Source organism: Balaenoptera acutorostrata, chromosome 11 (genome assembly GCF_949987535.1).
Source record: "Balaenoptera acutorostrata chromosome 11, mBalAcu1.1, whole genome shotgun sequence".
In the NCBI taxonomy this organism is placed as follows: Eukaryota; Metazoa; Chordata; class Mammalia; order Artiodactyla; family Balaenopteridae; genus Balaenoptera; species Balaenoptera acutorostrata.
In genome coordinates, this window is record NC_080074.1 from 34,812,893 (window position 1) to 34,957,071 (window position 144,179).

The following is a 144,179-nucleotide window of genomic DNA, read 5'->3' on the forward strand; positions in this document are numbered from 1 at the left end:
AAAAGCTGAGTATTGCTGGTTGCATCTTTTTTGTTGTTGTTGTTGATACTAGTTTTACTTGGCTTGGTAAACATTGTGTTTCAACACCATTGTCCTTTATTTCATAAAAGTGAATAGAGAAAAAACATGCAGGGAAATTCACAAGACTTAATTTACTGTCCCTGCGTTCGCTCCCGCACTCTCTCTCTCTCTCTCTCTCCCTCTTCCCCTGTTTCTTTCTCCCCTCCTACCGTCTCCCTTTCTTTTCCTTCCCTTCCTTCCTTCCTTCTTTCCCCCCTTCCTTCCTCCCTTCCAATGCATATAATGTGGGAGAGATAGTAAACATTAATGGTTAAAAGCATAGCTCTGAAGTTGAACTGCCCAGATTTAAATACCAGCTGTATTATTTTCTCTATGATTTTGAACAAGTTACTTAACTTGTTCTTTGTTACAATTTTCTCATCAGTAAAATTGGAATAATAACAATAATAATAATAGATATTTTTAAAGGTTTCAGTGACGATGAAGATGATTTAATATATGGGAAATACTTCAAACAGCAATTGGCACATTAACTATGAATGAATAATTAGTTTTTATAACATGTACCCATGGGGAAGCTGAAGAAGCCATGGGAGAAACTATCAGATGCCCCATTCCTGCAAATCCTGACTTAAGACCTAAGCGCTAAGAAAAAAGTATCCATGACGCCAAATTAAAAGAGTCAGTTTGCGAGCGTAAACTCAGCAACACAGGCCATTCTACCTGATTGATTGCACAATTCCCCTTGATACCCCACGTATAAGAGGACATATCTATTTGATAAACTCTTATATGTAGAAGGGGAAATTTTGTTAAAGACAATACAATTTTAATGACTCTTTCATTTAAAAAATTAAGTAGGTAATAGTTTAGTGTTCCCACTTGATAAGAAATGTTATATGCCAGCTGTTGATTACTTATTTTATGATGGAGAAAGGAAAATAATATTATTAATTATGCTTCCTAGAAACCTATATTGGAATAAAGGCAAGAAGTATTTAGCTATATAGTAATTACTTATCCTTTAAATCCCTCTATTGCTAATCTATAAAGTTTACATCCAAACTTGGAGAAGCAGGAAACTGAGGGAAGGCACGAAAGCCAATGGAAAATGAATATGTAGAGTTCAATAGCCTGCTTAACACCAGGACCCATAATCTCAACACTAGTTTTATCCATACTAGTTGTCTGTATTAAATGTGAATTTACTTATTTAACAAATGTATATTTGGTAATTACTACATGACAGACACTATTTTAAGTACTTTACAGATATTAAGCCATTTAATTCTCAAATCAACTCTGTATGGGAGATGTTATCGTTATCCTTCTTTTACATATGAAGAAACTGAGGCATGAGAAGGCTGTGTAGCATGCCGAGAGTCATATAGCCTAAGTGGCAGAACCAAGGATAAAACCCTGGGAGTTTGGTCCCCATGTCCATGCTCTTTACCTCCACATTATTCTGTTTTATATGAGGATTTGCTTCTCATTATCCATCCACAATTATTTAAATTATTTGTTTTTTTAATATAGAAAATTAAGCAATTGGTCAAGTGAAAGTCTGTAATTCAATGTGTCTTTAATTTGGTCCAGATACCCAATTACAGTCCAATTTCAGCATTCAAACCATCATCATCACCCTTATCATCATCATTTTTCATAACTTCTTAACAGTATTTCACTTGGTCACATAAAAGTAAGTTTCCAAGTGTTCACTAGCTGTTAGGCACCATGGAAATTACTTTGACATATATCATCACCACTTTGGACTTTTTCTAAAATCATAGAGGAAAATTAAATAGGGAAACAGCTCTGCAATCTCTCCAAAAGAGCTGATTGTTCCAAAGTAATTTATATTAGATGCTGAACTGCATCAGGTATATGCACTAAATATAAAACTACATTTGCCTTTTCTGGTGCTCTGTTTTGATAGGCTTAAAATATAAATTACACCACCACCCACGTCAACAGTAGCTAATAAGAAGAGACAGTTGTTTTCCGTAATGTGGAAATTGGCTTAACATAGAAAAGTTGATATAGATAAGAAGCCTCAGTGACAATAATCCAGAGCATAAACCAGTTACTCAAGAATTATCCCTTTGTTTGATTTCACTATTTATTAATTTCTGGTAAGGTTTAAATCACTGAATTCTGATCATTGATTATGTAATATTTATCAAACTTAATATAATTATTAATATGTAAAAGCCATTCATAAATATAAATAATGAGACTAATTAGGAAGGCTAATAGCAGAAACACCTGAAAATTACAATTTTTAATATATTCATTGAATGAAATATGTTTCATTTTTTCCAAGAGATGCTTACATGTCTTGCTTATTTCATCAGTTTTCAGAATATTAATAATATAACCCACAAATGAAGAATGAATTAATTTCACAAGTGAAGATATTTTTTGACAATGTTGGCCTGACATGCCAATATGTAGAGGAAAATTATTGAATGTTTAATGCTAATATTTTATTTATTATCTGCAAATAACTTTACAGAATCAAGTGTGATTGAGTTTCTCCCTGAACCCCACCACTTTGCCTCCGTCTCCCTTAAGATATTAAGCACTGCCAGTTTTATAGGGTAAACAAATACAATTTCAATTGAATGGGGCTAATTATTAATGTCAATGAATTTTAAGTTTATATATGTTGTTGAAAAATACTCTACTGACGATTAGCTTCAAGTGAAGTTCTGAGCAAAGCATTGTTTAGAAAGGTCATAGAAATAGCCGGAAATCCAGGGGCAATAAAGGAAATCTGAACAGTAACCTCTCAACAGGTATCTTCATTGTCTTTTTTCCTATCACTCCCACTCAATCCATTTTGTATAACAAGTTCAACTTATTATTTTCAAAGCACCACTTTCATTATGGCATTGTCATTTTTGGAATTATAAACTAACTCTTACAACTATAGATGATAGTATTTTATTTATTTATTTTTTTTTAACAAATTTATCTATTTATTTTTGGTTGCGTTGGGTCTTCGTTGCTGCATGCGGGCTTTCTCTAGTTGCAATGAGTGGGGGCTACTTTTCGTTGCAGTGCGTGGGCTTCTCATTGCGGTGGCTTCTCTTGTTGCAGAGCACGGGCTCTAGGAGCATGGACTTCAGAAGCTGTGGCTCATGGGCTCTAGAAAGCAGGCTCAGTAGTTGTGGCGCACAGGCTTCGTTGCTCCGAGGCATGTGGTATCTTCCCGGACCAGGGCTCGAACCCATGTCCCCTGCACTGGCAGGCGGATTCTTAACCACTGCGCCAGCAGGGAAGCCCTAGATGATAGTATTTTTAAAAACATACCTACTACCTAGCTGAAGAAAAAATAGTTGCTGACAAAATGTAAGCCCCTATATATACTTGTCTCCAATTTCATTCCCCTTCAACAGCAGAGGTAATCACTCTTCTGAATTTGGCACATGCCATTCCTTGTTGGTTTATATACTGACTATACATGTATACATTCATGATTAATATACAGAATTTATATATTTACATGTTATAAGAAGTCATTATATTGTATGTGTCCTTTAATATTTTGTTTTTGAGGTTTATTCATGCTAATGTATATATCATATACACACATGCGTGCACACACGCGCACACACATATGTATATTTGAACCCAGTTCTAGGGAAAATGAAAGGGGACTAAAACATTGGTCCTGTATTTGAATTGCTTATAGAATTTATCCTTTAGAGAAAGTCCTTGAAATTTCTATTTTACAATGATCATTTTTTATTGTATAAGTATTTTGGAATACTTATGGTGAATCTAATGAATTTTGTGTACTATCTTAATACGTAACACAGTATTTTAGTTGTTTCATGTAAATCAAGCCTACTTCTCTCAAATAGCTTGTAAACTATCTAAAGGCAAAATCTGTGCTTCCACTTACTCTAACCTCTCCCACAAGGCTTTGCAGAGGACTGGGTCCAACAGCTGTTTAGTAAGTTTGCCTTGATTTTTCTGAGCTACACCCTCATTGTGAAGGAAGACAGATGGAATTACATTAAAATTCCCTTTGATACAACTGAAGATTGAAGATACATTTCTTTCCATTTATCTGATAAATCTAGGCTGTTTTATACAGGATTGAAAATAAAGCAACAATGTAATTTTGTAACCATTATCTGCCATTATAAACAATAATTTGACTCACACAAACTGTTTTTTTGTATCTTCTAAGATTGAAACAAGAAAAAATGTTGTTTGTTGGGTTTTTTTGCATCAGATTTTTTTGCAGAATCTCTACTATGAGATACAATTTTCTGCAAATTTCATACTTTTATAGTTCCTACATCAGTACATGCTTATTGTCTATGATTACAAACGGTAAGATTATCTATACTGCTTCTTGACTACTTAGCTAGCTCTGAACTCCTACCTTAGGTTGTAATAGCGACATCTGAAAAAAGTATAATGTCTTATGATTAAGTGCTTTTCACTTTGAATCAGTATTTTATCGATTGTTATACCCATTAATCTGATCCATAGAGTGAACTGGTCTTTGATAAATGTTTGCTGAGTGGCTCATTGGATAGATAGATGAAATAATTTCATTTATTCCTCATACTAACCCAATCTATGTCTTATTTTACAGAGAAGAGCACTGAAGCTTTGAAAAGTTAGGAAGCTTAGACAGAAAGCACACAAAAAGCAACTGACCAAGCTATTTCTGTTCTTGGTCTTCTGATTCTAAATATCCTGATTGTACTACCACTGCCGTATTATCTACTGTGTAGCTTGAGGTAAAAGATGAGATAGTAGTGAGTTAAAAGAAACAATATCTGTAGTATTCTTTTGAAAGCTGAGATTTGATTTCTGGTCTGTGTTTAAATGTGATACAGTTTCATTCAATGCATGGGACTGATACTTGGTTCACCTGTGAATGATCAGGAATATCAGGAGATACACAGTGAGAAGAAAACAAAGCAGAAATGCTGGATTGCAGTACAGCCTTCTAAATGGGATTCTGAAAATGATTTGTAGCAAGAAAATGGAACAGAGGAAGATAAACTCTTAACTCTGCAGCATATAGGAGGAGAAGTTGTGTTCATTTAGACATGTGGCAGGGCTGTTACACCTGCCGGCCTCACAACAGATTGTAGGAAATGTGACACCCCATGTTGCCAAGCTGGGACTGCAAATTTGAATTTTCTCCATTAAAGAAATGAACCCCTGCTGCTTTTCAAACATTAAAAGCTTCACTGTTTCTTTGCAACAGCATGTTCGAAGCCTGGGAAACATTCAATGAGCTGCTTACAAGTCAGGAAGTGAACTTTAAAAGTCTTGATCTGTAGTTGCAAAGGTTTCTTTGAAACAGTGGGAGGGAAATGCAGAGTAAGTGCAATATAGCATATTTCAGCAGAAGTGGAGTCAGCATGGTACCTGTTTTCCAGATGATATAATGTGCTTTCAAGGTGATAAAACAACCCTTGAACCAAAGTAGTCAAAAGGAAAGGAAACAATGAAAGATCTGAGTTAAGATGGAAGCAATGGGAGAGCAAAACAGTTCCAGGTATGAGTGCTCCTTTAAAAGGGCTGCTGTTAAAGTTTCTATAGTGTGTGAAATGTGATGCCAGACTAGAGTAGAACCAGACCCTCCTATTAAATCAAGTACAGGGAAGGGAAAGATTTATTAGAGAAGTCTTACGTGCTTACTCTTTCATGTGCCAAGAACTCCCCATAGAATTTTATCCTGTAAAATCATCACCATCATTCCACAGTACCCCATAGAAAAACACTGTAATCATTACAAGATTTTTACTACCAGATCTGTTTTTCTTTTTTTTAATCTAGTTTAAATTATGATTAAATGACAATGATAATAGTTGTCAGGATAACTACATGCAATATACACCCTAGTTAATTGTGAGATGATTTATTTTATTCATATAACTGGTGCTGAGTCATCTGTTGCTACAGGTAATAGAGAAGCTTTAAGAAGGATACAAAACATTTATTTGACACATGCTTTGTTCTCTGTGTTGTCTTGAGTTTAGTTCTCTGTCATAGGCTTGGAAGGGACCCCTAGACATTAGATCATCACTTCTAATTGAGGCAGGACAGATTTTCACTATGCCAGACTGGAAGGCGTCCATCAACAATTTCCTGGAGAGGAGATTTACAAGTCTCCCTTGGAAACCTGTTATAGTGTCAGTGCCTCTAATCCCACATCAGTATGTTTTCCAACATCTTTTGTCCACCAATCCATACTCCAGGAATGTTCCATCAATATTAGCAATGATCATGAGCCTTCTAAATCCCATCAGCTAAAATTTAAGCTCATCTCATCATTGCCAGATGGCTGGCAATTTACCAGCATCCTTGGTACAATAACCCCTCATATACTTAAGACTTTTAATTGTCCTTGGCAAAGATCGTCATAGAATGTAATGCACAACTCCGCATACAAAGATGATGCAGATTGTCTAACAGCAATATGAATATATTAGAGTTGGTTTTCCTCGAATGATTGTGGATGTGCTCTCATCCATTCATAATCGCTCACTCCATCTATGTTGTGACCAACAGCATAGAGTTTAGAGATAGCTAGTTGGGGTTAAAGTACAGTCTTTCTCTTTGGAAGTAACTTTATCTTAATTAGCATGGTGATCATTCAAGCTACCTAAGGTAAATAGACATACAGATTTAGGAGCAAAGGGTCTCAACATTTTATTTTAGCAGATGTTGTTAATTGGGATGGGAATTTAGATAGAAAGATGTGGAAGAAAAAGAACTAAACCAATGGTCTGAAGCTCTGTGGCTTCTGCTCCTGACCAGCTATATGACAATGTTAGCACATTTGTGGTATATCAGAGAAGAGTTAAGCTGCGTAGGAATGGTACTGTGTAAAATGGGATATTTACCTAAGTATGCCCACAACGAGCACCAGAACTTCAACTCTAATAATCAGGATGTGTTCACCCGATCTGTCCATGTGCCTATATATTTTGATATCTAGAGACTCTTTTTTAACTTGGGTACTTATGAATGTGACTAAAGTGTTTTTTGAGAGTGACTGGACTGGATTTTTTAAATTAAAGCATATATATATGTGTGTGTGTGTATATGTGTGTATGAGTGACAGACTACAAAGGATAAATGATATACAGAAGGATTATAATGTTAATCTTGCTTCCATCAGATGAATAAAATGTTGATAAATTTTTGTGTGTGAACTTCGCTTTTTTTCTTATTATTGAACATAAAAAGATTCTTTTCAGAGTGTCCCACATTATCTTGCTCCAAACTACCATGGTTAGGAGAGCTATTTATTATTTCAGGATTCTTTTGGTTAACTGCAGAGTTTTTATGCATTATCTCAAGCAGAGCCTTTGTTTCTGAATTTGTATCAGCTGATCTCTACTGAAGGTTTTGCCTTCCTCTAACTTGCTGTTCAAAATATCAGTCTTGCTGGTTAATAGAAATGGTTAAGTTTTGTGTTAGTCTCATTGTCTCTCTTTTTAAAGTGAGCTTGAGCTTTCTGTAAAGTATCTATATTTTACTTTCCATTGGATTGTACTGCACTGTGGCAATGATTAGGGATCTTTGTTGAAAGGGTCATGTTCCCTTGGAGTACAAGCTGAAAATAGCTCCCTCAATTGTATAAATATTAACATGTATTCTGTACCCATTAAGAGTCTTTCATCACAGCAGGGGTAAATTTTATGTCCTAGTAAGTGTTAAATAAATACTAATTTATTTCCTTTGGTAAATGTAGCTAATCTCTCAAAAGCTAGATTTTTTTATCTGCTTCTGATACCAATCTTATTAGATTTATTATAATTTGAGAGAGTAAGGTACTCAAAATCGATGTCAAACGAGTCCAAGAACTCTTACTAGAATAACTCACATTTCCTGAAATTGGTAACCAAAATCTTGCACATTGTGGTGGAATGATACTAACCAGTAAGTTAAATTATACCTCTTCTTGCCATGTGACTATCCTCATTTATACAACATTATGCCCACAGAAGGTAGAGTTTGGGAATATCCATTGACAAGAAAATTACCAAAAAAAGTACAATATATAAACCCAACTGAATATTATACAACAACAAAAAGGAATAAAGTAGAGCAACAAAAACCACTATCGATGAATTTTAGACACAAAATTTTTTTCAACTATCCAAAGACTAGGTCCAGTATGATATAATTTTCACCAATCAGAAAGACAGGAGAATAGAATAGGGGAGAACACATAGATAGACTCAATATTGAAAATGTTCTAGTACATGCATTGGGAAGGGGGTTCTAGAAATCCATTATACTGATATGTATATACCCTACATGTATATTAAATATTCTTTTTAGGACTTCCCTGGTGGAGCAGTGGTTGAGGATCTGCCTGCCAATGCAGGGGACACAGGTTCGAGCCCTGGTCCAGGAAGATCCCACATGCCACAGAGCAACTAAGCCTGTGTGCTGCAACTACTGAGCCTGCGCTCTAGAGCTCGCGAGCCACAACTACTGAAGCCCACGTGCCTAGAGCCCATGCTCCGCAACAAGAGGAGCCCGTGCTCCACAACAAGAGGAGCCACTGCAATGAGAAGCTCGCACACCACAACAAAGAGTAGCCCCTGCTCACTGCAACTAGAGAAAGCCCGCAAGCAGCAATGAAGATCCAACACAACCAAAAATAAATAAATAAATAAATAAATAAATAAATATTCTTTTTGAATGTATATAATGTTATATAAAGAAAAGAAAAGAAAGTATACAACTAGAAAAAAGACTAAAAAGTGTTTCTCCTATAATTCATGCAAGACAAGTCTCTATCAGGGCACTTATTTTATAATATTCAGTATCCCATCTTCTGAATTAAAGTTAGTATTTAAGAGTGGACACCAGGATAGTACTAGATAATGACCACAGAATCAGTTGGGCTCTCTCAGTTTCAGATAGTTCTATCTTTCGATTTATCTGAAGTGCTATCTTAATAACTCAGAATTTTTAAAGGGTAATAATGGAATGAGCACCATGCATGCTATATTGGTCAGCTGTGCAGAATTGCTGTGTAACAAACCACTGCAAAATTCAGTGGCTTAAAAAAGCAATAATTTATTCTCACATTTACAGGTCAACTGGAAAAGCTCTGTTTCAGGCTGCAAGTCTGTGAGTTGGTTGTAGGACTCTGCTCCATAGGTCATTTTTTGAGAGGTTGGCAGAGGACCCAAGCTAAAGGGTTACTGGAGTATAGTTTCCTGGCAACAGCAAAAGTACAAGAGGGCAAGCCAAACTGTGCAAGAAGGTTTAAGCCTCTGTTTGTACCACATCTGCTAACATTGGCCAAAGTAAATTACATGGCCAAGCTCAAAGTGAAAAAAGTGGAAAGGTGAGCTTGAAAATGGATTTATAAGACTAATACAGGACCAGTGATTCAGTCTACCACACAAATTTACTAAGGAGTCAAATAAGGTCCATATTTTACTAGGTGTTTGCTCTACTCAGATCCATTATTCAGCTTCTCTGATATGTTCCATGCCCCAAGATGCTGAATTCTAAGGATGACCTATTTACACTAGGCTTATCCACTGACCAGCTTGAGTAAGGAAGTGACCTAGAGGAGATACTGACAGGAAACTAGAGCACAGAAAAAATAAAACTTGGGATATTTCTTCCCTCTTTGGCATTACAACTCTGGCAGTAGCTTTGTCCCTCCTTGACTGTGGCTGTCTTCAAGTGACGGTGCCTGCATTGTTTTAGTTGCCTCCGGGGATGGTAGCAGCCACCCACTGTTGTTAGCCTCTGGGTATCTCATCATTCTTTATTTTCTTAGGCAACAATCCACACCGATTTACACAGTATTCTCATTTTAACCACCTGAAGTTAATTCAGTTTCCTTCTAGGATTCTGACTGATACACACATATAATTAATTTCAGTATGTATAGCAAAGATATGTCCTTAATAATGACAAATCCCTTTTCAAAATGATTTGGTAATTTTTGCTAAAGATAAAGAATCAGGCATGCTTAAATTTTTTTTTTATTATTATTATGCTACATGCTGATCCTTTTATAATTGTTTGGATATACAGCATAAGTTGTAGCTATTTGGCTAGAACTTTCAGATTCCATACCATTTGCTCAATATAATACATGCCATACTTCTTTAAGTGTAGGAAGTTCTTTACTTTGGTTACATTGAATTCTATGCATTTACTCTGGGTTCACTTTCCTAAACTCTCTTTTTTGGGAGGCCATCCCCTTTCTGTTTTCTTGAGGCTGAATTTGTCTACCTGCCCTTGTCTTTGCAAATTCGAATCTTTCACTTAAGGAAGGGAATTACCACATATCTCAATATCTTTAGCCACAACTGGTGGCAACTCCAATTTGCTCCAAGACCAATGACAATCCAGGGTTACTTCTCAGTGTCTTCTCTGGTTTGGTACAGACGTTACTCACCCACTGACACATACAGCCTAGTGCCCAGTACCCACCCCACAGTGACAGCTTTATCTTTCATATGTCCTGTCATAATTTTTTTTAACTAAAAACATTAAATCCTGCTATGAGGAATCCCTTATGTATTTTTTATTGCCATGTTTCTGTTAGAAAGAGAAGTTTTCTGAAAGCATACTTAAAACAATCTTCCTCTAGGAAAAAAAGAAAACAAAAACTGATTTCCCCTTTCAAACATTCATCTTTGCCACTATCATAATTAGAAGGTGTAGGCTGAAGAGGTGAGTCTACCAAGGTTAGTGATAATTTTGGGTAGGTTGAGGAAAGCATAATGAAAATGAGAAATCAAATTTTAAAGAGATAATTAAGCCAAGGCATAAATCATATGGGAAAGAAGGAGATAAAGAAGGTACCAAAGCAAGAATATGAAATCATTCAGTTATTAAACAGAGCACTATAAGCCCAGGACAAAAAAAAAAAATGTACCCTATGCAAAACATGTCTGTGATCAGAAGTCAGGGGCATATGGCTAAACTGGATTTGCATGGTTTCAAGATGATATACAGCAAGCTAAAGCCAGAAATGGGTTCCAAGGCTTGGAGACAAAACAACCCTATTTCTGTAGTAACCAAGATAATTAAGAAAAATATATCAGCATTAAACATGTTCGGAAAAGTAAGGAGAACTACAAAGAAGGCTCACTTAAACTATATTACAAGATGATCTTCATTTTTACTGAAAGGTTAAAAATGACCTGGAAAAGAACAGTACTTACGCTAATAGGGGCCATTTGAGTGCTATTATTCACACGTAATCTAATCTGTATATAATTTAGATTCCAATTTGCATTCAAAATATTGTTTTCTCTAAAATAGCTACCAGCAAGTATTGTGATGCAGGAGTTATCACTGGTATCACAAAATTATCAGACAAGTCCCCATTATCCATATCTTACTAACAATGATTATTAAAGAAAGTGCCCCAGGAGTTCTGAGTTCACGGTCACTGAAAAAGAAATACTTCTTGATCTTTTAGTTAATAGTAGCAAAAATTTACCTTCAGATATGTGTTTTCAACATCAGTATTGAGAGAAAAGTTGTTTTCAGTCTGGCCTGACAGGACCCATTGAAGCACAGCTTATTACAATTTCCATTGAACAATAAAAAGTCTCTAGATATTATTTGGAATTTAGAATACTTACAGTTGCTTCCATCTGGTTGCTATAATTTGTTTATTCAAGCACAACTTCTGATTCTTTCACATTCAATCCAATCCCCAGGGTTATAGTCAAAATTCTATTTTGTCAATTTATTGAATCCCAGTCTATCTCCTGATTGTATTCTTCTTTAAAATCTTGTCTATTTTCAAACTACTTGGTTTCACAATTCTTTTTTATTCTTTTTTGCTTTTACACATGAATGATTTTTGCCATGCTGAGGTTCTTTCTTCTTCACAGAGTTTGGGAGGTGAAAAATGCTGTAAAAATAACTTTTCTCTTTCCTGCTGTTTTCACTGACTTTTCTTTAAACCATTATTATTTACATCTCAGCCTTATTTCTAAGTTTATAAGGTTATGTAGCTATTTGTTTTAAATGGAATTTTTCTAGCTTGGAAATTTGAACAATTTTCTACTGATCTCAGAGTTTCCCAACAGCAGGGATAGTACTTCTGTTTATGGAACAGAAACTTTTCCAGGAATTTTTCCCACCATACATTGATAGGAGTTCTTGAACTTTGCTCTACCTCTTTTTTAGCATGACTTAGAAGACTAAATACTGAGTTAAGTAATTTGTCCTTAAAATGCATACATGAGGTTTATGGAACCCAAAGTCTAGAAGCAGCCCATCAAGGCAGATCACTATACTGCAGCAATTAGATTTTCCAAGACTTATCTAGTTATGCTTTAAGAAACAAATCAATGGATTCGGAATTTATGTGATTAAAGGAATCTTTTCTTCTTTGAGAGGTGGAGGGGGAACAGGTTTTGTTTTTTCTCACTTTCACAGAAAATTTCTGATATTTAATTCTACTTCTTATCTTCAGATCAAGGTAGAAAAAGGTGGGGGAGATCCATATCCAAAGAGGGAGTTAAGTGTCATGGTGTCTAAGTACTCCAGGCGTAATAGAGAACATACTACCAGTGGAGGAGAGGTGAGTGGGTTGTTTAAAGAAGGCTGTGGGTTGAAAAACATTCTCTATTTCCAATATTTTTATTGCCTGCTGGAGTGATCACCATGAGGGCCTATATATTTGTGAGGTTAGTTCTCAGAGTGACCATGAATTCAGGTGTTGGGTTGCTCTGGCACAAAATAACCCATCCATCACACTTCTACATTTCAAATACAGCACTAATGCCTAGAACTAAACCCTACTACCTTATCCAGCTTTAAGTTTAGAGTCTATAGGTTTCAACTAATTTAGAGTATTTTGTCTGGCAGTCAAAGAAAATCCTGTTAGAGAGTGGTATTTGCTAGGCTGATGATGAAGGTAGTCCCAAACCCTAGCAGTTCCCAGAATGCTCTTAAGTCATCTTACTTAAGACCTTGAAGCAACAGGAATATGTAAAGCATCGTGAGGCTTATATCCTCCGTTTATCCTTGTAAAAAGGTAATCTTGTTTCTACCCTCTGCAGTGATTCCCAAAAGAATTGGAGGAAGAAGAGTAGGTAGAAACAAGCTTCCTCAAGAAGAAATATGAGAATGACTTGAATTAATTTTAAACTACACATGACTCACTTCCCAGATGTTTATACACTACTCTGTAAAGTTATACCACCATTTATGGTAATTGTATTAGTTTCCTATTGCTTCTGTAACAAATCACCACAAACTTAGTAGCTTAAAACAACACAAATTTATTATTTTACAGTTCTGAAGGTCAGAAGTCCAAAATCAGTCTCATTTGACTAAAGTCAATGTGTTGGCAGGTTTGTTTATTTCTGGAGTCCCCAGGAGAGGATCCATTCCTTGCCTTTTCCAGTTTGCCTTTTCCATTCCTTGTATAAGCCACCCATATTCCTTAGTTTATGGCTCCTTCCAGCAATGGTATCACTGTGACATCTATTTCCATATGATGCCTTTCAAATGTCTACCAGGCAGGATAGAAATAGTATCCCCTTTATAGTCCAACAAAATTCTCTTTAAGCACTCATTACACTAGTTAAGCACTCATTACATTGTCAATATGTATGATAGGTCTTTCTTCCGAAATAAATTCTTCAACATCAGAGACCATGTTTTATTTCTTTCTGAACCACTGGTGCTTAGAAAAAGATCTAAGATACAGTAGGTTCTTACTTAATAAATGTTTATTGATGATCTTGAAAAACTGAAATTGGGACAACTTGGAAAGGGAAAACTTCTCCTGTGGTCAGTGGCCAGTGAACTTTGGCTTCCCAAGCAGAATTCTATGCATTATTCATGTTGACATTCTAAGGCAACCCAAGTTTTGATGGTTGGAATTGGAAGGGGTATAAGAAAGCAGCTACTCTGATGGAATTTAGAGCTGGAACATCTGCAACCCAGCAGATGGCAAGGAAGACCACACTGCAAATGGGGAGTGGCAAAGATGGCAGAGTAGGAAGACCCTGAGCTCACCTTCTCCCACCAGCACACCAAACTTACAGCTATTTACAGAGCACATATTGATGAGAACAACCCAAAGACTAGCAGAAAAGATCTTCTATAACTAAAGGTATAAAGGAGGAACCACAAGACAGGTGAGAGGGATAGGTAAGAGGTGGGATAGTCAAGACCCACACCCCTGGGTAGGTGACCCACAACCAAGAGGATAATCACAATTGCAGTACCTGAGCCCTACACCAGGCACCCCAGTTTGGGGGTCCTGCATCAGGAAGATGAGCCCCAGAACATCTGACTTCAAAGGCCAGTAGAGCTTGCTTTCAGGAAAGCTGAAGGACTGTTGGAAATAGAGACTTCACTCTTAAAGGGCTCAAACAAAATCCCACGAATTCCAAGACCCAAGGCATAAGCAGTAATTTGAAAAAAGCCTGGGTCAGACCAACTTGCTAATCATAGACAGACTCACAGAGAGCAGGAGGCAAATAGGACTCACCATGGGGATACAGACACTGGCAGCAGCCATTCTGGGTAGCTCGCTCTACCACGGGGACAGCGGTGTTGGCAAGTGACATTTTGGAGTCCTCCTTCTAGTTTATTAGTGCCGAAACCCAGCCCCACCCACCAGGAGGTTGGCAACAGTTCTAGGACCCCCCCAGGTCAAACAGCTAGTCATGTTGGGAGGCAGCCCCTCCCACCAGAAGGCCAATAGTAGCTGTAGGCTCCTCTGAGCCCCCAGCCACCCTAGGACCCAGCTCTACCTAACAAAGGTCCCAGGACCTGAATCCACACACCAGTGGGCCAGCACCAGCCCCAGGACCCTTCAGGCCACAGCCCGGCCCACCAGCAGACCAACACCTACTCTGAGACCCCTGGGCCCAGCAGCCAGCACCCTTGGGACCCAGCTCTGACCACCACTGGGCTGGTACTAGCTTAAGGACTCCCAGGAGCCCCACAGCCAGCCAAATGGGGACCTGGTAGCACCCACCAGCTGCTGGTAGCCTCTGAACTTGGCAGTGCCTGGCAACCAGCTGAACTAGGAGTCAGCCATGTCTACCTGTGCACTCACAGTAGTTGACCCTCTCACAACAGAAGGGCCCACACAGCCTACATAGAGGGTACCCCTAGAGCATATAGCTCTGGAAAACAGAGGTGAGTGTGCTGTTGGGCCCCATGAGAAATCTTCTACATAAGGCCACTTTTTCAAGACTGGGAAATATAACTAACCTACCTAATACATAGAAAGAACAACAGAATCAGGCAAAGTGAGGTGACAGCAGAATATTTTCAAAACAAAGGAACAAGATAAAACCCAAGAAAAGCTAATTGAAGGGAGACAAGCAATCTACCCCATAAAGAGTTCAAGATAATGATCACAGAGATGCTCAACTAACTCAAGAGAAGAATGGATGAACAAAGTGAGAATGTCAACAAGGAGTTAGAAAATATAAAGAACCAAAAGAAGCTGAAGAATATAATAACAAACAAAAAGTACATTAGAAGGAATCAAAGTAGATTAGATGATACAGAAGAATGGAACAGTTAACTGGAAGACAGAGTAGTAGAAATCGCTCAATCTGAACAGAAAAAAGACAAAAGAATTTTAAAAAATGAGAACAGTTTAAGAAACCTCTGGAATGACATCAAGCTTACCAACATTTGCATTATAAGGGTCCCAGAAGGAGAAGAGAGAGAGACAGGGGCAGAGAACATACTGAAAAATACAATAGCTGAAAACTTTCTTAACCTGGGAAAGGAAACAGTCATCCAGGTCCATGAAGTACAAAGAGTCTCAAACAAGATCAACCCAAAGAGGTCCACACCAAGACACTTTACAAATAAAATGGCAAAATTTAAGGCTAAAGAAAGAATATAAAAAGCAGCAAGGGAGGGACTTCCCTAGTGGTCCAGTGTTTAAGACTCTGTGCTCCCAATGCAGGGGGTCCAGGTTCGATCCTTGGTCAGGTAACTAGATCCCACTTGCCGCAACTAAGAGCCTGCATGCCGCAGTTAAAAGAGACCACATGCTGCAACTAAAGATCCTGCATGCTGCAACTAAGACCCGGTGTGACTAAATAAATAAATGAATAATTTTAAAGAAACAGCAACAGAAAAGAAACTGTGTACAAGGGAACTCCTGTAAGGCTGTGAGCTGACTTCTCAGCAGGAACTTTGCAGGCCAGAAGGGCATGCCACAATATATTTAAAGTGATTTAAAAACAACAACAACCAAAAACCCTACAACCAAGAATACCCTACCCATAAGGCTATCATTCAGATTTAAAGGGGGCATAAAGTGTTTTACAAAAAGACAAAAGCTAAGTTCAGTACTCCTGAATGGACTTTATAAGAAATTTAAAGAGACTTCTCTAAGCAGAAAAGACTACAACTACAAATAGAAAAAATATGACAGTAAAAGTACCATCAGTAAAGGCAAATATACAGCAAAAGTAGTAGCTTAACTAGTTATAAAGCAAGAGAAAGGTTAAAAGGCAAAAGTAGTACAATCATCTATATCCACAACGAGTAGATAAAGACAACACTAAGCAAAAGATATAAATTGTGATGTCCAAAACATTAACCTGGGAGAGGAGTAACAGTGCATTTGAACTTAAGAGATCATCAACTTAAAATAATCATATATATATGTTGTTATATATAAACCTCATGGTAACCACAAACCACAGCCTATATTAAAAAAGAAAAAGAGAAAGAATTCCAAACATAAAACTAAAGATACTCATCAAATCACAAAGTAAGAAAGCAAAAGAAGAAAAGGAATGAAAACAACTACAAAACAACCTGAAAACAATTAACAAAATGGCAATAAGTACACACAATCAATAATTACTTTAAATGTAAGTTGCTTAAAAGTGTCAAACGAAAGCCATAGACTGGCAAAATAGATTTAAAAAAAAAAAAAAAAAAAAGACCTTTGGGACTACCCTGGCAGTCCACTGGTTAAGACTTGTGCTCCACTGCAGGGGGTGCAGGTTTGATCCCTCATCAGGGAACTAAGATCCTGCATGCCATGCATTGCAGCCAAAAAAAAAAAAAAAAAAAAGACCCATCTCTATGCTGCCTGCTGCCTACAAGAGACTCACTTCAGATCTAAAGACACAAAGACTGAAAGTAAGGGGATGAAAAAAGGTATTGCATGTAAATAGAAACAACAGAAAAGCTAGGGTAGCAATAATTATATCAAACCAAATAGACTTTAAAACAAAGACTGTAACAAGAGACAAAGAAGCACATTACATAAGGATAAAGGGATCGATCCAACAAGAAAATATAACAATTGTAAATATATATGTGCCCAACATAGGAACATCTAAATACATAAAGCAAATATTAACAGACAAAAAGAGAAATTGACAGTAACACAATCATAGTACGGTACATAACACCCCACTTACATCAATGGACAGGTCAACCAGTCAGAAAATCAATTAAAAAATCCTGGTCTTAAACAGCATATTAGATCAGATAGACTTAATAAATATATATAGATTATCAGTCCAAAAGCAGCAGAATACACATTCTTTACAACTGCACATGAAACATTCTCCAAGATATATCATATGCTAGGCCACAAATCAATTCTCCATAAATTATTTTTTCCACCTCTTTATTGGAGTATAAATGCTTTACAATGTTGTGTTAGTTTCTGCTGTACAACAAAGTGAATCAGCTGTATGTATACGTATATCCCCATATCCCCTCCTTCTTGAGTCTCCCTCTAACCCTCCCTATCCCATCCCTCTAGGTCGTCACAAAGCAACAAGCTGATCTCCCTGTGCTATTCAGCAGCTTCCCACTAGCCATCCATTTTACATTTGGTAGTGTATATATGTCAATGTTACTCTCTCACTTCATCCCAGCTTCCCCTTTCCCCCGTGCCCTCAAGTCTGTTCTCTACATCTGCATCTTTATTCCTGCCCTGCTACTAGGTTCATCAGTACAGCTTTTTAAAATTCCATATATATGCGTTAGCATATTGTATTTGTTTTTCTCTTTCTGACTTACTTCACTGTGTGTGACAGATTCTAGGTCCACCCACCTCACTACAAATAACTCAATTTTGTTCCTTTTTATGGCTGAGTAATATTCCATTGTATATATGTGCCACATCTTCTTTATCCATTCATCTGTTGATGGACATTTAGGTTGCTTCCATGTCCTGGCTATTGTAAATAGTGCTGCAGTGAACATTGTGGTACATGACTCGTTTTGAATTATGGTTTTCTCAGGGTATATGCCCAGTAGTGGGATAGCTGGGTCATATGGAAGTTCTATTTTTATTTCTTTAAGGAAACTCCATACTGTTCTCCATAGTGGCTGTATCAATTTACATTCCCACCAACAGTGCAAGAGGGTTCCCTTTTCTCCACACCCACTCCAGCATTTATTGTTTGTAGACTTTTTGATCAGGGCCATTCTGACCAGTGTGAGTTGATACCTCATTGTAGTTTTGATTTGCATTTCTCTGATGATTAGTGATGTTGAGCATCCTTTCATGTGTTTGTTGGCAATGTGTATATCTTCTTTGGAGAAATGTCTATTTAGGTCTTCTGCCCATTTTTGGATTGGGTTGCTTGTATTTTTGATATTGAGCTGCATGAGCGCTTGTATATTTTGGAGATTAATCCTTTGTCAGTTGCTTCGTTTGCAAATATTTTCTCCCATTCTGAGGGTTGTCTTTTTGTGTTGTTTATGGTTTCCTTTGCTGTGCAAAAGCTTTTACGTTTCATTAGGTCCCACTTGTTTATTTTTGTTTTTATTTCCATTTCTCTAGGAGGTGGGTCAAAAAGGATCTTGCTGTGATTTATGTCATAGAGTGTTCTGCCTATGTTTTCCTCTAAGAGTTTTATAATGTCTGGACTGACATTTAGGTCTTTAATCCATTTTGAGTTTATTTTTGTACACGGTGTTAGGGAGTGTTCTAATTTCATTCTTTTACATGTAGCTGTCCAGTTTTCCCAGCACCACTTATTGAAGAGGTTGTCTTTTCTCCATTGTATATTCTTGCCTCCTTTATCAAAGATAAGGTGGGGGCGTGACATTTGAGTGTGGGGCGGGGCCTACGCTCAGGACTGGAAAAGTCCTTGGTGGTGGGGCCTAGGTGCGGTGACCTTCAAGCGTGGGGCAGGGCCTCTCCTTAGGACCTGCATGGAACGGGAAAGGCAGCATGTCCAAGGAGGGTCTCTGGAGTTTGGAGTTCCGGAGTTTGGAGGTAGGGCCCTTGGTGAGTGTGTGTGGGTGGGGTTTAGGCCCAGCACATTGGAGGGGGTCTCAGAGGGGGTCTGTGAGTGTGAGGTAGGGCCCTGTGTGAGGGTGTAGGGGCAGGGATTGGGCTCTGCGCAGCAGGAGGGAGGCTCTGAGGGCAGAGGATTAGGCCCATAAGCCCAACAGGCTCCCCAGTGCCTAAGTGGGCAGAGGAAATGCTGGCCGCGTTCCCTTCCATTCCTCCGCACTCCCCTCCCAGGGTCTCCCCCATCCCTGTTGGACCCCTAACCATGGGTGAGTCCCGCTGGGTGCAGGAACTCCTCCCCTCCCTCAGCCACCCCTCAGGGATGCTGGTTCCTGAGGTCCGGCCTTTACTTTTGCTCCCCCTTCCCTCCTTCCCACTCCCTCAGGACCTGCATGGCTGGAGGGGGCCTCGATGGGCAGAGGATGAGGCCCAGGATCTCAGAAGGCTCCCGGGGGCCCAAGTGGGCAGGGGAAACCTGGCCACACTCCCTTTTGATCCTCTGCCCTCCCAATGGTTCCCCAATTTCCCCCTTCAGGCATGAGATCCCTTCCCCTCCCCCAGCCGCCCCCAGGGGTGCCAGTCCCATCCCACCTCCACTTCTCCTCCCCCTTCACTCTCCCCACGTCCCATGTCCTACCCAGTCGCTGGGGGTTCCTCCATCCCCTTAGGTGTCCATGGTCCCCCACCAGTGCCTGGTAGTTGCCCTAGTTGTGCGGAGACACAAATTCCACATCCTCCTTGTCTGCCACCTTGACTCCGCCCCTCAGTAAATTTAAGAAAACTGAAATCATATCAAGCATCTTTTCCAACCACAATGCTATGAGACTACAAATCAACCACAAGAAGAAAAAAACTGCAAAAAACACAAACATATGGAGGCTAAACACTATGCCACTAAACAACAATGGGTCATTGAAGAAATTAAAAAGGGAAATGAAAAATACCTCGAGACAAATGAAAATGAAAACACAACAATCCAAAATCTATGGGATACAGAAAAAGTAGTTCTAAGAGGAAAGCTCATAGTGATACAAGACTCTCTCAGGAAACAAGAAAATGTCAAAAAAAAAAAAAAACTAACCTTGCACCTAAAGGAACTAGAAAAAGAAGAATGAACAAAACCCAAAGTAAGTAGAAGAAATAATAAAGATCAGAGCAGAAATAAATGGAATAGAGACTAAAAAATATATGAAATAGAAAAAAGTCAATGAAACTAAGAGCTGGTTCTTTGAAAAGATAAAGTTGATAAACCTTTAGCCAGGCTCATTAGGAAAAAAAAAAGAGAGAGGGCAAAAATCAGTAAAACGGAAATGAAAAAGGAAAACTTACAACCAAAACCACAGAAATATGAAGGATCATAAGAGATTACTACAAACAATTATATGCCAATAAAATGGAAAACCTAGAAATGGACAAATTCCTAGAAATGTACAATCTGCCAAGACTGAATCAGGAAGAAATGGAAAATATAAACAGACCAATACCAGTAATGGAATTAAATCAGTTATTTAAAAAAATTCCCAATGAGGAAAATTCCGGGGCCAGATAACTTTACAGGTGAATTCTAACAAACACTTGGAGAAGAGTTAACACCTATCCTTCACAAACTATTCCAAAAAAATTAAAGAGAAAGGAACACTTCCAAATTCATTTTATAAGGCCAGCATCACCCTGATACCAAAATTGACAAAGACATCACAAGAAAAGAAAATTATAGACCAATACCACTGGTGAACATAGATGCAAAAATCCTCAACAAAATATTAGCAAACCAAATTCAACAACACATTAAAGGGGTCAAAAACAATGATCAAGTGAGATTTGTCCCAGGGATGCAAGGATTTTTCTATATCCATGAATCATTCAATGTGATATACTGAACAACTGAAGAATAAAAATCATATGATCATCTCAATAGATGCAAAAAACGTTTTGACAAAATTCAACATCCATTTAGGATAAAAACTCTCCACAAAGTGGGTATAGAGGGAACATACCTCAACATAATAAAGGCAACATATGGTAAGCACACAGCTAACATCATACTCAATGGTGAAAAGCTGAAAGCATTTTCTCTAAGATCAGGAACAAGACAAGGATGCCTACCCTCATCATTTTTATTCAACATAGTATTAGAATTCCAAGCCACAGCAATCAGACTAGAAAAAGAAATAAAAGAAATCAAATTTGGAAAGGGAGAAGTAAAACTGTCATTGTTTGCAGATGACATGATACTATATACAGAAAATCCTAAAGACTCCACCTAGACACGAATAGAATTCAACAATGAATTTGGTAAAGGTGCAGGATACAAAATTAATATACAAAAATTTGTTGCACTTCTGTACACTAACAATGAACTCTCAGAAAGAGAAATTAAGAAAATAATCCCATTTACAATTGCATCCAAAAGAATAAAATACTTAGGAATTATCCTAACTAAGGAGGCAAGACCTGTACTTGTAACACTACAAGACACTGATGAAAGGAATTGAAGACAACCCCAAAAAATATGCTCATGTATTGGAAGAATTAATATTGTTAAAATGACCATACTACCTAAGGCAATCTACAGATTCAATGCAATCCTTATCAAAATACCAATGGCCTTTTTCACAGAGTCAGAACAAATAATTCTAAAATTTGTATGGAAACACAAAAGACCCCAAATAGCCAAAACAATCTTGAGAAAGAAGAACAAGAGGAGGTATCATGCTCCCTGATTTCAAGTTATACTATAAAGCTACAGTATTCAAAACAGTATGGTACTGGTGCAAAAACAGAAAAACAGATCAATGGTACAGAATAGACAACCCAGAAATAAGCCCACACTTATACGGTCAATCAATCTACAACAAAGGAGGCAAGAATATAGAATAGGGAAAAGACAGCCTCTTCAATAAATAGTGTTGGGAAAACTGAACAGCTACATTCAAAAGAATCAAACTAAACTACTTTCACACCATATACAAAAATAAACTCAAAATGGATTAAAGACTTAAATGTAAGACTGACATAACTTCTAGAGGAAAACAGTCAGTATGTTCCTTGACATCAGTTTTAGCAATACCTTTTGGAGATTTCTCCTTGGGCAAGGGGGAAAAAAGCAAAACTAAACAAATGGGACTAAATCAAACTAAAAAGATTTTGCATAGCAAAGGAAACTATCAACAAAATGAAAAGGCCACCTACTGAATAGAAGAAGATATTTACAAATGATATATTCAAAATATACAAAGAACTCATACAACTCAACAACAACAACAAAAATTTAAAAATGGGCAAAGGACCTGAATAGACATTTTTCCAAAGAAGACATACAGATGGACAACAGGCACATGAAAAGATGTTCAACAGCACTGTCAGGGAAATGCAAATCAAAACCACAATGAGATATCACCTCACACCTGTTAGAATGGCTATCATCAAATAGATAACAAATAACACACATTGGTGAAGATTTGGAGAAAAGGGAACCCTCGTGCACTGTTGATGGGAGTATAAATTGGTGCAGCCGCTATGGAAAACAGTATGAAGGTTCTCAAAATGTTAAAAATAGAATTACCATAATATCCAGCAATTTCACTGTTGGGTATTTATCAAAGAAAACAAAAACACTAATTCAAAAAGATACATTCACCCCTATGTTCACTGCAGTGTTACAGTAGCCAAGACATGGAACCAACCTAAGTGCCCATCAATAGATGAATTGATAAAGATGTGGTGTGTGAGTGTGTGTGTGTATATAATGTAATATTACTCAGCCACAAAAAAGAATGAAATCTTGCCATTTGCAACAACATGGATGGGCCTACAAGGTATTATGCTAAGTGAAATAAGTCAGACAGAGAAAGACAAATACTGTATGATTTCATTTATCTGTGGAATCTAAAAAATAAAACAAAGAACAAACATAACAAAGCAGAAACAGTGTCATAGATACAGAGAATAAACAGGTGATCACCAGAGGGGAGGAGCATGTGGAGATGAGAGAAAGAAGTGAGGGGTATTAAAAGATACAAAATTTCAGCTACAAAATTAATGTCACAGGTGTGTATAGCATGGGGAATATAGTAAATAATAATGCGATAGCTAAAACAAACAAACAAAAAATCACACTAAAATTGTGTGCATCTGCCAGTAGATATTTTATAGCTCTCTGTGAAGGAAAGGTAAATGCCATGAAGGATCAGTTCAACTTTTCTAGGGAGGAAGGTGTCATCTATTATAAGTTACATGGATTTTCATGCTTCAAGATAAATGAAATTATTCTTCCATAATCCAACCTATTGAAGAATAAATGAAATACAACAGACATCTAACTAGCCATCTACCTTTGTCTCACTTATAATTCAGTCCATTAACCAAAAATAATTGCAATAAAAGTATTCTTCTATTTAATTCTTAACAAGTAGACCAAATATAGGACATTTTATTTGATTAGATGTAAAGTCAGTGCATGCCAGTGAAATATGATTTTTCTATATAGCTAGAGAGTTGTATATTAATCTTTAGGTTGTTTATCCTAGCATCTTTCTAAAAGAAAGAAGCAACAAAGAAGTATCACATACATGAACACCACTGAGCATTTGTCATAAAAATGTAACTTTCAATGATAGTTCAAGGAATGATATCTGTCTGCATAGTAAGTCCTGGAATCTCCAGAGAATTAAAGCAACACAGATAATAGGTTCTAGCAGTCATTTTGGAACTATCTCCATGATGTAATTGCCTCTTAATTTATAACTGGATTATAGCATTTTTCTTTAGTTTGGAAAATGCTTCATTGGATCGTTCATGCAAGAAAAACTAAGTGACAAGCTTCATTTTGACATTTATTGAGAATTCTCAGCTCAGATTTATGGGATGTGGGAGTTAATAAAAGAAAAGAGCTTGTCAAACTCTACTGCACTTTGATGAAGTCAGGATAAAGTGGAAATTTATCTCTGTCTCTTTGATCTTTTTCCCCTATCCAAGTCAAAATACCACACCTGTTAAACTAAGGAAAACTTGTCATTTCTTTAGTAATTCATTCAATTTGAAACTTAACAGAAAATCTTGACATAACATACTTTAGTTTTATTTCTACAATTCTCTCCTGGGAACAATTTTATTTAATCAAAATTAATCCATAAATTGGCCTCAGAATTAGAAAGATTGATTGCCAATTGGTAACACATAGACAATGTTAAGTCTGCTTTTTTTATGAATTAACCTTGATGTGGAGCAGCAATATAGAGTAGTCAGGAAGAATATAATTAAAAAAAAAAAAAAACAACAAGTATACTACTACCTTGGACAATTAAAAATCTGTTTACACTGTGCTTGTTTTTCCCACCTGAAAATAGAGAAGGTAATTGTATAAGCTCATAAGTTCTTCCCCCACCTCTTATTTAGGATGCTAAGGGTTTCCTGCACCATAATAGTTCCAAAACAAAGCCAAGCCCACAAGCATCACTAATGTTGACTTCTATTTGTTTTTCCTCTTCAGGCAAGATGCAATTTTATTCCATTAAGCAAAATGTCATTAATCACTTATTCTGTCTTTAAACTTGTGCTTTATTTATTTCAGAATTTACAAAACAGTAGATTCTTAGTTCATAGAACATAATTCTGTTTTTGGCAATGACATCAATTACCATTTGCAGGTGAATGTGGAAGTTTCTCTCTATGGAGACATAATAGCCTACATATAATTATCTGGAAAATAAAAATATTAAAATTAGTTTAATTGGCTAAATATATTTACAGGAGATAGGTATCTATTTATTCTGTAAGGAATATATAACACAGAGAAAATGACCAAAAATAAAAACATTGAAGAAAAAAGAAAAATTACGGTCAGCACTAAATAAGGAAGAAATTACTTCTCCTTCTTAAATCCATAAGGGTCTAGCAAATGCCAAGTAGCAGAAGTCTTTCCAGGGTACAGTTCATTTACAGTTAGAGTAATCTGTTGTCTCAGCATTGTATGAAACTGTCCAAGAGCAATTAAGAATAGAAACAAGGGTCCAACAAGAAATAAAGTAGCGGAAAACTTGGAGGAATATTGCTAGAAAGACTGAGAAAGTTTCCATTATTGCTGGAGTAAGTGACCAGTGGGCCATATATTAATTCATAACAAATACTTTTGATTTTCTACAATTTGCCCAGTCACTATATTAATTGCTGTACTTGTAATAGTGAGCAGAAATTTATGTAGTTCTGTGAATAGATGGACTATGTGAGTTTTAAAAAGTTAAAGACTTTGGATTAACAGATATACACTACTATATATATAAAACAGATAAACAACAGGACCTACAGTGTAGCACAGGGAACTATATTCAATATCTTATAATAACCGATAATGGAAAAGAATCTGAAAAAGAATATATATTGATATATACGTATAACTGAATCACTTTGCTGTACACCTGAAACTAACACAACTTTGTAAATCAACTACAATTCTTTAAAAAAAAAACTCAAAAAAAGGAAATAAGAGCAAAAATAAGAAATAAAAAAATACTAAAAAGTTAAAGTGGACAAGAGCACCAAGAGTGAAGTACATGGTGGTATAAGAGGGTGCTATGGTTTCACTATGCACAGCCTCCTAGATCATGTAAGGAGAAGGAGTTGTTCTGTACCCTAAGAGCAATTGGAAGCAATCAGTGTGTTTTAACCAAGAGTATGAAACACAATCACATTTGCAGTTTGAAAATATCACTCAAGCTCTGATGAGAGAGCTCAGAGTAGATTTAGGGAACACCATTAAGAAGCTACTGCACTATTGCAGAAAAGACCAGAGCTTAAAGGCAACCATGGAGAAAAAGACAAGCCTATATATTCAAGGGATACTTAAGCGATTGAAATTGATAGTGCTTAGTGAGAAATGGGACAAAGAGGATGAGGGAGAGGAAAGTGCCTAGGATGATTAGATAAATGGATCCATACCATTAACTGATATAAGAGACAGTGGAAGAAGATGGAGACTGTGAATTCATGATTGGATATCTTTCACTTGAGATACATTTGAGACATCCAGATGGAGATGTCAAGTAGAGAGTTAGATCGAAACAACACTTGCACATGTTATCAAATCAAGTAATACAGAAGAACTTATGGTGGAAAGTAATAGTTTTAAATTTTATTCTTTCACTCTCCTCAAATAATCTCTTCTAATGATTTCCGGTTGTTGTTGTTGTTAATTAATTCTGGTATTTAATCCATAACTCCAGAAAATTAGCTCATATTTCTTTTCCTTGATGTATTAATTTCAGTTACTATCTACTTGCAACTGAGGTAAGAGAAAACACTTTTCTCATCTCAAAGATGATATTTATATTTTTATTTTCCCAAACTCTTACTAGAGACATATTGGTGATTAAAGATGACAATTTTGTGATTTAACTATTTGTATTTATACCTCTGCCCAAATTGTTGCTGAGTTTAATCTATTACAATTAATTCTGCGTTATGAGTTTAGTTTTCCTAAGTTACTCTTCTTACTACCTTCTACAATTCCTATATGAAAAGAACTATTTCAGGAGTAATGAAAGTGTATTACCTGAATGGACAGGCTACAAATGCATTTGCAGTTTTCATTGATAAGAATTTGGGGATGTGATCATATAGCTAGATAAAGATCTGAGGAATATGCACAATCAAGGAAGATATATTTTTAATATCTACAGAAGGTATAGCCCTCCTATAGAGAAAAAAAAAATTAAATACAGAATTCCGCTAACAAAAACACACATATAAAGTTGAAAGTGATGATAAAACAATAACATTTTGGTATGAGTTGTCAAATTCATTCATTCATTCAACAAATTTATATAAAGCAGAGGTTATTCTAGATGCTAGAGTTATGATTTTAATGAATTGTTGAGAGAGTAAACAAATGTATGTATTGCCTTTCCGATAATTCTGCTTTCTGTATTCTCTTAAGTATCACTATCTTTACATATAATACTCTCTCAAAACATTGAAGCTTTCCCCCTATAAACTATAATTTTATAATAATTATATTAACCATTATTGGGAAAGATTCAGCACGAATGATGAAAGAAAATAAATCATTCTCCCTTATTACATTTAGTATCAGGGAATATACTCAATCCTCAGTACTTAGGTTTTATGTGTTCTAACTAGTTACAGTGTTTACATTTTACTTGATCTATGTTGATCATATATGAAACTTTTATATTAATATTACTAATAATACCTGTACAGAAAACTATGGTCTACATTTTGTATTATGTATTATCTCATACTTTGACTAGATGATACTGCATTAATTAGTAATCCCCAAATCTTAGTGGTTTAAACCAACAAAAAATTATTTCTTGCTCTTTGTATTGATACACGTATGCTATTGTTTAGTTAGGGGCTCTGTTGACATTATCCTGACACTTAAAACCAGACTGATGGAGGAGACACTACCTGGAACATTGAGTGTGGCAGTTTACACACAGGCTCTTAAAGCTTTCACATGGAAGTGTCAAACATCACTTCTACTTACTGACCAAAGCAAGACATAACTCTCAGCTAAATTCCAGGGGACTGGGAAGTACAATCCCATCATGTGTCATGGAAGAGAACGGGAATTATTTGGTTGTCAGCATTACTAAGAATTCCAAATTGGATCTTTACTATTCCCATTTTGTAGATTAAAAAATATGTTTGAGAAAGTTGGTAAATTTTTCAGGGTCACATAATATTCATAAAATAGTGAACTATGTTATAGCAAGATTATTTCAGCAAAAAAGTTGCTACCTTGTAGTAAAATAGTATGGATAAAACTCAGCTTTTGAGGGAAATTATTATGAAATCATTGTTATTTTCACATGTAAATATTCTGTTCTCTGCATTTTAAAGTTTTTTTTTTTGTTTTTTTTTGGTAATTACTACAAGATATTTTAACCTTGGAGCAATATAACTTGTCATTCTACCATCATGTCCACAAGATAATAGCCATTAAATTAATTTTGGCTCCTTTGAGTAATGTATAAGAATTTCCATTGGAATAGGAACAAATTTTTGATTAGTTATAAAGAATTATAAAATACTGTGTTTTAAAAATATATATTTATATAAATACATACATATAAATATGTTTACATATAATATCTGTTAGTGTGTAACTATTTGGAGTGTCTTAGATAAAATCCATTTGAATGCAAAGGAAAATGTAAAACTGTTGAGGTCCATTTTTAGCATTATGATTCTATGAAAACATTTACCTTTCAACTATTTTTAGCATTTAAAATAGAAATAAACCAGATAAGTGTAATTTGATGAAACGGAACAACATGCAATATATACTATCTAACTTTTAAATGTAAATAACAGAAATCATCACCAATAATCATGCAATTGTCTATCTGTTCCGGTGATTTATCTGCCCATTGCTCCATCAGAGACTATTCATCATTCTGTCAGAAGACAAATCATTACTATAAATAAAGAAATATATAAGTCTAATAGGTAATCAGAATAAGTAATAATGTAAATAATAATATGGACATGTTACAATAAGAAATTTTTCTTTAAATGCTTCACCATTTGATTATAAGTGCAGAGAAAGAGAGAGATTATAGATGCACAAAAACATGTATAAGAAAAATAAGAAACGGATTTTGTCTTCAAGAAGCTAAAATTCCATAAATAGCAAAATGCAAATCATTCACAAGAATGAACTAGATAATACTGAATTGATAAAATGTGTGGTAGGGCTTTCAAAAGTCAGAAAGAGCGGTTCAGAGAATGAGGGAAGATCCATATCATTATAATAGCTACTTCTCTGTCTTGGAGATTAGTGACTATTACCTTTTGGGATAAGTGGCTGACTCAGCACTTAGACTTTAAGAACAGATTTTCATGTCTTCATTTCAATAGAAAATAGAAAATCTTTACATTTCTTATTGAAGTGTTTGTTATTTTAAAAATCATTTCAAATATGAAAAATCTGGAAATAAATGTTAGAAAAGGTAAAATTCTACATTTTAGTAGTGAAAACTGTAAATGGAATGTATGACCAGCAACATGACTTCATTCACCTTCCTTAAGAGAACATGAACTGAACTTGAAAGTATCACCTAATCCCCAGGCACCTGACATCCCTACAACTCAGGTAACTCACAAAGAAAAGCTGAACCTTCGCAATGATATGGCTGATTACTCTGATCCAAGACAGCAATTACTGAAATGGTAATTTCTTGTCATTACCCACTGACACAAGTTTTGAATACATAATGTATCAGAAAGAGATACTTGAGGATAATTATCTATCTGCTAAGCCATAAAATCCCATCAAGCTTAATTTAGAGAGTGTGATTTTGAATCAGTGATAAGCTATTATATTTAATCATTATATTAATCAATTTTAGCAATTTTTGCAACAATTTATATGATTAGTCAAAATGGCATTATTTATATTCTAATTACATGGAATTTGTTACCTTTAAGATACAAAAAAAAAAAAAAAAAAACCAGACAAAGAACTTTTTAAAAACACAATTGATTAGAATGCTCTACTGTGTATTCCTTCCAAGATAAGCATATCTTCTCTTTCTTTCATTATTATATGGAATTCCAATAAAAATAAAATTAAATGCACTAGGGAGATATCAAAAAAGTATTCACTGTAAAAAGCCATCAGTCCTTTTGTTTCTAGTGATGTTCTCCACAACCTGTAAGTCATGAATTGATTCAATCTTGAATTGAGTCACAGAATCTTAAATATTTCAGCATTAAGTTTAGCAGAGAATGGCATTCTTCAACTCCAGAACTAGGATGCCCTCAAGGAAAACAGAACAGGAGACTTTTGTAAAGGTTGTGTATGTATATTTTGCACATGGCAGTAATGTTAGGATTACAGATGTGAAGGAAGAAATATAAACTGTATACTTTCTTATTTGCTATAAACCAAAGTGAGGACTTCCCTAACTCAATTTATGAATTTGGCTCAATTTTGATTAATCGTGAATTTTTATGATGTATCGTTTTAACTCAAAGCTCAAACAGGACATGCTTTAATTTGGTAACATTTAAACTTTGTAGCAAACCTCTTTAGTCAACCACATTTCACAAATATTTAATCATTTAGTATAAGATATAAATCAAGCTTATAGTTTTAAGACTATTATGTGGAAAAAAGTTCAGTGTTTGAGTTAGATCTATAAGTCAGTAGTAGAAATATGATTTGGTAGAGGAAATTTTAACTTAATGAAATCCTTTTGGTTGATTTATGTACCTTATTCCCTATCACCTATTCTTAATTTCCTATTCTCTCACATTCAGGCTCTCAAGTTTATGTTAAGTGGGGCTTACGGATAAAAGTGGGGAAAATAATAAGAAATGATTAGTGTGGGAATTAGAGATTAATTCATTCAACATATATTTACCATCTATTATGTGTTAGGTGTTATCCTAAGGGCTCAAAAGTAAACAGAAACACATAACATCCTCTTGGACCTTATATTCTAGTAAAAGTAACACATTTGAGTAAAGACCTGAAGGAAGTGAGGGGATGACGCATACTTCTTGGCATGATTCTACAGTGTCATGGAAAATAGAAAATGTACCTAAGAAAATGGATCTTAAAGTAATGGATCTAGCTAAAGGGATTACTGGCAGATTGTCAACAGTGACAAATGGTTTCTTTGAATTATAAACTGTAGACTGAATTGTGTCTTCCCAAAATTTATAGGTTGAAGCCTTAACCCCCAATGTGATTATGTTTGAAGATAGGGCCTTTAGGAGGTAATTTATTAAATGAGTTTGTAAGAGTGGGACTATAATACTACAAGGTTGGTGACCTTATAAGAAAATCTCTCACTCTCTCAGCCTCTCTCTCCCTCTCTCTCTCCTTCCCTCCCTCCCTCCCTCTCCCCTTCCTCCTCTCCCTCTCCATTTCCTCCTCTGCATGCACTCAGAGGAAAGGAGATATGAGAACAAAGCTGCTATCTACAAACCAGGAAAAGGGTACCCACCAGAAAGCAAACCTTGCCAGACCTTGATCTGGGCCTTCCAGCCTCCAAAACTGTGAGAAAATAAATTTCTGTTGTTTAAGCTAAGCAGTCTATGGTATTTTGTTATGGCAGCCCAAGCAGACTCAGACACTGTATTATAAGGTATGGATATAGAGAGATAGACTAAACAATGAATTCTTCAATTTTTTTCAAAGAGAATTTAAAGAAAATGTAAAAGAACCAGGAGTTTGGGGGTTCAAAATAAAGATATTTCTCATACACTAATCTCTGGGTGAAGATACAACCAAGGATATGACTCTGAAGCCTTTGTTAAGACTTTAGGATGGTTTCACGTAGAACTTCATAAATTCATTCAGGCAGACAGAAGGCCTTTTAAGAATACTGAGGATGTGCCTCACAGAGTCTCTATGTTAAGCAATGAAACTTCTAAGAATTATAGTGGGTATAGTGTAGCACAGCTGCACAAGAAACCCAAGGTAGAGAAGGACTCATCTCAAGGAGATTTGTGGGAACGGCTTTTGTCTGATGTGGTGGATTACAAATTGATGAATACTAAAGCTCACAAAATCTATAAAGGAATTACATACTAGCTTGGATTGAAAAGTTTAGGAGCAGTACAAAATGAAAAGAGGCATTTGGACTCCTCAACTTCTATAGGTAGGAGCCGACTAAGAAAACTACACAGCTAAAATCAAAGGGCAAGGAGAAATGACTTAGAAGAAAGAAGATTCCAGGAAATTCAGTCAAGACCTGCAGGGAATCAGTCCTAGAGAACATCATTGGGCTATAATTAAGGAAATGACACAGGTACCTCACTGCATTTCAGAAATGCTATGGATCAATGTTTGCTGAGTGCCGCTCTTTTCCCTTCTTTTTGAATGGAAGTCTCTATTACAACTATACTGTGCCTATTCAACCACATTTATTGGGTCTTTTGGGGGTAGCTAATAGGTCTTCAGACTGACCAAAAAAATAATGATAATGTGCCAAGGAATTGACCCTGAGGTGTTTTATCTACTCCTCAATCTAGTTTAATTGATAAGATTCTGGATCTCAAGTCTGAGCCAGATGCTAAAATAAAATGAAGTTTTGGGTGGGTCTTTGGAGACAATGAATGTATTTTGCACTTAAGAAGAATATACATACTTTGTAGCCAGGGTTCACATCGTGGAACTTAAAAAAAAAAGTGTGCAAATTAGTTGATATTCCTACCTTTAAGAGGTTCTCTCTCTATCCCTTCCCCTTGAATAGAGGCAGGTTTGTACTGACCAATAAACTACTTCCAAGGCTAAGTCACAAAGGACCATGCAGCTTCTTCCTGGATCATTTGGTGTACTCACTCTCCAGATGTTTCCTTTTGAGACACCCCCTCTTGGAAACCAGCCACCACACTGCCGGGAGCCCAAGCCATATGGAGAGCCCACATGGAGGGGCTCTGGTTGACAATCCAAGCTGAACCCTGCTTTTAAGTCACCCTATCCTAGGCACTAGAAATGTGGCTTCAAAAGCTTCTAAATGAGTCCAGAAATCTTCAGTGCCCCCAGCTATTCAATCCTCCTGGCTAAGATTCAAGACATTGAAAAACAGAAACAAGTCACCTCAATTTTGCCTGACAGAATTTCTGGCCCAGAGAATATGTAGTTTTTATTGTTTTATATCTCCAAACTGTGGATTACTGAATATATCAAACATGTTGAACAACACTACATGATCTTGCTTAATATTTTTAGACATATAAATTTATTTATTGAAAATCACCTGGGTGCTATCAGTGGTATATTATATACCTTGCCAAAGCTATAAACAGTATGTATTTAAAAAATATAAATCTATATTCCATAGCTTAGTATTGGGCCAAACTGGAATGCAAAAGGATTGAGTATAGCTGTTAAAGAATAATAAGAACTTAATTTTGAACATTAGATCAGGTCCTGAATTATATAGCACCCAACCCATTAATCTATATCCCACTGCTTTGAAAAAAAGCTGTCTGTGCAGATATATCCATAGTAATCCCTTATGGAAACCAGAGGATTTGGTGAAGAGGTGCCCACCAGAGGTGGCAGCAGGGCTGACCAGGAGGGAGGAGGGCTGGGGGAGTCAAGGGAGGCAGCATCAGCAGGCAGCTGTCCAGCTACCTACGAGACAGGTGGACAGGCCCAAGCGGTCCTGACTTTGGTCTCTTACCATATGCTGTACGGTTTTTGGAGACTCCTAAGTTTTTTACTACCAGTGGTACTGCAGGTAACTTTGGTAGAAATAGGCTGTGGAGCTGTGTAGGCCCCCACAGGTATAAGAGGATAGGCCTTGGATCACAACATAGAGCACACATGGGTTGCTGTGAGTAAGGTTGGTATGGGGCTGTGCGAATGGGTAGAGTAGAGGGGTTTTGTGCGTTCACTGAGGACAGCAAACCATTCCTCTCCTCTCCATGGACAGTAAAATAAAAGGATCATGTTTGTTTGTTTGTTTGTTTTTAAGGATCATGTTTTTAGCAAGTGAATAAAATATTAGAAATGATTCTTGAGCAAGGAACTCAATATATCTTAGACAAAAAATTTAAGGCATTAGATTGTCAGCTGATCTTTCTTCAAAGGTAATGACATGAGAAATAAGGAGATAATATGAGGGCAAGCTAGCTGTAATGAAATATCAAACTCTGAAATACTAGACAGTGAATGATTTCGTACACTTTTACTACTTTTAATGAAGTCTTAGAAGAGAGAAGTAGTTCAACAAAGTGTTTTTTCACTTAAATGAAACTTCCAACTTCAACAATCAATTCCCCATATGAAAGGCTAAGTAAAATACAATTTGTTTTTCTTATTCCTGGAAACTGAAAGATGCTTCTGTTTAATCTCAATTTTCAGAGTTTAATAGTATTGGATTGTTTTTCCTTCTCTATTGTGCACTAAACCAGGATTGAATATTACTTCTCAGTGGCCACGCATGGATGGAAAATGAACACAACCATACAGTAGACAGAAGCCCAATGTTTCTTACATATTTGACAATTATGTATCAATTTTCTTTCTCAACTATATTTGTTTCTTCAGAAACAATCTTCAAACAAGACCTTTCATTATTCAGCCTTCCTACCCACCCAAAATCTTCCATGCTTGTTCGTAATACTATTATCAAATATTTATAGAGCCTTTACTACATGCCAGAAGAAGACTAACTGAATTACAAGTAATATTTTATTTGTGTCTGCCTAATAATTCTATTAAATGAGTAATATTATTGTCTTTATTTTAATAGATGAGGAGAGTGAGCACAGAGAGGTTAAACAATTTTCCCAAGTATTTGAAGCAGAAAATTCATCTCCAATGCATACCCTCTTAACTACTACCCTACAGAGTTCAGTTACCTCTGCTTGTGTATGCATCTTCCTGCATTATAGATTCATACAACATTGATCATATGTGCATGAAGTGTGACAACTTACACGCCACTGAAAGTTTTTATTTATTCAAATCATTCAGCCAGAATAAAGACCTAAGTCCAGCATTACATACCTAATCAAAATTATTAGAACCCATGAGTGAATCTTTTCAACGATGGTAGAGAAATTTTAGGAAGAAGGACAAGAGTATGAGATATTTCTATTATGTCTATTTCATATTAGAATTTGTTCTCTTCTATGTTAGCTGCAAACTTTGCTCTCATAAAAGAACATTTCCTGGAGAAGGAGGGTGGATTCCACGTATGTGTCTGAAATAAATTTTGAAGGGATTACAAAATAAATAGAAAACGGCAAAAGAACATGTACAATGGTTTCCATACTATGCCACTCAGAGCACCTGGGCTCCTTGAATGTGAGGCCAGGGCTGCAACAAGGGAGCTAGCAGGCCTCTGGGTAGGCCGAGAAGGATTCTGAGTTGCCCCTACACTTTCGACCAGCATGCTTCTCTTTCACCTACTTTATAGTTTCAGGGGATGTGGCCCTGTGACCAGGGAAGAAAGAGTTGTGAGTATGAAAGTATAAGTCCACTACCTACTCTGAAAGCAGAATAGCTAGCAGGTCCAGGATGGCAATTTATAAAAGTATAGAGCATCCCTTAATCTGCAAAGATACTCTCAACACACAGACTCATTTAGGAGATTCTGAGAAGGGATAGATAGATAATAACCAGGATACAATTTGACAAGAGATCAGGGACTCTGGAAACGTGTGCCTACTCTTAATTGGGGGCCCTCTAGGGAAAAGCTCCCAGTGTCCTCTAGGGAAAAGCTCCCAGTACCAACCAGACCCCTCATTCTGGAAAGGAATAAAAGTGATTAAATGACCCCTGGTCTCACCCTTCACTGAAAAACTTAGTTTTTAGCATCTGACAATTTCTCAGGGTCCAAGTCCACAACTGAATTATCTTTCAGAAAGCTAAGCAACGAAAGGCTTGTACCTTTTTCAGAAATTATTTTTAAAAATATAATTGTAGAAGCAGTGTCTCCCTGAACAGCAAAATTAGGGAAGTAAAAAAAAGAATAAATTAAAAAAATAATAATTGTAGTCCTGGTGACAAAAAAAAAAGAAAAATACTTCCTCTTTCTTATCAGTAGTGAGGTCAAATTGTCAACAAAATGATTTTATTATACCCACTGCCAGTCTTACACTGTTTTCTCAGTTCACTCAGATGAAAATGCACAATTAAGGTCTTTTCCAAAGTCATTTAAAGGAAAACCTGAAGGGTAATGTTAAACTAATTTGTCATATTTGAAGATGAGCAGTTTAATGATGCTCCTAAATGCTTTTGATTCTTTTTTGAGAGGTAAGTGGGTGTTAAATTATACATAGAAATTGCTTCTCATAAAAGGAATATTGTATAAAAATCTTTTAAAAAGTTGGATACATTCTCATAATCAAATTTCATAAAAGAAAAATCTGACAAAGAATGATTTAAAATTTCTAGTTGTTGGAAAGAATAATATTTTATCAATTAATTTTTACCAGGCACAAAATCCAAAGAAAATATTTGAGATAATCTGTGGGAAAGTAATTTTATTCATTTGAGAGAAAAGCAATTTTTATATTTTATAAAATGATTACATAGAAATGCCAATTATAAAGAAAGTTGGGTATTTTTCACACAAATTTTCAGGTAGCTAAAGGGAAAAATGAAATTTTAAGGCTAATCATCCTTGGGATTGACAGGATTTGGGAAGAAAACTGGACATATTTTCAAGCCAAATATTATTCACAAGGATTATGGTGAAAATCCTAAATGTCTCAGAATTTGCAACTCAGTTTTCTCCTTTAATCACATTTATTTCTAAACTTCTAAGCTGAAAAAAATCTAGACTAATAAGCACTAAATTTACAAGGGCCATTTTCTGAAATAATTTTCTATTTAATAAAGTGAGGTCGCTTCTCCAGGTTTTGCTTGGAGGTTGGGATTTTAATGGGGCAGTAAATTACTGGAATTAATGAAACAATAAATATGGGTTTTATGAAGTGCAATAGTAGGGATCGGCTCTATCCTATTTTACCTGTTTGGTACAAATTCATTTCTACTTAATAGATAATTATTTTGTGCCACAACTTGAGGTTTAAGAGACAAATAAGGTAGAATGCCTTTTAATAAGTGGTTTGCATTATCAATGGGGTAAATTGATTAAAGAAAAAAAGGCTCGTCCCTCTGTTATTATTAAAATAGGGATTTGAGGAGAAAAATATTCTGTAATGTATTCAAAGGAGGGTGCTAGGTGCCTTATCTCTGTTACTGCTAACTGCACAAAAATTCTGACTAGAGTATATGAGTAGATGAGATTAGATTAGATTTTGTAATTGAGAAAAGTGATTATTTTAGAGAGATTAAGTAACTTGCTTAAAATCACACAGTTTTGATGGAAAAAACTCTGACTTGAATCAAGGTAGATCCCATCCCACTCATGCTTGCCATGCTGTGATCAAATCCCTGTGAACCTGGCTTCAGAAGCAGATACGCCTGAAACCCTCAGGGGATTTAAGGGCAGGGCCTTCCAACTGTCAGACTTGAGGGTTGGCTGCAATTTGTAATATTATACCTGGCTTAAGTTTAAATTAAAAAAAAAGAAAAGAAGAAAAGAAATGTGGGAATAAGATAACCACAGAGCTTTATTGTCTCAATAGTCTGATGAATGCTAAAGAAATATGAGTTTGATTTTTTGTGCATGTGTGGCAAAAACAAAAATTTCATAAGAACATATGTAGGGATGCTTTTTAATGCAGACTGCTTTAAGGAGGAATGAGCTTTGGTTCTCTGAGTTGATCTGAACATCACACCTTCATATTGGCATGACTGACTTAATAAAAGAATGACATAAAACTTATTTTTAACATTGTCTTTATAAATTAAAAATCAGTACAAATTTAGGTTGTCATGATGTATCATGACTAAGAGCTTAGGCTTCGTAGTCAGACAAACCAGAGTTCAAATCTCAGTTCTTAAATGATTAGTAATCATTAGCAATTAACTTCCTTGTACCTGTTTTCTCATTTGTATAATTGGGGAATTATTAGCCATTCTATTGTGGGGCTTTTTGTGCAGATTTAATGATATATAAAGATCTTAGTCCATGCCTGAAAGATGTATTAATAAATTATTGTTATTGTTATTTTGTTACTATTACCACTTTTTTTTTTTTAGTTGCTATTTTTAGTTACATAAATACTCTAATACATGTAGTACTGTTGTATAGATCAGTCTTAATTATGGACCTGGGTAAAATAAAAAGACAGTTTATTCTGAAAACCTATAAAAGAGCATAGGAGTTAAATGGGGTTGAAAATCCACTTAAACATTAAAACTTTTTAATTGTGATTTATTATATATTGCCATATATTATTCAGAAAATATTAATATGAACAACTTAAATCTATTGAATTATAAAGTTAAAGCCAGCTACCTATTTTAGGTATAATTAAGACAGAATATTAAGCACGTTGGCAGAAACTCATTGTTTCTCATTGTGAGAAACTCATAGAAATATATATATATATTTGGAGGGGAAGCTTTATGGTGCTAGTATTTTTTTAAGATCACCATTTTCATTCTTAGAAGGAAGTTTTCTACTTTTTAGAAGTAGAAATAATTTTGGAAATATATTTATTTTAGAAATAGAAAAGCTGTATAAAACAATTTGATTTTTTTTCTTTTCATCAGAATTTAAGGATTACAGAAGGATAAAATGGATAGAAATTAACATTTAATTAAATTTGACCTTTTGTTTATTTAATATGATTTGATCCTTATACCTTCATGGTATTTTTAATAAGTTTGCTTAAACCAAACCCTTGTAATATAAGAAAAACAAAGCCTTCCTCAATTGTCTGATCATAGATTCCAGAATTTAAAAGGCTAAAAAGTCAGAAAAATAAATAAATAAAAGGACTGAGGTACTAGGGTTGGGAATGAGAAACTAAAGGCCATACTACAGATGAAACCATAGTGTATGAGTGAAGAGGTAAGATGACAGGATTGAAGATCCTTTTGAGTTTAAGATCCTGGAAGAAGCTCCAATTTATGTGTAAAGCAGAGCCTGTAAACAAAGTCACAGGGATAATGGAAATGGAGATCTGTGGATTCAGGTACATGGAACAACTTTGGAATCACAGTTGATCAATACTAATCTGGACATTCTGTTGTTAATGACAGAAAATGAGGATGAAAGAAAGATAATGGGTAAGTTACCAAGACATTGACAAAGTTGGAAGTGTCTTGGATATTGGTATATGGTCACAATGAGAAGGAAGAGTGTCAAAAGTGCTAGACAGATTTATCAAAAAAGCCATTTAGTTAACAAAACAAAATATGATAATCTATAAGCAATAGTTTGAATCAAAGAGATATTTGGCCACCTCATCTTGCCTCATTAATGGAAGGAATGAGAAAGGTAAATTTCCTTCATGGGAGCTGCTGGACAACTGGGAAGTTCAGTCGGTTGTACGGTGTGCAAAAATTCATGTCCGTCAAGAACCTCAGAATGTGACTTTATTTGGAAACAAGATCCTTAAAGACATAATTAGTTAAATTAAAATGAAGTCATCCTGGATTAGAGTAGGCCCTAAATCCAAGGATTGGTGTCCTCATAAGAAATAGAAGGGACACACAGAGACACAGAGAAGAGAGCACCATGTGAAAACAGAGGCAGAGATCTGAGTGATGCTTCTACAAGCCTAGGAACAAGAAAGATTGTTGGCAACCACCAGAAAGAGACATGGAACAAATTCTCCTGCAGAGCCTCCAGAAGAACCCTGTTAACATCTTGATTTCGGACTTCAGGACCTGTGAGAGAATAAAGTTCTGTTCATTTAAGCCATTCAGTTCATAATAATTTGTTGTGGCAACCCTCAGAGACTCAGTACAGAGAGAAACTAGATTTCCAGCTATTTCAAGAAAAGAAGAATTCATGGAAAAGTTAAGGATAGGTATCATAGCTAACACAGACACGGACAGTGACAGACTTGGCCTTAAAAGGGAGGAACTGATTTCTCTGAGTGTCATGACAAGAGGAGGTAATGTTGGACTTCACTGGTGGCTCAGTGGTTAAGAATCTGTCTGCCAATGCAGGGGACACAGGTTCAAGCCCTGGTCCAGGACGATCCCACGTGCCGCGCAGCAACTAAGTCCGTGCACCACAACTACTGAGCCTGTGCTCTAGAGCCTGTGCTCCACAACTACTGAAGCCCGCATGCCTAGAGCCTGTGCTCCACAACAAGAGAAGCCACCACAATGAGAAGCCCACATATTGCAACGAAGAGTAGCCCCCGCTTGCCACAACTAGAGAAAGCCCACGCGCAGCAAGGAAGACCCAACACAGCCATAAATAAATAAAATAAATAAATTAAAAAAAAAAAAGAGGAGGTAATGTTAAGGAAGATTCCTTGACCCAGATCAGCAATTGTCCATAATAGGGAATTCAGTTTTAAGAGTCATAAGGAGCATGCAAAATAGACAGCATTGGAAAAGCTAATATAACCAATTAACCCCCACTGGAATATTTTAAATACTTTGTTTAAACTCCTTCTGAGGATCTGCAGGATCTTAGCAGAACTCAGTGTTAGATTTGGATTACGATCTTTGTTTTTCTGCAAATGAGTTGTGTGTATTTGGAAGTTCTTTACCATGCTTGAACCTCATTTTCCTTATTTATAAATGAGAATAATATTAACTCTTTTATAGAGTCATGAAGATTTATATAATATGGCATATGTTGAGCCCCTCATATATTGCACTCCACATAATGAAGGTAGAGAAATTACCCTATAGGTTTGCTGTGAGGTTGCATATACATAAAATACATAGTAAGCACTCCATATATGACAGCTGTTATTTAATACTAGCTTTTCTTCTACCCCCTCAGGTCAGATGATTAATTACAAGCTCCAGGAGACAAGGGTGGGCAGCTGTTCAGCCATAGCAGATGTGCCTATCCAGGCAGTCCGTTTGAGTTTTGTGAACCCCCGTTTTTAAAACACTGGTTTAATGTGTTGTCACAGAAAACACTGAACACTGAGTGTTAGAACACATTATAACATCCACCCTTTTTGAGGTGTGGACAGTTCAGTGAAAATGTGCTGACATAAGAGTATATTATTAATAACATATTCTTCTTTTATATAAATTTATTTATTTATTTATTTATTTATTTTTGGCTGTGTTGGGTCTTTGTTGCTGTGTGCGGGCTTTCTCTAGTTGCAGTGAGCAGGAGCTACTCTTCGTTGCACTGCGCGGGCTTCTCACTGTCATGGCTTCTCTTGTTGCGGAGCACGGGCTCTAGGCACGTGGGCTTCAGTAGTTGTGGCACACGGGCTTCAGTAGTTTTGGCACACGGGCTTAGTTGCTCCGCGGCACGTGGGATCCTCCTGGACCAGCGATCGAACCCGTGTCCCCTGCATTGGCAGGTGGATTCTTAACCACTGCACCACCAGGGAAGCCCAATAACATATTCTTGGAACATTACTGTAGTTTGAATCACATTTTGTCATTGCAAAAGTGTGTATATACAAGTAATAACAGATCACTCATCATGAGAAACACTCAAAGCATTAACACTCATGCACTGTCTCTGATTTATATTGCTCTCAGATGTTCATACATCATAAGTTAAAAAATGACTTTGACTAAAATAAATAATCTTGGATAAATGACTGATATCAGATTTGTCATTGCTTAACTATATTCTCTATTGATAAACATTAGATTAGATAGAACAGTTAGTATCTACACTCTATTTTCTAATTTTTCTCTATTTTGGGACCAAAGAATGATGTTACAGCACTTTTACTGGAGCAAATATTCACAAATACCTTGGACACTGAACAGTATCAAATTTATTTTTCCCATTTGTAGTATTTCTAATGTCTTCCATTTGCTTGTTCAAGAAACAATTGTGGGCAATTACCATATTCCCCACACTGGTCTAGATGCAGGGGCTACAACTGCAAGCCAGCAAATGACATCCCCATCCTCATGGAGATGACACTGGATGGGGTGAGGGTAGGGAGTGCTGGCTGAGGAGACAGACCAAAACCAAAGAAACAAATAAATGTACACATGATAGGAATACAATAGATGATTACTAAAAAGTGTTGCTTAGGGGATGCCTCACTACCGAGGTGATACAGGAGGTAAGATTTGAATTGTTCTAAAAAGTCTTATAGGAGGAGGAGAGCTGGAAGGAAAGGTTTTTAGGCTGAAGATTTGAAAGCATGGAGACCTAGGGAAAAAGTTCGGTTTGTGGGAAGAGCGTAAAGAAGGTCGAAGAGGCAAGAGTGAGCAGCACAGCAGAGAGGTGGGCCAGTCAGGCTGCAGCCATATCATGTAGGTTCTCTAAGGCAAAAGTCTGGAGCATAGATTTTATTCTAAAAGTTTGGCAGGCAAAAAATAGAGGATCTTATGTAGGGGAATGCATGATTGATTTATGGCTTAAAAAATTAATCTGGTTGCTCTGTAGAAAAGAAATTGTAAGGGAATGAGCAGGATCAGTTACATAATTTGCAATGTACAATGCAAAATGAAAATCAGGATCCCTTGCTCAAAAACAAGTAAGAATTTCAAGCAAGTGACAGCAGAGCATTAAACCAAGGCTGGGGCCCTTCTGTGTTGGGGGGTCCTGTGTGATTAAACAGATTCCACTTTCATGAAGCCAGCTCTGGCTTCTCTCTCTCTCATTTTTTTTTTTTTTCTTTTTTCTTTCTCTACGTCTCCCATACCTTCTCTGATGGCTGGTCTACCCTACTTGCTCATAGTTTCTACTTCCCATAATTAGGTTTGCCATGAGTGCAAATTCAAGTCTGATTTTATATTAAGTTTCAACTTGAGAAGTCACAAGCATCAACTTACAGTATAACCTCATTTTTCTTCTGAAATTCCCAAAGGGAAAATACAGTACATTCCTCATCCTCTAACAGATACTTCTATCATGCACTGATCCTGCCCTGTCAAGGGTAAGTAGGAGTATCATACAAGACAAGAATGACCACCTGGACCTGCCTTTTGAGAAGTTCCTTCTCTGGGGGAAGTTTTTATTTAAGATGTGGCTGCAATAGGAGTTCCAAAATATATCTTGACCCACTTCTGTTTTCCAGAGAAAAATACACATTTTAATGCAATAAACCTAAGGGTTTGACTTCCTCTTTAAACAGTTCATTGTCATTTCTAATCTGAAGTAAATAATTATTCTGGAAATATTTTTATTTCCATGATATATGGTCAAAAAAGAAGATTAAATATTTGCAAGAAAGAATATGAGATAATTTTTGTTTCTGTGATATTTATCATTGTTGAGTGATTGTCACCGGAGATGATCCAAACGTGATTCACAGTAAGAAATAACTCAAGCTCCCCGGCCCCACCACCTAACATCTAGTTTAAAGTCTGTTCTCTGTAAGCCTCATTCCTCGTTTGAGGGTTTGCCTTCTCCAGGATGACTGAGAATAGAAATGTTCATTCCCTTCAGGGGAAACCACACAACTGGGATCTTAGGTTCTAGCCAAATCAAAAGAATTAATATCAGAACATAATACACAATCTATAACATTCAAGTTACTCAGAGTCACATAACCTTGAGATTTGGTCAAGGAACCTCAATTCCAGGTTGAGCAGCACAGAAAGCCAGACCAAGGTTTACTGGATCTTTCCCAAAGACTGTGCTATGTGTGCATCCTTTATTTACACCTGTAGCTAGTCTCCCTCACTCTGCATGAGTGAAAACCAACTACATTTTAGAGGAACAGTGTTGTGTTAACCCATTAAAATAAATATTCTTCCTTATTTCATAAAAAGCAAGGAAGTCTGCAGAAACTCATCCCAACTACAAACTATACACAATTTTCATAATCAAAAAGATACAAAAATGGGATTTTGGCATTTTCCCTATGAATAATAGATAGTACTTGCTTTATATTCCTGAAAATAAAGAAAACAATCTTTTTAAAGTTTTTTTTTTTTTTTTTAAAAGGTTGACTTGCACATTTTATTTTATTTATTTATTTATGGCTGTGTTGGGTCTTCGTTTCTGTGCGAGGGCTTTCTCTAGTTGTGGCAAGTGGGGCCCCTCTTCATCGCGGTGCGCGGGCCTCTCACTATCGCGGCCTCTCTTGTCGCGGAGCACAGGCTCCAGACGCGCAGGCTCAGTAATTGTGGCTCACGGGCCTAGTTGCTCCGCGGCATGTGGGATCTTCCCAGACCAGGGCTCGAACCCGTGTCCCCTGCATTGGCAGGCAGATTCTCAACCACTGCGCCACCAGGGACGCCCCTTTTTAAAGTTTTTTTCCCCCCAAAATAAATGTCTCTTCCAAAGGTAATTCACACCTTTGCTTCTTGGGAGAAAGAAAACTTGAGAGCTTACAGCTTAGAAAAGAGAGTTTTTACACATTGCTCTCCTCAGAGTTAAAAAAAAAAGTTAGGCTTAATTTCCATTTAAGAGCATACATATTATACATAACATATATTTTAAAATATAGATATGAAATCTTTTTAGAATCAAGGTCATGTTAAAATATAGGTGTGTACTCAGTTTTCTTTTTGGTCTTTCTTTCACAAGCATTTCTAGTGTTATCAATACCAAACATAATTCTAACAGTTTCATACAATTATTCATTTAGAAATGTTTAATGTGCATCCTCTATATGCCCTGTGGTGCTAGGTTAATACAGCTTAGATTTCAAAGAGCTAGCAATCCATATCTCTCGTGTTCTTGGGGTAGTTAGGTTTACAGAAGATGATTCAGGGGCTATGCTTTAAAATATTCAAATAAACTATTTATAAGTTAATATAAAAATTTAGCCTTTCAGCAATTCAACTGTCTAACTAACAAGCACTCTATTATTGTTTTAGACCTAGTAAAAACTTTTATGTCTTTCAACCTAAAATTACAATTCAGAACCATTCACTAAATTACAAACTTTAAATTGGAAACTTCAGACAAGTCTGTTAGCTACTCTAATATGTAAAATTCTATTAAACATTAATCGTACTTAAAATGAAATATGTGCAGATTTTCCCATAAGTAATAAAAAACACACAGTTCTATGGATGTGATTTAATTTATAATTTCTATACTTATTCTAAATATTTATTTAAAATATCCCAATCCATGAAAATTAGAATTTCTATGCCAATGCATTGAGATTTCATATAAAACATTAAAACTTCTGTTCACATCACAGAACTTTTTTTTTTTTTTTTGGCTGTGACCTTAAATCACATGCTGAGCCCATTATTGGTCACACAAATTAAGTCTCTAAAACTTAAAAAATGAAGTCTGTGTCCTAGTGCAAGCCTCATTGTTACTTAATTCTTTTAGTTTTTACTCAGAGAAGTCTGAACTCCTGCTAAGATTTTTGCTATTTCCTTTGCCCGCTTCATTTGCATTTCTTCCATTCTCTTAAAACATTTGTGCCTTTCCTTATGTCTATCAAGATTTACTAACATCATTTGGTAGAGTTTTTCATGCCATTCTTTTGAAATTTCTTGATTCCATCCCCTCATTTGAGGGCACACAATTCTACAATTTGTTGTTGGTTTTTGCTTTTGGTTGAGTTTTGTTGTTGTTGTTTTGTTTTTCTATTTGTACCACATTCTACCTACATAGGAGGGCCACAACTCATATAGCTATTAAAATGAAATCAGGCTGAATTATTTTTACTTCACATGGCTTTGTCTGTTTCTGTTGTCATAATATTCATCATGCTATTCATTGTCCTCTGTCTGACCTTCTCTGTCCTGATGCCTCCAGCCAAAACCGGATTCTTCACAGACTTCCATATCTCAGTAAATGCCAGCTTCATCCTTCCATGTGCCTAAGTCCAAAAGCTTAGAGGTTTGGCTTAACTCTTTCTCTCATGTTTCCTCTCACATAGCCAATCTATTAGTAAGTTTCTTTAGATTATGCTTTCAAAATACATCCAGAATCTATTTCTTATCACCTCCACTACTAACCATCTCGTCCAAGCCACTGAGTTTTATTTCTGGGAGGCTCTCCTGCTGCTTTATGCCTCCATCATCACTACCACCCGATAATCCGGAATAGAAATGTTCTAAAAGCGCCAAACATGAAACAGATCACATCACTCCTTTGACAAAACCTTCCACTGGTTTCCCATCTGACTCAGACTTAAAGTGCTTACAATGGCTTCCAAAGCTCGTGCCGATCTGGCTATCAGCTGCCTCTCTGATTCTCTCTTTCTATTTGCCCTTTGGTTCATTCCACTCCAGCCACAAGTCCCTCTTGCTATTTCTCCAGCTTGTCAAGCTCATGTCTGCATTAATCCTTTGCCATTTCTGTTCCCTCTGTCTGAGCAGGTCTCTCTCTAGATATCTTCACAGCTCAACTTCCCACTTACTTCAGACACAGTTGAAGTCTCTTATTAGAGAGGATTTCCATAATCACCTGAATGATATAGCTCTGCTCTGCCTTCCCCTTTATTAATCCCTTTACTTAGTTACCCAGCTTTATTTTTCTCTATAAAATGTATTTACTTTCTGAGAAATTCTATATGTACTTTAAAAAAAAATAGTTTAAGGTTTGTTTCCTCCACATGAGAATGTTAGGTCCATGAGGGTAGGGGCATTTTATTTACTGCTGCTTCCCCTACACCTCAAAAACTGTCTGGTACATAGTTGACAGTCATATTCATTGAATGAATGAATGACTTCTTAAAGATCATGTTCCAACCAACTAAATGATTCAAAAATTTCTGTGCAGTTTCATTTAGCTGATGCCAATTAAATAGCTCTACTGACTTATCCTCTAGAACACTGCAACTTGTCCCCCTCCCCAGCTACTTGAGCAGTTCCTCAGGAGTGTTGTTATGTTTAATAAGTGCAGTATATTTTAGGAGTAGAGCACTGTTGCTCTTCCAGAGTCAGATTCATCTTTAAAATGAGCACAGCTGTATCTGTCTCCCAAGGTTGTTGTGTGTTTCAAATGAGATGACACAGGCAAACATCAAATTCCATAAAAATCAAAGTCATAATTTTTTTATACAGTAATTTTTTATAAAGCAATACAAAACAATAACAATAACAAATTGAATGCAATGATACGCATTTTATTATACACAATGACATTCAGTATCTAACAGAGGAATTTTCTTAACTATTCCTCTATCTTCTTTATTTCTCATAAACTGAAAAGAATACCCAAAGACTTGATTGGACTCAAATTAAATATTTTTTGACAATAATACCCTACCTGATGTTGTGTACCATATTTTGTACCACAAGAGGAAGTGCGTAATGCCTGCCTATGTTACCATTGGCGATGCTAAGATTTATTACAGAAAATTTGTTGTCAGCCAGATCTTCCCATTGTTCTGTGGTAAAAGAACAATGGTTGGAAAAAGGTGAAAAGATTTTTCCTCCTTGAATATTTTTTGACTTTTAACTGATTGAACAATTATCACAATTTGCTTTTGATCCACTGCTGAGCCACAACAAGGGGAAAAAAAGAAAAAAAATTTATGATTTTCTCAAGTATAATCATTATGCAAATAGCTACTTATATTAACTTAAAAGCCTTTGCAAATATTAAAAGATTTACAATTGAATTTTTGATAAAACATTTTCTTAATAAAATAGATTCAGGAAATTATGTAAGAGAGTCATATTTTTCAAAATGTTAAAAATTGTATTTCTGAAGGCAATGGTTTTTCATCAGAAGTTAAGATTGTGTGTATAATTTAATGCACATTGTTTTGTCTCCTTCAATCACATAATAAATTCAAATTATGTACACAAAGTCATGTATACATTTTTACTTATTAATATATAACTGATAATTCAAAGTAGATATCTTTAGTTTTGTTTCTTTGTCTCACTCATCAACATATAAATATAATAACCTCTGAAAATGTAAGTCAAATTTTAACAAAAGATCTGGTCGATTAATAATTTGACTGAGGAAAAGAAAATTTTAACATTAAGTACTATCTGCCTAATAATAAACATAAACAGAATATCTCAAGAAAATATAATTGTATCACCTAATATACACATACACTTCAATGATTTTATTTCCAATTTCCATCTTAATAAAGCATTTAACAAATCAGGATTCAGAGAATGAGCATAGAGAAATTATCTTTTGGCTTAGTAACGATACAATGAGTATTCTGTTTGAATATATTTATCATTGACTGCCAATTACTTTATAGAAGGGGTCAAATATTTTTATTCCTGCAAATACAAAATAATCTCAGCTACATCTGCTATTATCTCCAGTTAAGGATTTGATTGAAAAGTCAACATTCAATTTGGAATTAGTCTTATCATGAAGTTGCATTAAAGAAATGATATATCTGTTACTAATTTCAACAGAGTCTGAGTGCCTTTTCCTTCCACACTCCACATCCCATCTCCACACTCTTAAGTATACAAATATTAAACAAATGTTAGAAAATATTATCTATCCTTCTAAGAAATAAAAAAATTACAAATTAATCAAAATTTGAGGTACCATTTAAACCTACTAAATTAGCAATTTAAAAGAATTCTTGTGAAGTTGCACTAAGACAAAAACTCCTATGCTGCTACTAGTATTATAAATTATGTACAGGTATTTGGCCAAAGATTTTGAAGAATACATAGTTCTTCTTATGTTTGATCTAGTTATTTCAATCAAAAGAATTTTTATTAAGGAAATACAAAAATGTATATGTTAAAGATATTGATTGCAATGACATTTATATAGCACACAAGTGGAAATTATATTTCCAGTACTAGGCATATGGTCAGTAATTTTTTTTGTTATTCCAGACCAACTATGAAATGAATGATTTTGAAAACTTTTTATATACATAAAAACTATTTTATATTATATACTGAAAAAATAACAAAAATGACAACATACCTTGATTAAATTCTTGTAAATTGTATATGCATTTGATATGGACAAAAGATAATACATGAATTGAAAGAGATATAGAGTAAATTTTTGGATTTTGTTCCCATAATAAATAGTTTTTTAAAAGGAAGGAAAAACTATTTGCCAAAGCAAAGTCCATTTACTTCTTTGATGGTCAAAATTACTTCTCCACTACATTTGTTTTGTGAACACACACATCACCATCTTGTAAAATATTCCTGTATCTCACAGAGTTGCAATAGCTGGATCAGAAAGCCAAAATTGAGTACACTTATGAAAATGAATCCATAGGAAAACTATAAGACATAAAGCTTACCAAAATCTATATTTTCACAGCACTTTAATACTCTCTAATAGGCTTATAAAAATACAAAATTAATAAAATAAATTATAAAAATTTATTCACTGGGTAATAAGTAGGCTTTGACACTATACAATGCTATCCCCTATTCAGAGAAAGGAAGACACTGGCATGAGCATCAAACTGTGGACTCCTTCCTTTTCTAAGTATGGTTCCGTGAGGATCTAATATATCATGTCTAAATATTCCACAAAGATTGTTTTAAGAACATCATTTTAAAAACATGTTTACTTTCTATCTTTGTGAAAAATGTCCATTTTATGGTAATATTTTTTAGGTATTTTCAATTAAAATATCATAGAATTATATAACATGCTGACAATTTCATTTCCAAAATGGAGCCTTTATTTTTTAGTACACTTACTACCCCAATTGCTCTCTCTTTTACACATCTGGAATATCAGCGCCCTCTTCATACCGCTTATCTAACTTTGTGTTAACAACCATAAGTATAAGTTAATAGAAACAGGCTTGAGTTAAAACTTTATATTCTATTTTTTATTCTGTCACTGAATCAGTAAGTGTTCCAATTCTGGCAAAGAAATGTTTGCAAATTAATGTTGCTGTTCAAACAATGGGCTTTACTTGGCTGACAGCCATTATCAACACAGTTTTCTCCACTTGTCATTTAGCCAGATTTCCAACAAAGAATATTTTAGTCATTGGTGATATGGGGTTAGCCAAATGGAATTAGACCTAAAAACCTTAGTGTGTGGCAATACAGTCTAATGATTTTACAGCTACACCCTTCATGTAAGTAGATCCAGTTCTATTTACTACTTTTTTTCGTTCTTCTGTTCTCCTCCCTGCCCTATTCATAGCCCCAGTCTGGTCCTTTAACTGTGAACATATTGATTTTAGGTGACAAGAAATGTTTAACCTGTGCCTTATAACTGACATATAATGTATGGTCCAAACCAAGACGATTTTGAAAGTGAAAGGCAGAGTTATTAATAATTACCTGAGGATAACTGGTCTGAACCGGACTGGACTGGCCCAGACAAATTGAGATACACATGGTTGCCCTGCCTTTGTGGTTCCTCTGCCACATGGGCTTCAAATTCTCCAGTGTAGCCCCTGATAATGTTTCAACACCAAAAAAACAAAACAAAGCCAAACAACAACAAAACACCTGCAATACTTTGAAGTACTCTGAGTCTCCAAAGTTAGATATCAATCCCAGAAAAGAATGCCCAGGCTAGAATTATTTCTTATGTTGACTTTTACAGAAAAAAAGATACAAGTTGTGTTTCTTAGGTTTTCTAGTTAATTAGGTGATATAAATCTTTATAATTCATAGGTGCTGTGCTTCACCCCAGATGGTACCAAAATGCCATTAGAAACTCAATCTTGTTTTTCATCTAGTTATTCATTAAAAGAAGACAGTCATTTTATTTAAATGACTCTTTTTAAGAGAACTACATCTGAGGTATTTGCTGTCACAGGCTTCTTGCTAAGCTTTGCTTTATTCCATACAAGAAGATGAAAGGGTTTGCTAGTATTCTATAATTTAATAACCTCATTTGGATATTTTCTTTTCCTCATTCAATTTCAGAACTTAGGGAAACCAGTGGAGGAATGTGGTTAATTATAAAAGACCAAGAGTGTGTGGCCTTGTGTTGAAATTGGTAAGACTGTGCCTTAGGGGAGATAAAGAGTCTTCTCTTGTTTAAGAGATAAGTGTTTAACTCTCAATAACCTGGGAAGAGTATAAGTTGACATGACATAGAAAGTCACTGGCATTTCAATGACTTTATGGAGTACCTTGGCAGGAAAGTCTCCCAATTGCTCTGCTATAATAGTTCTATAGAAGAATCAGAAAGCTACTTTAATTTTACGAAAAAAGTGATGGAATAAAAGACTTGAAAAGACTGGGAAAATGTGGATCCCAAAAGAAAGAAAGGTGCATTCCTAGCTCCTAATCAAAATCTTCCAGTATTTTCTCTATGTCTGGAAGTTTTAGAGTGAGTAAAGTATTATGAGTTAAAACTTATGATGGGCAAAGAAAACTAAGCAGTATGCCAAGTCTGGAAGGGGAGGACATAGAACAGAAACTTATGACCCCGGATGCTTCATTGTGAGAAGGAGGAGGCATCCTGTTCCAGGAAGTAGTATTCTTGGAAAGCATTCACCTTAAGCTTAGCCACTATAAATAATATGATTTACAAAAACAAAACTTGACAAATTGGAAATTGGAGGTTTAAGAGAAAGATGGTTGTCTGCCCGTTTCATATCACACCACTTAATGCTACCAAGTACGTCTTTGATAATCATTAAATTTCCTAAGAGGTCATGAATAAGTGTACTTGCAAAATATAGTGGAATATGGGAACAGATCGTTCACTGTTGATATTCCCAGGCTTAACACATATATGAAACAAAACGAGAATACTGATAAAAATTTTAATTTTGGGCTGTTTACAAAAGCAACAGTCGGCACAAAAATGAGTCTCTGTATGCCACTACCTTTGTTTAGGGGCCTAACAAAAAATGGGACAGGTAGAATGGGTGTAAGGGCTTCCTCTTTAGCACAATTGGTGAATTGACCAAAATCAGCACTGGGATCATAGTTCAGAGCTAGTTTAAGATCTTATCCACATCTAAGCCCTAGAGACTCCTAACTTTGTATCCTGAAATATGCCTTTCTTTCGAGTCCCAGAGCCATTATTCAATTTCAGCAATGCCTGATACCTCTCCTGACCAATTTCAGACACTTACTACCTACTCTCCTGCCTCACATTACATTTTCATTCTGTCAAATCAGCTAGTGCTGCTTATACTAATTTTACTAAAGCAGAGTTCTTACAATTTCACTCCCATAATTAGAAACATTTAATGTTTCTGTTTCCTAATAAATTAAATATAATTTCTCAACCTGGAATGGAACACTTGGTACAGCAACACCGAAACCTTTCTTCTAACCTTACTTGCCACACAATTCCAACCAAACTCAATTCTCCAATGCATGCAATAGCTTCCAGTATCTCGCCTTCTTTCATGTTCCACTTCCTCATTTTTACTTATAGATTACTTACACATCCTAAGATATTTTCAAAATCATTTAGTTACTTCTTTAAAGATACCTTCCCCTTCTTAAAAACAAGACAACAGGCCCCAAATGGAGTCACTTATGCTAAGCCCCACATCACCAAACCAAGACTTAATTGTAGTTTCACCTCTCCCGGAAATGGAACCTTACACCAGTCAATTAGGAATCTCCTGATTAGAAGAAGTGAGGAAATCTGCCCAATAGACCCCTGCCAATCGCTGAAGGAAAGTTACCTTGCAATAACCAACCAACATTTGCCTAGTAGAACTTTCTTGCTCCTGCTCCCTTCCGCCTATAAAAGTCTTTGATTTTGTACAGCTTCTCAGAGCTCCTTTTTATCCACTAGGTTGGATGCTGCTTGATTCAAATTAATTTCTGCTCAAATAAACTTGTAAAATTTTTAATATGCATCAGTTTATCTTTTAACATCCTAGAAGCAATTCACAGCTTCCTGGTTTGAACATGTATTCTGCTTATTCCTAACTCCTTACAGTCTTCTTTGATTTATAAAAAAAACTGTGCTTTTATTTTAGAAATATATTCTTGAAGCAAGGTCTGTGTCTTATCCTAAGCCCATGCTGAGCATAATTTTAGAAATTGTTTTGTTTTTTAATTAAATTACCAAATTTTCATTTAACTAAAAAATTATTAGAATGCGGACACATGATACAGGTAGATTAAAAATTTGACTTAGTATGTTCATAGTTTAGTCAGTATATTTATTGTTTATTATTAATAGAATGTTCCTACACTTTTTTGAAGAAAGCTATTAGATGTTGTGATTAAGTACAGCTTTAAAATCTAGCATTCTATGGCAGAAGATGTCAAATGACTATTTATTAAAAGTCTATGATTTGACAAGTGCTGTTCTATGCAATGACGATATAGCACGCAACAAGACAGAAGTTTCCTTTGCTTACAGATGCTGCATTCCAGGGAGGAAGACAGACAAAAAGCCAATAAACAAACAAGATAGCTCCAGAGTGTAACAAGAGCTGTAAAGGAAATAAAGCAGAAATTAGAAAAACAGATACTATGAAATGAATTTAAAAGGAAAAAATATATACCTGCCTTGAGGCAGTCTGTTTTAATTAACAGTGCTTACTTTTTTCAGAATAATTATGATATGCTAGTTGAGAGACACAGCTAAAAAGACAGTTGTGGTTACATGTTGATGAAATTAACTAGCTAAACTGGAATAGCACGTAGTGCAATTGAGTATGCTATTAGGTGGAGATTGCAAAATTTTTAAAAAATATCTTCATGCAATTATGGGATATGAGTTTGGAATACCCAGTGAAACATCAGACTAAAGGTCATTCATATAATAATCTGGAAACCCATACAACTCATTACATTTCATGTATCGTTAGTGAAAAATTAGCAATATGCTGTGAGTTTTCTAAGATAGAGGAATAAAAATTATGGAGGAGTTGATGATTCAAAAGATCATTAGTGAACACCTCCAAGCTGAGTCAACTCCAGTTCTCTGGGGAACAAATATTATTACAAGACAACAACTGTTTGGAAATAATATAGTGAAGTGTTCTTGATTCAGTAGCTAATAAAACCACAATTTCTATTTTGAAACCAACTCTGAAACTTGCCTGTGCTTTGTTTAAAGACCCTCAGAGATAAACACCCTCCAAAAAACAATATATATTAAAAAGGTGTAGAGATTATAAACAGTGGTTTTTCCTTCGAGTATATTCAAAGATATTATTGTATAAAGCAACAATAATAGCAATTTATCCCGAAATATTTTAGTGGATTTACATTTACAGATGAGGGATGAAGTGTCACTCAATAAAACCAGTGAAGGTGCCTGGAGCTGATTTCCAATCCAGTAACTATTTCACTGCAAGAATATTGTGTTCTCAAGGGAAACACTGTTTTTAAATTATTTATAAAATGTACAAATATTTTCATTTGAATCATTTGTTAAAGGAAAATGCAAAAAAAAAAGTAACTTAAATTCAGGGCCCCTGTATTCATTTATTATTTTCACAAGTCATGTAACTTTCTTCCATGAACAAACACTGAAAATACTTAGCACATTGAGAGAGACACAGACCCGGCTTTAGACAGCTATGCATACAGTTCTAACTATTGTTTGGCATTTTTCTAAATATATTATAAACATAGACATTTATATATATATATATAATATATAATCTTTAAACTCTTCTCCCCTCTTGCCTACCACTGCCTTCCAAAAATAGTTGACAGAAATAACTTTCGTCGGCTGGTCTTAATTTGAAAGCTATGTGTTCTTACTTTATTTTAGATGCAGTGATATATTAGTAAAATTTTACACCTTACTGTCCTTATTTCTATTCTGTAGTTTCCTGCCCTCCTCATTTATTAAATTGGCTCTTTATACAATAGAAGATGAGCAGACAATGAACCAAGCAGTAATTTTCAAGAGACATTTTCATCGGTGAGCAGGACCTTTAAAAGTCAAGTGCAGTTAAGAAATCCTCCACCCTACACCTTACATGTAGCAAACACCTTTGAGGAACCCAAGGCTGTGTTCACTGTTTCAAGATATTCTCACGGTTTTCCTTGGCTTTTTGGCCCTGGTTCACTGTTGCCACTTAAGTCCTGGATGTGACTCATCATAACAAATGACAGGATGACAACAGAGCTTTATGATGACTGACTGACATAGCACACAGCAAGGATTGGAGAAGGGAGCAGTTCCTCGGTGGGAGCTAGGGGAGAACTATGAAGAGAACTTTTCATAATGCACACAGTGTTTGGTGATGACAACCGACATTCTAAACAAAGAAATGTGGAGGGGGGATAGCAAATCTGAGAGACATTTAAAATGGGCTAGTAATAGGCTCTGGAGACTGATCAGATATACACGGTAAATAATTACCCAATTTGTTCTACGTCCTACCAATCATACTGTGACTCACAATATGAATCCATTGTTCCAGGAGGGTTTACAGCCTCACTACCTCTCCCCGCTCACCTTACCAATTATCACCCCCGTAATGATGCATATTTACTTCTAATGTGCCTTCCTTTCTCTACTCCACGTATTTTAGTTTTGGTTTTTCTGCACTGTACAAATCATTCTTCCTCCACAACCATGCCCAACAGCTACATTGACCTCTCCCTTTTCTTAAATCAAAGATCAAATAGAGTTTGTATCAGAACATGTACTGACTTGTCAGTGATACTGCCATTCTCCTTGATATAACACTCTCTCCTTTCCCTTATTCCCTCTCTCTCACAAACTTCTGCCATTTCCTCCCCAAAACTGCATCTCCATTTATTCTTTTCACTTCTATCACTCTGCTCTCTCCCTGTCTGGGGTCTAGTTACTTCTAGGTGACTGTAAGAGCTGCCTAGGAGAGCTCCCTGGCACCAAAATAAAGAGCTACCATTTGCTGAAAGTCATTATGTGTCAGACTCTGAGTATCACCCCTTTAAATCCTCATAACAAGCCCACTATCCCATCTTATGGATGAATAAAATGGCTGAATTCTTCCCATTACAGTATGAAAGAAGCATTGTTTAAATCAAAAGTCCAAACCATAAATCTATGCTCTTTATACTAAATAAAGAACCATCCCTTCACCCTTTCAAAGTATGTTGCGCATCACTTCACAGTAAATTTGCAAGAATTCTTTTACTATATTATAACGGGGAATAAAAAACAGAACAAAACAAAAGCAAACCCAGTATATAGATATACGCCCTCTAGGAGAGTGATGTAATTCAACGTTTGAGTTGATGGATCTATTGTTTGAATAAAATAAAGAAATACTGTATATCACAGATAGACAAGGGTTAAACAAAAAGGGCATGCCTTTGCTCTGAATAATAGAAAGGGCAAACGTTGGTTTCAGTAAACCAAGGGGCAGAATTTGTGAGAAAGTGATGGGCCTAATTCAGGGCCTATAAAAGGAAATTGCCCATATGAAACTTCATGTGATGAGTAATAGCTCATGAATTCCCATAAAATGGCATGTCTGGCATTAATTTTGAAATTACTTCTTGCTTGCTTTATAATTCTATTGTTTTCCCCAAATTTTTCCATAAGAAAAACAATTATATATGGCAATGTTGAGTTGGTGGTGATTTGCAGAAATCATCAGAGATCTCAAATTGCTGTAAAGTGAGAAGAGCCTCGAATTCAGGGTGGTGCCAGGAGACAGCAGAATAGCCTGACACCTGGTGTACTGACTGCTTCTTTTCCTCTAAATATCATCAGAAGAAAGTGGCCCTTGGAGAAGTGTGTGTATGGTTAGGCCTTCTTATTACAGAGGAGTGTGAATATCAAAGAGAAAGAGCATCCCAAGAGTTGCAGGAACTGGGTTTATCCAATTAAATTATTATTATACAAAAATATTTCTCATGCTCAAAATCCACAAAAACTCCCTTCCTCTCATATTGGATCCAATTTATTGGGCTCATTTTTTAACCTCTATATAATCTATTTAACATCCTATTTGTGCATAAGTTCATTCACTCATTCTCATTTCAATCAATAATCAATTGTTTTTTATACAAATATTCACTTATTGCCTATATATGTACCTGCCCATATAGAAGGAACTAGACATCTTCATATATGTTTCCACACTCCAAGTGTTCATTCTACCCCAGAAATTCAGTTCTACAAACTGTCTTCTCATGATGCACCTGTGTTACCTTTCCTGTCCTTGCTTATGCATTTTTCAAGTTTCTTCCAAATGATTTTTTGGCACTAGGTTTAAATGGACTAAATGTCCCAATTAAAAGGAAGAATGTCAGATTCAATTAAAAAAGCATTCACCCTACAGCCATGAATAAAGATGGAATCTTGCCATTTGTGACAATAGGGATGGACATGGCGAGGATTATGCTTAGTGAATGTCAGACAGAAAAAGATAAATACTTCATGTAATCACTTATATGTGGAATCTAAAAAATAAAACACACTAGTAAGTATAACAAAAAAGAAACAGACTCACAGATATACAGAATGAACTAGTGGTTACCAGTAAGGAGAGGGAAGAAGGAGGGGAAAGATAGGGATGGGGATTAAGAGGCAAAAACTATAATGTATAAAATAAATAAGCTACAAGGATATAATGTACAGCACAGATAATATAGCTAATATTTTAGAATAACTATAAATGGAATATAATCTAAAAAATTTTGAATCACTATGTTGTACACCTGAAACTAATATAATATTATAAATCAACTATACTTCAATTAAAAAAAAAATTCAAATATAAAACCCAAAAGTTTTCTCAGACTAATTGCAGAAGTGGAAGTGAGAGATGTGAAACAGGTGAAGGATTTGACACACCATTGTTAGCTTGAAGATGGATGTGGTCATGTGGAAAGGACCTGTGAATGACCTCTAGAAACTCTTTAGGAGCAAAAAATTCATGATCTCAGTATTGAAACCACAAGGAGCTAGATTCGATTCTGCCAACTATCTGGATGTGCTTCTAAGCAGATTCTTCCTCAGCTCCTCCTAATGAGAAGTCAGCCCTGAAGACATCTTGACTTCAGCCTTGTGACTGAGCGGAAAACCTAGCCACATCTTGTTGGACTTCTGATGTAGAAAATTAGGAACTAATAAATGAGTGTCATTTTAAACTTCTAAATTTGTGGAAATGTATTATCTAGCATTAGAAAATACATACAGGACTATTTAAGAAGCTACAATAGTACATTCAGGCTTCTATAGGTTCAAATTTAATTCCAAGAATACAAAAATGAGTAATGTTCTTATATGTTCAACATCTTTTAACCTTTGGTCTTAATGGTTTTTAAATATTCATTAAAACATCTTATTATTCTATAGTAGCATACCTTTGAAAGCAATTAAATTTCTATATCATGTGTTATTAGTGTAGGAAAAGTGATTAATGTGCAATTACAACTCACCAAGGAATCACTCTCTAAATTACTCATAACCACTAGGAAACAACTTTGCCAATAATAAATCAGTGATCATTGCTGTTCAATAAGGGGTCCATGTGCATAGAAAAGATGTAATCACTAAATAGATATATAATATAGGGGAGAGGAGTGTTAATGAGCATTCAATGTTAATGGATGTCTAACTGTAAATAGAAAAAAACACTTTTCAACCAACTGGGCTGAACACCAAAGTTCCTTTGAAATAATTCCTTTAAAATGGGGACACTTGTGCAATAATTAGGAAACAACCATATTGGAAAAAGAAATTTTGAACAATGTGGAAAATCTGTATGGAAGATTTCTTTCCCCCTATTTAGAACTGCAAATATCTACAAAACCCACTAGACTAATTATTGCGGAAGCCATATTTACATTTGAAAAAAGACCACATTTCCTGCAATTCCTAACCTAAACAAATTTGTGCAATAGTAATTAGGAACAGAAATTGAAAGGACAATTGTAATGCAGGTGTTAAAATCTAGGTAGCTGTAACCAAGATCCTATTCTTTAAGGAGCAGTTTCAGGGAAAAAGCGTACACAATAATGCAGGAAGAGCAATTTTCAGAGAGCATATTAACTTTGCATCAGTAAAGGAAAGCCAAACATACAATTCAGGTTGGAGATGCTGAACCAGAATAAAGGGAAATGACCAGGATGGGATAAGGGTTTTACCAGGAAAGAAAGATGAACAATGATCACCAAACTACCTAAAACTATTTACAATCTTCCTAATTTGCCATTTTAGTAGATTACATATGGCTGATTACATGGTCTAGGTTTTTAATCTCAGTTCACCTTTAAGAGCAGCATCCAACTCAGCCATAAAAAAAGAATGAAATAATGCCATTTGCAGCAACATGGAGGGACCTAGGGATTATCATACTAAGCGAAGTAAGTCAGAAAGAGAAAGACAAATACCATATGATATCACTTACATGTGGAATCTAAAATATGACACAAATGAACTTATCTACGTGACAGAAACAGACTCACAGACATAGAGAACAGACTTGTGGTTGCCAAGGGGGAGAGGAGGTGGGAGGGATGGACTGGGAGTTTGAGTTTAGCAGATGTAAACTATTGTATACAGGATGGATATATAGGATATAGAGGTCCTACTGTATAACACAGGGAACTATATTCAATATCCTGTGATAAACCATCATGGAAAAGAATATGAAAAAGAATGTGTATATATGTATAACTGAATCACTTTGCTGTACAGCAGAAATTAACACAACATTGTAAATCAACTATACTTCAATAAAATAAATTTTAAAAATAAAAATAAATTTTTAAAAAGAGCAGCATCCAAGATAGATAACTAGCCATATAGCCTTGGCCAAATTGCTTTACCTATCTTTGCCTCTCTTTCCTCACCTGTAAAACATTACCTAGTTTGCAGTGAGAGAAGCTAGCTCACAGGATGTAGTGAAGGTTTAATGAACTAATATTGTGAAACATGTAGAAGAGCATCTGGCACAGCATAAGCACTGCATAAATGTATGCTACAATAATATTTCATACACTGGGAAAAAAGTTGATTAAAGCATGAATGCACTAACAAATGCATTAACAAATATTATGATTGCCTATTAGCTGGTAGACACCATATCAGATGCTGTGAATGAAACAGTGCCAGATACAGTCTATGTCCTCAAAACGCTTACAGTCTAGAATGGATTAGATTGAATAATAAAGAAATGGTAATATCATGTGAGAAGTGCTCAGAGGAAATTGTAAAACAGGAAACATAATAACAACTATTTCTAGGGTTGCCATGAAGTTTCTATGTGATAATTCCTGAAAATATTTTAGTACTATACTTGCCATACAGTAATGACTTAATAAAAGTTAGCTCTTATCCTTGTGTTATAGTCTTTTTTTTTTTTGGTTTCATTCCATGCTCGTTTTACCATTGGAGCATGAGTTCTTCCGGGGAGGAGGGGGAACCTCATCCTCAATCAACATTCAATATTTTTTAGACAAAATACTCCTGAAACTCTACTAAGTATTAAAGATATAAATATTAATATCACAGAGTTCTTGCTCTAGAGAGAAAGACAGACTTGTATATGTTTAAATTACAACATAGTGTGGTAAATACAAATGCAGTGACATAATCAATAAACTGTGGATGGGGCCATATTCCCTGAGGAAGAGAGAGGTTTCAAAGGATGTATTACCTCATCTGGATCTTAAAATAAAGGTAGGACTTTTCCAGCTGCCAAGTGGAATGAAATGAAGCATATAATGAAAAGATCTGATCGGGACCTTCGGTCATGAGACAACTCAGAATAGGAGGACCTTCAAGATGACAGAGGAATAAGACGTGGAGATCACCTTCCTCCCCACAAATACATCAAAAATACGTCCACATGTAGAACACCTAAAGAACACCTACTGAAAGCTGGCAGAAGACCTCAGACTTCCCCAAAGACAAGAAACTCCCAACGTACCAGGCTGTGTGGCTGACAGGGTCTTGGTGCCCCAGCTGGGTGTCAGGCCTGAGCCTCTTAGGTGGGAGAGCCGAGTTCAGGACATTGGACCACCAAAGACCTCCTAGGCCCACATAATATCAAACGGTGAAAGCTCTCCCAGGAATCTCCATCTCAACACTAAGATCCAGCTCCACTCAATGACCAACAAGCTCCAGTGCTGGACACTCCATGCCAAACAACTAGCAAGACAGAACAAAACCCCACCCATTAGCAGAGAGGCTGCCTAATATCATAATAAGGTCACAGACCTCCCAAAACACACCACTGGATGCGGTCTTGCCCACAAGAAAGACAAGATCCAGCCTCATCCAGCAGAACACAGGCACAAGTCCTCTCCATTAGGAAGCCTACACAACCCATTGAACCAACCTTACTCACTGCGAGCAGACACCAAAAACAACGGGAACTACAAACCTGCAGCCTGTCAAAAGGAAACCCCAAACACAGTAAGTTAAGCAAAATGAGAGACAGAGAAATACACAGCAGATAAAGGAGCAAGGTAAAAACCCACCAGGCCAAACAAATGAAGAGGAAATAGGCAGACTACCTGAAAAAGAATTCAGAGTAATGATAGTAAAGATGATCCAAAATCTTGGAAATAGAATGGAGAAAATACAGGGGACATTTAACAAGGACCTAGAAGAACTAAAGACCAAATAAACAATGATGAACAACACAATAAATGAAAATAAAAATTCTCTAGATGGAATCAATAGAATAACTGAGGCAGAAGAATGGGTAAGTGACCTGGAAGTAAAATAGTGGAAATAACTAATGCAGAGCAGAATAAAGAAAAAAGAATGAAAAGAACTGAGGACAATCTGAGACCTCTGGGACAACATTAAACGCCCCAACATTCAAATTATAGGGGTCCCAGAAGAAAAGAGAAAAAGAAAGGGACTGAGAAAATATGTGAAATAGTCAAATCAAGTCCAGGAGAAACATGCCAACACACATATTAATCAAACTATCAAAAATTAAATACAAAGAAAAAATAAAAGCAGCAAGGGAAAAGCAACAAATAACATACAAGGGAATCCCCATAAGGTTAACAGCTGATCTTTCAGCAGAAACTCTGCAAGCCAGAAGGGAGTAGCAGGACATATTGAAAGTGATGAAAGGGAAAAACCTACAACCAAGATTACTCTACCCAGCAAGGACCTCATTCAGATTTGATGGAGAAATGTAAACCTTTACAGAGAATTCAGCAGCACCAAACTAGCTTTACAACAAATGGTAAAGGAACTTCTCTAAGCAAGAAACACAAGAGAAGGAAAAGATCTACAAAAACAAATTAAGAAAATGGTAATAGGAACATACATATCAATAATTACCTTAAATGTAAATGGATTAAATGCTCCAACCAAAAGACATAGACAGGCAGAATGGATACAAAAACAAAACCCATCTATATGCTGTCTACAAGAGACCCACTGCAGACCTAGGGACACATATAGACTGAAAGTGAGGGGACGGAGAAAGTTATTCCATGCAAATGGAAGTCAAAAGAAAGCTGGAGTAGCAATTCTCATATCAGACAAAATAGACTTTAAAATAAAGACTATTACAAGAGACAAAGAAGGACACTACATAATGATCAAGGGATCAATCCGAGAAGAAGATATAACAATTGTAAATATTTATGCACCCAACGTAGGAGCACCTCAATACATAAGGCAAATGCTAACAGCCATAAAAGGGGAAATTTCCCCATAAAAGGGGAAATTGACAGTAACACAATCAGAGTAGGGGACTTTAACACCCCACTTTCACCAATGGACAGATCAAGCAAAATGAAAATAAATAAGGAAACACAAGCTTTAAATAACACATTAAACAACATGGACTTAATTGATAATTATAGGACATTCTATCCAAAAACAACAGAATATACTTTGTTCTCAAGTGCTCATGGAACATTCTCCAGGATAGATCATACCTTGGGTCACAAATCAAGCCTTGGTAAATTTAAGAAAATTGAAATTGTATCAAGTATCTTTTCCAGCCACAATGCTATGAGACTAGATATCAATTACAGGAAAAAAACTGTAAAAACTACAAACACATGGAGGCTAAACAATATGCTACTAAATAACCAAGATGTCACTGAAGAAATCAAAGAGGAAATCAAAAAATACCTAGAAACAAATGACAATGAAAACATGACGACCTAAAACCTATGGGATTCAGCAAAAGCAGTTCTAAGAGGGAAGTTTATAGCAATAATCCTACCTCAAGAAACAAGAAAAATCTCAAATAAACAACCTAACTTTACACCTAAAGCAATTAGAGAAAGAAGAACAAAGAAACACTAAAGTTAGCAGAAGGAAAGAAATGATAAAGATCAGATCAGAAATAAATGAAAAAGAAATGAAGGAAATGATAGCAAAGATCAATAAAACTAAAAGCTGGTTCCTTGAGAAGATAAACAAAATTGATAAACCATTAGCCAGACTCATCAAGAAAAAAAGGGAGAAGACTCAAATCAACAGAATTAGAAATGAAAAAGGAGAAGTAATAACTGACACTAAAGAAATACAAAGGATCATAAGAGATTACTACAAGCAACTATATGCCAATAAAATGGACAACCTGGAAGAAATGGGACAAATTCGTAGAAAAGCACAACCTTCCGAGACTGAACCAGGAAGAAAGAGAAAATATAAACAGACTAATCACAAGCACTGAAATTGAAACTGTGATTAAAAATCTTCCAACCAACAAAAGCCCAGGACCAGATGGCTTCATAGGCGAATTCTATCAAACATTTAGAGAAAAGCTAACACCTATCCTTCTCAAACTCTTCCAAAATATAGCAGAGGGAGGAACACTCCCAAACTCATTCTACGAGGCCACCATCACCCTGATACCAAAACCAGACAAACCTGTCACAAAAAAAGAAAACTACAGGCCAATATCACCGATGAACATAGATGCAAAAATCCTCAACAAAATACTAGCAAACAGAATCCACCAGCACATTAAAAGGATCATACACCATGATCAAGTGGGGTTTATCCCAGGAATGCAAGGATTCTTCAATATACACAAATCAATCAGTGTGATAAACCATATTAACAAACTGAAGGAGAAAAACCATATGATCATCTCAATAGATGCGGAAAAAACTTTAGACAAAATTCAAAACCCATTTATGATATTAACCCTCCAGAAAGTGGGCATAGAGGGAACTTAACCTCAACATAATAAAGGCCATATATGACAAACCCACAGCCAACATCGTTCTCAATGGTGAATAACTGAAACCATTTCCACTAAGATCAGGAACAAAACAAAGCTGCCCACTGTCATCACTATTATTCAACATAATTTTGGAAGTTTTAGCCACAGAAATCAGACAAGAAAAAGGAATAAAAGTAATCCAGGGCTTCCCTGGTGACGCAGTGGTTGAGAATCTGCCTGCCAATGCAGGGGACACGGGTTCGAGCCCTGGTCTGGGAGGATCCCATATGCCGCGGAGCAACTGGGCCCATGAGCCACAACTACTGAGCCTGTGCATCTGGAGCCTGTGCTCTGCAACGAGAGGCTGCGATAATGAGCAGCCTGCGCACTGCGATGAAGAGTGGCCCCCGCTTGCCACAACTAGAAGAAAGCCCTCGCACAGAAACGAAGACCCAACACAGCCATAAATAAATAAATAAATAAATAAGTTTTAAAAAAACAAAAGTAATCCAAATCAGAAAAGATGAAGTAAAATTGTCACTGTTTGCAGATGACATGATACTATACATAGGGACTCCTAAAGATGCTGACAGAAAACTATTAGAACTAATCAATGAATTTGGTAAAGTAGCAGGATACAAAATTAATGAACAGAAATCTCTGGCATTCCTATACACTAATGTTGAAAAATCTGAAAGAGAAATTAAGGAAACACTCTCATTTACCCTTGCAACAAAAAGAATAAAATACCTAGGAATAAACCTACCTAAGGAGATAAAAGACCTGTATGCAAAAAACTATAAGACATTGATGAAAGAAATTAAAGATGATATAAACAGATAGAGAGATACACCATGTTCTTGGATTGGAAGAATCAACATTGTGAAAATGACTGTACTACCCAAAGCAATCTACAGATTCAATGTAATCCCTATCAAACTACCAATGGCATTTTTCACAGAACTAGAACAAAAAATTTCACAATTTGTATGGAAACAAAAAGACCCCGAATAGCCAAAGCAATCTTGAGAAAGAAAAACGGAGGTGGAGGAATCAGGCTCCCTGACTTCAGACTATACTACAAAGCTACAGAAATCAAGACAGTATGGTACTGGCACAAAAACAGAAATATAGATCAATGGAACAGGATAGAAAGCCCAGAGATAAACCCATGCACATATGGTCACCCTATCTTTGATAAAGGAGGCAAGAATATACAATGGAGAAAAGACAGCCTCTTCAATAAGTCCTGCTGGGAAAACTGGACAGCTACATATAAAAGAATGAAATTAGAACACTCCGTAACACCGTACACAAAAATAAACTCAAAATGGATTAAAGACCTAAATGGAAGGTCAGACACTATAAAACTCTTAGAGGAAAACATAGGCAGAACACTCTATGACATGAATCACAGCAAGATCCTTTTTGACCCATCTCCTACAGAAATGGATATAAAAACAAAAATAAACAAATGGGACCTAATGAAATTTAAAAGGTTTTACACAGCAAAGGAAACCATAAACAAGATGAAAAGACAACTGTCAGAATGGAAGGAAATATTTGGAAATGAAGAAACTGACAAAGAATTAATCTCCAAAATATACAAGCATCTCATGCAGCTCAATATCCAAAAAATATCCAGAAAACAAACAACCCAATCCAAAAAACAAACAACCCAATCCAAAAATGGGGAGAAGACCTAAGTAGACATTTCTCCAAAGAAGATATACAGATTTCCAACAAACACATGAAAGGATGCTGAACATCACTAATCATTAGAGAAATGCAAATCAAAACTACAATGAGTAGTTTTACTTACACCCGTCAGAATGGCCATCATCAAAATATCTGCAAACAATAAATGCTGGAGAGGGTGTGGAGAAAAGGGAACCCTCTTGCACTGTTGGTGGGAATGTAAATTGATATAGCCACTATGGAGAACAGTATGGAGGTTCCTTAAAAAACTAAAAATAGAACTACCATACGACCCAGCAATCCCACTACTGGGCATATACTCTGAGAAAACCATAATTCAAAAAGAGTCATGTACCCCAATGTTCATTGCAGGTCTATTTACAATAGCCAGGACATGGAAGCAACCTAAGTGTCCATCAACAGATGAATGGATAAAGAAGTTGTGGCACATATATACAATGGAATATTACTCAGCCATAAAAAGAAACGAAATTGAATTATTTGTAGTGAGGTGGATGTACGTAGACACTGTCATACAGAGTGAAGTAAGTCAGAAAGAGATAAACAAATACCGTACGTTAACACATATATACAGAATCTAAAAAAAAAAAAAAAATGGTTCTGAAGAACCTAGAAGCAGGACAGGAATAAAGATGCAGATGTAGAGAATGGACTTGAGGACACGGGGAGGGGGAAGGGCAAGCTGGGACGAAGTGAGAGAGTGGCATGGATATATATACACTACCAAATGTAAATTAGATAGCTAGTGGCAGCAGTCGCATAGCATAGGGAGATCAGCTCCGTGCTTTGTGACCACCTAAAGGGGTGGGATAGGGAGGGTGGGAGGGAGATGCAAGAGGGAGGGGATATGGGGATATATGTATACATATAGCTGATTCACTTTGTTATATAGCAGAAACTAACACACCATTGTAAAGCAATTATACTCCAATAAAGATGTAAAAAAAAATAAAAAGATCTGATCAGTTTAGGGGTTTTAGGGAAGACTCTTGGGTAATTGAGGCACCAGATTCTGGAGTAACTTGTCCTTGAAGGTAAAAAATTTAGATTGTGTAGAGAGCGGTATGGAGCAATGGCTCCATGTCCCTGATTTTGCAAGTTGGAATTCTCTTTGTGCTTAACTTTCCGTGGATTGTGACCTTCATAAAGTAAGCTTTGCTTTAAGGAAGAGAACTTTCTTTTTTTCTTTATTTTTTATTTTTTTTAAATGGAACTTTATTTTTATTTATTTATTTATGGCTGCATTTGGTCTTCATTACTACACGGGTTTTCTTTAGTTGCAGCGAGTGGGGGCTACTCTTCATTGCAGTGCATGGGTTTCTCATTGTGGTGGATTCTCTTGTTGCAGAGCATGGGCTCTAGGCACGTGGGCTTCAGTAGTTGTGGTGCACGGGCTCAGTAGTTGTGGCTCGCGGGCTCTAGAGCACAGGCTCAGTAGTTGTGGCACACAGGCTTAGTTGTTCCAGGGCATGTGGGATCTTCCCGGATGAGGGCTTGAACCCGTGTGCCCTGCAGTGGCAGGCGGATTCTTAACCACTGTGTCACCAGGGAAGCCCAAGGAAAAGAACTTTCACTGAAAGATCATAGGTTGGTGGGTCTCTAGGTTTGTGACTGGACCTGATGTTAATCTCCAGTACTGTGCTTAAGAAACACTATGGGCTCTAAAAACATTTGTGGAATTAAATTGAAAGTATGAGCTTACCTCAAAATTGTTTCTTACTGAAATCACAATGAAAAATTATATTTGCTAAAACAGTACATACTTGAATATATTTAAACCTGTATTCGAACACAAGAGTCCTCTTATCCCACAACTTGGTTGTTCTAACTGGGAATGTGACTCTTAAACCATTTACTGTCTTGAGAAGAATTGAGACGGGATCTTGAAAATATGGGAGCAGATTTTCCCCCATGGCAGATAAGCACTTCCCACCATAAACTGTCCTTGTTTAAAGTATTGAGGGGTAAAAATATTTTGCTCCATTTCTATTTATTTTTATGTCATAGCAGAGGGCAATTAGATATGTAATTGTTAAACCTATGGGAGTCAGGATGTGTTGCCATGAGTTTCTATTTGTATTCTGAAAGCCAATTGTGCAGTTGGTTTTGAACTGATTGACCATCAAACTAGAAAAATGAGTCTGGAAAATAAAGAATCTAAATCTGAATAAATGGATTTCTTCTCTTCATCAGAACTAGCTTAAGAATCTTTCCTAAAATATTTTCTCAAGCATCTCATAAATGAATTTATTATCCAGTCTCATATGATAATACTGTATTTGTAATCTATTATTTGGCCAATATGGTGTGAATTCTGTAATGGGTATGTCTCAATATATAGCAATTAAATTATGATTAACAGTTTAGATGAATATCTCCTAGTGTTTATGTTTAATTTGAAGGCAATTATAGTTGCAGTACTTGTTAGGCACACCAAATTGCCTAATGAGGTATCTTTATTAATAAATGAACACAGAAAACTATAATTTAGTAAAATTCAATCCTAGCAAAATATGTAAGTCAAGTCATGATCTCTCCAAATGAAGACCATTATTTTGCACTATATATATATATATATATATATATATATATATATATATATATATAGGATTTTCTTCCCTAAAAAGGTATGTGCTTCAGGTACCATGGTGTATTTCCTCTACTTTCTATGACCTTAATTACCATAGACTAAATTCTAATTCCCTGTGCCCTGAGCTTGTTTGTGCCCATGGGTGAGGTGGGGCAGGGGAGAAGCAAAGGTCTATTTCCTAACACCTTCCATTGAATTAGTTGATTTTAAGTAGAGGGTATCTCAGTGTCTATTTTCTAAATTGATGGTTTTTCATCTTGTATCCATTGTACATAGAGTCCAGAGGAGCTTTTGTTGCTCAAATTCATACTCAACTGGGGATCTTTATAACTGTCCTTCACTCAGGACAGTTATAACCCACTCAGCCATCACAACGTAAACATATTCTCAAATGATAGTTATTATATATCTATGTATTTACAGTTTATCATTTTTTAAATACATTAGCATTTAGAAATGGAAATGCCCTAATAATAAAATGTTCTTTTTATCAGTTTTATCCTTTGACTTTTCAGTGCAATCTGTGTCTGACAGTGTCCATTTACAGTTGAGGACTTCATTACATATAATTTTCACCAACCTGGAGTAAAATGACATAAAGGCAGCTATAGTCTCTTTTTTTTCTCTTCTGTTGGCCAACAAAAAATCTGTTTCATACTGTGATTTACAGTTCGTGTCTTCTAATGGCCAGTTCTATAAACTAAACAATATAAAGGATATACTAAGGCTTACAAGAGAATAAACTGTGAAGGGAGCTGGGAAAAAGAATCATTTTTTAAACTCTAAAAAAATAAAATAAAATTTGATCTTATGTCATATTCTCCAAATGACAGTAGACTCATGTCCAATAATTTGTCTCCTCAGGGTTGCTTTGATGACTTTTGTAGGAAAAAAAAAACAAAAAAAAACATGTTTCTCTGGGTTTAAAGCATTTTATAAAATTTATGTTCAGATAGTACCTTTATAGCCATACCAAACTGCACTCTGTGAATAGAGCTCTTCAGCAGGTTTTCAGTCATTTGTATTTTGGTTCATACAAGTGAGAAATGGAAGAGTTTTTGTTTAAAAAAATTCTTTGCACGGTAGCAGCCTGACTTGTAGTCCAGGCTTTCCAAAATGATAAGACCAATAATTCATGTAAAATTCAAAAGAAGAAAATTAATTTCCTTACAAGGATGATCACATAAAGAGTGTTTGGGGTTTTTATTCTAAACAAAACAATGCTGTAAATAAGATGAACACTTCCTTAGGAATTGAAGTTTTTCTAACAGAACCTCTTATTTCATTAATCTGGACAAGGGCATAGTGTTGTTTGCATAGTATACTTTAAGATGCTGCATTTACTAGCCTTGATTTTAAATATCTCAACCATGGAACACTGACAGGGAAGCAATGGGAAAAATAATAAAAGATGCTCTATATTGTATTTACAGATTCTACTTTTCTTCTTGGAACTCAAAACCAAGTACGACAATGGAGGAGACACAAGGTGCATAGAAATGCACTCTCGTTTTTATCATCCTCGAAAGTTATCTCACAGAAGTAGGACAGATTGCAGAATATGCTCAATGGCTCAGAAATTACTGGCAAAACAGCTTTGCCCTGAGTTTCAACAAGGATCCGGCCCTAAGAGAAATTATTATAGGTTACATTACCAAGGAAACATATGCCCCAGATATTCTAATTCCCCTCAGGTCCCATATAAGGAGAAAGGAGAGGGATTCCAAGGCCAAACAGGGATACAGAAGCAGAGCTGATTGACAAAAAAATGGCCCACTTTTCCCTCATGACAGGAAAATTACTCTTTCCACTCTGGTTTCTTAGTCTCTTGGAGTCTATAGCATGTTTTTACTGTTCCTTACGCTACAGTGACCTTTATCTTTTAAAATCTCCACTTTTTAAAATTTGTTGTACAGTTTTAAGAAATAATGCATAGTTACATTTATACAGTATGCCAACTTTACCTATTAATGTTTTCTCACGTGCCTCACTCATTTTCTTAAATCCTGGGCAAAATCCCCAAAAGAAAATGTCATCTGCCTATAATGTTTCTTCTTTAGTAATTTTTCCAGTACTGAGAGTGTCAATAACCTGATAAAGAATTTTCTTCAAAGTACAGCTCAATATTAGGAAGACTCAGTCAAAATTAACTGTTTTCTAGAGGGTTATATTCCTATTTTGCAATTGCCTTTCAAAAGTAATCACTGGGGCTTCCCTGGTGGCGCAGTGGTTGAGAATCTGCCTGCCAGTGCAGGGGACACGGGTTCGAGTCCTGGTCTGGGAAGATCCCATGTGCCGCGGAGCAGCTGGGCCCGTGAGCCACAATTACTGAGCCTGCGCATCTGGAGCCTGTGCTCCGCAACAAGAGAGGCCGCGATAGTGAGAGGCCCGCGCACCGCGATGAAGAGTGGCCCCCGCTTGCCACAACTAGAGAAAGCCCTCGCACAGAAACGAAGATCCAACACAGCCATAAATAAATAAATTAATTAAAAAAAAAAAAAATGTAATCACTGGATTTACAGTTAGGTTTTGTGACAATGACTGCAGTTTCCCAACCCAAAATTTGCCAGAAATCTTCCCCTCAAAGGAGAAAGAAGAGGAGGAGGTAAGGGAGGAGACTTTTATTTTAGACTTTTATACAGATTAGGAAAAGCTGAGATGTTTTTAATCTGCTAGTCTCACCCTTCATAGATTTTACACACAGCACACACAGAATTGAAGGGAAAGAATTAAAAGTTTCAGAGAGTAAAAAAGGGATACAAGTTAACTGTCCCTAAGAATTCTATTAAGATCACAATAAGAGAAGCAGTTATATTTCTTTGAGCTTTCAGAATTCTTCTGGACCAACAACCGTGTAACTTTTTGGAGAGAAATGGAAAGATAGGAGGTGTCTTCATTCTTCCTAAAATGTTGGCTTTCCAGGAAGGAAGGTGAAGGAACGAGTTGGTTACACACACCCTATTCCCCTGTCATTTCAATTTTCTCAGGGAGGAAATGGCTTGAGTGGCATCAAGTATCTCAGAGCTAAAACAACTGGAGGATGTTCAGCTCTTTAGTTATCTCTGGATCTGGCATATAGTCAAGAAAGTATCCCTACAGGGCGGAGGGACATGATATATATGCTGATTGGAACCCTCAAATGTTTTTTTTTTTTTTTTAAATTACTATTTCTTTTTTTTTTTTTTTTTAATTTTATAGCTACTTTATTTATTTATTTCTTTATTTTTGGCTGTGTTGGGTCTTCGGTTCGTGCGAGGGCTTTCTCTAGTTACGGCAAGTGGGGGCCACTCTTCATCGCGGTGCAGGGACCGCTCTTCATCGCGGTGCGCGGGCCTCTCACTATCGCGGCCCCTCCCGTTGCGGGGCACAGGCTCCAGACACGCAGGCTCAGTAGTTGTGGCTCACGGGCCCAGCTGCTCCGTGGCATGTGGGATCTTCCCAGACCAGGGCTCGAACCCGTATCCCCTGCATTAGCAGGCAGATTCTCAACCACTGTGCCACCAGGGAAGCCCCTCAAATGTTTTTGAGATTCTCTCTTGGGTCTAATGAAGGCATTCAGTTGAAGTAGCAAGACATTGACACTTCTGGGCTTTCTTATCACTGTGGATTTTTTTCCTGACTTTGGACTTTGGTGTGATTCTTATGCATACTTGAAACTTTCTTGTTGCACCTCCCCTCAAAGCAACTCTTATGTCATTTGAAAACAGTTCTTCATATCAGAGACCAAGAATCACCCCATTGAGATGGTGGCAGTGGGTGCCAGAGGAAAAATGTACCTACTGTCTGCGTCAGTGGCATTGAAATCAACATTTCCCTAGCTTGTCTCATCTCTTGTAACACTTGTTTTCTTCCCTTCTCCTGGGGGTATCTTCAAGCTGTTGACTTCCGGGATTTGCAGATTTCACAACGTGGTACTACTTTTTTGTCTGTGGGTTATTTCTTCAGAGAAAGAGACAATAATCTCCTAAAATCCATACAAATGTGAAGAAGAGCAATATGTTACTGGTTGTTGCTATTGTTTTATATAATGCAAAATAGAGTAAAAAAAAAAATACAGAAAGATCTCCTCTGAGGCCTCAGTAGGAATGAAAGGATTATTCTAGGAAAGCTTGTGTAAAGTAATGCTCTTTTAAGAATCTTTGTGTGGGATTTTAGATCCGTGGGCCTCTACAGTTCCTCTTAATTTACACTTACCTTTTGAGTAGTACCTCGATGTATCTTCTGGGAGATTGGGATTGACATATACACACTAATATGTATAAAATGGATAACTAATAAGAACCTGCTGTATAAAAAAATAAGTAAAATTCTAAAATTCAGAGAAAAGATACTCTTTGAAGGCTGGGAGGTGCCAGGGTAAGGTTCAGAGTATACACAGTAAAGAGTTATCTGCTTGGGTTGCACTCTCTCAGGCACTTTTAATGTAAAGTTTTTTTCTGACGCTTTGGGGGTTAAGCAATAAGACTTCTCTCTTCTATGCCAGAGTTTAGAACCAACAAAGAGATACAAGGGTTAGAGATAAAATTGGAGGTTTATTACAGATAAAACCTAGGCTGGAGTACGTTGCTTAAGTGTGTAGCCACATGGGCTTGCTAACACCCTCCCTACACAAACACTCCGTCCAGACCTTGGAACAGCACCCGCCTCCAATCTAGAGAGAAAACACATGCTTCCCTGTGGAGAGGAATGACTAAGAGGCAGAGCAAGGAGGAGGAGTATATTCTAATGAAGATTGCTTCCCAGGGAACAAGAGGATGGGAAATATTAGTTAGTGTTCCTCAAGAACAAAGAGGTGTCTTTGAGTTCTCCTTATTGCCCAACTCATATCAATAGGGAAGGAAAGTTGCATGAACTCTGGCATAAACATACTACCAAGGAAGAGAGAGTGTGCATTTACTTATATTTTAACTTTGCTGTGTTTCTTAGAAACCTAAAAATTAGAGAAGCAATTGATATAAATTTGGACTTGCTTTCCATTAAATTCTGAATGCATTCATGTTTTCTAGTGAGCCCTAATACCATCACATATTCCATGAAAAAAAAAGACATTATGATATCCTACAGTAGAGTTTAATGTTGTTTAATTTATCATTTCCCAAACTTCTCTGAGCATGGGATATTTTGTTGTCTATGCAGTTGCTGATGTTTCTCAGATACACTTATTCAAGTGTATATGCATAGCTGCTTGTTTCATAGAACACTCCATAGAAAATGCTGGGTTTGTGAACTACTCAAATACACTTGGCCCTTGTATCACCCTTGTGAGAGAGACACACCGTAATTCACATTTTTATTTTCACATTTAAAAGGAACATTTCCCCTGAAATTGCAACATGCTTTAAAAATCTTAGCTTGTCATAGCTTAACTGGCAACACTTTCTCTTTCCTAGTTGTGCATACAATGATTACCGTGGCCTACACCAATGGTTGTCTTATTCAATGAAATAACAATAGAAAAGTGGGACATAGAAAAGTCTATGTGTTCTTCTTCCTGTATATCCAGCACAGTATTCCAAGTCAAAGGTATTCCTATCATCTAGCTTAGTGCCTGACACACAATAAATACTCAAGTTTTTGGTAAAATTAAAGTAAGGAATGAAGACAGGCATGTGACCTCTCTTACACTCTACAAAGAATTAGATCTCAAAGCGTTCCTGACTGGAATGGAAACACACCCTTTGTCTGGTATTGGGTAAGGTTTCCATGGCAAATTATTTCTCTCTGGCCTTTGTAAAGAAAGTATTTGGCATCTCTTTTGTTGACATTAAACAATGTCACTTCCCAATTTCTATGCAGCAGAAGTTCACCTTTGCCAGTTTAGAATAGCTTTGCCTAATAAATGCCTTTCTGGTTCCTGTTCACTTCCCCTGTATATTTTATTCTCTACTGAACACATTTGTGTAATGTGTTTTAATTCTGAGGTTCCATCTAATTTTGATGGCTTCAAATTATATTGAAAAAGCAAGAAAATAACATTGCAATTTTCATTCTTCTTTTTAGCTGGATGGCTGATTGGTTCAGTATTAATTTAATATTTAGCCATATAGAGTCAGTATCAATAAACACTTTCTGTTGTCAAACAGCTGTTACAGTGATGAGTTCCCAAATAATGGCAGATTTTCTACTATCAAATACAAACCAGTTTTACTCTGTACCATAAAAAATTCTTGTCTGTAATCAAATTATCTTAGATCCCTGGCTGGAGATTCTGATATTTCAGAGAAGTAGATGATCTTAATTGAAGGGATGCCAAAGAGTAATTTCATTATTTTAGAAAAGATAATGAATTATATAAGCAATATGAAAGGTATTTGCTAACTTTCTGTCTATGGAGACAAGCATTTGTAAGATCCCCAAAACAGCGAGTCAAGATTCTTAGATTTAACCCATAAATCCCAGTGGTTAGCCCACCTCACCTTTCTTTTCCTTATAATTCTTTACTTTCCACACTGGAGATTCTCAACTCTTCAGATTCTTGATAGAATGAAAACTCAGTTATCTTATTAAAGGCTGACCAGCTTACCTCATAGTATAGGAACTAAATCTCTTATGTCATTTCCCATATTTATATTATATTGTCATAGAGGAGAGATTAGGAAGAGGAAGGAAAGAGTGATTCAACTAAACAACCATCATTTCAAAATTGTATTTCTTTTTCTCCTGTTAAAAAAATGATGGTTATAAGTGGTTGAAAATATGTTTTCATATGCTTTTCTAAGATATTCATTCCAAGATCATTTCCTTTGTTGTACAATATTGCAGTTCAAAGTGTGGTTACACAGATGATTTATCAAGATGCCAGAAATGAGTGACTTCCACTTAAGAGTACTTATGTTTGATGGATTAACACAAGGCAAAGGGATAATTGAAGAGTTTTTGTTTTTTCCTCCTGGGACAGCACATAGATGGCTAATTTTCAGAAATACTCCAAGCCAAGGGAATCGTGTCCAGACTAGATTTCTTAAGAAGTCTACTACAGTGTCTCAATGAATGCTGAATAATGGATGAATGAAGATTAGGCCCTAGAACCTACTTAGAACAACGTGACAAATATTTGGAGGGCATCCATGGGATAAAGGAAGAGAGTCTGAGTTTTGTTCTGTAACATTGATGTTCCAGTCTGAAGTGCTAACATAACCAGTTCCTCTGTCAACATGAAATATGTCTTTATTCTCTCCTTTCCTTCCTATAGTTGTAATTATTTCTCTCTCTCACTTAGTGTAATAATGAAAAGAGCATTGGTTTTAGAGCCAGAAGGACCAAATATTTTATTAGACTTTAGTACTGGACTCTAAGCAAAGCATTAAGATAGACAAAATCAAGCTCTGTTTTACTATCATTTCCCTTCTTATTGCTTTCTACATCCTTCTCCCAAATCTTCATCCTACCTAGACTTTCCCTCATCATCCAGGAATTGAGAAGCCCAATCTCTGCCAAAAGCCACCTCTAAATGCACTAAAGAGCACAATATTTTCCTAGGACACTTGAGGAGGTCCTGGTTCAGCTCATAGCTGCCAACAGACCTTCTAACACCAGTATTTTTCCCACCATTAATAGACAAAAAACAAAGACATTTCTAACTGAATGATTTTTTTTACTGAATCATCACAATGATCTATACTACAAGATATTAACTGAACTGTCCTTGTCCCTATTACTCTCTGTTCTGGGTTCCCAGAGCCAAAAACAAAAACAATGTCTGCTTTCCTGGTGACTACCTTCCCATACTCTTCAATTCTTCCCATATAGAGACAAGCTATGATGGGCATACCTGGTCATGAAGTGGTGGTCCCAAGAATTTTCCAAATATTTATTTTTTAATGTTTTATCTTCCAATCTTATCATTGAACATATCATGAGAGTTTGAAAGACTCAGACATCCATAGTTTTCTGAGAAAAGCATCTCAGATTTAGGGGCTATAGCCTCAAACACTCATGAAGAACATATTCTAGGTTAAAGAGAGATAACCAGGAGTGCTCCCATCCTAGAACTCTCACCATCAAATCTTCCACATAGTTACGTCCAGGCTAGGATTTCAATAGAGATGACATGATAACTAAGTCACACATTTTATTTTCATAACTCACTTTATTAAATCTCACTTATCTTTATACCTGTATGCAATTCAATGTAACCCAATTATTTTCCTTCTTTTTTTCAGTATCTTTATCGCTAATCTCTCTAAGTATGCTTCCAGAGCCTGTTCAAATATTCCCTTCTTGACAAAGCATTTTACTACCAATCTGGGCACCTTTTGTCAATCCTGTCTCTACTTCATCAGGATCTATTCATACCTCTAGTGTAGAATTCATAATGAATAGTGCTTGTCATCTTCATGAAATAGCATAGTGCCTTCCACGCTATAGGCTCTCAATGATACCACTGCCGGGATGGATGAATAGATAAATAAACGGTTAGCCTGACAAGACTTTTTTTCTGCTGGGCTGTAAACTTGTTATGGGCTTGGAATTACTCCTTGACTGAGCAGGTGAAGGTAACTCTGTGATCACAGGCATTTTCTGAATTAGGGCATCTTGACCACAAAGTCCAATTTCACTCATCACCTCTTTCTATTAACTTATATTTTTTATGATATCTCTTGGTCACATGATAATTGCAGTAAGTATGCAAAGTACTAGGAACAAAGATCAATGTGCATCTCTCCACCAGACTGCCCAGTTCTTGAGAACATGGTGCCCTATTGTTCATAATTGTGCTGATTACTTGCTTATGCTTTTAACAGGAGTCTCCATAAAGCATCCTCATCCATCTCCTTACAGTCTGTCATTGCAATTTGTAATTTTTTAGAGTATTATTTTTATAAGAATGGAACGTATACACTCTGGATACCCATGACAGTATTATCTATGAATTGGTAAGAGACACATGTTCTGTGGTACCAAAAATTTTCACACTATTTTTCTGAGGGTTGATCCACATTTTTCACTAAAGGGCAATTGGAAATTTTCTGAAATTTGTTAGTGTTCAAATATTCATGTGTAATCTCACTCCCAGGTAGGTTAGTCAACTTTAAGAAAATTTCATTAAACATTTAGTTTACATTTTAAAGTTTAATTTTTTCATATTTCTAGAGAAATATATAATGAAAAACAATACATATTTATTTTTTCCTCAAGTAGTTCCTTTGGTGAGAGATAGGTGACTTTCTAGCAAGGAGCTCCATCTAGTGGTACAATTAGAAATGTATCAAAGGCATGCATTTTCTGTAAGAAAAAATATATATTACTACAAATTACTCTCCCTTTTCTGTCTTATACATTTGAAATATCTTTGTGTGTTTGTGTGTGTTTGTGTCTGTGTGTGTCCATTAAAGCATACAGTTAGGAAGTAAAATTCAACTTCCCATATGATAATAATATTTTTGCTATATTTTATAAAAAGGGTTGTACCAAATATTTCAACATTAGTTACTAAACTTGAGACTTCTTATTTACTTACTTAGTTGATTTTTAATTTATTTCTTATGAATACCTTTATATAGTGTACATATCGATACCAAAGATAAGGGAGAAAAATTAATGTTTATTTTTTTCAATCCCAAGAGACATCACATTTTCTTTTCAAGTTGAATCAGTTGAAATAATTCTTAACAATGAGTTTTGACCTTCTAGATAAGGTCCAGATAAGTGTTCTAAATCCTGTGGCTCTCCTTTCTTTCTTGCCTTTCTGTTCTTACAAACCAGAATTCAAGTGCATAACACAGAACATCAAAAGAAAGGTAAATTGGACCATGGAATATAAGAAAAATAAACATCTGCCACTTCTCAAAGTTTGTCACAGCAAAGCTAAAGGATATATTTTATATTTTTGGCTTAAAATGTCTTATGAGTCAAATCGCACATTGGCATATAAACCTTGCCTTTTCAGAGCAAAGAAAGATTGTGTCTTTGTAGCTCATGTATGATCCACATAGAGAGGGAAGTCTGTGTTTAATGTTGGTTTCAAGGGACAGATCTGTCCCTCTCATGAAATCCAGATAGACTGTGACCAAATTGAAAATAAGGGCCATATCACAGGTATTTTGGGGACTCCAGCGCCTAACACTCTTCCTTATATAGTGAAACTTCAATAACACATTGTCAAGTTGAGTAACTATATCCAATAGAAATCTGATAATATATTTTAAGGACATGTAATAAAAGGTCACTTTATAGAGACTGTTTGGAAGGAAACAGGGATTTATGAACAATAACTTTTCTAGAAACAAGTATATATGGTGACCATTTTCATTTGAACTTAAGCAACAATTTTTATATCAATCCCAATTTTATCTCTTGGATACTTCCTGAAACGCTGGTTTTTGCTGAAATTAAAGAATGAAACAAATATCTAATAAGTCCATTGAGAACAAAGCTATGATTTCTAGTATATTTCCAATTAAGTTCCCCATGTGTTATTCAATGAGAAATTCTTTCAGAATTCAAGTGAACAGTAAAACTAAATTTGTCATTTAAAAACTAGTCAGCTGAAAATTTCCAACCTCTCCGGAACCTTGTCTCATCTAAATCACTGCTCTGGCTTGGTAGTGAGGGTGAGAGAGACTGACTGTGAGTTTTGAGGTGAGAAATAGCATCATACTTCGTTTTTATTTGAAGGCCTTAAATTTCTAGCAATACCCACTGGAGTGAGTCATTAGTTCCAAGCATCAGAATAAAATTCAACTAAAATACTTCAGGGTTTATTCATTGTAAGTCATCACAGTGTGATGTTCTAACACTTAAAAGCAGGGATTGCCAAGAAGGATGTTTGACAGTCTAAAATTTCCTGATAACTTTAATAGGAATTATTTTGTACTGTGATCCATACGAAATTTGTAGACTGCTATGCCAAAGTCACCTTGAAGATCACTGCACATGACAAATTACCTGACAATTTGACTTTCTAGTTCTGAAAACAAACAAACAAAAAAGCTTTACATAAACCACCTCAACTGATTTTCACTTCTGTGAGTTGCTTATTTTTCCTTTTTAATGTATTTTTGTAACTAAAGGAATTTTATGCTTGGTCTTCATATGAATGGTACATAACACAAAAAGCAAACCTGAAAAAGCAGTAGAAAGTATGCCTATGTGGGTAAACTAGATGTAAAAATTCATACATTTTTGTTTCTAAAGAGGGTACTTAGCATTGGATGTTATCTCCTTGTAGGCAGGTATTATAACCTTATTCATCACTGGATTCCCAGCACTTAGCACAAAACCTAACCTAAAGTAGAAATTTTTTAAAAAATTTAAATAAATGAATTAATGAATCAATGAGGGTTCCCTTCCTAGTAAGCCCAAACTGTATTTGGGAGCAGGATTAATTATTATTCTTAGGGCAGAATTAATTCTTGACTTACGTAATTTTTTTCTGACTGCAAGTCTAAATTTCAATGTTTGTTTGTTTATTTATTTATTTTTGGCTGTGTTGGGTCTTCGTTGCTGTGCGCAGGCTTTCTCTAGTTTTGCGGCGAGTGGGGGCTACTCTACATTGCAGTGCATGGGCTTCTCATTGCAGTGGCTTCTCTTGTTGCGGAGCACAGGCTCTAGGCATGCGGGCTTCAGTAGTTGTGGCATGCGGGCTCAGTAGTTGTGGCTCGCAGGCTCTAGAGCTCAGGCTCAGTAGTTGTGGCACATGGGCTTAGTTGCTCTGTGGAATGTGAGATCTTCCCGGACCAGGGCTCAAACCCATGTCCCCTGCATTGGCAGGCGGATTCTTAAGCACTGTGCCAGCAGGGAAGTCCCCCAATATTTATTTTTATAATATCATGAGATTTTATTCTTCTCTTCCTAGAAAATAATTTTTTTTTACTGTCAATGTCAATTTTAAATTGTGAAATTTAAGCAGCTTAGCTACATATTGTAAGATGTTCCAAAAACCACAGTGATGTTAGTCTAACAAAAAGTATTCCCAGATATCATTATCCCTTTTAAGCCCATTATTTAAAAAGGTGGGTGGGGATACACATCAAATCTAAATTGTAAGCGATGAGAACAATGACCTCCCTCTTATCTCCTTCATATAATCAAGAGCTCTAGTTACTTCTTGCCTGGACAAATAAAAGAACAAAATCTTAATTTTGAGAGTGGACTTAGGTCTTAAACTTATCATCTCTTTTTCAGTTTGATACTCCTCTTTTCTTTCTTCTCTCCCAGGAAAATTCACTTTTCCTTCTGACTTCTGCTTCCTATCCTCACGTCTTCTTTGAGTTTTTCTATTTCTCTTCATGGGTTATTTCATAAGAGAACAGAATGAATGAAGCAGGGTAGAGTCCACTAGTTAAGCTTTGTTTAATCCTTATGACAGCCTCATGAGGTACACATAGAAAACTTCAGAGTGGCTTAGTCATGTATCGAACATTCAGTCATCTGCAAAGTTAAGATCTGAAAACAGATTGGTCTGGCTCTAAGCTACTATACCAATCCACCTCTCTATTGCTGGTTAGATATGTTTGGGGCTAGCAACAACCTCCATTCCATTCTTCAAGGAATTTTTAATTTAGGTAGCCTACTGATATTGGAAAAGTGATGTACTGCTACTTACGTATTATATATACAGGTCTGAGGCAGTACAAATAATGTTCACGAATGACTGACTTGACCTAAGTACCAGAATTGCTTTGGACCAGGACCTGCTGAAGGGGCCAACCTGTGTTACTGTGTGAGAGAAAGTTTGGACTTGAGAGCCATGAAAAGAAAACCTGGAGCTGGGCTCCTCTTTAGCTGTCTTCACTTTCACGTCTATTGTACTCCCTTCTCCCCAGTACTACAAAGTGTCTGATTGGGGTTAAGAGAAAAATCTCCGACTCAGAAAACTGATTTTTCCCTCTGTGAGAAACCTTGTGTCTTCTGCTGAGATCATCATCAATAGGGATGTCACCTACATGAATCCAACTCTACTTTGCAAATTAAAACTAATATTTTAATCTATTTTAATACACATTGCTTTCTCCAGAAGGCAAGTACTGTATAATAAAGAAAAATTGTACTTTTTATATTTTCTAAAGCTTTATTAAGACTTGTTCACCATCTTAGAAAATGATGACATTGATCAACATCATTCATGGCATTACGGTATTTTCGTTGCCAAAACAAAACCTCTGGATTAGTTTACATTGTCTAGCTGCTGAGTATGATGATTTTGTGTTTAAGTGCAGACATCTATCTACTTCATTAAGTTTTCTATTACACTTGTACCTGGAGTATTTACACATGGAAATGTAGATCATTCTGTCATCTATTTCTTTTTATTGTCTTTTATATTATAAATGAGTATTATATAGATTTATAAATTATGTTTGTAGATGAGATACATTGCCTATGAATTATTTTTAGGATACTTGTTATGAAAAGGGATCGGATCTGAAAGGGTTGAGAATTTCTCTTATCTCATGATCTCCTTAATGTGAAAGCTTTCTTCTGAAAATCTGAGCTGAAGAGACAAATATTTAGAAGATGGCCAGCGGTTTAACTTGGCTGCTACTCAAGAACTCAGGAATATCTACAGTGCCCCTAGACAGTTGTTTCTTCCACAGTGATACTAGGGGTATAGAGAGGATGATCCTTTCAATCAATCTCTTTGTCTAAGAGCATTCCCTATATAACCCATGGTATATTTTATCTTCCCTGAATTTATTTACAGATGGATTTGAAGTAGCCATTGCTCAGAGAACATGTTCCTTAGGTATGATGAGGCTTCTTCATGGACTATTCCATGTAGACTATAAAAAAGACCTCATTAGGAGATTTATACAAGTCAACAGCATCTACGTGTTTATGGTTTAATTGTTTATGATTCATCTATGAAACACTCTTGTGAATCTTCTCACATAAAGAGTCCTCATGTTGAAGTGCTTGCTACTGTGTAAGATAAGTAAGCTGATTGTTAAATGACATGTCCAACCCTAATCAAGGCTCTCTTTCTACACTCATACACCAAGACATGAGAGAGAAGGAGGAGGTGAAAACAGCAGAGGTCAACGTGTTCTTTCTTTTCCCTCCCTCCCTTTCTCCCTCTTTCCTTTCATTCTTATCTTCTTTTTTATTCTTTCATTCTTTTCATTTCCTTCCTTCCTTCCTTCCTCTACTTCTAAGCAGATGGCTATGAAAAATAAAATAAGGACAACAAATATTGCCTTGAAGTCCAAAGTGATAGATCTAGACATAAAGTCCTAAAAGTTTTTAGATTAAAAATATTCAATCAGCCTCATTAAATTTAGCATTTAATTCAGGTTTGAAATGAAAAACAGAGGCACATTAGCAGACATTGGTAAAGTGAATATGGAGAAAGACATCAAATGCATTTTATTGTTTGTATTTCTTTAAAATTTTTATTTACACTGTGGCTTACAGTTAAATGTAGTGCTCATTAATATTTATACCTAGATTGATTTTTATGTTATCTCTAAAATTGAAAAGAAAATTAGAGAATTCTCTACACTATTAATCATTCCTGTAAGTAGTCCAGCCTTTAAGAACCAGGCTATATGGAATGTGCAATTACTGGTAGTTATCAGCAAAGTTTCCAGGAGAAAAGAAACATCGATACTAATTTTGCACTCAGCAAAAATTACGACCTTCTCTTGGATTAATGAAATGCTAAGGTTCTTTCTGTCTTTATTAAGTATGTTCTTTCATTTGCTTTAAACCTGACATTTTAAAGGTTTAAGCCATACCAGTCATACATTTCTAATATTCTTTCATAGTTCTGCAAAACCTCATTCAAAGCAAAGTTTAGGGCTTTTTTTTTTTTTTTCCCTTGCACTTTCTCCAATTCTGCTGACTTCTGGCCTCTAGAAAATTTACACAGATTAGAACTCTGAATATATCTAGTTTCAGTGCTCTCTTATCTTGACACCAGTAAATAATTTTTAAAGTTTACTTAGCAAATTAATAAACTAGATAAAAAGAATTTTGCTGCCATAAATTGTCATTAATGCCACTGTCAACTTGCAGAACATGTTCATGGAAGTGAGTCCTCAACCTTATATCTTAGAGAGTTATCTTTTCCTGATCTGAATTACTGAGTACAAACTACTGAAGATACAAACAGTATCAAGTTGCCTGGTTTTACGGGTGGTGGGAATTCAGAATGCCATCGTAAGACATAAAAATGTTCAGAAATAAAGAAAGGGAAACAAGTTCACATTATTGCAACATCTGTGCTATTCATGTGTCCACTCTTCATAGCATTACTTCAGTTTATTTGGGATACTCTACCAACAGCCTCTTTTGAAGTGATACATAAATCTACCTACCAACCAACTAAAGTTTCACTTGGACAAAGAAACACAAAAATTTCAGCAAACCATTTTTCCAAGTATACTTGGTCATTCCTGGCACTTTAAAACTAAAAGAAAAACAGTCTGTTAGAGGGAATATTAAGAAAATATTTGATTCATCTTTTTTCTTTGACAACATGACTCCCTATATGACAGAAGCCTATGAAGCTGCTTCCAGCTATGCATGTACCTTCAAAAGCCTGGAATAAAGTAGAGAAGCTTATCCAATTTTTTTAAAAAAGACTAGAAGAAGTCTAGTTTAGGTACTAAGTCTAGTTTAGTACCTTTGAGATTGATGGCTAACGTTCAAGGACTTCATCGGTGTGAAACAGACTTAAGACATTCAGTCACTTAACTTGAAAATCTAGAATGGCCTCTATAATTTATACATTTGAATTTTTATTGTCAAAGTTTAAATAAAGAATTTTCATAAATTTAATACATGACAAAGGAGAAAGTGAGTTGAAGACTAAGCCCATACTTTTATTAATATATTAAACCAGTTTTTCAATTGTTCTTCCACAAGCTGAAGACCCACTAATACCCACTAATTTGTATGTGTGGTTTCTAAACCCCCTCTTTTGCTTATTAATCCTTATCATTATCATTTTGAGGTATTAAAACCTCACCCAGTTATTCCTCCAACCAGGCTCTGCCATCCTTTTTTCCTCTCTTCAAATGTGAAAATTAGAGAGCTCTTTCCCAGATAAACTATATGCAGAAAATTAGAGCTTCCTTGCTAAGTGTATTAAAGCATAAAAACAAGGTGATCCAGCATGTATTTGCTTATTAAAAACTATTTAAAGAGGACTAATTGTAAAAATATTAATGCTTCCCATTAATTGAGATCCTACTATACTAATAAAGACATTATATTCTGATAATCTATTGCATGCTTCACAAACATTGTATAATTGAAACCTCACCAATGCCTTGCAAGAAGACTGAATGTTGTGATCACAATTTTACAGATGAGAAAAATGAGGCTTACAGAGGTTAAGCAATTTGCTTAAGATAAACAAGTAGATAGTTCCAGGGAACGTTTATGGTACTATTCAAAAGAAGGGACAAATGAAATGTGAAAAGGGGCTCCTGCCTTCCAGCATTTACCATAATCTAAACAACGTTGCAGATAGTGTCACTTCAGTTAGGTTCAATAACCTTACTGACTTTTCCTTTTCTTCTGGATAGCCCTTGTACCATTATTATTATTCTCTCACTACGGTCTAATCAGAACTAAGTAAAATTGGGGATTTGCCTCAACATCCTTCAAAGTTACAATTCTATTTACACATTTTCATATATTCTCACCACTTTCTTAATAGGGGCATCCAGCTTAAGACCATTTATCTTTTTATACCTTGAATTCTACTTATGTATGGTTACTACTCATGCTGTTTTAGGGTACCATTTCTCCTCCCTGTATGTTCTGGTACTTGCTAAATGTTATTTTACTAATTTGGGCAGGGTATTTAAAATTAAAAATTACCTTCCTCCAAAATCCTGGCCATATCTTCTTCGGAAAGTATGTTTTCTCTTTAAGTAGTCATGAACTGGAATAATAAACATGAAGTATAACCAGAGCCATCATTAAAACTTAGTTTGTATAAGTAGAGAGGGTCAAGAAAGAAGACCAGGTCTAGTGAAAAGGTGCAGGACAGTGGTTGTGCTGTTTAATTAGGAGTCAGAAGAGAAGAGAGACTACAGGTGGAGATGGAGTTGTCCCAGTGAGAGATACAGTAGGGCCCAAGCTCCATCTCGGTGAAAAGAGGCACTCTGCGCTTTCTGACTCTTTGGTCTGCAGCAACAAAGAGCTGGGGAGCCCAATGGAGGCATTTGCCTGCTTATGACTGTTTGCCTACATTATGAGGTGCCCCCCAATATATCACTGTCTAATTATCTCAGATTCAACAGTACAACGCACAGCTCAATTTCCAAAACAACGTAAACTATCTTAGTCCTTGTAATCAGCCAAGTAAATCATGAAACGTAAATCATGACTCTCTGTTCTTGCTTCAAGGTAAAGATCAATCCACCCCCTTGTAGGAAACTGAATACAAAACTAACCTAGGAATGCCATCTAGTGGAGAAATCTAGAAACAACCACAACAGGTTACTATCTTTCCACAGGCTTTACTTAAAACAAAGAAAATAATTTGGGGAGAGCCTACCGTCCAGCAAAGGAAAGTCCTAGCTGATATCTGGCAACTGAGGAGAGAAACTGAAACCTAGAGACCAAGGTAATGGTAAGCATTGCCCCCTCTCTCCCCTTGTCAAAAACCTACCCCCCAGCTTAGAGGCAGTGAAAGAGCAGGAGGAAGAGGTCTGCTGTGTGTCTCAAAAGAGTTGTATAATACATACTTGTGCTCAGATTCTGGGGGGCGGGGGGGTTCTCACTGGGGTAACTACTGCGAGACAGAAGAAATGACAAAGAAAATAACCAGGAGTTGAAGAAAAATGCAACTCTCTCAAGAGAATTTGACAGTGGTGAAGATGTGACTGCAGTAAAGTGAATTTTTATTATGGCTGTTAGGGACTGTGCAAGAGCAAGCCTAGCTTGATGGGAGCTTGGAAGTTTGATGATTGCTGTGAGGGTGGGAGGTGAGGGAGCACTGAGACAAAGATCATTGGAATCCCAGTTATACCCCTAAGATTCCTGCAAGCGGAAGGAGTTTGGCAAACCCCTTGTGTGTAACTATAACTTGGGTCTTTATTCACATAAGTGCCTGTATTTCCTAAATAAAGTTGAGTACATTGAAAAAGAAGTGTGAGACTTTTGCCAAACACTGTATTTACCTAAACTTGATCCAGACAGGTAGAAAAAGGGACTGTCTCTTGCCATTCTATAGACAGACTCCATAATGAAATAGAGCCCAAATCTTAGTACATCTTAATCTTATGGGTACTTATTAGAAATGGGGGATTCCAGGCCTCATCTGCTGAGATTTGGGGGTTGATCTGGAGTAGGACCATGGGATGTACATTTTATAAACCACCCCCATTCTGATGCTGGTGGTGTGGGACCACAGTTTAGGAACTACTTCCTGCTGAGCCAAGGCCAAGTGAGTTGAGACTTCCTGCCTCAGAGGAAGCAAAAGTAACGGTGAGGGACAGTGAAGTATAGTTTGTGCTGCTGTTTTTACCTGGCTGCTCTAGAGGACCATAGGATTATAAGAGGACCAACTCCTCCCGGTTTTGCCAGGGATTTCTCAGTTTTAGCACAGAAATTCCCACACCCCAGGAGAACCCTCAGTCCCAAGCAACTTGGGACAGCTAGTCACCCCACTAAAGAAACCATCTTAAAAGAGTTGTACACAGGTGTAGCTACCAGAAGCAGGCTTAGCAAAGAACAAGAGGGCCTCTTGAGGTCATCTGCACTAAGAACCTTAGCTGCTGGGGAATCACTGTGAGGAATTACATGAATAGGAGGAGTGAAAGTCCCAACTAGAGCAACTACCTTTGCTAACAATAGGGAAGAGGTCCTATTCAGAAGTGCTCATTGATTGGAGTCATCACAGGAGCAGTAGATGATCTGTCCTGCTAAAAGGAACTTTTTTTTAAGCTTTAGTATTCCCCTTTTTTTTTTTTTTTTTTTTTTGCAAATCAGTAAAATCAAGTGGCAATAAAAGGTAGAAGAGGAAATGAATTTGGCATAAATTGCTATCATGAAAGCCATTTTGATTCGAATAATGTAAGACTGAACTTAGTGTGAAGTCTTCTGAAGCCTCCAATTCCATTAACATGTCATTCCTTTGCATTTATTTGTAACTCTTCATCCCGGTTTTTCGGTATAACTCTTTTCAAATGAAAGAGAATAAAAATCTCATTAGGAAATCTGGCAAGTTTTGAGACCCAAAAGCTCAAGTCAGTTCTACAGACCTTGAACTTTTTACCTACACCTAAAATTGTCAATAAAGAATATGATAGAAGAAGACAGGCTTACACAAGGATAGAGGTGCTTGACTTTTTCCAAACACAAAAAGTACAGTTACGAATTTTGTAAAATCTCTGTTGCAAACTATATGTATCTGAAGATACATGTGTTTGATATCAATAGCCCCAATTTCATTGAGAGAATTCAGCTCTACCTTCTTAAATTAAAAACCAGGAAATGGCCTAACTGGATCTCCCTCTGGAAGACCAAAACTTTCTTAAGATCTGAGGGTAAGATATTCCTTTCTTATGCCAGTGGAAATTGAATGAGCCTTAATGGGTGTGGAGGAAACAGCCAGGTGTTCACCCAAATCCACAAGCATCTCTTCTTCCTGGACACAGAGTGAGACCATGTTTCCCTGCCTCTCTTGTACTTAAGTTTGGCCATGTGACTGAGTTTTAGCCAATAGAAGGGAAGCAGAAATGATATGCACTACTACCAAGGTTGGTCCATGAAAATTTACCACACTATCTCATCAATGTACATTACCCTTCAAGCTGACAGGGATGGCGGCCCATAGGGTATCCTTGGAAACATTTATTGAAGATGAAAGACCCTTATTCACCTAGGAGCCTGAATGACTGCTCAGAAGGACATCCTATCCAATTGCTCACCTGGCAGGTAATCTATGTGAATAAAAAAAAAAAAGAAAAAACTATTGTGCGAGAACCATTATATGCTTCGGGGAGTATTATTAGCAAAATTAGCTTACTTTCACTAATGTAAACAATTCTCTGGGACAGGCTGCATTACAGAGCTACTGCTTTTAGGGCTTGCTGTAAAAGAAGATATCCAAGGGGTGAGCATGCACTAGGGCAGGTGGCATCTTCTGCTATGGGCTCAGGTCATCTCAGTGAAAATGTACTTCTAAGGCAGTACATTGCCCAGCAAAGAGTGTTCTTAAGAGTGAAGGGATATTGCAGCAGGCAGGCAAGATTTCTCTTTAATTCACTTTTGCTAAAGTTAATAAACATTATGGTCTCATAATAAAGAAAAAATTAAATTACAGATGAAAAGGAATGTCATGCTGCTACTTAACATTTATTTCCCCAAGTTTTAATTCATAAGTCATTTGTGAGGCTTCTGGATGTCGTCTCCATATTTAAAGAAGTACATATGTCTCCCAAGGCCCTATAAATTGGAGAGTGGGTCAAATGTGCCAACAGCTTAAGAAAAGGAAACCCCTTAAGTGAGGGAAGTGTTGCTAGTAAGTGGAAAGGTTACATTTTATTGAGTATACACATTTATGGTCAGTCACAGTTTTAAGTTTCGTTCAAGCAGCATTGCCAAGATTCAAGTTTATAATTAAATCCCCATTTTACAAAGATGTCAGTTAGCTCATTCAGCAGTTTTATGATTTAATTAATGACTAAGACAACTTGTTTTAAGCCTGTGTAGTTTTAATAGTAAAATATAGTTTAGATTACTAACTTGATGTTCCAGAGGGACTGCTCCCTTGTGAAAGAGCAATTCACTGTAAGACTTCCTTATGTTCAAACCTCTTCTCTCTTCATGTAGTGCATTTTATGACTCAGTCATGTGGTTTCCACACAACTATCTTAATAGCAGCTACTTCCCAATCTACCCCCCCACGACACACACAAGTGTTCTGTCTTATAGACTTAGTTCTGAATTTGTGGTGAGACTGTTAGAAGACAGACAAAACTACACCTGGATCTATAAAGATATACCTTGTCTAATGAACACAGTGAGTACTGCTTGTCACAATTTCACACACACACACACACACACACACAAACCCTAAACTAATAAGAAGTATGTAATGGACCAGGAGAAAAAGGAGGTAGATCCTAAAAACATGCAAAAAGTTTTGTTACACTGAACTCTGGCCTTTGTGGCCTCTCAAAGAGATTTATTTTGGTGGAAGAGAAGTGAGAACTTGTCCCATAAAGATGACTGCCTTTCCTACCACCAAGGAAAGCAAAAGGAAGAAAGCTATGGGTCTGATTAATAAGAATTCAGGTGGCAGAGGAGAGTCAGAGAATCATTCAATATGTCATTATGATCTAATTTTTAGTCAAAGCTAAACAATTATAAAGGATCAAAAAATTCCTTAGTAGAACTTATATTGGGTATACAAAGCTCTTAAAAAGCGACATCTCATCAAGAGTGAACCCTAATGTCTTAATGTAAACTATGGACTTTGGGTGATTATAACATGTCAATATAAGTGCACCAGTTGTAACACGTGTACTGCTGTGGTGGGGGTCTTGATAATGCAGGAGGCCATGCACGTGGGGGGGTAGGAGGTAAATGGAAAAGCTCTACCTCCTTTTTTAAATTGAAGTATAGTTGATTTACAATGTTATGTTTGTTTCTGGTGCACAGCAAAATGATTTAGTTGTACATATATTCTTTTTCATATTCTTTTCCATTATGGTTTATTACAGGATATTGAATATAGTTCCCTGTGCTGTAGAGTAGGACCTTGTTGTTTATCTATTTTATATGCAGTAGTTTGTATCTGCCAATCCGAAACTCCTAATTTATCCTTCCCCCACCCCCTTTCCCCTTTGGTAACCATAAGTTTGCTTTCTATGTCTGTGAGTCTGTTTCTGTTTCATAAATAAGTTCTTTTGTGTCATATTTTAGATTCCACATATAAGTGATATCATATGGTATTTGTCTTTCTCTTTCTGACTTACTTCACTCAGTATCTACCTCCTTCTTAAATTTTGCTATGAATCTAAAACTACTCTTAAAAATGAAATCTTTAATAAAAAAATAAACAACAGATATCTACTAAGTCTATAATTGGAACTAGGGTACCATACACGCAGAGATCAAGAGAGCAAACAGAGAAAGAAAGGGGTGGGGGGGAGTCAAGATGATGCAGAGTGAGAATGCACAAACAATAGCTCCATGGCTCAGATCACGCTACGCATTTGGAGGATATACAAGTATAAGCCTAATTTTCAAGAAGCTTCTACCAAACTGGAAAGCAAGATTCATGCTATGAGATAATAAAGTAATACCAAAAAGTAGTATGTGATTAAATATCAAAACAAAACTGCATGCTACTGAGGAAAGAGCACTATCCTGTGTCATAAAATCTGGAGACGTAAATTCTAATCACGGCTCTGCAGGAGTTAGCTGACACTGACAAGCTCACTTAAACTCTTCAGACCTCACCAAAAAGTTGAATTACATGATCTCTTAAAGTTCTTTCACCTCTAAACTCTAAGACTTTAATTTTAAAGATAATCAGACTAGGATGAGAACAAATGTGTTTTCAGAGATATTTAGAGAAAACAGAACTTGAAATGGGCCTTAAAGCAAAAGTAGTTTTCAGAAAGTGTCCAAAAAGGACAAGGAAGGTATCCAAACATGGAAAAAAATAAATAAATAACACAAAATTAAAATGGAATACAGTGAATGCTGTGGCATGTCCATTTAACCAAGAGATTTAATCTGAGTGGGTAGAGACCCATGTCAGAGATAGAAGCCAGATCATGAGGAGTTTTGAAAATCGGGGTAAGAATTTTGACAAGCAACTTTAAAAGACAGTAGGAGAGACACAATTAGAGGGTAACAGAAAGAACCAAGTGTTAAGGAAGTAGTTGTGGAAAGGAAATGAACAGAAGTATAGAGGGAATCAAAATGATACCTTAATGAACCAGGGCTATTGCCGAAAGGACTAGTTGGTCAAAGGGTATGTTTTGAAAAAATATATAGTTGCATAAAATGAAGTTGAGAGGTACTGGTTCTAAGCTGCTCCCAAGGCAAAAGAAATTGAAATTTAAGACTGTTCTGTGTTTGCTTATTTCATAAATAAAGAGTAGACTCTTCACTTCTGGTCCCCATATACTGTGTTCATACACAAAAGCAGGCACTGGTATTGCCAATATTATGGGAAAAAATAAAATAGAATAATTATTTGCATTTTCTTAATGTTTACAATTAATACACATTTTTGCAACAAAAAATAAAAGCAACTTTAAAAAGTGAGTGTTTAGGACTTCCCTGGTGGCACAGTTGTTAAGAATCCGCCTGCCAATGCGGGGACACGGGTTGGAGCCCTGGTCCGGGAAGATACCACATGCCGTGGAGCAACTAAGCCCACGTGCCACAACTACTGAGCCTGCGCGTCTAGAGTCCGTGCTCCACAACAAGAGAAACCAGCGCAGAGAAGCCCACACACCACAACAAAGAGTACCCCCGCTCGCTGCAACTAGAGAAAGCCCGCACGCAGCAACGAAGACCCAACGCAGCCAAAAATAAATTAATTAATTAATAACTTGTTTTTAAAAAGTGAGTGTTTAACATAAGCACCAATTAAAACGTTGAAGTATATGAGGACATTGGTAGCCATACCATTATGGGTAAAATGTTTTACCCCATAAACTATAGTCTCATTTTTAATATCTTCAAATTGCCTATAGCTTCAAGTATAAAAGGATCACTTTGTGTATATTTGAAAAAGGAAGAGGGAGAGGTTCTCCCCACTATGCCACAGAAATTAATAAAGTTTGGCCCACTCAGAGACAGTTCAGTGAAAAATGTCATGTTCATGTACAATTTATGGAAACGAAAAGAAACAAGCCTACAGAAACAAAATTAATCTTACGCAGAGGCGCTAAGAGGAAATTTAAGAATTTAGCACTTACTCTTTGTGAAAAATTACTGAGCCAAAATTGGTTAGTTGCAGTTGGGTTATGTAGACAGGAAGCAACAATGCACCTAAACTGCAGCATGCTATTAAGTTAAATGTAAGGAAGGGTTCATTTACTCTATGGGTTGTTTCCAAATACAGGAAAGAAATACAAAACATGGCAAAGTTAAGTGATGAGTTTTCATAGTTGTATTTGGAGATGGCAAGGTAAGTCATCTCTGAGATGTGTACCTATCAAAATGTAAAACAAGAGATAATAGTGCTCAGAGATTTGATGAGAAATATTATATCAGTAGCCTGTCTAAGAAAGAGTGACAAATTGTGACGAATTAAATGAATATTGAATACACTGTTATAATTAAAATGCTGCCCTCTAAGAAATTATGATAAACAGTTTGCTTTGATTCTTACATCCTCATTATAAAAAATCTAAACAATGCAGAAAAGAACAGTTTAATTAAATTTAATAAAACTTTAAACTGTAAACAAATCACATAGACTACCACTATCCAGAAATAACCATTTTCATCAATAATAAGTGATCATTATAAGTATGTTATAAATATGTTTTTACTTATTTAACAGACAATTTTTTTCAGCTTTATTGAAGTATAATCAATACACAATAAACTGATGTTATTTAAAATATACAATGTGAAGAGTCTGCTATATGAAGACACCCAAGAAACTGTCACCACAATCAAGATAATGATATACAAAGAAAATTTTGACGATAATGTATATGTTAATTATTTTGATTGTGCATTTAATAGAAAATTTTTTAATAAACATTAACTCATTTAGTCATCCTTAAAATCCTAAAAGGTTGGTATTATTTTTAACCACCATTTAAAAATAAGAAAATTAAGATGTAAATGGGTTAAGTAAATTCCCAAGGTCATACAACTAGTAAGTGTCAATCTGAATTTCAATCTAGGCATTCTGGAACATAAATTACACATTTAAGTATAGTATCTGTATGTATATACTGATAGAAGTGGTAGACAGATAAAATTTCTTTTGCAAAAATTTAAACCACATTAAGATCATATTTTAAAAGTAGTCAATTTTATTTTACTTGGATTTAAAAATTTATAAACAGAAATAGACATGAAGGAATCATTGAACTTTAAATAAATTTTCCTTCACCACTAAAGATATTATTTCTGCAGGATCCCTTGAGTTTATAAAAATTATTATAAACACTAGCAGAATAAAGGGAAATTGTGTCTCTAATTTGGTTTATTTAGCATCCCTTAAGAGCTTAGGATGGAGATATTACTTAACTTTAATGGAAAGACCATGTAACATATTGGTTGGATATATGTCTGTCACCTTCTGGGAAGCTCTCTTTCTTTGGAAGTGAGTTTAACTGTGAGACAGTAATGAGAGACAAAAGAAGAGACAGAGAGAGAATGTGACATAGAACACACAGGAAGAAATTCTTAAGTGTAAGTCAACGGTTGAAACAACAGATAATTTTGTGCCCCAGGGAACATTTAACAATGTCTGGAGACATTTTTGGTTGTCACAACTTGAGTATTTCTGGCATCCAGTGGGCAGAGGGCAGAGATGCTACTAAACATCCTACAATGCACTAGACCAGCCTCCTTCTAACAACAAAGAATTATTTGGTCCCCAAAGCCAATGCTACCACAGCTGAGTGTGTCCTGAGGGAGGAGAAGTCATGAGTGAGTCAAAGCCATGGACAGAACAAAAGACAGCAGGGGCTCTTGGGTGGCAGAAGCAGTAACTGTAAAAGCCGAAACAGAGGGAAGCTAAGCAATTGCCCACAGAGGCAGAGATCCTATAGAGAACAACAGAAACCTACTTCTGAGAAGACGACAGGGGCTCGTAGGGAAGAACCAAGTCTCCAGAATTATCCTGGACCTTGACTCACATTTGACTTTCTCCTAAGACCTGCTGAGACATGTTTCCTGCTCTACTTATAGATGAACCTGAGAAATAAACTTCTCTCTCCTGCTATGCATTAAGCATTCCTTTTTATTTTTTGAAAACTGCAAGAGCCCTAAAAGAATCTCCAAGTTTGATGAATTATATATTACAGTCCTATGATCTGTAGTACTGAGATACATATAACTTCTAATCAGAGATTTCCCCCACATCATTTATTCATTTCACTAAAATGTGTTCAAGTTGTTTTCCACAGGTAATGTTGTTTTCCTGTACATGGTAAAATCAAACGTAGGATACTGGAAAGGTCTGATCCTTAAACAGGATCTTAAATAACTATTGAGTTAAGATAATTGATTATTTAACATTAAAACAAAGAAAGATTACCATCTCCTACTATTATTTTAATATTATTAAAGAATGAGTCATATAATAAAACTCTTCACAATTCCAAACCAAAAATTATGACTATTGTCTTTATAAAATATAATTTCTAATATAAATTTATAACAAAAATCCATACTTTTAATATGGTATCACTTTTCTGATATTTTTTAAAGCCTGCAATGAAATTTCACAACTTTGGTCAATTAAATGCTTGAACAATCTCAGTTCTCCTTTTGAGATAAGTCTGCTTAATTCTTCATATTTGTTTATGATCATCTACTATGATACAGTTATTTCAAATACATCTGAAATTACCATTTAGCATTATTGTAAATGTTATTTTATGAATAAATAAAACAAATTCCACAGAATGGGACAGAATCTCAATTATAACCTACCACTTATTAAATGTATGAACAAGAGAAAATTATATAATCTCTATAAATGTCAAGATTTTCTATAAAATGGGAATCATAGGGCCTATGTCATAGTTGTTAAAATAACTGAAATAATGCACATAAAGTATGTATCACAGTTACTGATAAATGTTAAGTGCTCATAAATGTCAATTATTATTGTTGTTGGTACTTGTATTATCATGACATCAGAAAAATAATTTTTATTAACTCTAAAGTTCATTCAATGCAATGAAAATAGCCACAAAACTGTTTACTTGGGACTACAACTAATTTGCTGCAGTTTTCTAAATCTACAGCTTATTTTAAATTTGACTCATCAATTGGGTAGGGAAAAAAAACTTCCAAAATTGAAAATAAGTTACTAGTTTTAAATATCACTCCATTTAACTACTGGGAGCTTGGGAAGTGAAGGACCAAACAAGAATCAATTCTGACAACCCTTCTTTTTAGTCTAACAGCAGAGAAGAACTTGAGCCACAAGAGTGCAGTTCTTAATGATGGTGTAAGTCAAATTCCATTTCCATATGACAGATAAAGGTGAAAAAGTGGTTGTCTCTAAAATTTAAATTTTCATGATGAGGTGTTTGTGAAGGTAAATTTGCTCCAAAATTTGCTCCAAACACTGTGACAAATTAAGGCACTGCCACTGATTACTATATGGGGACAGAGAATAAGCACCACTTACTACCAAGAGAAGACTTGAAAAACATTCAAGTTAATTGCCAAAGCAATGCCAACCCACAGGCTGAGCTGGACTTCCAATTTTAGAAAACAAGTATAAATTTGAGTAATACTAGGATGTCAGTGGGGACTATAGATATAGCTCTAAAAATTTCCAACAGAAATACTGGGGATCCGGGGTTGTGAGTTTAAGCCTAATTTAAGACTTAAAGAATAAAGTTATTAGAGAAGTCTTTTCATTTCTTTATGACTCCATTCCTTTAGGGCCCATTTTTGTGATCTACAGAACCATAAAGAGAATTAAGATTTTTCAATGATTTTAGCCAGAGGAAAATTGTGGCTTATTCAGATTATTTGGCAAGTCAGAGAAAAAGAAAGGAATTCTGGCCATTATGTTTTTGGACTGTTATTCCAGTATGTTACAGCTCAGTGACTTTTCTTTTTTCAAGTACGTGGTTTCTTCTCAGTGGAAGAAAATTGTTCAGTGTGTTCAAAGTAATTGTCAGGCAATTATGTTACTTAAAATCTTTCAGAAGGTGCTTTCCTGAACAACTTAACAATTTAGAAGAAAAGCTTAATTTCAAACTCCAGATTAAATTGTTACAGTTCTAAAAAATCTCAGTCGGATCCAGAAAGATAGTAGAGTTCTTCTTTATTGGCAATAGAGATCTTTTAAGGAAAGTAGATTTTGTACACTGATCTCCCTATGTCCTGAAGAATGAATTAACTTGACAGGTCAAGTCAGGGACAAGCCCAGCTGCCCAGGGCCCCTTTGTATTTCTGTGTTTAAAGATATAATATTATACGCATATGTGCTATAAATGTGATTTTTGACTATCCAGAGAGAAAGAAAGTAGTTTTAATATTTCAAAGAAGGAAAAAAAATTTTAGAAGGAAAATTATTTTCATTTTTCTTTATGTATAGTACTTGTTTTTAATTTATAGTCCATTCAATAATCAATTTAATCATTCAAGTATTTTTGAACCCCTACTACATGATCCATCACCTCTAATATTTCTCGTCAATGGAAAAAACACATAATATAGCAAACATCTTTAAACAATATGTTGAAATACTTATTTACAAAGTGCAATAGTATCTTGGAGATGGAGCCATTAGGTATTTCTAGTAAAAGAAATGGTGGTTTAAGGAAAGTGAATTTGAATTTGGCCTGATTAGAAAAATGAGTCATTTGGACATAAAAGAGGGGAGAACACACTCAGCTTATTGAAAAGAACTTAATTCATGCCTTCATTCCAAATATGTTTTAAGCACTTACCACAAGACAAGCCCTGTTCTTGGTGCAGGGATAAAATACAAAATAAAGTCGCTGTCCTTTAGGAGCTTAAATTCTAGTAGTGGAAAAGAAACAAACTAATAAACAAAACATAACATGTTAGTTGGTGAGAAGGGCCCTGAAGTGCCAGAAGTAAAAGAAAACAGTAAGGGAATAAAGAGTATCCTAGGAAGGATTGCTATTTTAGACAGTGTGGCCAAGAAAGGTCTCCCCAATAAGACAACATTTGAGAATATGCCTGAAGTGAGAGCAATCTATGTGCAGACAGTGTATGTGGGAGAAATGCACTCAAAAAAGAGAGAAGGGTAAGTGCGAAGACCCAGAGGTGGGAACATGTTTAGGCATGTTTGAAGAACAGATTGCACAAAATAATGAAAAGGATTGTGTAAGTTTAGTCTGGCTGAAGAGTGGTCAAGATAGACTGGAGGGAAGGCTGGTAAAATAAATTTCAGGCAGACAGAGTAGCATCTCTTTTAAGTTTCGTTAGGAAAGGAATATGATCTTTGTCTTTGAAAGAAAACTGGTGGTAATGTAGACAACCAATCCACTTGAAGTGGAGAGACCAAATACAAGCCTAGTAAAATGGTCTGGGTAAGAAAAGATGAGGGTCTGAAGTCAGACAGTGGTCATGGGATGAAGAGAGATTTAGGAGGCAGAATTAGAAGGATGGTCATGAACTGGACTTGCAGAATGAGGGAGAAGGAAGATCCACAGAGGTCCTAAAACTTTTAGCTTCCACAACTAGGTGAATGATACTATTTACAAAAGTGTGAATTATTAAAGGAGGGGCGTATGTGAACAGAAAACAAATTGTGTTGCACATAGTGAATTTCAGAGTCCTAAAGGACATCCAGAGAGAGCTATTCAGTAGGCAACAGAATGCCTATAATTAAAAAGAATAAAACACTAAATGCTTATTTTTTAAAAATCAGGACAAAAAATATAAACACACATGAAGGAATACAAATGACCAATAAACAAACAAAACTTTCATACTATTCATGCACTTTCAGCCCAAGTTGTCCCTGGTCTGGGTGGGGCTGTGAGGTTGAAGGGCTGGGATATGGCTGCTAAGTTCTCTCACTACACATTCTCAATTCACACGAATCTAGACCTTTCCTCTCTCCCCCACTGGAATTTCCATCTCTCCAGGAGCCACATGTTGATAAAGAGCTATTCAGCATTTCTCCAGTATTCTATTATTATTGCCAGTCCACCCATCACTCAGTACAACAAAGGAAGAGATACCAGGATCCACACTCAGAGAGCAGAGGAGATCGGGATTATAAACCCTTATGCGTTAATAATTTTGCCCCTTCCAGAAAGCAAAGCCATATCCGAAGATGGTATAAAGACAGTATCTTTGAAGGAAGCAGAGAAGACAAATGAGCTACATTTTAAGTACTGCTTTTAGATTCATCTCGTATCTTTCAAGAGTTCTTAGATTATTTTTCTCTAGACTCTTTGCCATTAAGTATGCAACTAAACTGCTTGAACCTCTCTTTTTAATTATATTCTTGGAAACTGAATAAATGCAAATAGTAACTTATAATCACAGCACTTTTATTTTGGATCTTTGCTGAGTTTTACTCTGAAACCCCTTGAGGACACTTATCTGACAGTTTTTAATTTAATCCCTTCGATTGGAATGTCACAGAAGAGGTCAGAGAAACAGAAGAGAATCACTTTGTCTAGCAATTAAGCACTTCAAAACAGCATGAAAGGCCTTTGTGTAAATGAAAAAAAGAGGGCAACCATCATGTGTTCTTTCCAGAAATGACTTATGATCAAATCTATTTGCCTGATTTTGCTTAATATACTTGCTGTATCACAGTATTAAGGGCATAATTGTGCCACCAGGATTATTAAAAATTTACTTGAATCATTTTTCTAAAAGGTCCTCCTATGTCAAGGTTTCTGCCATTTTCTGTGTATTATTTATCTTGCTATTTATCTGCTATTCCTTTAAAAAATTATTTTGACTGCTTTAGGAAAGGAAACAGTACGTAGGCTAAAGTGGCAGTGGCTTTATTATCAGCAATACCGTTTAACTTCACATTTTCTGTATTTGAACTAAGATAAAAGGTCACATCTGAGAATTGTAAGAGCAAAACTGCCATCAAGAAAATTCTGAAATTCTAAGTATATGATTAAAATACCCATAGTTATGGATTCTCATGAAACACCTGAAAATAACAGAACTCTGTTGAAAAAGGGTGCATAATAACCAGAATATCTCAATTCCTTTTTTGCTCCAACATGAGGGAAACGGCTCACTTTCAGAGACAGTATTTTTCAAGTAGCTTCAAGAGGCAGAACTCTGGTGGCCAATAAAGGGATGAAGAGACTCAAAATCTGTAGAGTAAGGGAGGGTGAGACCCCAATATGTGCAGCTTGATAAAATCTCTCTTTCCCACTTGGTTGTATTAATAGGGTCATTTCATTTATTTTATATCAATTTGTCCAGGGCAGTGCTTGGTACATAGCTAATGCTGAATAAATGTCAAGTGAACATATTAAATTATATTAAATATATTTAGCAGCCTGATATAATAGAGGATATTCTATTAAGTATATTGACAGTAAGTATAATATATAGATATATCTCTAACATAGATATGAATCCTATCTAATAAATAGACATATATAATTTTAGTTACTTACTAGTACCAGCCAACAACTTTCTTATTTTCTGAATGTTGGCTTCATCAAATTTTTTTGACCTAGATTTTTACATACTGAAAAAATTTTGCATTGGAATTTGTCCAACATAGACCCATAAATCATTTTGTCTTTACAGAGTCCATAAAATTTCCCTCACCCGAATTAGACTGATCTCAATTTATTATATCAAAACATTTGTGCCCATACTTTATTGCATTTGTTGAGTGTTTTTCGTTGTTTATACCTTTCCCCTCTTTCTACCGTTCCTCAATGCCTTCTTCTGTTAAAGCAAGGCGGAATGTAAGGCAGGTTTGCTAAATTTAATTAATGCAAAGGAAATCGTTATCCTAGCAAGAAAAACAAAGTAAACACTTTCAGAATTTTCTCTACTGGTGAATGAAACTTTCATTGCCAAGTGTAGATAGAGATTAGGAATCACGTAGGAGGAAAGAAAGCCATTCACAGATAAATTACTTGAAAATAATTTTTAAATTACTGAATTATTTAAACAAAAATTTTAAAATCTACTTGTAATTCCAATGATGGAATTCATCCATTTTCAATATTCCAATTTAAAAAAGTATAGCCAAAAAAATAAAATAAAATAAAATAAAATAAAATAAAGAAGTATAGCCAAAGTAAAAATTTCTGGAATAATCAGGGATTTGTACACAGTGAATAAGTGAGTATATATGAATGGGCGTATTCAAATAATCAGAATATAACATCATATATACTATTAAATCTTAGTGAACTTAAGTTTACATGTTGTTAATTCAGAAATCATTTTATGGTCTTACAGGTTGAAAAATCATATATACAAATTATATCTTATTTCTCTGTACTTGAAATGAAGACTATTTAAAATCCATGAAAGCCTAAAATCTTAGAAGTAGTTGGAGGTTAAACTTTCATTTAATTCAAATATCTTATTTTATAGACTAAAGAGTGCCCTGAGAATTGATAAAGTCAAAAAGTCAGTTAAAGTCAGAACTTAAAGTCAGAAGAGAGTTGTGATTAGGAGATTAAGGAAATGGAGTTAGTATTCCCTAAACTGGTTGGAAGATTGGGATGAAGAACGCTGTGAAGGCAACATCATAATGTGGCAAGGGCAAAGCACCGACAGTCAAGTCTGGATTCGCATCTCATCTCCATCAGATTTTAACTTTGGGAGCTCAAGTAAATCACATCACACTTTTTGAATACTGGCTGCAATTCTCAGGGTATTTTTATAGACTATTTTAAAAAGATGAGATAAGTGAGAGCATTTTTACCCTAATTTCTTTAGTTTGAAAAATATCCAATCTATTAAAAGGTTGAGAGAACTCTCACATGCTTTTAATCTAAATTCACCAATTAGATAAAAATTTGCTTCATGCATAGATGTAAATGTAGATAAAAGTATAGATATAGGCATAGACATACATACTGATTTGTCTTTTTATCCAGAAAAACCTGAGAGTAAACTGCAGATACAATGAGACTCTATCCCTAATTACTTAAGCATCATTTTATCCATTACCTCCTAAACACAAGGACATTGTCCTATATAACCACGATAACATTATCATACCCAAGAAATTGAACCCTAATGCAATAACAACCATCTTACACTAGAAATATCCCCAAGTAGTTCAACAATGTAGTTTATAGTGGTTTTTTCCCCTCTGATCAAAGATCAACTATGTTTATTTCTTTAGTATTTGTTTAAATGCGGAAAATTTTGCATAGTTCAAAATCAAAACTATATAAAAAGGTATAATCGTAGAAGTCTCATCCCCTTTCTCTTTCCCTTCCACTCTTCTCTTAGCAAATAACTTCATTCATTTCTGGTTTATCCTGCCTGGATTTCTTTTTTCCAGTAATAAGAGCCAGGAGTAGCTGTATGATGCTTGGTAAGTTAATGCTGTTTGTTTGATTTTTTTTTTTTAATATCCATCTTATCAGGAAAATTACATTAGGTGTATGTAGTGAACTAAATATTCTCTAAACAAAGCAAATACGAGTATAACAATAAAAGTAAAGTGAAAAGATGAGAACAAATTGTTGTAAAATTTGTATCCTAATACAGTTTTTTAAACCATATGTCTTATCTGCTCATTTACACAACAAAAGCAAACTTTTCTACACACTTTCCCATCTTTTGATAAAATGTTGAGGAATGCCTAAAGCAACTCCAATTAATTAACTCAATATGAAAACCACTAGTTTAAACAAATATGTTGACTCATAAATAGCTACTGTGTACTTATTATTCTATTACTATGATTTACAAATTTTAATGTTCCTTAAATTTTAATAGGTAATAAGTTCATTTAGGTAATAAGTTTCTTCAGGACAAAGATATTGATATATATAATTTCTTTGGTTTCTCACTGAGCCTGGTATAATAATGCATATACAGAAAATGTTTTTAAAAGCTGTTTGAAGAATGAATAAATGAATGAATTATAGATAGAAGTCTGTCAAGACTGCAGAATTTACATTCTTTCATAAATTAAACATATATGCATATATAATTACTTCATCTCCTACTTTATTATTTACATTATAATTTACATAATTATTCATAGTCCTTAGAAGATTGGGATAATTTATTCAATTGATATTTATTTGAATTATTCAGTTGCCTGACTGACTTACTGGTTTTGTCAGTTATTCTGGAACTCATAGACATAGCCTTATCCAAATACACTCATAAAATTTGTGTGGCTTTCAAAGTATTAGTGAATTATTTCAGAATTAAATTCTTTTAGAATGCAGAAAAATGTACATTTTCACAAAGATTTTCTCAAGATATGTGTATATTATTACCCACAAGATGGTGCTATTTTCCCACCAGTGAGCCTATAAACAGTCATGTGGGATATATATATATATATATATACAGCTATAAAATACAGCATATAAGACAGAAGGGAAAATAGTTTCTTATTTTAACTGAAATCACATAAATGCCTCTAAAACAGTTCTTAATGTCCTGCCTCCTCCAAATAGTCTTTTATTAAAATAAGTCTTTAGCTTCCTATATCCAACTAACTACTCAGTGTTCCACACAATTGTGTAAATCATCTCAAAGTCAACAAGTCCACAACTAAACCGTCCATCCTCATCATCACCCCCACCCAAAGCTCTTTTACCAAACAGCTGCATCTTTCCTGTTGCATGGGCCAAAACCCTTGGAATCATACTCACTCCTCTGTTTTTGGGTTTCTCTATCCCCTCTCTCTTCCCTCCTCTCTATCCTCTACCCTCTCTCTCCTCTCTCCCCCCTCCCCTCTCCTCTGTCCTCTCTCTTCTCCCCTCCTCCCCTCTTCTTCCCACCCCCTGTTGTCTCCATTCAATCTGTTAACAAATCCTATTGACTCTATTTTCAAAGTATGTTCAGAATCTAACTACTTCCCATCACCCAGACTGCTCTCATCCTGTTCTTAGTCACCGTCACCACACAACTGATCTCCCTCCTTCAGTCATGCTTCCCTACTGTTTATTCTTGACCTTGCAGCTAGTGAATGTTTTAATCACCACTCAGATCATGTCACTGTCCTACTCAAAGCCTGTAAACCCTCCCCATTTCACTCAGAGTGAAAGTCAGTCTTGGTTCCCTGTTCTCCCCCTTGGACCTCAACTCTTACCATTCCCCCCTTCTCTTCCTGGGCTCAAGCCATACCGGCCTCCTTGCTTTTCTGCAAATGCAGGAGACACACACCAGTCATGGACCTCTGCTCTGTTCTTCCCTTTACTTGGAATGATGTTCTGCAAATGATTACGTAGCTAGTGCCACAACATTTTCAAGTTGCTGCTCAGATGGCACCTTCCCAATGAGATCTAACCTGTCCCATCCACATTTCAGTACCTTCATGCCACTTATTTTCTAGCACACTACATAGACTCCTTACTTATAATTGTTAACATCTGTTCCCCCCCCATTATGAGGGCGGAAATCGTGTTTAATTGATTTAAACCAAAGTTCTAGAGTAGTGGCGTTAGTAGGTGCTCAATAACACTTGAATGAATGAATGATACTCTAGACATTAATAACCAGTATTCAATAAAAACAAATTTGCTTTGCCATTCACAGAAAGTTTTCAATATAGAAATAGGAAGAAAACTAAATAAGTAAGTTGTCAAATTGGTATTAAATTGGTATTAATCTTAATTCAAAAGATATTTATTTACAGCCTATAATATAGGACGTGTTTTCAATAAATGGCTAAACATAAAGCAAAATAGGCATTGCTAAAGTTTGCTAAAGCTCCCTTGACATTGCATGCTGTAATTTGATGTAAAGCTTCCTTCTATAGAAAAGAAATTAGGATGATGCAGTGAGCCAAACTAGGTTTCCCAGAATGTGTATTTCTGTAACATAAATGTATTTGTCACAAAAATGCATAAACACTTTTATATTGATTTCAGTTGTTGGTTTTTATGTGAGAACATTTTAATATGGCTTTTATGCCTAGTTTGTACATGTGTAATTGTGGTGGAATCAGATGTGGCTAAAAAAGTCAGTTTGTCTGATTCAGTAAGACATCCCTGTGAGAAGTTGATCCAGAATATGCAGATTTCTAACATTTATACCAAAATGGGGTCAGGGATTCCAAACCAAAACAGCTTTTGGTCACACTCATTTCTGTCACTGTCACAGATACGATTTGAAGCTAAAACTATATATTCCATCAGTTTGACTACTTTTCTTAGTTTTACTAACTACTTTGGCTAAGCACACTTGTTATTAATATTTGACTAAATTGAAAAATAAGTAGTTTGTAAGCTCGAAAATTAGTTAAAATGTCAAAACTGATTATGTAGACTCAGTGAAAGTCTCTTTATAAAAATGTATGTTCCCATTTCTATGTGTAACTTTGCTTTGTAACACTTTCCCCCGTTTTCATAATCCTCGTCACAGCCTTTGCTATGATAATTACCATGCTCTTTCAAGTATTTTCAAAAGGAGGGTGACTGAATGATTTTATCAAGTATTGTCATTTCATAATTTTTGTATACATTTGCCACTTATGTTTTTAACCTGTGAAAGTTACTTATAGAAGTATAAAATCCTTAAAGAAAAAAAAAAAGAAAACTAGAATTGGTTTTATTCTTTTTTTTAAATGACCTATGCTGCTATGAATAAATGTCAAGCTTCAAATTTACTCTTTAAAAGAGAGAAAAAGAGAGGAAGGAAGGAAGGGAGGAAGGAAGGAAGGAAGGAAGGGAGGGAAGGTCTTAAATAATTTGGCAATGTTTCTGGAAGGTGATGGTTGGGACTCAGCTGATAAAGTTAATTCAAGGCACTTTGCCTTTTAGATGATATTTTCCAATCAAGTCCTGTTGCTTTATAGGAATGAGCTATCTAGTTACCTATTTATTATCACATAATAAATTCTAATTCTTCATTCTAACACATGAAATAAATACTACCAAGTATAAAAATTTTACTTAACAGTAAAAGTTTTTAGTTCTCCCCACATCTACTTTGCCTCTCTTTCAGTTACATAAAAGACAACTTTCAAGCCCCCTGTAGGGCCATGGGGCAAGCATTGGCCAAATGGCTGTGAGTAGAAGTAGCTCTTGTCATTTCCAGCCCAGACCTTTTAACAATGGCTGTGAGTTCCCCATGCCCTCTCTCTTTCCCTGTTGCAGTGACTCTGGAAACCACGCTTTGAGATGGTATGTCCCAACACAGTGGGATCAGTCAGCTGGGGTCCCTGAGTAACTTTCTAGAGCAATTATCCCAGTGATCTCACTAGATATGGTTTAACATTTGGGAGACAGACTTTTAGTGCAGCATAATCTAGCCAATACTGAATAATTAAACCAGTAAAGTATAATTGTAAAGTTATGTTTTATTTCTAATAAATTCAAGGTAAAATTTGCTACTTCATCACTATTCATCCCATGGTTCTTAATATCTTTTATATTTTATCTTATTCTGAATATTTTTAGTACAATAGTCCCACTTGAAGCAGGCGCCTGAGTGTTAATTATTCAATGAACAAATGCAGAGTAACTCCTATTTGCCAAGTAGTGTTATAGGATTGGGAGAACAAACAAGCACGGTCTCTGCTCCAAATGAGTTTAGAATCTGTGGGGGAGACAGCTGATAAACAAAAAAATATATCAACCTAATCATGACAAATGTCCAGGAGGAAGAGCAGAGGGCAGTAAAAGGGTATGACCTAATCTGGGAATTTAGGGAGGACTGGAAAGGGAGATCTGAGTAAGAGCTGATACTTGATGTTTGAAGCTGGGATCAAGAGCAATTATGGAGGACTTGACCTTTGCAAAGATGGCCATCTTCCTAAGGAAGTATATCTAAAATTGCATCACTGTCTAGATAATAAAAACATAGATAAATTTGTAAGCAAAATTTTAATTGCCAACAACTTGATCCAAGGAATGAGTACTTCAAATTAACATTTTAGGGGGGAGAAAAGCTTATTTTCTTGCCTGTAAATAGAAGTCTAAAGTTGGAAACAAGCATGAGCACAGAAAATTCTCTCTCACCAACTGAAAAAAGTCAAGAAACTGCACATTTGGCAGGAAAATCCTAAACAGGCTACAAGTGCCAATATCAGAAGAACAATCTTTACACTATGTAGAAAATTGCTAGTTAACCTATCTCCAAAAATTTAATTTATAAAATGAAAGCAAGTTCTATGTCTTAGCTATAGTAAACGAGTATATAGTTCTCTCAGATTGCTGGAAAATGTAAGAGAGATTTCAAACAAATTATTTCAAACAGATTTAAAGAACAATCTTCCTAACATACTACTTAATCTCTTCCATTTATAGAGTGATTTAGGCTTTCCGAAGTATTTTTATATACCTTATCTCATTTGATTCTAATAGATGAAATATATATAATTGTATATAAAAATGTAAAACTATGACAACTCTACAGCCTTCAAAATTAAACATGAATTGAAAATAGACCCAATCTGTCTGGGGTCAGAGTAAGTCAAATGAAATCAGATTTCAGATATTAAACGACAAAAGACAATTTACAAAGAAAATAAGAATTGAAAAGAGCCTTTACAGATCAAATTCAAACTGCTCAATTATAATAATGATCATGATAACTTCATATAGTTTATAAGGCATTTTTTAAAATATGCATGAGACTTTCAGATTACAGGTCGTAAGCAGTACATTGACAATCCTTTTTCTGGGCTTGCATCCTACAAGCAAATGACACTTTATAACAAGGTTTTCTCCCTTTTGTCCATAAAATGTCATCTAAATGCATTGAAACCTATAAGCCCTTAATTAAAAACAGGATGATACAATGGTATTTTAGATTTAGGACCAGATGTTACCCTACCATCAAGTCTTGCTGAGATGTCATTGCAATACTTCTCCTAAAACAGATCACTGTGTTTTTAGCCTTGATCCCTTCATTCTATTTTCAACACAGCAGTTAGTGATCCTGCTGAAACATTATTCAAGGTCATTCAAGGTCATACAAGGTGTGTTGCGTCACTATATCCCTGACATCTACCACTCCGCCTCCTGCTCACTCCTCCCTGATGATGGGCACCTCATTACTATTCCCCTACGGTGCCTTACGGACAGGACTGGCAAAATAAGAATGCAGGACTCCTTGCTCAAGTTTTATTAAGAATTTCAAGATGGTGTGGGTCTTGTGCAAAGGGTCTTGTGCAACCACAAAGACCACACACCAATGAAGCCAACCTTGGTTAAAGGATTTGAGTTTACCGTGCCTTCTGTCAGGACACTCTTCCCCCAATACCTGTATGCTTAATTACTTTCTATGCCCCTTTTTTCTCTCATCCCCATTCCCTAAGCCTTCAGTCTTTCCTTTAAATGTCACACTCTCTACCCACCTTATGTAAACTTGTAATCCTCATCAGATGCACTTAACCCCATCCTCTACATTATTTTTGTCCATAGCTCACTTTGCTATCTAGCACATGATATATTTTACTTAGTCACACAGTTTAATTTCTGCCTTCACTCATTAGAATGCAAGGTTCAGCAGACAAGCTTGTTATTTTTAATTTTCATTGCTGTATCCCCTGCATTTAGAACAGTGACAGGTTCTCAATAAATTCACTGAATGAATAAATGAGTGAATGAATGAATAAGACTATGATTGCCTTTCAGCAGTAAAATGCTAAAGAACTCTGCATGGATAACCCATGGACTGAATCTCAGTCCCTTTCACACAGGAAGAGGCCCAGGAATCACTTCGGAGCCACCTGAGTTAGCAGGACATGTACTCCAGTATGTTATTGACTGAAATCTTTTGGTAGAATTGTGGCCCTAAAGAGCTGAATCAGAAATTCTCACAGAAACCATGGTTGCTAGGACACCAGCCTCTGTCCTCCACCCCTCTACTAGCAGAATGACCTCCTCCCCCGGCCCACACCCATCTCCACCGGCCTGGCATGGTAAGATCTGAAACCCTTAACATTTCCCTGCCTAGGAATCTCATCTTTCATTCTTTCAGGTAAGTTTGGCTTGTAAGCAGCATTAAGTAAATTAACTGCTTTTCTTTTATTCATTTTTGGAGAGTCTGTTTTCTCTCTCTAAACATCCACTTATTTAAAAGATAAAGAAACTGCTCTCTATACCACCTTTAAAATTAGAAATGTGGGTTTAACCAGACTATTGCAAGTGTCATAGGTATTTTCAAACCCAAGTAAAACGACACGAGTGTGGTTCTTTTTCATACACAAGAGTGCAGAAACATAGTGCCTAGCTTCTCCCTCCCAGTACTTCACTAAAAACAATCATCTGGGCACAACTTTTTCACATGGTAAATGAAACTTAGTTTCTTTGTAACTTTTATTAACCCCAGACCAGCCCTCTGGACCATCCATTAGATGGAGCTACAAATCTCTGGAGACAGTTGTCTTCCTAGAGTCTGATTAATCTTGTTTTATTTTGCAATTAAATATGAGTTAAGATCTCCACCTGAGAGTTAGAAGTTTGTGCAGAGAGGAAATTATGCCACAATGCTCTGAGAGAATGAGTATGAGTAGGAAACAAAATATACTAAGAGTACAATGGAATGGTTTGTCAGAGTTAAGTGCACATATGATGTGCTTCTGAAGGCCTCCCATCTCTTTTCAGCCATCTTCTCTTTCAGAGCCTCAGGCCATTTTTTTCAAACTTATTGTATCTGAACTTTCTGGAAATCCTATCGTCTAAAATCGGGTATTCATTTCTTGCTGAGACTTCTTTGGCTAGAGTCAACTCATATGATACGATAATTTTCCCTTTAAGATTTTGCTAAATTCTACTTCACCAACTGGTTTTTATTGTTCAAAATGAAGTTCAGAGGCAGACTGGCATAGGAAAAAGTTTATGAGCTTGGATGCTCAGCAAATTTGTATTTCTATCCCAGGTCTGCCTTTAGACAACAGAATGATTTTCTTTTTTATCTAGTCTAATAGAGTGGGAAGATATTCATTCAAGAAATATTTGCTGAGCATCTTACTATATGTCTGTCACTGTTCTTGATACTAGGGAGAGAGCTGTAAAGAAAATAGGCAAAACCGTATAGGGCCACACAATTTGCTTATAATTAATTTCTTAATTTGTATTTTGCCTTAACCTAATCTACTGAGGACATTTGCATTTCTTCCTATAACAGGAAAAAGTAGGTCAAATGTAGATAAGAGAAATAAAAAACACATAATCAGTGAATTGTTATCAGGAAAACAGCTGGAAGGGAGCTTACATTTTAATTGGTGTAGACAAAAAAATAAACAAATAATAAACCATTTCAGATAGTTGTAAGTGCTGAGAAGAAAATAAAACTGAGCTGGTGGTGAAGAATGGGATTAGTGAGGGAGATTGGCTAGCTTTCGGAGATGCTGTGAAGATTAGATATTCTATGTGGTAAGAGAGGTGGGTATTGAGCAGAATGCCTGACAAACTTTGAAGAAATGTTAATGACCAGCAACTTCCTATATAAAGTATCTCTCTTTGGTCTCTATTTCTAATAAATGTTGCTCATAGAGAAACTACATAATCACTCTGGCAATTTTCTTCTGGATGAATCATACATTTAGGGTAAAGAAAAATCAGTGAGCTCAAAGGAGGATTCAGGACAAACTTTTCATATTGTCACTAACAGCACATCTTTCCCCCCCAAATCTCTGGAGAACTATCACACATGTACCTTCCATTTTTATATTTTACCCATTATTAGAATGAGAGTTCGTGGAGAGTAGAGAATATAGAAACCATTTTGATGTCATCAAAATGAACTCAGAACTTCAGAGTCAGAGCTCAAACTAATACTCTTTTATAGATTAACTTCAGAAAAAAAAAATTGCCACAATTTAATAATTGAGTAGATACGTGAAAAACTTCAAATAAAATACAACTCAAAGAACCCTATGCACTTACACATGCTCTAAACTTCAGAAAGCATGAAGTTTATTGGTCTAAACACCTCTCCCTTCTCAAGTACACCACTAATCCCTTACCAAAACAGATTGTCAACGCTGGGTTGAAAGCCCATCAGGATTAGGCAGGCTTGAGCAGGACACCTGTTCCAGTAACAGGTCAGGAATTTTTAATCTATAAAGCCGGCATTTTCAAACAAGTAGGAGTTGGATGTTGAAGGTTATAACCGAGACCCATAAACACACACTCTCTCACAACTAAATATATGGGTTAATTTCCCAAAACAAACTATTTACTTGCTGACATGAAGTCATATAAAATCTGCTTTGCTGATACTGAGCTCCAACAATGAAAAACTGAAGTTTAATCACAAGAAAATATTTTGGACTACTTTCATGTCCCTGTAATTCTTTCTAAGGAAAAAAATAGACTTGTTTATGTTATTTTCTTTTTTTTAATATCCTACCTATTGAGCACATAGATAGACATTCATATTACCATTGTTATCATTTAGCACTTATTAAATTTCCACCAAGATCAATGTTAGTTCACAACGTTATAGAAAAGGAAAAATCTTCCTCTTTCAGAAAAAAAGTAGGAGAACATCTCCATAATTTTGTAGTTGAAAAAGTTTTGCTAAATGGACACAGAAAATGTTAGCCATAAAGGGGAAAAATGGATAAGTTGAAGTACATTAAAATTAAAAATTCCTGTTCTCCAAAACATATTAAGAAAATGATAAGGGATAAGGCAAGGCACAGAATGGAATAATATGCTTATTCGAGGACAGACATTCTGGCATTGTGAAGTAATGAGGAGAAAAAAAATTAAATTGAAGATCAAACTTAAGGTTTGGTTAAAATTTGTCATTTTTTGTTTGCTTCTTTTTAAATTTGCCCAAGCTAGTGGGAGCCACTTTGTAAATAAGCTTGGTAAACAAATTTCCTTGATATGATTTGAGAGATACCAGAATGAATTTCTGCCATAAAGTCTCTCTCCACCAGGTTGAGAACACTATCATCGATTTTCACCATAAATCTTTATTTGCACCATCGTTGCCATTAATAAATAGCAATTAAATTTGTCAATTTCAGCATTAGAGACCTTTTTTAAAAAAATAAAACATTGTTAGCAATAGAAAAGCTGGGTAATCTGTCTTAATCCATGAGAGACAGGAGAAGAAAAACACTATAGGAGTTAATATCATAGAGAAATAAAGCTTTTCACAGGAATGTGAAATTAGAGAAAAGGTGACTCTCAGAAAAATAAATCTGGAGGAATCTGTATAGCCATGAAGAGGATATAAGTTTTTGAAGAAAACTTGATAAAAGAGGTTCGGATCAATATTTCTTTTTAATGCAAAGGTAAGGGTGACCTCAGATGATATCTGAGCTTTCACTATGCTGCACTTTTTGTTCATGATACTTATCACTGTAATTTAAAAACATTATTTGAATAATGTGTTTTTGTTTAGAGTTTGTCTCTTCCACCAAACTAAGTTCTGTGAGGGCAAGGGTCACTTCTCTTTTGTTCATTGTTATAATATCACCATCAGAACAATTCCTTTCATGTAGTAGGTATTTAATAAATATCTGTTGATGAATGAATGAACAAATGAATGATTATCCCAACTAGACTGCACAGATCTGAGGGCAGTGTATTTTACGATCTTTTCACCTCAGTCTGTCACAATGCCATACAAATAGAGTTAGGTTTCTAAAATGCTTATCCTTATGACAATAGCTACCATCTATTGAGAAGATGGCATAAGTGCTTTGTATGTTTGATCTAATTTAATATTCAAAACCACCCTTTGTTATAAAGACTACTATTCCCATTTTCAAATGAATGGAAGTACGGAGAGAGTAAGTAAATTATCCAAAAATCACAGAAACTATAAATAGTAGCATCAACATTCTAACCCAAGTCTATTTTATACCCATATACTTGTTTTCTCAACTATACAACACGTGATGTGAAGATAAGTTCAGGTAAAGAGAAGAGAATTAGCAGTCAAAAACAGTACCACCTACTTCACAAGTTTGCATATATCCGGCTCTGGCTAGTAATGAAAGGTGTATGGTGAAATAGGGGGCATATAAGTAGGTCCTAGAAGCAGCAAGAGTTTGCCCTCATGGGTGCCCTACCTATACTAGTAACGCTGCTTGTTTCAGTAGCCAAGAACGACTTAAAATAGGATTTTCACAGCAGATACGTAGAAAGACAGAAATTAATGCTAAAAGGAAGAAGAAAACACCAACTCGGTGGCTAAAAATTGAAGCACATATATAAAAGGAGCTTTAGCTAGACCCCATTAGAATCTAAATCTCTATATAAGATTTCCTATTTACACAATGGCTCATACAGCACACAGTAGCTGAATATTCTTAAACTGAAATGAATGCGCCATATAGTCCTCAAAATTCCAGCTCCAGAAATAATCAGGACAGTTTGTAAGAACTGTTAATAATGGACCATAGCCAAAGAGTACTGTTAATGATGTTTTCCTGAGATTTTGAAAGTTATTTGGGGCAAGGAATAGCCTCCTTAAAAACTGAAAGATGATGGCGGGGGGAGGGAAAGCAACTTGATTGTAAAAAATTCTTGTGATCATTTGACCATTCTATTCATATATTGATTAGGAACTATTTTATTCTCCAAATTTCAGTTTACCGGCATCGATAAATAAACTCTGTATCTCAACAGTTTCTACGCGCTCTCTGTAATGCGGGAGTATTAACGACGATGCAGCAGGCAGTACAAGTACAATCTGAGCGACATTTGACACTATAACCTCAAAATCTGATTAGAAGAGTAGTTCTGAATTAATCCACTCTTAAAATATTTGAAAAATTAGATTCTCAGTTTCCAGGCTGAGTTGTCTTCGGTATTACGGCCTTTGGGCGCCACCCAGTGGAGAAATGCATATAGTCGGCCAAGCTTTAAAATGGTAATTTTCCTTAAAGTCCAAGACTCGTTATTTAAATATATAACCTCATGAGCATCTGGATGAAATCTCATAATGGGAGAACTCAGCTTTTTCATTTTCTTCTGCAGCCCAGGAAGCCAGTAGGACACCGTGCGAGCACCCCAGGGGAAACCCCTCAATGCACTTCTGCACGCAGCCATGTGGTTAAAATCAGTGGGCTCACCCAGTGCCCCTTTACAACAAGGGGTGTGTATATGAATAACATGCAAGCAATCACACTAGCTCTGGGCTTCACAGTCTCCCTTTGTATAGGGTGCTTTTTACACCTCATGGAAAAGATAAGTTGGACAAGGGCTAATATTTTTCTCCCCAGTTAAGACAGCGGGACTGCAGCTAAAGTAATGTCAGTTTCCAATTCAGATCCTTATTTGCAGTGCTTTAGACCTCTGCCGTAAACATGAACTTTATGGGAAAAAAATACATATTTAGTTATATTGCATCTCAGGCCAGGAGACCATTCTTCTTATTGAATAAATGATCTTGAAAAAACATTAGATTGAGCATCATAAAATTCTGCTTTTAGAGGAAGTGGAACAGACAGAAGGGATAAAGGAATTATTTTTCTAAACTATGATGTATTTTCTTTCAAATGTCTTGTTAGAAAATAGCAGGAGTCAGAAGATAGAGTTGGTCCAACCCCTCTATCAGACTTGATTCCCTGCCTGTAAGAACATATCTAGTTATTCAGATTATTATAATGCTACACAAGGATTTTACTCTGAAAATCAGCTCAAAGCAGCATTCTCCAGTTCTATCCTCCTAATTGACACAAACAAGTAATTCAGAAAATATGTTTGAACAAACAAGTAAACGCCCCCCTCAGTCTGCCTGGTGTCACTCCCTCTCTCAAAGTCACGACTGAGGCAGATTGAGGTTTCCGTGGTAAGGCCTCTGCCCAAGCAATACCTGTTACCATGATTTAAAAAAAAAAAAGCACTTCAGTGTTCCTTGTGGTCAGAAAAGTTCCAGTTCTGCGTACTCAATTCATTTGGGGAAAAGACTTTTTTTTGTAAAGATGGAGAAAACTCAGCTGTCTGATCAAGGCCATAGTTCTCTTTTGCACAATTTGTAATTTGCTGTTTAAAATGGGGTGGGGGACCTCAGATTCCTAACTCTGGAGGTAAAAAAAAAAAAGAAAAAAAAGCAAAAAAAGAAAACCCGTGACTTTAGTTTTAGGCCAAAAAAATTGTGTGTTTCTGGCACGGAAACTGCTCTTTAACTAGTGAAAACTTTTTTTGCTAGATTGGAAAAGAAATAGAACAGTTAGGTTTTTTTGGTGGAAGGATTTAGAGAGAAAGCTTACTTTATATTCTGGGTGGATTTATTTCAACTTTTATTTGAAAAGAGAGAGAATATTTGTCATGTATTTAACTTGTTTTATAGTATTAGGGCCAGGCCACAAGCAGACAAAAATGATTACATTCTAAGAATCATGTCTAACTTGCTACCCAACCCCACGTCAACCTCAAGAATACCAAAGTACCCAACATAAACTTAAATTTCCTGATTTGTGAAGAAGGATGTTAGCCCTGGTGTCATCTTTATTTTTTCCTCACGTCCCTCTGTATTTCCTCGCACCCACCAATGAGGCTTATAGGAGCTTTAATTCTTAAAAACGTGTTTTGTATTTTCATATCATTTACTTTTCTCATCTTTCTAAGAACTGAAGAATCTAAATAATTTTACTTGGGATCATGATAATGAAGGCGATCCAGGAAGACTGATTTGAGACTTCAGATGTAGGGCAGGGAGTTAGGACACAATACTTATTATCATCTCCCTGAACCTCTGACGTTATCAGTCTGCGAGGGAAACTTAATCCTGAACATAAATTGCATTTCCTAAAAAAACATAATCTTGCCTTAAGACACCAACCTCCCTGATTACAGGGAATGTCTGTGTTTACACATTTCTACAGAGCATGCTGACTGTATTAGTGTCCTAGGAAACAAACTGTGCCGCTTGCTCCCAGACCTGCTGCAAGCTCTGAGGAGAGAAAGAAAAAGAAATTTTGAAATCAGACCCCCGATCTCGAACTCCTTTCAAATTCCTGAAGCACATTAGCTTTACTACTGCATGATGTGCACGGTAGTATTTCTTCTAATGAAATCTGACTAGAAGTTTAAATGAGTTTAATGCATGAAATGTATAAATAAAATGTGGCCTTGATTAAATTTAGACTTGATACATAACTTAAATGGGTAGCACAAGAACAGCTTTGGTATCATGTGTCCAGACTATTTTGGGCTTTGCAAAAGTAGTTTGGATTTTATCAGTTAGCGGAGAGTGCTTTCTATCAGGAGCACAATATCTGTGCGAGCTGGAATATGCAAAAGTACTGTGGAGAAAACACAGTGTAATTGGAAAGAGGGAAGAGTGAGAAAATAAAGTAAGATGTTAATAAAAGGAGATCACAGAATGGAATTCTGAAGCGTTGATTTGCAGAGAGCAATTTACATAGGTAAAAGATGTGATTTGAAGTTTTTTCTGGATGTCTCTTTGTTTCATGACTTTGGGGAAATATCTTCATTTCACGGAACCTCAGTCTTTGTCATTGGTACAAGCGGCTCAGGATGTGTTATCTGCCTACCTCCTGGTTTGTTGGAAGGATCAGAATGAGATAAACACAAAAGGTCTCTGTATATAGTGCTTTACAAATCTAAGGCACTATCATTAAAACAGGCTTTCTTAACTATAGAAATTTCCTATTCACATCTAAGAGTTACAAAACAAATATTCGTTCCTGCTAGCATATACTATATAAAGCCATTATATACAATGGTTAGGGTTAAAGTTATTAGTAAAGGATAAATGGCTTTTTAAAAAAACTCTCAGGAAAACCTCAACAACTATACAGGAAACTTTGTAAAGCAGTAGTAAAGTATTATGGGCTTTAAAGACAGACATCCTGGGCTTCAATCCTTCCTCTGCTACTTCCTAGCTATAAATAACATAGTATACAATTGGGCAAGTTACCATAACTTCATAAACCATTCCTTCATAACTCATAAAATGGAGAGAATAATTCCTGCTTAATGGTTTTGCTGTGACAAATAATATGATATATGTAAAAGTTTTAACTCTTATGCCTGGTATTTAATAATAAATATTCAAAAAAATTTCACCTTATTTTCATGTTATATATACCACATAAATACCATAACACACATTTCAAGGAGATCTCACCCGTAAATAAGTGGAAATTATTCATCTGCAAAAGAAGATCAAAGAAGTACTCTTCATTAATATGTTAAATGAAAGACCAATACTGAAGTCTCCCAAACTGAAAATAAGGAGAAACAAAAAGATTAAAAGTTATTGAAACATAAAGACAGAGGAGGATAGAATGACAGAAAGTTCTCTTAAACCTCCTCAGCAGGAATATTTGATGATTCTAAGCTAAACCACAGCCAAACTCTGTTTTTTTTCTTTTTTAAAATATTGCACAATGCCACTCAGTTTCAGGCATTTAATAGAATGAAACCAGGTGAGTTTGAGCCAATTTTGCCTTTCATTTTTCAAGTTTGTTTATTACTTTACTTAAACCACAACATTCTGAGATCTCACAAGAAAATCTGTTTCTGTGAAATTTTCAGCCTGATTTCCAAACCAGAAGAGAGGTTCAAATAAACTTGGGCCCATTTCAAAAAAGCATCTGAGATTCTGGATGTTTACTTGAAGCAATCTGGACTCCTGACCTTTTGAGGTTCCCCCACCACCAATAAAGTGAGCCTACAATGAATTTACTGTGCTAAGATCTAGTGCTTCAGCGTCTGAATGGATAAAAATCCCATTGGTCTCAAGGAAAGCTGTTTCCGAACACACGCAGTGGAATCAAGCCTTAAGCAGATATATTGATACCCTCCTTTTAGGAAAATGTACCAACCAATCAGTGTCCTAGCTCAGAAAATCTGTAAATAGGTTATTTATTCAATATGCTTTAGGAGTTTAAAAAATATTCCTAGGTTGACACTATTAAGAGGGGCTCTTGTTAGAGTAGGCAAAGGGTTAGTATTTCCTGGAGCACTATAGAAAACTTCAGACCAAACTGCTCTCTACCATACAGAGCTGCCTTTAACATCAATGTGGGACTTTAGAAAGTATGCCAGTCCTTCCCAAGTTCCTGAACCTTTTCAAAAACCGAATTCTACCACTTTTGAAACGATGAACACTGAAAAATTGGATTTGAAACCACAGCATTAAATGCTTAAAATCTGATCCTTCTGTCAGGACCTGGGATAAATTAAACTGATGTACATTATTTTTAAAGAAAGGAAAAAAATATGGGAAGCGGATTTTGAAGCCTGAAGGCATAGAACAAAACAAGTTATGCAGGTGATACAAACCATCTTAGTTCATTCCTATAATGGCTTTCTACTTCCATATGGTGGCCCATACTGGAAATAATTCTTAGGAAAACACGTTTGTATGTGATAAATAAAACATTATTTTAGAGGTTTCTGTTTTTATTTTCAGAGTATGCTACTTTTTTATTCAGTGTTCAGACTGCTGTTTAATTTTTCTTTTTTTTTTTACTTTGGCATTTGAGTTTATTTTTACAAGGAATAGTAAGTAGAGAGGGCTGAGAATGTGTATAGATGATAAGGGTATAAGGTGAACAATTATCAAGTGTTTCCATCAAATGAATTCAGGGCAGCTAGATGATATGTATTAGGATTTAATCAAAGCTTCAGGAATTTAAACACAAAATGGGTTCAGTTTCACTTTAGCATATTTTAAACGTGTTAGTTATCTTACTGATGTTGGTAGATTTTATTAATTTCTGACTCCCAAATAATAGCATTAGTCTAAAGATAAATACATTGTTAAGAGCAAAAGCCTCTACCTTATTAATTTTGGTTGTTGTCAACGGAAGGATTTGATTTCGTAATAGGAGCAAAACTGATTAAAAGCTTCCCAACTTAGAGAAATCTTTTAAAAAAGCATTTCCTGATAATGATTCAGGCAGTAATGATAAGGCCAGTTCAAACATCAGAAGAGATTGGGCTATAGATAACCATCACTGAAACATTTAAAAAAATCTAACAATTTAAGCCTACTGCATGTATTTCTGCCAAAGAGCATGTCTTTTTTCTCTGTCATAGATCATTCTGATAGAGAGTATAAGCGTGTTTTCAGATCCCGGACATTTGCAAGCAGGAATTAGAAGAAAAAAGATGTCTATCAATTTTCATTTTAGAAAAGATGCATGTATACATATACACCAACATTATTACTAAAAGCAGCATAATCTGTCAATAAAGTTAACATCATATAAATGAACTTCCAGATTTAGTGTGGCTTTTCTTTAATGTTTTCATGAATTTCACTTAAAAGCCTTGTTATGTTGTTTAATAAAATAATTAAAACATGAACTGCCTATGTATTATAGACTTAAAAAATAATAAGACATTGCAGAATATAGACCTAAACATCCCCTGAAGGCTACAGAATATTTTGGACAGGATATACACAAAGTGAAGTGGAGATATTAGATAGTAACTTGGAAAAACTGGACGAAATATAATTCATGAAATATATAGATAATCTGAGACAATGAAATGTTCAAAACTTAACTGAGTATTAACTTTTTCACACAGACCTTTTTATATTTTCTCAAAAATACTCCTGGAACAAGACCCAAATATCAGAGGTGAAACAAATGAATGCTTACTGTCATACTAAAAACCAGTTTACGCTGTGTGCCACACCTATGTAACCTCTCCTTTCAGTTTGCATTCCAAACTGTTGCATTTGATTTTATAGCATCAAAAGTGAGCAGAAAACATACTCTTGTATCAATTAACACAACATGCAACCCTTTTATACTTCTGATCTTAAACAGTGTCTGTGAACTGAAGCAAAAAGTAAGACAGATTTCTGTGATTTTGACCTCTGTATGCAGTCACCAATTAGTTCTAATCATTCAAGATATATCCTCAGTTTTATGATTTGGAGCATAAAGCATTAAAGTGTTTTTTTTCACATCACTTCATTTAGTTGGGTCTGAAATTCAGGGAAAAGCTAATGAATGCTGAAAATCTGAAGGTTATAAACACTAGTGTTAAGACCAGATAGTTCCTAGTAGAGGATATTTTGCAGGATTTTTTTTTTTTTTTTTTTTTGAGTCAACTGGACTCTCCACTCTCATATAAATTGAACCTCGGTTCAAAGGGCATGCTCCTTTAAGAAGCAACTTATTTATCTGTATACTCTTCCTCTCTCCCACAAGTGACAGACAGGGGCTTTTAATTAACCTTTGTTAATTTATTTACTTTTTGCTAATTTATTGTTGTTATTTAATTTTGCTATATATTGGGTACATTGAAATTTTTTAAAAATAAGCACGATAAAATACAAACAGATTCTCAAAATTTTTGTTACGTATGATATCCAAGTGCAGTTCACATACCATGGGACTCCCTTGATAAGACGTGATTAATATCCACCTGTTTTTGTCCATTGTCTGTCAGAGTTTACTGGTTATTTGCTATATGAGAGGATATGTTTCAGTGTATTATATCTAAAATCATGTGGTAAGTTTCCATTTTTAAATAGCTTACACTGAAGAATGGCATACCAATGACTTTCTTAATACATTTTTTCCCACAAAAATAATTCTCAAAAATTTGTTTCTGTGGAAGCATTTAAACTATTTAGTCTTCATCTGAAAGTTTTTCTCCATTGCATTTATTGTGAAAAAAGAGGCAGGTAAGTCATCACAACTGAACACTTTGGTCTAACACACAGAAATCTATGCTGTGAATTCCCAAAGGGCTGCTTCATACTACAGTAACACCTTACACAGTGGGTGTTGTTAACTAACTGTTAGCTGAGGGAAGAACTATTTTTGTACTGTTATAATTTTTATCCAAAAGGGACTTAAAGTACTTTTGAAATTAAGCACTACCATTAAGTTGAAATAGAGCCACCCTGGAGTGACTGCATGGGCTGTCAATCACTGCACGGCCACTACACAGTTGATGGGAAAACAGCATATTTTTGGCAACTATGGTAAAACCCTTTTCATACCAAAAATACAGTGGTGGCTTTGATCTCTTAGAGCAAAGGCAAGACTGGTTGGCTTTTTCCTCAAGGATTCATCCAAAAATCTACAAGACCAAATATATTACTCATACAAAATTCTTGCTGGAGTTGACCACATGACATAGAAAAGAGACTTTTTCAGAAACATTCAATAGGGAATTTTCCTTTGGTGCTAAAATTTGAAAAATTCCAGAGAAATTTTTTTTTAATGGAATATAATCCTCACCAAAATTTATGTTCATCTGGTTTCCCAAATGCTACCTTCCAACTGAAACCTTGTTATTTTGCTAATCGTTCTCATTTAATTCTTTTATATATATTTTTGTTTTGTGTGTGTGTCTGTGTGTGGTGTATTTCTAAGAAGTTAGGAATTCCTGAGAAGAATGTACTTTTAGAAGCCAGGTGTTAATTTGTCGATTCTTCACTGAGAGTTAAATAAAAGGATTAAGGTCTTTCTAACTGTCATCTTTTTAAATATGACTTTAATTCTTCTTTTAATTCCCAGTCTCTAATGAGAAACACAGTAATTCACTCAATTGTAATTCTCTCAATTACTATAATAAAGGTTGTACACAAAATGGACACTGGAAAATTATTATAGGCAGCTAAAATATTTCATGAGCTTGGCCTTTGTTCAGCTTGACTTTGGATCCCAAACAGGGGATGAAGTGAAATAAAATTTCAAAAGCACACAGTATGTGCCTGGAACTCTGCCAGAAACTTCACTTGTCCCTCTCATTTAATCACCACAACAATCCTGTGGGTGTAATGGTAGACTGCAGGATTGTTCCCAATCATTCACTGCCCTTCCCTGTGAGACAATGATACTTTCCTGCTCCACTCACAGGAGGCTTAGGTATGTGACTTCCTCTGGGCCATTTAAAGGTCACTGAGAGTGATGCACAAACCATTCAAGCAGACACTTCTAGAGCCATCCCGTGGTTCCTGCATCTCTTTTTCCTCTGCCATGAGACAAACACACGCCAGAAGGGGCAATTTCTTCTGCCAGTAGAAAGAAAACAAGGAGCAGAGCTGTATCTGACCTGAAAAGGATCTGCGATACAAGCAAGAAATGGACCTTTGCCGTTGTGAGCCATTCAGAGTTTGACAATGTCTGTTACCACAGTGTAACTGAACAGAATGCAGGTAAGTAACGTGAATATTCATTTTGCTGAGGGATGTGTTAAGGATCAGTAGAATTAAGTACACTACCCAAAGTAACACAGATAGTAAACTAAACCGTGAGAAAATGAATTCAGAGTTGTCTGGCTCTATATCCCATGTTCTACCTTACAGTATTTTAGTAGGTCAAAATGCATGCCAATCCATTATCCAGGCAATTCCTAATTCAACTAGATATCTGAACAGAATTGTCTGTTATCCAACTGATTTGTACAACTCTCCCTGGGTAGGCCCTTACCAATGCTAGACTACCAGTTTGAAAAACTCCTTCGTTCTCTTCTATTTGCTTTTCTATTTTCTGTCATTTATCATCTGCTTATATTTCTTCCAAGATTAATATACATTAATTTTCAATACTTCCAGCATTCAAATCTCAATTCTGTAACTGGGTTCAATCCCTAGTCAGCCACATGTTAGCTATTTTGTTGTGAATAAGTTAATCTGTGAGCCGCAATTCTTTGTATATACGATGGGATAACATTATCTTTTCACAAGCTTTCTGTGAGAATAATCTGTGAAAAATGTAGTCATGGCAGGCACGTAACAAACATTAAAATCTTGTTTTCTAGTATCCTTTCTCTCCTTCTGGTGAGGGAACATATGTCTAGAATAGATGGCAAGGAGTCATCCACAGCTGTATCCTAAAATGTTCAAACAACATTTTTGAAACCAACCTAGCAAATAAAATATTTGCTTGACCTTAATTTTTCTCAGTTTATACCTTTTAATCTTTAGTGAGCTCCAAAGAGACAAACTTTTTAAATTTTGTTTTGTTTTTCTAATGGGCTTTTTCTAGACTGTTTTATAACAGCAGTAAGTTTAGAAATATTTTTTGTTTGTTTCTATCAAATCAAAAAATATCAGATCTTCTATATTAGAAGATATCATCGGGCATTGTTACGTCTTTAGTCCAGTACATCCTATAGCATAAAGCGCAAAATACTACAAAGTTTTTACCTACAGCCTTTTTAAAATCTAATTATCAGTTAGAATTTGGGGGGTAATTTGTGTGAGCATTTTCAGCACTCTTGAAGAATAACTCCAGGGTAATAGATCTATCCTTTATTTAATGTTAAACTGTTTATCTTGACATTAAATTTTGGCATCAGTCATTACATCTTGGGTCACTTCAACAAACTTCTAATTTTATGAGAACCATTAAAAGAAAGGGTAGTAGACTTCAGGTTCAAAACCTGGATTGAAATTAGGATTCCACCAATTCCTAGAACAACCTTGAGTCTCGATTTTCCTCTCTGTTAAATGGATAAAATAATCTATCTTTAATAATATGTACTTTTGAGTTCCAAAGGAGAAAGCATTAGAAAATCATAAGTTGTAAGAGTAATATTAAAATATTGGGAATTTTTCCTGTTGCACCTAAGTTAATTAAAAGCAGCCTTTTTTCCCAATGCCCTGTTTCATCTCAGCAGTTCAGCAAACCTCAGTATTCTAAAAATATATTATACGTGCAAACACTAATGAAAAATGTATTTACATATATATTTATATATGCATATAGGATGTGTTAATTCACAAGAAAGTGAATTGTTTTCTGCGTTTACTTAAATCATGTTATTAATAGATTGATACAGGAATTATTTAATGATTTCTTACATGGGAATAACTTACATGGAAAGATAAGAAAAGCTTTGTATAAGTTAAGAGTATTTTAAGATATAATTGAGTAAGGCAATTGCATATTACAACTTTCAGTTGTAAATCTCACAAAAAAACCCCAGCTTTCCTGACCCTTTACCTTGTAGTTCAATTTTACCTTTTTATTCTAAGATGTACATATTATGTTCAATTTCCTTTTCCATCCTCTATCAAATTTAGTGTCCAGGTTATTTTCATTTCTGTAACTCATCACTATTCATCAGATATTATTAGTGCTAGTATTTTCTGCTCAAACAAATGTGAAACAAATTTAAAACCAAAGGAGCTGATCTTGAAGTAATCCTAGAAGAAAACATGGTTTTCAAATTCTCCACAGCCTGCACAATAAATTAGACTGAGGACAGAGAGACTTTTTACAGAGAAACTCAACAACATATGTAGAAAACTTATATTTTCGCCTGGGTGCTCATGTTTCTAGGTTGTTTTTCCTCTAAAGCTAATAAATTGATACTTGATTTGATCTGAGCACTTTGAAAAAATGGTAAATAGCTAGCTATTAAATGCCTACTTGTCACCTCTTTATATATTACCAGCTACTGTTAGCTCATTTCTGCATCATCTTTCTCACGTACCTGTATTAATGCTTAATCAACTTCTCTTTGGTGGTCATGTTTCTTAATGATTTAACTTAAGTGGTTTCAAGTATAAACTCACCAGCAAGAAAAGAAATTGTACTTTTTTTTTAGTATTTGTTAGAGTCTACCAGGTTGGAATTCACCCTTTAATTATCATAGAACCTTGCCTTGTGGTTGTTCAAAATGAAAGCAGCAGAGTTCACAATCTTGGCTCACCATGCTATCTGTCCATAGTCTTTGAAAGATGGCATATTTTCAAATATCCCAGACTGGCTCAAAATGCTGTCATATGTCACATCGGATTACCTTAGCCAGCTTGTGTTATGTTACATCAAGGATGTGACTAACATCAACCACATGTAATGCAGCAGAGCAGTGCTATCCGCCAGATAAATTTCAAAATGGCACGGTTTTTAGAAACCAGGATTTAGAAATTTCTGGTCATTAAGGGGGGAAAAAAGAGATCTTTAAATTATTTTAAAAGAGATTTCCATTTTTTTTTCATTCTCACTTTCAAAGGAGTTGGCATTGTAGGCAAATTACAACTTGCCGAACTGGGTATTCCATATCAAAGTTAAGCAGCAAAGAACCTCTAAAGTTTCTATCAAGCGCATTCTACAGTACAAATAATCAAGTGAAAGTTAAATGCAAGTACTTTAGGAAACACTATTCAACTGAATATTTGTAAATGAAGAAAATGACTTTAATGAAAAAAAGAACAAATGTTGTACAATTTAACTGTACTTCAGGCTCTACTAGTTTCATTTTGTAAAATGATTACATATTTCCATATTTTTCAAGGAATGAAAGGGATACTTACCAACAAAATAATTGGAACAAACATTTCTAACATGCATAATCTAAATTTATGCAGATAATAAAAACTATATATTGAAAATACTGTTAATAGTACCATGTAACTAATAATGTTACTCTATAGGATTCAACAAAGTCCTGATATTCTACCAGCCCTCAAGGATACCAAGACTCTCTGTGGAGCTGTTAGAATTCATTGTCATTAAACTCAAATGAGAAAGATTCTGTTCTGATCAATGTCTACGTTAACACCGGAGACACAATCTAAACCTGCTTTTTCTGAAAATGGCATCAGTCAGAACATTGTCACTCATTGTCACTGTTAAGCTATTCATAGATATGCAGGATTAACTATATAAAGAGGCTATACCACTTTCAATTTAGAATTTACAGATATTTCATACGTTTTTAATTCTTTATTTCTGGTAAATCCCATCTTCAGCCATTTTGAAATTTCTAATCCTTCTGGCTTCATTTCTCCATCTACCTTGGATGCTACTTTGACTAGTCTTACAACTGCACATACAAATACATTGTGTTCCCGTTCTTATCTCCTCTTATGTCCATGACAATTATTCCAACTAACGAAAATTGCCTGAGCCACGTAGTTGGGAACCAAATTACTGGTTTCAATGGGGCTCTATGGTTTTCTTATTACTCTGTATTCTCTTATTAGTTACTATCATTTAAGCCAGTGTTTCTCAGTGGGCTGATTCCCCTCACCCATGGAACATATGCAAAATCTGGAGACACTGTTGGTTATTATGACTGGGGTGGGGGGCGCTACTGGCATCTGCTGGGTAGAGGCTAGGGATGATCTGAACATCTTGCAATGTACAGTACACCCTGCACAACAAAGAATTACTGGCCTAAAATGTCAATTGTGCCAAGGTCAAGAAACTGATTTAAGCTTCGTTTATACCACCTACATGACTATCCATTAATATTTTTACTACAAATAGCTCCTTTGAATCATTAATCTATATATCCAAATGTCTATATAACCTCACCACTTGCATGTCCCAATGTCACTTAAACTCAATTTGTCACAAACTAATCTCAAGTTCTCTCCTATGCGTCCTCAACCTCGGTCGTAAGTGGCATTACCACCCACTACCTAGGATCACAAGCCAGACACCCAGAGTCACCTTCACAACTCTTTTTCTCATCCACATGCCCAAACCATTACTAAGTTTTTACCATTTCTACAGTCAATATTCTCAAACGTACCAATTGCTCTCTATTCTAATGCCAAAAATCTTGTGTGAGCTATCAGAATTTCTTAACCTTCTTTAACAGCCTACTAAGTGGACTCACCACATCCACTCTTAGATTTTTCCAGTCCATTCACCAAAATTAATCCAGAGTGATTCTTTGAAAGCTCAGATATCATCACGTATCCCTACTTTCTAACACATGCATACTTGCAATATACAGATAAAGGTTCTTTCTGTTTTGCTCCCTGCTTGTCACCTCAGCCTCATTCCAGACCACTCCTCTCCCCTCATTCGCAGCAAAGCAGTCTTCACCGAATCTTCCTTCACATTTTCCTTTATTTTAATAATCTCATGCTTCCATCTCATTTTATTAATTTCACAACACACATTATCTTTCAATAACTATTCTTCATATTTAGATTATTTTGGACTAATATTTGTAATGATGTTTAAACTTAACTCGGAATATTAGAACTTATCACCATCCCTTTTATCCAAAGTCTTCTTCATGCTTCAGTTCAGCTTTTCAGAGTGTATCTTCATTTGTTTTTCTAAATGAAGAATGGATACTATATTTTCCATGTAACTACACATATAAACATGCCTTATACATTAGTCCAGTGACCAAATTCTTGACCACAACATTTTTTACTCTCTTTTTCTTTTTTTTTTTCTGGTATTTAAGTACTGAGCCCAGACTTAATTTTTTTTTTTTGGGGGGGTAGGTAACTTTTTTCCTGTTTCTCGGGCTTCTTTTAAGAATTATTAAATGTAATTATATGTAATTTAAAATATTTTTGTAATATATATCTAGTTGCATGTCTTTTCTAATACTAAAAATGATGATAATAATGAGTATTATTATTAATTAAGCCCTTAGTATGAATCAGACACTGAGCTGAGTGCTTTATATAGTATTTAATCTTCACAATTACCATGTGAGCTGATCACTACTGTTTTCCCCATTTTACAAATAGGAAAATTGAAACTTAGAAAGTTATGTAATATTCCCAAGGCTGTACAAATTGAGCTTAGGCAAGGCCATATGACTAGTTCTTACTAATGGCATGGTGATAAGAGTGATTTGTCACTTTGGGGACAAGACCAAAATGGATATGTTTTCTCCATACTCTCTTTCACCAACTCATGAATTGGATGTTGATTCCTGAATGACTGTGGAAGCCATTGTTAAATATAGCAGAGCTTCCATCAACCTGAGTCCTTGACTGTGCTGAATGGAACAGAGGCCCTCCTCAATCCCAACCAAAAATACCTACATTGGATTGTAAGATGAAGCTAAGCTACTAAAATTTTAAATTTGTTTTTGTGTTTCTTTCTAAACATTTACTAATGCTGTCAAAAATTAAAAGGTACACATTTAAACTCTTCTAAATAAATAGTGTATTTAGTAAATGACATTTTAGTGTGTGTTAAAAGAAAATTTTCATGCCGAAAATTAATTCTGTTGGATTGACATTGGTAAGATATCTGTTCTGAATGGTTTGCCTAGTGATAGTATAGAAATAACAACATAATGTCTCCAACTATAAAAATTACAAATGCAAAATATTTTCAGTATTAACAACTATATTCATAGCTAATTACCTAAATTTTTACCACAATTTACTGAGGGGTTGATTGGTTAAAACATTTCTGTATACAGTACACCCTTTGCAATACTTAAAAGTATACTATGTTTTATAAAAACCTTTAAATGCTTAAACCTTCTGACCTCAATTTCAGTCCTATTTTGGTTATCTATCCAAAACAAATTATGCTAATCACATTAAAAAGTTATGCACAAAAATATTTCAGTTGTAAGATCGGTTCATGTAAAAATCAGGCACAACTGAACAGCTCCAAGGCAAGAATTTTTCATCTGAGGCTATGAATCAAGTAACTGATGGTCTCCACTTTGGCAACGAAGAAGCTGGGAACCAAAATTTGGGCTTGCTTCTGGCATGTGTGCAGGATTTTGTGGCACATGTTTTATGTTCTAACTTACACCTGGCACATTCTCATTTCTAATCCTTATGTTACTTTCTCCCATTTTTGTTGCCTATTTTCAATTAATTTTACATAAGTCTATGGTTGTATCTTAGTAGGACCTAAAGCCCATTGTACTTATCATATTTCACGACTGTACTCAGCAATTAAGATATGAATCACTGAATATTCCTAATTACCCTAAGAAATATATATGATTATGGTAGTATCTACATTGTACAAATAAGAAAACCAAGATAGGAAAGAGTAAAGTCATATGACCAAGCTCACGCAGCTAATAAGAAAGCAAGACTGCAAATCTAGGCAGCAAAGTTTTGGATTTAAAGCTCTCAAACTCTATGCTTGCATCTTAGTAAGTCGCCTTAAACCCTTTTTGACGCAAACTAAAATACAAATACATGGTCAATTAAATAAAAAGATTTTGGAATGGAGAAAATTATTTTTACAAAACAGAAAATAGCCACATTTTAAAATAAAAACCCACACCAAAGGAAACAAAAGGAAAAGGCAGCCTACTGAATGGGAGAAAATATTTCAAATCATGTATCTGAAAAGAGGTTAATATCCAAAATACATAAAGTATGCATATAATTCAACAGCAAAAAAAAAAAAAGAAACCACAAACAATCTGATTAAAAATGATCTGAATGGACATTTTTTCCAAAAAGACACACATACGTCATACGGGTACGTGAAAAGGTGCTCAACATCACTAATCAGGGAAATGCAAATCAAAACCACAATGAGATACCAACATACACCTGTTATAATGACTATTATCCAAAAGACAAGAAATATAAAGTGTTGGGGAGAATGTGGAAAGAAGGGAACCCTTGTACACCATTGGTGAGAATTTAAATTGGTGCAGCTGCTATGGAAAACAGTACGAAAGTTCCTCAAAAAATTAAAATAGAACTACTATATGATCCAGCAATTCCAATTTTAGGTATTTATCCAAAGAAAACAAAAACACTAATGAAAAGACATTTGCACCCCCCCCCCACCGTGTTCATTGCAGCATTATTGACAATAGCCAAGATATGGAAACAACTTAACTGTCCATCAACAAATGAATGGATAAAGAAGATGTGGCATATACACACACACACACACACACACACACACACACACTCACAGAGGAATATTATTCAACCATAAAAAAAGAATGAAGTCTTGCCATTTGTGACATGTATGAACCTTGAGGATATTATGCTAAGTGAAATGAGTAAGACAGAGAAAGACAAATACTGTAATGATCTTACTTATATGTGGAATCTAAAACAAACAGACAAAAAACCAAGCTCATAGATACAGAAAACAAATTGGTGGTCGGGGAATGGGGAGAGTGGTGGGGAATGGGTGAAAGGGGTCAAAAGGTACAAATTTCCAGTTATAAAATAAATAAGTCATGGGCATGTAACTTACAGAATGGGAACTATGGTAAATAATACTATACTGCATATTTGAACATTTCTGAGAGTAAATCTTAAAAGCACATCACAAGAAAAAAAAATTATAACTATGTATGGTGATGGATGTTTACTAGACTTAACTGTGGTGATCATTTTGTAACAGATACAAATATCAAATCATTATGGTGTATACCTGAAACTAATATAATGCCAATTATATCTCAATTTAAAAAAAAAACAAAATGGACTTGACTCACATATACCTGAAAAGTTCACGGGATGAATCCAAAGCTGTGACTAGATCCAGGTGTCTGACCAGCGTCACCAAGCGTCTCTGTCTCTTGGGTCTGCTTTTTTCTCTGTTGGTTTCATTCTCAGGCAGGGTTCGCCAGCCTCAGAATGGCCAAAGATGGTAGCTGGAAACTCCAACCTCTCTTGGCCCTTAGTGATCGCCATCTCAGCAAATAGCGACAGCTTTTCCCCTAGAGTGCGGAGGCGGGTGGGTGGGGAGAGCCCTGGGGAAAGCTCTCATTGGTCAATGTGGAATCATGTGTCATCCCTGGGCCAATCATTATATACCCTTATTGTCAGAGCCAGGGTCTGAAACACACCCTTAAACCTGGAGTAAGGCGTGGGATTAGCCCCACTGAACAACAAGGACTGTTAATTGGGAAGGAGTGGGTTTTAAGGAAGAAAAAGGATGTGTGGAGAAGTAAAGACCACAGTTGTACATAGTTAACACCTCAAGCCTAACTAGCCTACTCCTACTTCACATTTCTGGGGAAAAAAAAAGTAATAAAATAAAAATGAAATGAGAATCTCATTGGTTAATCCAACTGCCTATGGTGTCATATTTATTTTCTGCTAATATTTATTTACTTTTTCTTTTGTACAAACATAAGAAACACACACAAATTCGTAAGAACTTACTTTATGGGACTTGAAACGTCAGCTTTTCTTCGTCTTTAAATAGAGTGATTTAAACCACCTGTTTTTAAACAGTATTTACATAAAAATCACTTGGGTTATCCTGTTAAAGAGCAGATTATGATTCAATAAGTCTGGGATTTGCTGCCTGAGATTCTGCATCTCTAACAAGTTCCCAGGTGATGCTGTTGTAGGTGGTTGACAGCCACATAGAGTGAGCAAGGCTTTAAACAAGTAAACTAGGCTTTGACTAAAATTGTGGCACTATTTAAATTGATTACACTAATATAATACCTGAAAGAGTTAATGACACTTTCAAAAGTTCTGAGTTTGTGGTCTAAGAATATGTTAAGGAACAGGAGAATCTAGCCGTAAAGCACTTGATAGACACATTGAGAAACAGATAGGGGTGTTCATTCATTGTGTACTTAGATTTCATTTATTTCTCCCAATCAATTATTTTAATCAAAGCTATGCCTTGACTTGCAAACTATGGTTCTTAGAATCCATGAACCCCTTTCCTGGATGATGCATAAGACCTAGGAAGCTTGCATGAAGCATCTTTTCAGCCGACATGTTCAATTTATCTGTATAAAATGGAATAGTGGTTAATTTTTATTTATTTATATCTTTACTTTTAGTGGCAAAGACAAGCCACAGACCCTGAACACAGATAGCCTGGATTCAGATCTCACCTCCACTGCTTAGCAGCTGTGATGCTTAGACAAGCTACTACACAGCCTCAATTTCCTCATCTGTAAAGTGGGAATAATATTAGTATGTACCTCAGATGTACTTTGTGAAGATTAAATGAGTTAATAAAAATAAAAGTGCTTCCAGTCTAGCACTTTATCACCACTATATGTTTTATTATTTGTCTCCTTGCAATTAAAAAATCATTTCAAGATGCTTGATACTAGCTGGTAATTAGGAAATCATTGATTGGTATAGGCTCGGTTTAAGAACTCAGTAACATTGACTGAATCTAGAGAATTAGGTCTTATCTTTTGCCAATTATAAATTATAGCTGAGGTTAGGCTTAAACACTAGAAACTAACTAGTATTCACAGCAGGGGAGAATAGTTAGCAAAATCTGCAATTAGGGTTTTGTTTATACTTCTACCAGGAGGGATGATTTGTTAGTTTAAAAGAGACCTTTCGTGTTGATTACAGGTATCAGCACATCCAAGTTTTGGCAGTGCTTGAATACCTGCTGTGAGATGCAAGACAAGAAAATCAAGCCTAATTGTTTTAATTCAAACATATCTTCATTCACAGCGGTGTTGATTGTTTTAACCCAGGCTGAGAGATTTATGTGAAACAAAACTTTAAAATCTGTTTTTAACAACATGAATACTTTGACCTAAATCAATGAATTTTCTTGTTGCTTTCTTTGCTTCTAAAAAAAATCTTATTTTTAATAATTAAACACCAACAGATGTACTACATTCCTCTCATGTAAATAAGGTATGAGCTTATTTTATCTTTGGAAGGGACTAGAATATATATGTGCTTATGGGTATGATCAAAATATTTTCAAAGAATTCAGGAATAAATAAATCAGACTCCGGTAGAAGTACATTTAAAAATATTGCCAAAGATGGACTAAGAAATTGATTCCATCTTAGATTCCCCCACATGTAGTCTTTAATCTTGGATATGAGTGTGGGGATGGATTTGAGGGGGAGATGGATACCTACCTTCATGAAAAAGGAAGCTAGATTGTGATACTTTCAGATGTCCTGATTTCTATGAAATCACCAAAAATTCATCATAGGGCAATGAATATCCTTAAAGTGACCTTACAAATATATACACAATTATGTTCCTTTTATAATTTCATAATATGCTTAAGATGTTTAATATATTTGGAGTTTTTTGTCACTGGCTCCTCAGGATTTAACTCCAAATAACAAAATCACCCAAACATTCTAGACTTTATGACACTGATACAAGCTATTAGTTACTGCTACTACTTATTGAATGACTAGAAACAAAAAATATTAGATAAGTGAAAAAAATGGAATAAAATTAAAAAGTGCACCCAACTAATTTTTTTTTAACTTTCAAAAAATGTCTGTTTTATCAACTTTAAAACTTTGGGACTCTTAGCTCAGTCTATAATAAAATAAACAACCTAGGATTGTCTTCCCTGTCGAAGTTAATTTGAATCAGAACAGAGTATTTACCTTTTCTTCAGAGTTTGTGTGATTCAAGGTTAGTCTATTTTGGAAAGACTGAGTGAGGCAAACCTAATCCTTTTCTGAAGCTCATTAATTGGAAGCAGGACCACACCACAATAGCCTTTCCTAAACTGAAGGGATAAATTAAGAATTTAAATGAGGTGAAAACTCTAAAACAAGATTCTCTCAGTGGCTTCTGTTTATACAGTTACACTCTAAATATAAAGCCGACACCATTCGCGTTAAATTTCACTAGTTAACTGATAAGCCAGAGAAGAGAGGACATTAGCACTCTGGGTAGTCTTGTCAGTCACTCCGAGAGAGCTCATAAATAATGTAGGAGGATTTTCACTTTTCTGGCAAAACCCTTTCTTTTTAAACCCATGGATAAATGGATAGTGGAGAGTAAAATAGATAAATAATACAAATACATGGGTTCACTATTTCCTTTAATTACTCTTCAGTATTACTATCAGATCTTGAAGATTTTAAGTACTATTTAAGCTTCTCCAAGTGAATGAATATATACTGACATTTTGTACTGTTTCTACAAAGATCTGGAATGTATAACATTCCTCGTAATTGTGCAATTGACCACAATGTCACAATCTTGCACTCTTTCAGCCGTCTCCACAATGAAAACCAAATTGCAGATTAAAGCGAGTTGGATAATGAAATTCTTGCACTAGTATTTTAAACCTTATCTAGATTTTTAAAGTTCCCACTTAACCATCAAATATTCTTTCATCAGTTATAACTAACCAGTAATTTGCTCAAAGTCATAAGTTAGTTACAAAACGACTTCTTGGCATGTTTCAGCAATAGAAAAGAATAATTCCAGTGCAAAGCTCTGTCCAACATCTATACTCAATATACATTTTGATACTGAAAAACACCAATATCCTGTATGCTGAAGCACCTTGAGAATAGCTCAGAAATACAGGAGGACAACCCAATGCTTTTGAGGAGGCCACATGGTACAGTAGAAGGAGCTTGGGCCTTAGTCATGACACCTGGAATCTAGTCCCTGCTCTGCTACTGGCCAGTGGGAGGTACACAAGCAAGAAACTGGGGCCACGTGGGCCCCGCTGCTTCACATGCAAAAATGATGGTAGTCGATGATCTCCTGTGTCCCTTCTGTCTTGACTCTATGAGACCATGATGTTTGAATGACTTAGGCATAAACAGAGAAGTCAGAGACATAGCCTACAGATCTGGAAGGCCCACCTGCCCTCCCTTTACATTTACTCTCAAAATTCCCAAAAGACTAGTTTGCACAAACTCTCTCCAAATCCACCCTCTCTCACCATCTTTCTGTCTCTTTCAGCTAGAGCAGAAGGTAGAGTCTATAAATTACATGCAATATTATGCAAGACTGTGGTACATGCTTACGTGTGTTTTAGGGAATGAGGGGCAAAGAGTATCATTAGATTTTCAAAGGAATTCATGACCTGAAAAAGAGTAAGAATCCCTACCCTAGTGTCTCTCCCTAGTCCATCTATGTAATCTAGCCACTACATAGTTCCATCTCCTCTGACAGTTTCAAATATTTCTCTTTGAAGAAGACTTTCACGTATTCAAATATTCATAGTATTTTAAATACGCATAAAATAAAGTTTTGAAGTCAAAAAGAATTTGATTCAAATTTCAGCCCTACAACACACCAGATATAAAACTTTGGGATATATGGAATCTAAAAAAAACAAACAAAAAAAATGGTACTGATGAACCTAGTTGCAGGGCAGGAATAAAGATGCAGACATAGAGAATGGACTTGAGGACACGGGGTGGGAGGGGGAAGCTGGGGCGAAGTGAGAGTAGCATCGACATACATACACTACCGAATGTAAAATAGTTGGCTGATGGGAAGCAGCAGCATAGCACAGGGAGATCAGCTCGGTACTTTACGATGACCTAGAGGCGTGGGATAGACAGGATGGGAGGGAGGCTCAAGAGGGAGGGGAATACGGGGACATATGTAGGCATATGGCTGATTCACTATGGTGTACAACAGAAACTAACACAGTATTGTGAAGCAATTATACTCCAATAAAGATCTATTTAAAAAAAAAAGAAACTTTGGGACATTTATTTAAGTTACAAGGTATTTATTTTCAACATACAGATGATTCTTTATGATTCTTTGAAATATTGAATATTCATTAAAATATATTTGAGCACCTACTATGGGAGTGATGGAAATGAGAAGGTTAGTTTTGTTTTGTTTATATACAGGGTGGTTAAGCAAAGATTCTTTGAACAAGTGACATTTAAGCAAAGACCTAGAGGTAGGCAAGGAGTGAACCTTAGAAATATAAGAGAGAAGAGCATTCAGGGCAGAAGAAACAGCAAGTGTAAAGGCGCTGAGAGCGAAGCCTGCTCAGTGAGTTCCAGGAACAGCTAGAAATGCAGCCCTGGTTGGAACAAGGGGTAGAGAAGTTAGAGGGGGTTAGAAAGGTCACTAGGCATTTTGGTAAGGATTCTGGCTTGTTTATTCTGAGGATTATTAGCAGAGGAGTGGCATGATATGACATGTTTTAAAGGAACAACTCTGATGGGTATATGGATCACAGGCTAGAAGGGGGCAAAAGGGGAAAAAGACCATTTAGGGAACAATTGTATTAATCCAGTGAGGCATGATGTTGCTTTATACCAGGGTAGTAGCAGTAAAGGTGATGACAAATAGATGAATTCTGGATATATTTTGAAGGTAGAGCTTACTGGATTTATTATGGATTGGATGTGAAGTATAAGAGAGGAAAATAAGTACAGAATGGCTCCTTTTTTGTTTTGTTTTATTTGTTGGCCTCAGTAAGTTATGGATGGAGTAGCCATTTTCTGAGATATGAAAGAGCAGAAGTAAATGTAGGTGAGAAAAGTGAAATCAAGACTTTGCCTTTGGTTAAGTTCAGTGTATCTATTAGGCATACAAAGTTCTGGGAAAGTCTAGCCCAGGACATTTATATACATGTCTTCAACATAAAGACTTTGCTTCAAGATAAGACTGGAGGCAAGACCACTTAGGGAATGAGAAGAGAAAAGAGGGTCAAAGACTGAGCCTTGGCGTATTCTTCCTCATGTTTAGAGGTCAGAGATGTGAGTTAAAACGTGGCAGACCAAAAAGTGTCCCGGTGGGATAGTGTGAGAATTTACATAAGCTAACAGGCTTTTTTTTTTTTAAAACAATGCCTTGTATACCATAAGCCATCAATAAATAAAACGTCTTTCATTCATTGTTACCTCTCTGGGTTTAGGCTTATTCTAAACTTTTTAGTATCAATTGCCCAATGGCCATTTGTACCTGACTGTTTCACTAGCACCTCAAATTCAACATATGGAAAACTGAGTTTAATCCCTTTCCCTGTAAACCAGATAATCCAATTGTGTGCTTGACCTTGTCTTGAGTATCAGTGTTCTCCAGACTAGGTAGAGCAAAATTAACTTCCAAAAAAGATTTTTCATATTTACTCTGTAGCTATGCTTAAGTGCAGAGCTTCATAAACTTGCTTTCTGAAATGCGATTCTATAACACAAATCCAAACTTCTTAACAATGGCATTCAAGGCCCTCTGGGATTTGCACCTAACCTTTTCCAAACCCTCTCATATTCCCACTTGTTTTTAAGAATAGTCTGCTCCAGTCAACATCAGTAAGTACCTTTTATCAAACCTACTCTGTGCACTGTGGCCAAGTCACCTCTGTTTAGATCTTTTTTCCCATCTGTTTGGCCCAATAATATTTAGACTGTGTGCTGCCACAAGAGCACAATTCCACCTTACTGGAAGCTTACCCATCCCTCAAGGGCGGAATCCAATGAGATGTTCTTCACAAGCTTTCCATTCTCCAGTCAGAAGGGACCTCACTGTCCTCTCAGAGTATTTGGCTCCTATGTTGCATATACCAATAGTATGTACCTAGCATGTCTTTAAAATAATTTATGCATCTTTAAAATGATTTATGCATGACCTCATTTCCCTTCTAGATTTTAAACTTCTTGAGAGACCCTGAATCTCATCTACTGTTAAAGTAATTAAACAAAGAGGCCATTAGACCGAGGTGGCTCTAAAGCTTTGGTACCCTCATGAGCAAACCAAGACCTAAGCCAGAGCCAATTCCTGTAAATGCACCGGTACTGAAGAAAATGAATTTGAGAATAACCAAGCACAGACAGCCAACTAGGCCTTCCCAAATAAGGCAACCACTTAAGCTATAGCCAATCAAATAATTTCCTTGCTTTGCTCCTGTGTTTGCTTGTAGCAGGTCATCTAGAGCGTGTGTGATCCAGGGTTGACCTGGGAGCTGGACCCAGGCATGCGCGAGGGCTCCCCACCCCTCCCCTGTCCTTGGAACGCATGTTCTGCCCACCTTTGCCACAGTGGGAGCCATTTTCAAAGACTCAGCCTTGAGAGAGCAATGTGTTGTTGAGACGATCTGGACGCTATAGACTGAGCCATGTTAAGGCCTCTGTATAAATTTGTAAGACTCTGGCAGGCGCCAGCGGAGCGGAGATCTACTCAGCTTGCAGCGCCCAAGACAAGCCTCCTATGTTAAGTTCCCTTGATTATTAAACCAGCCACTTACCAGCGCCCAAGACAAGCCTCCTATGTTAAGTTCCCTTGATTATTAAACCAGCCACTTACCAATCTGGAGTGGCTGCCTCTTTCTTCTATCTCCTTGCCCTCCTTGTACCGCGGTGCGGTTTCAGATTTCACCTGGGAAGCACCGAGGTTTCCCGCCAGCACTGCTCGCTAAAAGCCTCTGCCGACTCGGTCGGGGGGAGCGTGCGCCTAATCGCTTGTGGTTTGCCGCCGCAGGCCGGATTCTAATCAGTGTTTGTTCAAGTAAACTTGAACATTTTAACGTACCTCGGTTTATCTTTGAACCCTTCCACCACTTTCCTAAGTGTCTTTGTAAAAAAATAGCCTTTCCCAAGTGTTTTTGTAAAAAACTGCCTCAATATTTGTTGAACTGTGTTCTTTCTACACCAACAGCCTTATTTTCCAAAATGAAGTGCTGATGCCCAACAAGGTTAGAGTACCTACCCAGCGGCCACGCAGTGACCTTGGTAGAATGATTAGACTTATGCTCAGTTCAATTTTTCTTGCTGTGACACCACAGTAAATATAGATGTTAAATAATCATGTTTTATTAACAGAGAAGAATATACAAATTTTTAATGGAGAAGAATAGTGTCTGACTTTACATATCCCAAATCAATAATTCTGTGAGTTCTTGAAAAAGGAAAATATGTATTGTCAAATTATGTCAATAAATATATATACTTACCCAGTTATACCCTAAGAAAACCAGTAACATCTACCTTGTAAATTCCCCGCAAAATATCTTTTCATCAGGATTTCACCTTCTAATTCTTTTCCTTTTAAAAAAGCTTTGAGTTATAACTGACTCTGAACATACAGCACGTATTCAAAATACACTGTTTGGCAATTTTTTACATATGTTTACAGACATGAAACCATCACCAAAATCAAGATAGTGAATATACCCATCACCCTCAGAGGTTTCCTCAACCCTCCCTTCCTGTCTCTTCAACTCTCCAGTACTCACCCCATCCCTACCCCAGCAGCCATGAGGCTACTTTCTGTCACTGTAGAAGAGTTTGCATTTTGAGAGTCTGCATTTTAATAGCAAATTAAAATTGATCTATACAGCATGTACTTGTTTTTGTCTGGCTGCTTTCACTTAGCATGATTATTTTGAGATTTATTCACATTACTGCATTTCTCCATAGTTCACTCTTATATTGCTGTAAGTAGTATTCCGTTGTGTGGATATACCAGTTTGTTTATCCACTCACCTGTTGACGGAAATTTGGGTTGTTTCCAATTTGGGGGTATTAAAGCTGCAGTGAACATTCATGTACATGTTTTTGTATGGACATATGCTTGAGTAAACATCTAGGAATGGAATGGCCAGGTTGTTTGTAAACATATGTTTAATTATTTAAGAAATTGCCAAACTGCTCTCCAAAGTTTTTGTACTATTTTCCATTCCTACCAGCAGTGTATGGAAGTTCCAGTTCTTTCACATCCTTGCCTTGACTGACTTGGTTTGATTAGTTTTTTAATTTTATCCATTCTAATAGGTGGTTCACCTTTGAGTTATAAAATACTTATGTGCCAGGCATTGGCAGCAAGGATACACAGATTAATAACATATACCCCTTCTTTCACAGATGTGGCAGCCGATGAGAATATACATAAACATAATTTTAGTATGTGGTAAATCCTTTCATATAGGTGTGTAGAAATTCTTTTAGGAACCTAGGGAAGAGAAGTCAAAGACAGGTTAGGAAAGACTTTTAGAGATATACTATTTGAAAGATACCTTGACATTACCCAGCTAGAAAAGAAGAAAAAACAAAGACATAAAAGCATAAAAGATCATGGCATTTATAGAGACAGGAAAAGATGTGTGTGGAAATTGCACGGGTGGTGGGAACAGAGTTGGCAAGAAGGGTAGGGAGCAGATTTTAAAAGAATTTTTCTCACATGCTAAGGCGGTCAAGTATCTTGAGTCTGGGGATAGGCACCTCCAGATCTGTGCTTTTGAAAACATAAAACAAAGCTCCAAAGAATGGGCTGGATGGAAAAGAAGCTGAGCAGAAAAACACTTAGGAGGCTAATCAAAAGAAAATGATGAGGGTCTACATTTATGTTTTACTTTCCAAATAAAGAAAAATTCAACATGGTATATTTTTGAGAAATATAAATATAATAAAAAGTCTTCCTCCCTCTCTCTCATAAAGACTCTGATTTCCCAAAGGACCATACTCTTTATTATACGCTTACGATGGAATCCTCTGAGAAGGAAAGTTTTTGAATCTTTAACATCCATTCATTCTCTTAGAGATTTCAACTGCTATTTAGTCTTTTAATAAGAGAAAACCCACAAAACTCAAAACTCCTAGCACAAGGCTTTAGAGAGTTTACAGAGGGTTTTCATTAGATTACATACGTTTTACCATCCAGCACCACATTCTCTTTGGTAACTCCATTAAGTAGGAATAATTATTCTTGCAGTATATTTGAGAGTTCCAAAGGGCAAAGCCACAGCATATGGTTTTGACTCTGATCACTCCTCTTAATAAAAAAAAAAAAAAAAAAAAGTTTAAGTGGTGTATGGTATAAATTTATAAGTAATATTACTGCCTGGGGTATATAAAAATTCTATCACTTATGACTAAAAATTGCAAAAAGGCCCTTTCCACAAATTTTATTTTTCCATAAGAATGAGCAGTAATTTCACAGTATAATAAAATGGTTACACGTATGTATTTCCAAATCCATTTTAATATGTCCCTTATACTAGAATGAGCTAAAACATATTTCAACTCTTCATTTACATGCATTCTGAAGTATGTCATAAATATAATCCTAAAAATGTTTCCCATACATTAAGTAGGATACGTTGCCCTACAGCGATGATTACTAACCAGTTTTGGTATAGAAAAGAATAACTACTTGTGTCTTTTTACACACAAAAAAACTGAACAAGGCTTCAGGAACAATTGTTTATATTTTACCTGTTTATTAATGTATTTATTCAACAAATGTTTACTAAGTTTCTACAATGTACAAGACTGTTGTTAGCCAGGTAGACCCAGGCCCTAACTTCTTAATGCTTACATTCTTAATTTCATCTTTAAAGCACTCTCTAGTATTAAGGTTCTTTAATACCTCTCTGCTCCAGGGTTTCTCAAACTTGCACCATGGACAACCATCAAAATGTCTCCAGGGCTTCCCTGGTGGCGCAGTGGTTGAGAGTCTGCCTGCCAATGCAGGGGACACGGGTTCGAGCCCCGGTCCGGGAAGATCCCACATGCCGCGGAGCAGCTGGGCCCGTGAGCCACAATTGCTGAGCCTGCGCGTCTGGAGCCTGTGCCCCGCAACGGGAGGGGCCGCGATAGTGAGAGGCCCGCGCACCGCGATGAAGAGTGGCCCCCGCTCTCCACAACTGGAGAAAGCCCTTGCACAGAAACTAAGACCCAACACATCCAAAAATAAATAAATAAATAATTTTTAAAAAAAAATGTCTCCAGACATTACCAAGCATCCCCCTGGGGACAAAATAAACCCCCATTGAGAATCATTGCTCTATTCAAACAAGAAAAGTAAGCTATGCTTTTTGCTTTAAATAATGCTTTTTGAAAAATATATTTAACTGAATTTGAATCTAATACTCTTTCTAAATGATAACCAAAATCTGAGTAAAAAGTAAAATAAAAATTCTATTGTTTTGATACTTCGTAAAATGTCAATGTTGTTTAATATCTTGGTATTTGTTGTTATGTAGTCCAAACAATTAGATGACTGAATATTCCATTTTTCATGTGGAAATATAGTAAGTTTTCTTTTGAAATACAATCTTTCACATAACTGTTTAAAAAAGATACAACATTTATTTAATTTCTCTTCTAAAATCCCATAGTATCTCAACAACTGTAAACCAAAGTACGTATTAAATAAATATGAACTGCTCTATAATGCAAAGTGGATACACTGCAACATTAAAATAGTTTTATTAAATTTATTTGAATCAGGACAGACTGTGAGTAATTATATATAATAAAGATTTGTCAATTCTGATAGAATAATCAATCCATCTTTCCAAATTTGAATCCAGCTTTATACTGGTGGGAAAATATAGCTTTTGAGTTTTACATAACATGTTTCAAAATGCTCATGAAGTTTTTTAAACATCAGAGAAGTGTTTCTGAAAACTGAACATAAGTTATTTAACTGAATCTAAGTTACATAACTTTCCAGTTGCAAAAGTGGGAAGTTAATAGAAAGGAAATTTTAAGAAAATAGAAATTACATTCTGCAATTCAAAATAGGGCATAATTTTCCATCCACTTTTTTTCATCCTTTTAAAAGTTAATCACAACATAGATCTGTTTTTTATATAGGTGAAGTATGACATTTTTAATTTTATTTTAAGCTACCCAATGTGGTTATACTCTTCAACCTTTCTCTGTTTAAAGTGAAACCTATTTTGAAATCAGGCATTGTTTAATTCTTCCATTATGTGCTAATACAAAACAAAGTTAACCTCTTAGTAGGCAACTCAGTTTTATAGATGGATTGACTGATAAACATGCCTTGTAGCTTCCCTGTGAGAATCAACCTCAAATTATTGACTCAGAAGCAATTTCTATTGACCTCAGTGGGCTAAGATTGTAATTAGAATCCAACTAGCCAAAGGGATAATTAGGCACCATAATTTACTCCCTTTGACTTAAAAGTGGTTCCTGGCATAGCGCAAGAAAGGAAATCCACAATGGATTTTCAAGAACTCTAACTTCAGGATGCGTGTCGAAATCGGTCTTCATAGATACTCTATGTGCATCCTTCTTTTCTTATGCTCCTATTACCTTCTGTAGCCAAGGAGGGATGGGTGGTAAAGGGGGTAATAGGTAAACGGGACCAGTTTGTTATCTGACTCATTCTGCCTTGGCAATTGCGTAATTCTGTGGCTATCACTTACTCTAACATAGGGAGACAGCGATGGCCATGGCAGTGTGGTGGCACCACACGGCGTGCCCAAACTGGATGTGGAGCTGTTATCTACAGACTTCTACTGTTTGAAAAGACACTAACACAATTACGTTATTAAGCATGCAGTATCCCTTGCACATGTGAACAGGAACACAACTACATGTTATTAACCATCACTCTGTGTTCCTTCCTTTCCTAGTCTCTTGAAATAAGGTTCTGCTATTTCATATTCATATTTCATTGCATAGTTTGGTAGCGTGAGGATGTTAGCACTGGTTAGAACGGTAACTTTTACCTATTGATATTTCTGTCTGCACTTGCAAGCGTACACGGGAGCATTCTTCTCTTTGATGTTGACTCCTGCCAAGATCCCCAGTAACTGGCAAAAAAAGAATAAATTTTCCGCTACAAGGACAGCTTGGAAGAGTGAAAACAAACAGAAGCTTTTTTGTTAGAAAACCTGTGGTTCCCTACTTAGCAGCTGGTCAATTTATTGACTCTTTTGAGTCTTTATTATTTGTATATGAGAACAATATCTTTTGCTTCATCTTTTTGTTAAGATAAATTGAATCTGCCCCAATTATTATAATAATATTATGGCTATTAGCAGTTCTTTTTTTTTTTTTTAATTTTTATTTATTTATGGCTGTATTGGGTCTTCGTTTCTGTGCGAGGGCTTTCTCTAGTTGTGGCAAGCGGGGGCCACTCTTCATCGCGGTGCGCGGGCCTCTCACTATCGCGGCCTCTCTTGTTGCGGAGCACAGGCTCCAGACGCGCAGGCTCAGTAGTTGTGGCTCACGGGCCCAGTTGCTCCGCAGCATGTGGGATCTTCCCAGACCAGGGCTCGAACCCGTGTCCCCTGAATTAGCAGGCAGATTCTCAACCACTGCACCACCAGGGAAGCCCCAGCAGTTCTTTTTATAGCTACTATTATTACCTATTATTCTAAGTTATGATTTGTTATTGAAGATGTATTTATTTCCATATATGTTTACTCTATTATGATAGAGGAGGATTTCATAAAGGAGATATAGTTTGTAGATAAAGAAGATTGGGGAGTAGGGGGAAAAATAGCATCTCAGGGAGCAGAGGCAAGGTAATGTTCAGAGCACACATGAAAGACAGGTTTAAAAAAAACAAAACAGGAGAAGTTTATGAGAATTCCATTAGATACACAAACCCCTTTCCTATTCAAGGTTGTCTCGCATAGTCTCCTCTACAGCAATAAGAGTGATTAGAAGTCAGCCTCAAGTGTTGCTCTCTTACAATCTGTTCTTTTCAAAAGCAGACAGAGGGATCTTTTTAAAAACATAAATCAAATCCTATTACTCCCCTCCTTCAAATCTTCTAATTGCTTTCCATCACAGCTAAAGAAACTCCAACCTCCTTGCCCTGACAGTGAGGCTGTATGTGATCTAGCCCCACTATTCTTTCCCATCTCTTCTCACACCTCTCTGCTCCCTCACACTAGGCTCTAGCCATGGGTACCTTTACTTCAGTTCCTCAAACATCAAGCTTATTCCCTCAGGGCCTCTGCATTCTCTGCCTGTACAGATTTTCTGTACAGATAGTCACATAACTGGTGCATGCAGTCATCTAGATCTCAGCTGAAAAGTCACCTCCACAGGGAGACTTATCACTTCCTAATGTTTTTCATTATTTTTAATGTACTTGTTTATAGTCCATTTCACATCACTAGATGTGTAAGCTTCATGAGAACGGGGTCATGCCTGCCTTCTTTATTACCACATCCTCAGGACCCAGCATAATGCTTCATCATGGTAGGTGCTCAATAAATACTTACTGTAGAAAGGAGTGAATGAATGAAAGCCAGGAGTGCATAGAGAGTTTTTGAAAACCGCATTGCTTTGTAGGGGGAGGGTACAAGGTATGTTGTTGATTTACTTCATGGGTCTGGGACAATTTTTAAAACACAGCAAAGTATTTTACATTTCTATTATTTGTTTCTAATTTGTTTGACCTACAAAATGCAATGAAGAAATACTAACAACAATCTTTTTGAGCCAATTATTTGTATTTTCCAGTTCTTGGAGCTTAACCAACATTTTTAGATATCCACATCCAGAACATTTTGGTCTAGTTACAATGTACAGTATTTTGAAAATTACTGGTCAAATACTGAAGGCGTGGGTGCAAGGATAGGTAATATAATTAAAATAAACAACCAAAAAAAAAAAAACCCTACAAATTGAAGACTGCTTTTTCTGTGGTAGAAAGCAACATCATAACTTATTACTTAAAGAGAAAGGTGTCTCATTACAAAATTATAACTCACTTCCTTGTGACATTAACTGCAAAGAGCTTTACTTCAGCACATGTTACAACACCCTCTAATTCACACATCCTGTTCAGTTTAATAGAAAAGAAGGTTTGAAACTCCATAATTATGAATGAGCGCTCTTTCTCAGATATCTCTTGTTTGATTATCTTAAATTGGGGTTACTGTAACGACTGAAAACATGACATGATAGGATCTTTGTTCTTATGGCCCAGGACTGTTTAATTTAACTGTATAGCTTTAACATATCATTTTACTGCTTTGAAACAAAAAGGACAAATGAAGCCATTTAAAAAGAAAGAAAAAAAAAAAACCTAGAAGTTAACTTGTAGTAATAAAGTGAGGAAGAAACTTTTTGGATTATTCTGTCCTTTAGGCCTGTCTATCCTCACATCATCACATTTTCAGGAAGAAAGATTGGCTGAAAGCTGGCTCCAGCTAAATCCTTTTTATGCTGTTTCACTGAAGGACTGGAAAGTGGCAATTCCTATCAAGCAGCTGGTTTTTTCTTCCCCTGCCAGACTCCAGGGCAATCATATTAAACTGAGAAAAACCACAACTCAATCGTTGGTCTTCCACTTAATTTTTCATACAAATTTAAGGTCAGACTATGGCCTAGCAACCAGTGAGGTGCTTGTAACACAGAAAAAGTTACACACCAGGAGCTACTCTGAATATGGTTGCCACATTACCTGACAATTAAAGAGAATGCTTCTAAGATGGTAGTAGAGAAAGAATTCAGTGCAATGGTGTATTTTGAAGGCTGTACTAATTCTTCTAAGAAGTTAGTCTTT